Source organism: Chelon labrosus (genome assembly GCF_963514085.1).
Source record: "Chelon labrosus genome assembly, chromosome: 19".
NCBI lineage: Eukaryota > Metazoa > Chordata > Actinopteri > Mugiliformes > Mugilidae > Chelon > Chelon labrosus.
Window position 1 is genome coordinate 10,794,884 of NC_140352.1, and position 141,921 is coordinate 10,936,804.

The 141,921-nt window shown below is 45.4% G+C and overlaps 2 protein-coding genes across 2 annotated transcripts; both read left to right on the plus strand.

The window, feature by feature from the left end:
• The first annotated feature begins 6,254 nt into the window (after positions 1-6,254).
• On the plus strand, positions 6,255-95,720 carry sdk2b (sidekick cell adhesion molecule 2b). The gene is made up of 44 exons (XM_084567731.1): positions 6,255-7,241; positions 19,818-19,924; positions 21,994-22,141; positions 34,036-34,169; positions 38,710-38,821; positions 40,070-40,260; positions 41,984-42,067; positions 42,741-42,935; positions 45,646-45,762; positions 46,098-46,265; positions 46,733-46,835; positions 50,093-50,269; positions 51,343-51,479; positions 53,459-53,606; positions 54,550-54,690; positions 55,322-55,503; positions 56,024-56,139; positions 57,117-57,312; positions 57,731-57,829; positions 58,742-58,933; positions 62,196-62,317; positions 62,406-62,515; positions 63,347-63,497; positions 63,598-63,835; positions 64,455-64,570; positions 64,752-64,941; positions 65,080-65,178; positions 65,617-65,811; positions 66,369-66,570; positions 66,981-67,084; positions 68,834-68,904; positions 69,518-69,647; positions 70,251-70,307; positions 70,942-71,043; positions 71,231-71,346; positions 71,722-71,908; positions 74,198-74,335; positions 74,713-74,922; positions 75,023-75,148; positions 76,531-76,695; positions 76,862-77,002; positions 80,073-80,211; positions 87,394-87,523; positions 92,788-95,720. Exons 1-44 carry the CDS (start codon positions 6,973-6,975, stop codon positions 93,208-93,210), a joined length of 6,678 nt encoding a protein of 2,225 aa, XP_084423857.1. The 5' UTR covers positions 6,255-6,972; the 3' UTR covers positions 93,211-95,720.
• A 4,090-nt stretch (positions 95,721-99,810) lies between these two features.
• On the plus strand, positions 99,811-119,635 carry cdc42ep4b (CDC42 effector protein (Rho GTPase binding) 4b). Its single transcript, XM_084566980.1, has 2 exons — positions 99,811-99,956; positions 115,699-119,635. Exon 2 carries the CDS (start codon positions 115,884-115,886, stop codon positions 116,892-116,894), a length of 1,011 nt encoding a protein of 336 aa, XP_084423106.1. The 5' UTR covers positions 99,811-99,956; positions 115,699-115,883; the 3' UTR covers positions 116,895-119,635.
• The last annotated feature ends 22,286 nt before the right edge of the window (positions 119,636-141,921 follow it).

The window sequence follows — 141,921 nt, forward strand, 5'->3', positions numbered from 1 at the left end:
GACCAACGGCAAAAATAAACAGAAATGACAAATGAAGGCATAAACAACTTAACTAATGAACTTTTGACATCTTCTCCTGCCCACCGGGACTCTTGTTGGTCTCCCGGATGGCGCAGGGGTCTTTGGACCTGCAGTGGTGGAAGACCGCCAGCAGAACTGAAGCCGTGAGAGGAGAGCCGATGGTACATATTAGTGGCCGGCAGGATGGTCCGTCGGGAAATGCAGCGCTACAGGCGAGGAGGAGCGAGCTCACTGAGCCATGAATTGAGCAAAAAGGGCCAACAGTAATGCACTGGAGATGCGGCAAAAGGCTGAGCGCCAGAGGAGGATGTGCGTGCTTGTGTGTAAGCGGACATGTTATTGATGCGTGTACGTATGAACAGAACACTGGGCAGATTAATGTTTTTCCTTTGTTGTTGTTTCCGCACGCCATATACAGCACGTGTGTGTGTGTGTGGATGCAGGCTTTTGGAAATCAGCAGCTGGCCCGGGTTTGAGTGTCTCTCAGGGATGAGTAAAATATCAGTCGGCACACACACGCACACATCTGCCCAGCGTCTCTCTCTCGCGCGCTCAAAATTTACAGTTCTCTGCTGACATACATACGCCGGCGCATTTTGGAGCGTTTCCCATCCGCCGCACACATTTCAGACGCGCACACACACGCACACACACTCGGCAAGAGGGCCAGAGCAGTGTGCTAAATAAAGACAGACAGTAGAACAGATTTTCACACCCAGCGGGACCATTAGCAGCTCGGTTAGACCACCAGCAAACTTCCATCCTCATCAGCATCACAAACACATTTTGACACCTGCCGTCGAAGAACGACACACACGCACAAAGTTTTTGCAGAAGCAAAGAAATCACACCGTTTATATACATATATGCATATACCGTATGACACACATATAGTTTAAATGGTTAAATCTATCGACAGTTAAGTTTTTGATTTTAATGTAAAACGACCTTGCGTGTGTTTTTCTTAAGTTGTTGGGGCCGTACTAATTTTGTTAGCCATGTTGTCCTTGTGGGGTTATTTTTTAAAGTTAAAAACCTGTTAAGAGACTTAGGATAAAGGTTGCAATTAGTTTATGGTTAGGTTAAAGGTTGGATTAGGATGCACTGAAACTTTTCGGCCGAAAACCTAAAGTGCAGCCGAAAATTGCTGCGGATGTTGCTTGCACGTGTTGTTTCGGCGATAAAAGTCAGAAAATTTTCAACCGAAAACCGAAAATGCACTTTTGGTCCATTTTCGGCCTGAAATTTATCGCCGAAACAACACGGCTGAAACAACACGGCCGAAACAACATGGCCGAAACAGGATGTTGTGATGATGCAAGCAACAACCGCAGCAATTTTCGGCCGAAAATGACCCAAAAAATGCATTTTCGGTTTTTGGTCGAAAATTTTCGGTGCATCCCTAGGTTGGATGGTGCACTATGTCAATGGAAAGTTGTTTCAAAGATAGAAGCATAAGTTTTTATGTGTGTGCGTGTCTGTAAAATATGTGTGGGTCCCTCCACCCCCAGGCTGCAGCTGAAATATGTATGCTGTGTCCGGTAGCGTTGGGCCCCTGAGGACTGGAGCTTGGAGGGAGGTTGCTACTCATGGCTGCCTGTGCAGCACCACAGCCTTCTGGGAGCTGGAAAGCACCGACTTATCCGCGAAAGTGTAGCTGAGAAAATGTGTCATCCGCAAAAGTTGGCGAGCTCACAGCAGGCGCGTCGGGTAGAACTTAGGCGCGTTCACTGAAATTGTGTGGTTTTATTATGAGGAGATGTCTCCTCGTTCGGGCTCAGGCTTAAGTGTTTACTGCTGGTGAGATGAATTCAGGACAGTGAACTGCTATTCAGCCCGCATCACATTCAGAAGCAGAGTATAGGAGAAAACAAGCTTTTCTATGAGGTCAGGGGAACATTATAATGCGGAGGTGCCTTGCGTCATCTGGAATAATTCACCTGATGTCACTAAGCAACAGTGAACATATATATGTGTGTTGGCGCACGATTAAAAAATCCGAACTTTCAATTATTTCCTTTATACGTTATATGTGCGACAGGATAGCCTAAAGACAGAGGATTTAACAAGTTGTTTTGACCTTTTCGACTATTTGAAGGGAAATAGGTGAACATGTCTGCACTATAGCGCCTGTTATTTTAGAAATTAATCCTCCAAGTTCTCCTCAATTATGGATTCTCACCCCGGGGCAGGCATTTGTACCTGGCACTGTTCTCATTAATGAGAGAGCTGATTTAATTGACTGTGTGCTCCAGACTTGGATGTGAGCGTCCGCATGACAGCCTAACCTCCACGTATTTATATGCACACACTCACACACACGCACTAATACACACACACCCACACAATAACGCATCCCAGCTTTGTGCCATCCTAGGCCGTGGCCCGTGGGAACATTCTGCGAGCGCTGTATGCAAATAAGGGGCCTTTTCACACAATAACTCCTTTGTGTTGTACAGGAAGCGCGCAGCCCGGTGCGAGTTTATCCTGGCCGCAAGTACATTTTTAGAAAGTGTGCAAGAACGCATCTCGAAGTGTGCACGAATGTTTCGGTCATTGTGGGATTGTCTGCGTTTCATGTTGTGTCACGGTTTTTGCTGTTATGTTCCATTTCCAGGACAAACTTGTTGTTATTACAATCTAATTGCTGTGCGTCATTCCGGTGAAAAAGCCTCGTGGCTCCGTCTGTACAACAGGACGTTCATTTTCTTAATTATGTTCCCAAATGGAAATTAAAAAAATAGGTACGCTTTTTGGACACGTCCACTTTATGATTGATAACCATGCGGGTGCGTGTAGTGTCCTCGGTTTCCTAGTTCGATCCACCCCTCAATCCTCCCCAGCCCCTCCCATGTGTCCAAATACACAGATCAGGCACAACTTTATGACCACCTTCCTAATATTGTGTAGGTCTCCCTTGTGCCTCCAAAACAGTTGTGACTCATCAGAGATTGGACATGGGCCTTCTGAGGGTGTCCTGTGGTGTTGTTAGTGGGCGGCCTTTGGGTCCTGTGGGTTGATGGGAGGGGCCGCTGTGAATCACCCCATAAATACTTGATTAGTTTGGGATCTAGTGAATTTGGAGGCCAGGTCAACACCTTGCGCTGTCTTTCATCTTTTTTTTTAGTTGTTCCTAAACCGTTTTTTGTGTGTGTGTTTGTGTCTTTGCTATGGGGTGGGGGTGCCCGGTCTGGTCTAGGTGGGTGCTACATGTCTAAATAACATCCACATGAATGCCAGGTCCAAAAGTTTCCCAGCAGAACGTTGTACTGTCACAAGATGGTCAGTGTTGTTTACTTCTCCTGTCAGTGGTTTCAATGTTGTGGCTGATCGAGGTAAGTTCTGGCAGTAAAAACAAGATGGCAACAACCGTAACGCCAACATCAAGGCATCAACAACTAAAAATAGGAAAAAAAATATTATAATTATAATTTCTGCATTCACCGTTAAGTACAATCTTTGGTCTCTTATTATTTCATCTCCATGTTGGACTCTTTGTAACCTTGTTGCTACCCTGTTTGATAGTTGCTAACTGCCAGCCGTCAATTAGAGCGACGGTAGCAGCTTTCTTTATGCTCTTTTTGAACTGTGTATGTAGAGACATGTTGCGTGCCGCTCCGCTTCCTGACAACACTAACGTATTGTCACCTCTATAAAGTTGACGGGGGATGTTAGCAAACAGTTGTAGAAAAGGGAGCAAGCAACATTAGCATTAGCAAAGCAGGGTCTCTGGCCACCTGGCTAATGTGAGTTCAATATTTGCTCTCCTTCGAGCTCTGTGTTGGTCTCTACAACCCCTGAGGGAAATATCAGGCTGCTTAGAGCTAAATACCACTAAACGCTCGCCCATGTTTGCCAGCTAATCGCTCACTCTCGTTGTTTTGGGCGGGGGATGGTGGTGCGAGGCGAGGGAGCAGCAAGAGCGACACGTGCTCACAATAGCGCTTCGATTTTATTAGTTGTTTAATCAAGTAATTGGAGTTGCAGTGGTAGTAATGATGGTGGGAGGCAGTTTTTCACTAGTTTCTGACTTTTCTGGTATATCATTTGATTAATCAAAAAATAATTAACAAGCTAATCATTAATGAAAATACTCATTGCTTGTAGCCCTCAGCTGATATGTCCCCAGAGTGTATTTTCCTGCTCCCCGTGTGCTGATTCCACAGCTAGATAGCAATGATGATCATTAGTTGACGTCCTAATGAGATGGAGATATTCATCAGTGATCAATGTATTCTCTGGCCTCGCACCTTCCTGTGGGTAAACGGGTGTCAGACGGTGGGCGATACAGTGCGCACGCTCGCTCTCGGTTGCCTCTCTCTCGCCCTCTCGCTGCATTGCTGTCTGTCTCTTCACCCCAAACCACCCATCCACCCACCCAACTCACCTCGTGCTCTTTTATCTCCCCGTCGAAGATAAAAGCAAAGCGCGCATCGCCGGGGAACAATTAGTTTCCATTTCCGATCACTATTGTCTCGATCTCCCTCATTTTCAGAAAAGCTTCTTCGGTGCCAGGCATAGCATTAACCCTCACCGCTTTGGGAGATGCCCAGGCACTCCAACTCCAGAGGCAGTCTGTTTTACATTTTATCTCAAGTTTGCATCTGTTAAGCCCTCTGTCAGCCGTCCTGCTCCCTCATATATCATTTTCTCTGCTTTTTTCTTTTTTCTTTTAGTCTTATATCACTTAACCTAAGTGTGCATTTGTCTTCTGGTTCATTGCGTATTCTTCCTTTACACTGACAGAGGCTGCACTTCACGGTGTGACTTTCTGATTAGCTGCGTCTGTGTTTTGGCTCCGCTTCTTATGCCTCTGCTGTGTGGAGGCTTTCTTGCTGTTTGACTGGCTTAAGGGATCAGATTTTAACAGAACACAACACAGTCAGAACGGCGAGGGGCCCAATTTCTGGACTTGAAAACTCTAGGTAGTAATGTGAGCTGAATCTGACGGATCAATACTGTGTGGTATTTTATTGAGTCTTCTCTGTCTTCTTGTATTTGTTATAAATATTTAGCCATGATAGCCCGGCGCACAGACTGGCGCCGAGCTCAGGCTATCAAAAGTCAAAAATCGAACAAAAGAGCTGTTCATAAATATGTAAAGAGACCCTGTCTAAATTTATGAATATTCATTATTGATTTACTGAGATCCGCGATTCTCTTTCAACTGCAAACAGCCATTGTTCGCCCGCTTTTAATTTCTTTAGATTTTCCTCATTATGTGTGTATCTTTGATGATTTATCACCTTGGATCTCATTTTTATTTCCACTTATCCAAATTGCTTCAAAGTTCCTTGATTACTTAATGTGTAAATGAGTCTGATCCGCGGTTCTGTGGAATGACGAGATTAGTCATTGGGCTGTTTTGTAATTTCTCTGCAGGAATACACATGGCTGCGGATTCATTAGATGCATTTGCTAAAATGCAGCCTAGTACAAAAGTCCTTCTTTCACTATGATGCTCGGTTTTTAGAGACGCGTTGATTCAATTCTGATCCTCTTTGAGGCTGCATTTACTGAGGCTGTTTATACTGAGGCTGGTTTTTAATGTACTTTTACATGACTGGTTACGTTTACATGGACAACATTTCTACAACCAGATTGAAATCCTTCTGATTAGAGATTACAACCTAACTGTTTACATAGACGCTAAATGAAATTCACCCAACAAGGTACACCAATCAGGCAAAACAGAGAATGGACATGGGTCTTCTGAGGGTGTCCTGTGGTGTCTGGCAACACAATGTTGTTAGTGGGGGGCTTTGGGTCTTATGGGTTGAGGAGTTGAGAGAATCTTTGGCTTAAATGAGAATCTTTCAACATTGCACTATTAGTGTTTTGCGTTCCTCCATGAAAAGATGCTCTGCCTCACACAAACCTGTTAAAAAAAAATAAAAATTATTAATATTCTTCCAGGACGCTTAGTAGCAAATCTGAATCCGTGATTGAAAGCGAGAGGCGTGTCAATCTTTCTCACTCTGTTTTACTTTCCTCCCCAATTTCCTCTCCATTCCTTCATTCTTATCAGTCTACCTCCAGCGGATTTGTCGAGCCGACATAGTGGAACAAAATATCAGCACTATAGATCATTTTGACAGTTTAATTTCAATGGCTGATTATCAGTCAATTTGATAATTATATTATCCAACCATCCAATTAATGTGTTCTATATTTACAATGATCATCAAGTAAGCTCCCCATTCCCGCGTCATTTATTAAGGGTGAGATATTAGAACGGCGAGGGACCTTGACAGTTTGCCTGCACGGCCTCTTGATTGAGACATAGAAGGCGGTGTGTGCCTGTTTGCCACGTGCGGTCTGTGCATCACCCCGGAGAGGTTCTCGCCGGTCTTCCTCAATCCGTTCCTTCACACTCAACAGAGCGTGTTCAGGAGACGCGGACAGAGCAAAAGACAGAGCGAAACGGAGTGGAGGCGAACGAATGATGAAAGGATTTCATGCCTCCTCCTTGGCTTCGGTCCTCTCCTGTCTGCTCTGCGTAGCTGGGAGGGAAGTGATGCACTGTGCCAATGAGTTACTGATGCACAAATACAAAGAGCAAGGAGATGCAGAACCAATTCTTGGTGACGTGATGCCTCTGCCTCTTCTTCCCGTTTAGCCAGACATCAACACGTGCCACTGTGCATCGCATGAGATTAGGTGTCTCCAAATGGGGCACGTTCAGGAAGGTATTCCATCTGGAGTTGTGGCAGCTTGTTGTTTACATGGCAGCGATAATCTAATGCAGCAGAGTTTGCTTTGTCTTAGATAAGATCCTAGCATCTGACCATATACAATCTGTTACAGTCTGATAGATGTTAGCATCAACAGCTACCAAAGCCACTTTGTTTCTACTTATACGTCTTGATCACGTCGTGATCTGAATAATAATATTTTCCCTGACATGTCTTCATACACTCGACTTATCTTGGACATGGGATTCAACGATGCATGCTCTTTATTCCAATGCTACTGAGGTGTTTGCCGCTGGCGTGGTTTAGGAGCACGATGAAGAATATTTCAAAACTTAAATTCCCTGTTTCTTGTTGTTTCTTTCCAGATGATGTGCCTCCCTACTTTAAGACGGAGCCGGTGCGCAGCCAGCTCCACCTGGAACGCAACAGGCTGGTGTTGACCTGCATGGCCGAGGGCAGCTGGCCCCTGGAGTTTAAATGGATCCACAACAACACGGAATTAACGCGCTTTTCACTGGAGTACAGGTGAGGGCAAACTTTGAAACAAGTCTTATTTACTATATTTACTTTGTACAACAAATGAGACGGGAACCAGTTTTCTGAATCTAAACTACTGCCATGCAGTGACGAAACTGAGTGTACATCTTTGATCACACCTCAGTCCATCAGGCCATGTGGTGTTGTAGTGGAAATTTCTGTTGGAGAATAAGAAATCAGAACACTCTGATGGGCTCACAGCACAGACAGAGCATCAAGCATTGAGAGGGGCGAGTGAGCAATGAGTTCACCAAATAGGTGTACTTTATACCTTCATTCTGCTGAAGGTCATATTGAAGGTCCTGGCGACCATGGCGGAGTAAATCAGAGCCTGTAGGACCGCCGTAGTATTAACATTGTATGGGAAACACTGAAGGTACCATGTTATGCAACGTTTGCCATTACAGTATTCAACCAAACAATTAAAGAAAGTCTTTCAACATGTTGAAAACCAAAACCTTTTTCCTCTAAAATCATCTTGGTGATGGCCAAAGTTGGTTATTGTTACTCCAATACCAAGAAATGAGGCCATAGTGTAGCAGCTTAAATCAATGCCTCCCAGTTGTATGCCTCCAAAGAACTAGTCAACTGGACTCCTATACAGTACGTAGTAAAGATTTAGGGTTCTAACGTCGTGACATTTGAGCACATAATTCTAATCTGTTCCATCTTGAACTCTAGGTCTTAGTACCCGTGAATCCCCTCATTGCGGGGATTCACGGGAATGGGCCAGCCATGAGCTCAGATTGACCTTTGACCACCAAAATCTAATCGGTTCACCCTTGAGGCAAAGTCAAAGTTTGCGCCAACGTTGAAGAACGTCCCTCGAGGTGTACTTGAGATGTTGCATTCGCAGGTCGCACTGGGACATCATGTCACAGTCACCTTGACCTTTTATCAGCGGTTCATTGTTGAGCCCATGTAGACATGTTTGTTTGCGACAAATCTGAATTCCCTCTGGGTGTTTCTGAGATATGTTCATTAGAATGGCCTGCACGGCCGGCTCGGAAGCACCGACAGCCCCAAGATATAAAAGCATAGCAGTCGCTGCCATGTCAGTGTCAGTCTCATGGCATTCGGTGACATTAAATCCTGTTAACATTTCTGTAGTCATTGTTCTGTTGGTGCATTTTTAAACAAAAACAACAATAGTTTTGTCATGTAACAGATTTCCAGCTGTGCTTTTATGTTCTTCTTTCATTGCCTCTGCCTCTCTCCTTTACCCTGGCGCCTCTGTGACCTCCATCACTCTCTCTGGAGAGGCTGCGAACAAGCGAGAGGCTTGAATAAGGGTTAGGGCGGGAGATAAAGCGTCTTTAATGGTAACTGGAAGATCTTAATCATGTGGCAAACATTGCTCTTATCTTGGAGAGCAGTGTGTCTGCACCGAGCATTTCCCCGTGTCTGTGTCTGTGTCTGTGTGTGTGTGCGCAGACGGCGGTGTAAATGAAACACTAGAGGATTGGAAGAAAGCTTGCTGACACACACTTAGCTGATCTTAGCTGAACTGTTGTGTTCATATGTGAGGGAGAAAAAAAAAAAAAAGTGAACGCGAAAACAACGGGGGGGGGGGGGGGGGGGGCTGTACATACGAGCTGCCTCGGCCTCGTTGATGGAAGACCTTTCTTCCTGACAATCTCTGGAGACAGATAAGCCCCGAGAGTGGAAACAGCAGGGTAGGGAAGGGCAGAAGTGACGCACAGACAGACGCTGGGACAATTGATTAGAATGGACTGTACTTGAGAATAACGCTGTCGGCTGGAGCCTTAGGGCCCATTTGACTGTGTTATTGGGCGAGTGATTGAGCGATAGAATGGGTGATTAAACAAGTACACAGGCACAAAGCTGTCCAAAGTTCTGCCATTCACCATTATTAGCCCGAAAGAGATCTAAGACAAAATGTGATCACGATTTCCCTCAAATCACCTCCAACTGGTGCTGAGGTACATCGCAAAAAGAAGTTTTTGATTGAGATAAAGTGTGTCCAGGATTTTCCAACTTTTTCCATGGTATGGTGTGTGTATATATATATATGTGTGTGTTTCACGTCTTTGGGTATGCAGCCCTCCTCGTTCCTCAAGTCGGCCTTTCTCGGTGCCAGGAGAGTATTTGAGCGGAGCAGAGCCCCATATTAATGAGGTTATGGTAGAGGTCCCCCAGTGCTGAGTGCTGCTTTAAATATTGACACCGTGCGACTTGACCTTGTGTCCTCTGGCAACCGATCAATACCGCAAGGTCTGTGTGGCCATTATTATTCAACTTGTAGGTGTGTGCGAGGAAGAAAGAGCGCGCTGGATGGAGTTGGCGAGCGGCGCGCTTTTAGCGATTGGCTTCTGGGAGTGCCGCTCTTCGGGGAGACCGGGCCCGGCGCTGACTGCTGTCACATAATAATAGTGTCATATGGAGCGGTTAGCACTGATGCCTCACAGCAGGAAGGTTCTGGGTCCGGATCCCTTGGCCGACTGGGGGCCTTTCTGTGTGGAGTTTGCATGTTCTCCTTGTGTCTGCGTAGGTTCTCTCCGGGTACTCCGGCTTCCTCCCACCGTCCAAAGACATGCTTGTTAGGTTAATTGGCCGTAGATGTGAGTGTGGTTGTCCGTCTCTTGGTGTTAGCCCTGCGATAGACTGGCGACCTGTCCAGGGTGTAACTCCCGTCTCGCCCAGTGACAGCTGGGATAGGCTCCAGCCCCTTTGCGACCCTCCAGAGGATGGTTATACATTACAGTTACAGAAAATCTGCCCAACATCCTGCTTTCTTTGTTATACTTAAAATATATTACATAGATTTATCACTAAATTAGAATTCAGCTTAGTTAAGACTTGGGTTTTTAAGCTAGTGAAGCATCCGTCACACAATGCTTCAGCAGGTCCATGGGTCTGTAAATACACAGTAAAACACCACAGCTTCCTGCCACAGGACCGAAACCTCAAGCATGATTACCTGGCACTCCACCAGACTTTTCGCTGCCAATTAACCTAGAAACTTAATTAAGAGAGAGAGAGAGTTAATTATTAATCAAACCCCAAGAGTAGCTTGTGTTTGTCAATTGGTTCCTGGCTAGGTCGGCGGAGCGTGGCATCTTCCTCCGGGAGCAGTGACGTTCTCCCAAGTTTTCGCGCTGCGATAAGACGGGCGGAAAGCGAAAAACAAAAAGTCGGAAGGGACTTCGCAAGAGCAGGAAAGAACAAAGCGCGTCCGGTCTAATCAAGAGAACGAGAGGAAATGAAACGGTATGACGCAGAAGACGTGGCAGTCACAGCATCACGAGTTCATGTTGATTGTCTTTTCATCTCTGCGTACTTACACCCCCTTGTTGTTGTCAATTTTTTCGAGGAGTGAAAATTAGCTTTCCCTACGATACAATCACAACAAAGGGAGTGCTTTCTTGGTCAACGCGGGCTTTTCACAATCAAGACAGCAAAAACACAGAAAATGAGATTAACATTTTGACAGCTAGCATAATGGAGTGTCACTTTGGTCTCTCCAGTAATGACTCGTCTCTGTAAAATCCGGGCGCGTGTTTAGAAACAGGCCAGTAATACATTTGTGTTGTTTGCAAACCAATCAATAGACAGGCGCCACAGGTACACATATATATATAGATAGATAGATTAAATTGCAATCGTGTATTTCCTGAAAAGCGCCACCTCATCTTCAAAACTCTCTTCACGCTTTTGATCTCTCCCATCCCTCCTCTTTGTTCATCTGTCTGCCTCAATTTAATCCACTCATACGTGAACTACCATCGAGAGTCCATATCTTTTTTTTTCTTTTTTTCTTTCTTTTTTTTTTTAAACAGATATAATTTCATGGTAGCTCTGAACAAATTAACACAAGTTCAGTACAATATTATTGCATGTCTGGGGGGAAGAGATGACAAGCTCAGCTTGCTAACTGGATGGAGATGAAGGAAAAGCAGGGGGCATAATAGCGGTAGCTGACAGCGTGTGTGCGCGCCAAATAATATCCGCCTTTGGACTTCACACGCCAGCAAATATTCTAACGAAGTGACGCACATGATTGAGTTTCAAAGTAATTTATTGAATAAATATTCATTCCGAAGTTAACTCAGGCAGGATAGTGTGTTTTTTGTACCGTTTGCTGATTCTGAACTTGTAATGGTTCCAATGTTAATCTAAGCAGGAACAGAAACCATGATGTGGTTATTATTGACTGGCATGTCCGCGTACAGAAATGACAGAAAAGGTTGATTGCCAATTACTCCCTAAACGACAAATATAATTGTGTAAACGACGTTGTTCGACTGTTTCCTAGGGCTGAATGGTGGACTTTCACCCAGGAGAGGGGTTCACGTACCATGTCGGCACATTGCATTTGGGAGTGGTTTGTGTCCTGTTTGCTTGTAGCTAAACTATAAAAATGTTGTCAACGTCAAAGGAATGTTAAAGTCACAATAATTTAATCTGCAACAAGCTCGTCTGCAATTGTCTTGGCCGTATGTTTACGAATCCGACTCTGCCCGGAATAGATTTTATATGCACTTCATTCACCAGACCCCGGGAGGTTGCATACATAAACGCTGGTCGTTTTAATCACCTTAAAATATCGAGCATAACTGAGAATTTTCCGCAGAAGCCGGGGCTCCTGGCATTTAACCGTAATATATTATAAACAATTCCAAAATCCATATCCTCCCATGCAAAGCGAAGACTGCCGAAATACCACCCATTCGTATATTTTCCTATTTGCGGTTCTCCATAAATAACCTAGATGTGCGTGTGTCTACATCAAGAGGAGGGTTAAAGTGCACTTGTGTAAATGGAAATGGGATGAGGAATAAACAGCAGCGAAGAGGACCTTGAGATTTTCCCATTTGCTCACTTTCATTCTCATTTTCCACCCTGCGTTCCCCCCTATATGTTGTTTTCCTCGACACATCACACGAACCCTTGCTCTCATCGCTGCCGCCGCCGCCGCCGCCGTTCCGCATTTCCACAATTAATTGTTTTTCTGAGTCATGTCAAATTCAAATGTATTTTTTATTTATTTTTGTTTTGAGCTGCTTTGCGGCGCTCTCCGCTTTATCTCTGTGCATTTCCTTTATCTGCTCTAATTTCCCTTCTCCGAGATCCCCGAAAGCATGACTGTAAGAAGTAAAAAGGAAAGTAAATAAAATAAATAATAAAATATGCAGAGCCATTTTCACTGAAATGGGAAAAAGAAACCTTGGAAAATGAATTGCCGACATTTTCCATTATGAATGGATATGGGGAGTTTCCAGTATAGAGGCAAAAAATAAAATATAAATCAGGGAATTCTGTTAAATCGTGTTATTTTATTTCATTCTGTTACCGCGCTAGCCGCAGTAAGATCAGCGTTTTGCTTGCTAAGGAGAAGGACTAGCAGTAGCATCCAATTACTTGGGTCTGCACTTGAATCCCATCATGTAAGGGACTGACAGGCCTCCAGATGCAGCCAGCCAGGCAGCATCCTCTGTCTGGATGACCTTAATGGATTCCCGGCTGTAACTAAAAATGTCCATTTTCTATCTCCCTGGCATTCTCCTGCACAGCCCGCAGATACAATAGATTTTTTTTTCTTTCTTTTTTTTTTTTTTTTTTTTTTACCTTCCTCTCTCCCTCCCTTGCACTCAGTCACACCTCGTTTTCTGTAGCAGAGCAAGCGAGTCAGAAGTGCAAGTGAGACAGCAGGAGAGAAACAAGCAGACAGCGTTTGTTTTATGATGTGCACGGGCTGTGTTTGTCTGTCTGCAGGTGTGGCTGCCTCTCTAATGGGTGATCCGCGGCCACCGTTATGAAACGTTTCTGTATGAGCGCGAGGGCGCCTGATTATGTTTGCAAAGAGACTGGATGTTCACATTGAAATGCTTCACTTGGACGTCACTGATATATCTGAGGACGCGGCATTCAGCGACGTTCTGTCCGTATAATGCAGTGATGAAAATATTGGTCGCTGATCTGCCCGCACTCCCTGCCGTCCAAACATATGCAAAGACTTTTCGTTACCATACATTAGCGATATAATAAGAAAACCACTTACAGGAGAAGTAAATAACGTTGACCATCTTGCGTCAATGAAATGTTCTGCTGGGAAACCTTTGGACTTGGCTGTCATGGTCTTGGGTTTCCAGTGCATCCGGTGCCTTGTTTTTTGTTCTCTCTTTCCCTAAGCCGATTATCTAAGCTAATGGCTAGTCGAATAAGTCCCTCCAGGGAGGTAGAAGCGTCTCTTACCGCTAGCGCGTCTTTTAATTCGTTATCCAGGCTTCTCCGAAAAATAGCCCGGAGAGTGCCATCATCCCACCCGCACTCCGCCGCCGGAATGCGGAAAGTGATGGCGAACTGGGCCACTGGTTGGTCACCCTGTTGGAGATCCAAAAGGTGGTCGAGTACCAGTCTCATTTCTTTAATTAGACCTATCATCAACCTATAATCAGAGTAGAAATCGGGAAGCTTGCTGGAGACGGCCGTGGCCCATGTAGCTGCCTGACCGGACGTTAGGCTCACAATATATGCTGCTTTAGCTGAGTCTGTTGCATAGGTTGAGGTCTGTGAGTACTTGTGCATGCCCCTAAGTGACCCTGGTACCTGGTGGGAGTGGGAATGATTGGTTCTTGGGTAATAGGCGCAGTAGTTGGGTTAGCCTCCACTGGTGGAGGAGGAGTCGCCGAAGCTGCTGAAGCTGCTGAAGCTGCTGAAGCTGTGAGCTGGGTGACGATGGTCTCCAGATGCTCGGCGAGCTTATTCATCCCCATGGAGAGCGAGTTTAGGTGGTCCGATAGTGAGCGTAGAGCGGTGTCATGCTGTCCCACCATTGTTTCTTGTTTCAAAAGAGCTGCCAGTCTCTACGGGCACCGGATGCACTGGAAACCCAGGACCATGACACTGGCATTCGTGTGGATGTTACTTAGACATGTACCATCCACCTAGAATACACTAGTCACCCCCAACCCTGTAGCAATGACACTCCTTGATGGCAGCAGCCATCCCCAGCTTTTGGAGTTTTGAAAGCACAAGGGAGACCTACGCAATATTAGACAGGTGGTCGTAATGTTATGCCTGATATATACAGTAGGTTGGCAGTCACGGCAGCCCAGGTTTCAGCCATCACTCCTAATAAACCAGTCCCCCAAACACCAACGAACGGGGCAGTATGTCTCAAGGCTTGGAAGCTGTCACAACGTCCATGTGCGGCTAATGTGGAGATGGGCTTTGAGAGATTGCGTCTGGTAGATCGCAGAGATACAATAATGGCAAAATAGTTTGTGAAAATTGTCTTCTCCACGTCTCTCAGTTTTATCCTTAAAAAAATAAAAAATAAAAAGCTAGAACATGTGAAAGCTATTCCCCCTGAGGCCTCAAGACAAATTACCCCGTATTGATTTCCAGTAGCTTAAGCCAGAAGTCTCCATTACCTGTCATGTATTGTATGTGATAAGGACAAGATCAGAATGAAGACACTCATCCTGCAGTATATAATTCAGAGATCTCAAACGTGATTCTTTACACTTCCATAGGATATTGTCGCAAGGAAAAAAAGTAAAAAATGTATGGTGCATTATTGATTCGTTTTCAGAGACGTTGCCTATGGCGCGGAGAAGAGCTGCACATGTTCGACTTTGTGTCAGTGTGCCGTGCGCGTCACATGCCGGTGTTTTACTCGTCTTTCAGGGATGGATGTTTTAAGCTCGCTGTGATGAGCCGTCACCATGACCTGGAGCCAGTCGTTTTCCACAGCAGGCGATTGTGTGTTTACGCGATGCCAAAAGGTGACGCCAGACTGTTTCCGTTACCTCCAAAAGTGACACCGAAAAGCATTTAATTACACGTGAACCGTGACACGTGTTGCCGTGATTTTATCACGAGCTCAGCGTCAAAAGTGCACTCTTTCAAACCAGGCTCCGAATTTATTGCAATACTTAGTAGAAAAACAGAAAAATTGAAAGGAAAAAAATAATCCTGAAAGCACATTCACTGACAGCACGCATAAAAGATGTCATTACTGCCTCATTTTAAATTTATGATGCTTCATAATTTATCGTGATTTACTTTTATGATAAGATTGGGTATAATTACGATGTCCTTGCGACGTGTGTGCGAGGGTTTATAATGCTACTGTTTAACTAGAGATTTGAGCAACATGCTATTGGAGCTAACCTTGGGAGCTGGTATAATGTTATTAATGGGAACGCTCTCAATAAAGTGCGCAGCAGCCGCCTTCAATCACGGATTATGGTTTTGTCAGTCATCCTCTATCTCTTTATCTCTCCCTCCCTCTTTATCTGACATTTTCTGTTTTCATTCTCCCACCCCCTCCTCCGCACTCGCCCTCCTTTGTCAAACCAATCCGCGCCCAGGCCGCCCTCTTCCTCGCGTCTCCCTATCCGTCTCTCCTGCCACTCCTCCATCTAATCATTTCTCCTGAGTGGGGCTAATTAAAGGGGATCTGACGGAGCGCGCTGACCACAGGAACATCAGTCAATCTCTGTCCAACACAGCGAGGCCCCCGCCGCCTCCCCCCGCCCCCGCCAACCTGCTGCCAACGCGCACAACTCCGCAAAGGTTAATTGTATTCATTATATAAGGGACGGAGCGAAAGAGGGGAGAAAGGGAGAGGGAGAATAGTGTCTAAAGTCACCCTGAAGGTTCTGGCTCGCGGGTGAATTCTCTGTAGGCCTCGGGGAGGTTAAACTTGGAGCAACGACACCACCTGTCAGCTATTTCTTTCTTAATACGTGCTGCCTCTCCACCCAAACCACAAACACTTCTTCTTCTTCTTTTTTTTTTTTTTGGTCACACCCTATTCCATCATCTATTCACCTCATCTCTCCTCCGTCTATGCATAACACATATACGTAATTATATTAATTTAGTTGATGGAGCATATGAAAGGAGTCCCACACCATTAATAGATCCTCCTGATTAGTTGATTAAACCTCAACAGACTTTGGGCTAAAGCTCATTTAGTCCTTCGGGTCCAACTGACTCTGCTGGTAATGAGGTTTGATGCAGCTTCATTTTATTTATTTTTTTTGTCATAAGACATTAACAGCCTTCCGACACGCCAATATTAAAGCACCTTTTCAAAGCTCATAGCGGCTTCTTCCAGTGCGTGGAGATATTCAAGCAAAATTATGTATGAAACTTTGTAATACCGTTAATAAGCGGCGCATTTGAATAAAGCCGCCGTTTTGTTTAAATTAAATCTTGGGTTTTGATGTGATTAGCATTGCGAGGTGGCTAGATTCTCCTGACCCGACCATCCATCTTGTCAAGCTTCCAGAGGTGCTTGTGGGTGAACCATGGAGACCTTGGCCAGTCAGCTTCCTGTTAGGAACTACTGGCATTAAGAGGATGTTTTAGGTGTGGTGAAGATGACTCAGAAGTGATTAACAGCAATGTGGTTACCAAAGACATGGGAATGTTGCTGAAATTCGACAAGTTGTTAGGCAAAAACAATCCTTTGCTGAGGTGTTGACCAAGATTAGCAATTCATATAGTTAACTGACGCATGACTTCAAGGAAATGCCATCCATGACGTTTCATCTGACCTCCAAAATTCACCATGACGATTTCAGGCTTGGTGTTGGAAGGTCCAGTGAATCCAGATGGAGCCGGAGTTTTCATTTCAAAGAGAACGGTGACAGCATACGTTAGCAATATCTCTATGTTCTTCTACGTTCACAACATTTGGGGGAAGAAATATATAAGAGGCTTACCAAGGCAACCAGAGCTTGAAACATCTACTACCGCCCAACTGCCAGAGTGCCATTTATGCTCATGTTTTCTACAAAGACGACTGAATGTGTCTACCAACTTAGTAAATACTTCAAAGCTCTTTAGACTGAGGGTCGTTCTGTTTAAGCCGGAGTCTCCGGGGCTGAAAAAATGAAAGCTAGGAAGTGCATAAAACTGCAGTTGCCTCAAAAGGCCACTTGAGGCTGACAAAAGCAAGTCAAACCCCACTGACCTCCACGTTAAAATGCCCGACTTTACCCAGGAAATCTATAGCTGATTTCTCCATTCATGCTAACTTCACGGCCCGTGGATTTTTATGTGACTTAACACTTAAATTGTGTGGCAAAGTTAAGTCTACTTTAAAGGGGAACCACAGTTTTTTACAACCTGGACCTTATTTCTGGCATAAAATACGATCGTTTACTCACCCATATAACTTTTGTGTCATTCGTAGTCGTTCGGGAAATATTTAGATCTGCGTATATCTATATAGTGGGAGTGAATGGGGCACCAAAACGCAGCCTCTAAATAACGCATTATCTGCCGCGAAACTCGTTAATTTCACCAATATTTTGTTATGATAAACTAGTGCTATTACCCGTTGATTCCGGGGTCTGTAGATTGACCTACAGACTCTGGATGGTGATAACAGGTAACTCCGTCAGATTATGCTTTATTTAGAGGCTGCATTTCTGTGCCCCATTCACTCCCACTATATGGATATACGCAGATCTAAATGTCTCCTGAACGACTCCAAATGACACAAAAGTTATATGAGTGAGTAAACGATCATATTTTATGCCAGAAATAAGGTCCAAGTTGTAAAAAGCAATAGTTTCCCTTTAAGCTGTATGCCCACCTTAGCTCCACTCATGCTCCACCTTTTTGCCTATTTTTGAGTTAGATTTGTGTTAGGCGGAGACAAGCACTGCCAAGATGGCGACAAATGGAGTCACGACGCTGAGCTTAGAAACTGCTCTTCAGGAAACCTACGAATGGTAGATTGAAACCCTGCGATGATGCTTTGCAGATGATTCATCCAATCATCTACAAAATATATTTTGAAAGTGCCCCATGCCTTTCCCAAACAGTTTCCAAGGACGACTTCTCAGACTTCTGTGTTTACTGAATTTTACACAGCTTCTTAGAAAATAGCTAGGAAGATATCTTTGAAAAACTTTGAAGTTTTTGAAGATTTGACAGATGGTAAAAAAACATGTATATATATGGAAGAGTGCTTTTTACATAATATTTAGGTAACACAGAATAATTTGTATTTATTCAGCTTTTTACATGACTGCTTTGTTCGCAATTGTAGTTTTAGTTCTGCTGCAAAAGTTTTACCGCGGACAGCTTGTTGGAAGCACTTCCGACCTCGTAAACTGCTCTCTTTTACATCTCTTCTCACTCACTTACTCCCTCCCCAAGCGTTTATTACGTGAAGAAAACCGCCACAAACAAGAGGTTAAACTTTTCAAACAAACTGCATGTGGTTACTATAGAAACCAGTCCACTCCGTCACCGGAGGTTGCGCCTCTCAGCGAGCTAAGTACTCTGGAGCCCGTAGCAATGTGGGAACGTGACATCGGAGATGGCACGCACGCTTCCAGTGGCAAGTGCCTCACCTCCCGCAAGATGTATTTATTTTGACAAGAATGTGTTCTGCTCGAGCGACTTTGGAATTAACCGCGTGCCGATCGCCAAGGGCTAAGTCGCAGTTTCTACATGTTGCGCCGCCGTCTAACATGCCGTCAGAGACTGCGCAGCCACTTTAATAGCTGGCCTCTCCATGTGTCTCCCAGTGCTCCTCCATTTATTGCTTATTGGGAGGTTGTTAGGAAGCTGATACCTGCCGTTCTGAGCAGTCTGAGTGCCTGATCTCTGAAACAAATTACTTGAATCGCTCACGACACGCGAAATCCATTTTGTATCCTGATGATATTGAGGTAATCTCTCATATATATATATATACCCTGGTGAATCGCAGATATTGACATCTTTTAGAGACACAGGCTCCGTACAGTGTGTCGTTCAGCTGCATCCAAAGGCAAAAACGAATACCTGTTTTGAATAAACACTTAAAATCATTGCAGTCCCCTGCTGGCTGCATCACACTGCCTGGTCCCTGCCCAACAGCTCTGTGTCCCATGTGTGTCTTTGTAGTTACAGCGCAGTGTATTGTGCAAAATTGGCATAATGGCTGACACTTAAGGAGGCTCCCACCTTGGGCCGGCGCTTTCGCCAACCCTCTTCTGTTCTTTTGGCTTTCGGCCGCATCACCAGATGTGGCGTGGGGGAACGCAGAGCAGGTCAGCGGCTTGTGTGCAGTCCCCGGCGCGCAGCTGTGTAAAGTATATGTTACGCTGCCTCCACATGGCGCTGAGGCAGTACTGCCGCCACAGCCGGACCCTGGAGTCAAGGTCACGGAGAGAGTGTCAGCAGCTGGAGACGTGCGGCTGCAGCCTTTGTCCCGGGAGATTTTTGCGCTTGTCTGCGTGTGTTTGCACAGAAGACATTTGAATACACGTGTTTGCCGTCTACGCATGTGTCTTGAGGGAGCGCCTCGGCTGGCGGGAGCCTCTCGAGCATCATTATCATTGGAATAAACAACAGCTAAGCTCAGATGTCCTCCGTGCCCTTGTTCCTCTATCAGATAGTCTTAAGTTTTCGCGTGGAGCGTGCATGGCGTCGGATCCTTCTCAGCACGTTCACGCTTGCAAATTTGCAAATCCCTTTGATTCCTACTTTATTAGTTTATTTTAATATTTTTTTAATTTGTTTATCAGGATTTAAAAGTATTTTCATCTTTTTTTGTGTGTGTGTGTGTTTCTGTGATTATTAAAGGTACCTCATCCCTTCGTTGGACCGCTCTCATGCTGGCTTCTACCGCTGCATTGTGAGGAATCGGGTCGGGGCCCTTCTGCAGAGGCGCACAGAAGTTCAAGTGGCCTGTAAGTATCTGCACAGGTGAAAAACAAATAAATGGACCCAATGGATGAATAAGTGGATGCGTGATAGATAAACGCAGAGTAAGATAGAGTGTGTTTGCTAAACTGCATGCAGAGTACACAGTATGCCCATCCTCTGTTTGGTTGCCTTTGTATCAAGGACTGAGAAGGGAGGGACAGATGCTGCCAGGGTGAAAGATCTACCTGCATCTCATTCGGAGTGTTATCAACCCGGACAGCTGTTCCACTCAGCACTCTCATTAGATTGATATTGTTGCCATGGTTCTTTTTAACTTTGCTTCATTTCAATATGACCGCCGCTTATTTCGCTCCCTCTCTCTTTTGTCAACAACATCTGTCGCTTCTTTGTGAAAGCGGGGCTCCCGAGCACCGCGTTTTCTGTAAATGTTCTCTGCCGCTTTCAGCCCGCTCGGCTCCCCGGCCTTGTTAGCGAGCTATTACAGACGCGCCACGGAGGTGTCTGGAGTGTTGTCGCGTCAAATCCACCTCCAGCCTCCCCCCCCCCCCCCCCCAGTATGCGCGACTGTCCCACGCCTATTATCCTCCCTTCCCAGGGTATGCCGGGTTCATTGGTTTCCCCTTGTTCCCGGCGACATTTGAGTGGATGCGGCGCTCCGGTGTACCTGACAACGCAGTCAACCAGGCACAAGAGAGGAAGAGAATGGAGGGAGATGGGCGAAGGCCTAACAGTCCCGCGGGTCCACTTGTTTAGTATTGGGCAAACATACCGTTGCCTTAGCCAACCCCCTCCCTCGGCATCTCCTCTCTCTTCTAGCAGTCTAACTCTTTGTTGCTCCCATCACTGGCTCCTTTTTCTTGACTTTGACTGTTGTCTGGCCACCCCTGCTTTCTATTTATTTCTTGGCTTCCACCCCACTGTTATTCAGCTCCTCTTTATTCCTAGCTCTTCCCATTTCCATAATTCTCTTCTTCTTCCCTCTCCTCAGTCGCTCACGGAGGGCTAGGGATGGCCGTGCAGGGTAAAAAGGGAGAATTAAGGACACCTGCAGAAGAAACAGATGAGATAGACGGCGGACTGGGAAAAGGGAGAGAGATGGGGAGATGTCTTTCGGGGGGGGTGGGCGTTCCATCGAGGCAGCACAATTAGGATTGCGGAGACACACCTCGAAGAAAGGGAAACATGCCTCGGCATTAGAGATTAAGGGGGAAGGGGAGGAGGACATCACATCGCCGAAACTGCAGATCAAAGTCAGGGGATTTTCACACTTCCCAGATATTCATTTAAGCTAAGCGCCACAGCTGCACCGCAAAGCCAGATTACCTTTTTTTTTTTTTTTTTTAATTCTCTTTGAAAGAGATCTAGAGAGAGAAAAATGAGATTGCCATCGATGCACAGCCACTCCAACGTCCAGTCTACTTCAGGGCCCCACACCTTGATCCCCCCCCACATGTTTCAAACGTATTACTTCTAAACAGTGTTAGAAGTTAATGACGGAGTAACTGTCCATCAAATACTCCTACCCTGCCCATAGGTCTCACTTACAAATAGGCAAACGAGGAGCAGGAACATTAGCAGAATGTTCTAGTCAGCTTTTAAGATATAATGAGGCAAGGGGTGGGCGGAAGGGGGTGGGGTGGGGGTTTGCTCTAACAAATGAAATGTATTGGGAGATAATAGAATAGCGACGTAGCCGGTCATCTACTATGTTGAGTAATGCACACATTTAGAGTGCAATCAAGATTGATTGCCCTTGATGCATCCACACAGGAGGATACGGAGTATGAATATGAGTCAATTTAGCGTCCCCTCAGTGTCCCTCTGTGAGTCATTACATCTTGCTTCCCTCCAGCCTTCGTTGATGCACTGTGGAAACCATGGCAACAGCACTGCGCTGTCCGTCAAAGCGGCTCAGTGTAACATTTCAGAGCGGAAAGCAGATGGCAAAAGCTCTGAGGTCACCGGAATTTGAAAGAAAGGACGCGGAATTTGTTCTTGTGACTCGTGTCTGTGGCGTTAACCTTTTACCTGTCTCATGCTCTGTTTCTGTTTGTATTGTTTTTTATGTTGTTTTTTTTTTGCTTTCCTCCAGTTATGGGCAGTTTCGAAGAAGGTGAGCGAACCCAGTCGGTCTCTCAGGGAGAGGGCGCCGTCGTCCCCGCGCCGCGCATTCGCAGCTTCCCCCAGCCGCAGGTCACCTGGTTCAGGGACGGCCGCAAGATCCCGCCCAGCAGTCGCATGTGAGTTTGTTCGCTCCTGCTCAGTCCGATGTTACGTTTGTGTTTGAATCAATGAATAGTGTCTGGTTCTCTGCTTGTTCCTGAGGGTATTTAAGTGCGTTCGCTACAGAGCGACTGTCCCTACCTGTTGTGTGTCATTCGTTTTGCTGCACTTTTCTAAATCCAAGTTCAGTTTCCATTGCAGAACAAAGGCTGAGAGCAAAACAGTGTTGGCCCTTTGTGCAATGGGGTTGTCCTCTTGTTACTCATTTTTATTTTAAAAGAAACTCCAAACCAAACACCGCTGTATCAGTTTATCTCTGTCTCTTTTATTTCCATCTCTTCTCTTTGTCCCTCTTCATTCTGGTCTCAAAATTGGAGGCTGTGTTTTTCTGAGTTTGACAATCAGTGTTTTCCAGCTGGCAGTGGCGGCGGCGGCGGCATCATGCGTTTGGCACAATCAGTGCCCAATAGGACTAGGGAGCACTGGACCCGCTGACAGCCTCAAATGTGATTGTTGTTTTTGTTGTTTCCCCATTCTGTTCACTTACAATGGAAGGGTGTAAACGGAGAGCCGGGTTGGGAAAGAGGTGTTCTCTGTGGCCTGAGAAGGACGCAGTGGCCGTCTTTGGCGTTTCAGCTGGAATGTGTTTTCTTCCGGTATAATCCAGTTTGAAAAATAAGAAGATGATTTGTATTAAGTTTGTGCTTATACATTTTTTTAAAGGGGAACTACTGTTTTTTACAACCTGGTCCTTATTTCTGGCATAAAATACGATCGTTTACTCACCCATATACCTTTGGTGTCATTTGTAGTCGTTCGGGAGATATTTACAGCTGCATATATCCATATAGTGGGAGTGAATGGGGCACCGAAACGCAGCCTTTTCTTCTTTTGTTCCACACGATATCGTAGCAGCCAGATACTTCTGTGAGCTAGCTCGAGCACTGTTTTGTGTTTGGCCAGTTTATGTGTCTTTTGCTAGCCGCTAATGTAGCCTTGACCTACTAGCATAGGCTACTGATGTCCATTAAGCTGCTCCATAATGTCACATAATTTTTCATATTTCCAAAACTATGTTACTCGAAATAAATGGGAAACGTATTTACTTATTTAGTCATGTTAATGGTGCAGACCTGTTTTGTTCTGTTTTTACAATATACTGCATATACACCAATCAGGAATCACATTAAAACCAGCTTCCTAATATTGTGTATGTCTCTCTTGTGCCTCCAAAACAGTTTTGACTCATCAGAGAATGGACATGGGCGTTCTGAATGTTGTTAGTGCGGGCCTTTGGGTCCTATAGGTTGAGGGGAGGGGCCTCTGTGGATCAGGCTTGTTCCAGTGCATGCCACAGATACTTGATCAGTTTGGGATCTAGGGAATTTGGAGGCCAGGTCATCACCTTATGCAGTTTTTCATGTTTTTTGAGTTCTCCCTAAACCGTTTTTGTGTGTGTGGTGGGGGTGCCTGGTCTGGTCTAGGTGGGTGCTACATGTGTAAGTGACATCCACACGAATGCCAGGTCCAAAAGTTTCCCAGCAGAACATTGTATTGTCACAATGTTATTAACTTCTCCTGTCAGTGGTTTTAATGTTATGCCTGATCGGTGTAGACTGCAGTAGCTTCCATAGTGCATCATCCTGCGTTCTACTGTTTCTCTTTTTGATGCACATCAAGTAACTGTCTCTGTGTGGGAGTACGCAGTATGTGTGCACCTGCGCGTGTGTGTGTGTTAAAAAGTCACTTATCTCCATCTCATCACATCTGCATTTCTTCGCAGTGGGAGGTGACCTTGCCCTTAGTTAGAGTGAATCTTTCTTATCAGCTCCTCATCATCAGTAATCACACCCTGACCTAGAATCACAATGAGACAAGTGCCCAGACAGATAGTGAGGATGATGGCTGCGGCTGTCCGTGGCTAGGCCGAGCCCCTCGGTCTCCTCTGTCTTGTTGTTGGAAATCTGCATTTTTCAGCAAACTGTTCAGAAAAGCGGCGGTGAAATGTGAAATTTGAAGATATATATATATTTGTTATGAAAATCGGATTACCGCGATTTGGTTCGCGCTTCCGGTGTGAAGGGTCCTTCAAACGGTCTCGACTCTTTGCCATCTCCACATTTTTCTCGTTAGGTATTCTGTCGTTGCCTCTTTCTGTCCTCTTTCTCCCTCGCTCCTTTTGTCTCCATTAAAGGCCACCCACTGTGTGTACTTCTCTGCTCCTCATCCTCGGCGCCTTACCCTGCAGCCCCGAGAATGCTAATACCGCACGCACCGCCAAGGTCACAGTGTGCAAATGAGCGCTGTTGATAACAGGCAGCCTTTTTTATTGAAAATCATTTAATTGAATTTGATTTATGCCACCAGCATTTACTCTACAGAGGCATCAAAGTCTCACTTGTGGTGGTTGGGGGGTGGGGGGAGGCGGCTGAGGGAGTGCTGGAAGAGATATCTGCACCAATCCACAAATTTTACCTTGACGATGGAGGGTTTTTCCAAGGAGTAGTTCTCTCCGGGCTCACTTCCAGCTGTTTTGTCTTGCTAAACATTATCACACGGGCCTCTGTGCTTAACATAAAACTGGTAACTACGTCTGCGTCAGGTAGGTGTGTCAGACGTTCCTAGTGTTCGATAATGAGCCGGGTTGTAGCGTAGAACAACAAAAGCTGGCTCAGGCTTCAACCGTGGCGACCATTTTCACTTAATACCCATGTCGCTTTTCCCTATCTCCCATCATATTCCCCTGCTCCTGCCTTCCCTCCTCAGGTGCCATAACTTTAATTTGCGGGCTCCTCAGGGGTCCGTCTTGCCGCTCGTCTCTGTGCTTTTCTTAATCACACCCCAGCAATAGAGAGGCGAGGGGGAAAAAATAGCGAGACCCAAAATAGCTGCGGCAATCACCTTTCGGCCAATGTAAAGACAAATAGAATTCATGCTTACTCTGCAGGCTCTCGACTGTGTATTTTCTTACTTTGTGTTTTTTATTCACATCATTCTGGGAGTCGCTTCTTCGACCTGCGTCACACAGTAGGAGGGGTCTTGCCTTGCCTGCCTTTTTTTTTTCTTTCTTTCGCAGTAGGAAGGTGACAGGAGCTCGGAAATCACTCTAGGATGACACCTGTTGATTGCAAGGACTCTTGTGAGGCGAACTGTGTCTCAGGGTTTGTGCACATCCAGTAAATTCATCACAAATACACACCGTAAAGCCTGTTCAATTGTGGCTGCGGAGTGTGGGATCGATGGTTTGACCTTTTGCAATCTGAATCAAGTGTGAGATCCATAAATCAGATGCAAATTCTTTAAATATGCAATAGTAGGTTAGCATTTAAATGTGTTGGTTTTTGTTGCGTTGAGTCTGATTAACCGGACTGTTAAAGGGAACTACTGTTTTTTACAACCTGGACCTTATTTCTGGCATAAAACACGATCGTTTACTCACTCATATAACTTTTGCGTTATTTGTATTCGTTCATGAGATATTTACATCTGCGTATATCCATATAATGGGAGTGACTGGGGCACCGAAACGCAACCTCTAAATAACGCATTATCTGCTGCGAAACTCGTTCACTGGTTCGTCCACAACGTCAGAATCAGAAAAACATCCAACCATGTTGCAAAAAACTAGCAGTAGCAAATTACAGGTAAACAAGCCGACCGTCGCGGGTGCGCGCGACGCTCAGAGATGACATCATCCAGGTCAGAAGACATCATCCAGATAATGTTAACAGTTAACTCCGGACTCAACGGTTAATAGCACTAGTGTACAATAACAAAATATTGGTGAAATGAACGAGTTTCGCTGCAGATAATGCGTTATTTAGAGGCTGCGTTTCGGTGCCCCAGTCACTCCCACTATATGGATTTATACACACTGTGGAATGCACTGAAGTTGACATTTGTCATTTTGAGTGTATTGTCTCGATGAATTATCCACATGACTTTAAAAATACGACTCCCAAGAGTGGCTCCCAAGGATTCCTGAAGGTTTTGAAGCTCAGTGTGGTGGCTGTGGCCATCGCCATCTTGGCAATGCCTGAATCCACCTAACTCCTGGCAAATTTAAAAATGGGTAAAGAAGTGTGAGTGGAGATCACGCAGGCGGGGGACACTTAGTCAGACAGCTTGCGACCTTGGACTCCAAATGGACACACCCTTAATTATGCATGAGATTAAGTCTTCGGTCAAAAATTCACCCACTAATCAGTTGTCATGAATGTGTGAGTTACCTTTAGAGATCAAAACTGCTTTTTTACGAAACTGTAGATAGATTTCTAATGTAAAGTTTGGCATTTTAATCAGTTCTTGAACCAAACCTCAAGTGGCCATCTGAGAAACTGCAGTTTATGCCACTTCACCGCCGGCTTCATTTTTAAGCCCAGAGGTTCCCTCTCGTCTCCCTTTCGTGCCATCAAAATTGTAATTTGTCATATATTTTTCGCTTTGACCAGTTTCCTGTAAAACCTGTCATCTTAGGACGGTGCCGTAGACGCTGAACATTTGAATGTCAGTACAGTGTGAACACAACGTACAAGAAAGCCACAACAACTTAATGAATACTGATTTTTTTTTTTTATTTGGCTTCCTTGCTGCCAATTTCCCCCTTGGCAAGGCAATGTCTCACTGTGGCACTGTGACTGCTCCTTCTCTGCCATGTGGCCCATGCAGCTGCTGGTCTTGGCGTCTGCTGCAACACACACATGCACTTGCAGATTCACTTCTTGCTGTGCATTTTTTCTCTGATGGTCTTTGTTGCTCCCTTCTCGTCCACGCTGAGAACAAACATGTCCTCGTTTGACTCACCGTTTGAAATGTGCCAACAGACGTAGGTCTAACTGCTCCGCAATCAGCCGGTTCAGCCTGGGTCCTCACTTGTTTATGTTATGCTGTGATGTAAAGCAGGACTTATTTAGTGCTAACTGTCGTTATTCTTCCCTTCCCTTATTTGTCGGAGTCTTTTTCATTCTGCTGGTGTGATTTGTGGTGTTACTGTGAAGACTTAATGCGGTGTATAATCAGAGACCCCTTCGGTAAACACATTCACCAGGAATTATGCGGCTGCTGGCCTGAAGGTCTGAGGCTTTTGCTGGGTATAGTTGTGCAGCCTGTCCCCTCACTATTTCACCTCTGACAATAACTCATTGTCCACTACCTGTTGTTTTCCTCTCAGAAACTTTCTATTGACGCTTTGGCTTGGATTTATCTGCATTACACTGAAACAGCCTCGTAGAGGTGTCTGTTAAGACGGAACACAGAGAAGCCTGACCTGGAGGAGTCAGTGGGAGGACAACACCGACACACACACATTGCCGCTCGCCTCAGTAATCTGGTGTAGCTACTGATCAATTAATGGCCTCTGCCCGTGATTCTCGGGCCCTGTCAGTGTGCTATGGATTCCCCATTAGTCACAAGGGCCAGCGAATAGCCAGGCCCTTCCTCTGCATTTCCCTACAACTGCCCAGCATTAGTCATGAGCCCAACGATCCCCAGGTCGAAAGGGGAGAGACGTCAAGGAGAAGACACATCACGGTGCCTAAATTCCTATATAAATGAATGCACGCGTGTGGCACTGCAGCTAATGATCTTTTGTGAAATAAATGGATAAACTCATTACTTTCTTGAGTAATCCTTCGGTATTAACACCTTCCCAAAACTCAAGGACAGGTAAGATTCAAAATACAGTCACAGATAAAAGCTGCAAATCTTTGTATTTGAACAGCTGTAACAGTTGAAACTATTTTGATCAATGCACCAAAAGATTGTGTGAATAATAGAATATTAGCCTGATAATTACATCCGGTAATGACCTCAAAGTAGGGATGCCACAAACTTGATTTGCCTTTGTGTTGCTGATAATTTGTAAAATGTGTATTTATTTAGTGCTATTTCCCAACATATGTCGTCTCAGTGCCGTTTACATAGTAAGGTCAAGACCGGGGTAACGAAAATGTCCCCTCTTGAGCAATCGCTTGGCAACAGCGAGGAGGAAAAACTCCCTTTTAACAGGAAGCAACCTCAGATAGAACCCAACTCAGGGTGAGCGGCCATCTGCCTCGACCGGCTGGAGTGAGAAGAAGAAATGTGTCAAATGTTTGGTGCGCATCCCCATGGATTGTCAGGACATGTATTTATTCCCCCAGGCTAAAGGCTCTTTGAGGTTACTGCGGGATTGGACGCTGTAACCTATGTAAGTAGCCTACGTACGTAGCCTACGTACGTACATAGCCTACCCTGCTGCAAGCCATTTATACTTGTACTTGTGACTGTTGCTCGCTCTGTAAAAACGCCACCCAAACACTAGTTGGCGCTGTGTCTTTTTTGCCAGTCGGGTTAATTTTTGTTTCCACTTCCTGCTTCACATTCAACAATGGCAACTAAAACTTTTGCCGAAATTTCGCCGAAGACGAGTCGTACAAATGCTTGTATCTTCGAACTTCCTCAGTCAACCTTTTCGCGATGCGTTCCATCTTTATTGATCCAAAGCAATTAATTCAGAAATTGCGGAAATGGAGAAGCAGCCGGAAATACTAAAACGGAAATACGCTGCTACCAAACGGACAAATCACGGCTCTTGTCGTCTTCGTCGCCTCAACACGGGTCTGCGTTGAGTAGGGTATGGGCTGTCGCCATAGCTACGGTGTCAAAATGACACGGAAGCCTAAACCGCCTACAAGCTATAGATTGTTATCTGCACTCAGCCTATTAATCAATTAATTAAGCAACAGTTTCTTTCCAGCTGCCGGCATTAAGGGTGGATGATCACTGTTAATCTTCAAAAATGACTCCTTAATTTAAGGCAGCTTTGCAATCCCTTGTGATGCGCAATCTGACAAAACCGTGTCTGTATTCTCCCTATGCCTGCTCACCAAAGCTTTGCCAGTATCCCTAGTACCCAGCAGCGACGTCGCTCCATACGCTTGTGTGTGCCTGTGTGTGTGTGTCCATCAGACAAGGAATGCGGTCCGATAACCAGTTTCAATTTGGATCTGGTTCCACGATGATAAAATCCCAAAATCAGTTAAACTACAAAGGCACCGAATCCCTCATCAAACCTTTCACTCTTTCTGCTCTGGCTTTTTTCTTTGTCACGAATCCTCACCAAGAAAAAAAAAAAAAGAAAAAAAATCAGCAAATCCTCACACACTGCAGAAGCTGATACTGGCAGATGTTTGGCACGCGCGCTTGAAAACCATTGACCGATTATCAAAATAATCAGCTTTCTTTGAACCGACTAATTAATTCAACAAATCTTTTCGGCTCGGTGCTGCGTAGATCAGATCAGTGGATTCAGATGGCAGCGGATGGATTTGGGGGTCTGAGCCTATTATGTTGTAAACACTCAAGTTACTCGGCTTATCACGAATGACCTTGGGTTTCATTTGGATACCACCGTGTGAGCAGTTCTCGGGACATGGTGTCTTTTTTTTTTTCTTTTTCCCACTCGCATTGGTTTTCTGAACACTCAATGAACCACAAGCGACAGGGAAGCAGAAAGCGAACAGAGTGGCACAAATCTCTAGTTCATGCCCCCGGTGAGAAAACAAGTGGCTGTTTTCATGAGCAACACTCCCTCATCTCTCTCACTCCTCCATCTCTCCATCCCCAGGAGCCGTGGCTTTTTCATCACAGGTCTATTGAGCTATTGGGCATGCAGCCTGTTGCTCGCTCTCGCTCTTGCTCTCGCTCTTGCTCTCGCTCTCTCGCTCTGGCTTTCCTTCGCCTTCGTCTGTCTGCTGCCCATGGTTGGACCCGTACCTTAGCCAGCCATGTGAGCCTCTTGATCCTGCAGACCCCTCTCTCTCTGTCTTTCTCTCCTGGGGGAGGCCATCAGCCAACTGGGGCCATTTGTCTGCGTGTAATGGAGGTCCGGGGCTGTGGAGTGAGGTTAGGCCCCTCACGGCCCAGTGGAGAGGGACAGCCGCGACAGATGCCAAAACACTCTGTTGCGTGTGTATGCAAGTGTCTGTGTTAGAAGGAGGCCAGATCACTGTGTCGGGACTGGATTAACACGGAAAGATATGAACGTTGACCGTTGAACTATACGTGAAAATGCGGGAAATTGACGTGTTGGTACGAGGGCCGGGAAGCTCTGTCAAGAAGGTAAGAGGTAATGATGGACATAGGGAGAAAGAGAGAGACAAAAAAAAAGTGCCTGAGAAATCAAATAACTGACATCGCTTTGGATGTACACCGATCAGGCACAACATTAAAACCACTGACAGGAGAAGAACATTGATGGTCTTGTGACAGTTCAATGTTCTGCTGGGAAACTTCTGGACCTGGCATTTGTGTGGATGTTACATAGACATGCACCACCCGCCTAGACCAGACCTGCCCCCCACCCACCGCATAGCAATGATGCAGCCTGACGCAGGCACACACACAAAGACGGTTTAGGAACAACTCAAAAAAACATGAAGAACAGCACAAGGTGTTGACCTGGCCTCCAAATTCACTAGATCCCAAACTAATCAAGTGTCTCTGGGATGATCCACAGAGGCCCCTCCCCTCCGGCCGTCCAGGTGTAGTTGGGTAGACATAAATGAACCAAAACCAGGTCTGTGGATTTTCTTGAGTAGCCTCGTCGGGATTTCTTCAAAGAGACATTGCAGTTGAGTTAAACAAAAACGTGCCATTTAGTTGCATTATATTCAAGGGAAAACATAGACTTCTATGGCCTTTATCTCCTTAAGCAACTCCCATCAAACCAATCTAGAAGGACAAATACCGCCAGAACCCAGAAGAAACACATGTGCATTTCGTTTTGGTGTGAACTCCCCCTTTAATTCAAAATCCTGGAACAATGCTCTCTTAATTAAAGAGAGCAACCCCCGGATCTTTGTTTTATTTAATTTTGCCGTAATGTAATTTATTTCTAATAATGGAAATTAGAGGGGGGGAGGGGAGCTGCTGGTGGCAAATAAAAACCTCTACATCTCTGTTCCAGTCAAATGTAAATCCTCATCCTTATTATTGATGAAACTTGCTACAGAGTCATTATAAGACTGGCAGTCACTGAGAAAAAAATAAATAAATAAAAAAATCACCCTTGATGCTTAACATGAATAAATTGATCCGCGAGAAAGTAATTGCAGATGAGACGGATGCTGCGTCTCGCTGCGAGCGAAGCAACGGTTGCGTTAAAAAAAGCGTGCACAGTTGGCCGAGATGCTTCCGAGCAGCTGTCCTGCCTGCCAGGCCTCTCTTGTGGACCACAGCTCTTTCTGGAGAATAATAATGGGGGAAGAAAATTGGGTTGGAATAAAAAAAAAGAAAAAAGAAGAAAAAAAAAAAAGAAAGCCTTCTAAGATGCGGGAATAAACATAAAAAACGAGACAAGAGACGGAGGCATGTTCGCACATATCTGATTTACCCAAATTTCCCAGCTCTGTGGCTTGATAAATCCCCGCACCGTGCCAGATACGGGGTAAGCCGTCGTTACGGGCGAGCCTCCGACAGCTGCTCACGACACCGCTGAGAGATGGGGAATTGAACGAGATGGCCAGAATGCATCAGACGGCGTATAAGAGATAAAATAAAACCCAACATGCTAGCAAGAAATTACTTACTACTCTACTAAAGTTGGCTGAAAAAAAAAAAACAATTCCATTACCTCTTTTAACCAAATTCTTATCTGCCTCTCTCTGCTCCCTTGGTACGCATGTAAAGCCATTCAGGATAATTGGCTTACTTTTAATTTCTCCCAGCATCATGTGGTCTTTGATCCCTGAGGCCCAGCAAGCCCTGGGAACGGTTAGATCTGCTGAACAAGCTGCGTAGCAAAGTTTTGTGTGACCCCCACTGCACCAGCCCTGATTACAGGCTGAGGGGAGAGAATGCTCAGCAAGGGAGCACATTAAAATCAACTAGCAGGGGGAAAAAAAATTGCCTCCTGTTCTCAGTAACTGATGAAATCTGGGTTTGCTGTGGATAATATTAGTTGGAACTTACTTTGGCAGCTGCTTGGACGGGGTTATTACGTAGTGAATGCTCTTTCTTTTTGAGGGGGCGTAAAGAAGTCATCATGTATCGTCACCTATAGTGCATTATCTCAGATAGAATAGGTCGTCTCACCCAGGTCACTACTGTAAAGCTCTGGCTAGCAGAGCCAGCTTGTGTACTTCTTCCCGAGACTTCTTTCAGGTACAGAAGTTAAGCCCCCGGATTGTGTCCCCGTTTTAGAAAGGTCCCGGGAAGTCATCCGGGATTCATTCGGCGCTTTGGACACTTCCGTTTCTGCCCGCGCTCTCCCCGAAGAGATCCATAATTCATGGCTGTGTGTCCAGGATGTCACCGCTCCAGCGAGCTAGCATTAAATATTTACCGCGGATCATAAGCCGGAGCCACCGAGGCCTGCTCGGCCCTTTAGGAAGGCTGTTTTTCAGCCTCGGCACGCGGGAGGAATCTCAAATGAGCCCGGCGCTTTGAGGAATTTGGAAATCAATCAGCCCAAAGATGGATGCAATAAGTCATCACTCTGCACAGCGTATCACTGCATGTGCTGCGTCAGGCGCCTCTCTGCCTGCAGCCGCAACGAGAACTTGAAGGTTTTTTATTTTATTTCATGCGTGTGCACAGTTTTTTTTATTTTCTGTGTTTTGCTCACTCGCTCCCTTGATCAGGCCCAGCAGGTGTTTCAACAACCCCTCCCCCCCATTGATGAGATGAAGGTCAGGGTGGAGGAACAAGTGGGTGCAGTAGGTTAAATTGGAGGAGGAGAGGAAGAGGAAACCGTCAGCTGTGAAGCAGGAGCGTGGCTGAAATTTTACTCGTGCGCGCGACAAAGCGTCTCTGCAGAAGAAGCCACTTGCGGGCGGAATTTCTTTCTGGTTTTGTTATCGATTACCGAGATCTCGGTTAGTTCCAGGCGCAGCCCTGCTAATGGCTCGGGAAACTTAAAAGAAAACATCAAAGAGGAAAAAGAACGGAAATGTCACAGAGTGCGACAGAGGGCGAGGTGGGAGTCACAAGCGTTTCAACGGCATTGATTTGTGCTTTGAGCTTTCCCAATGGTTCTGTGATTCGGAGATTTGTACTTTGGTGTAAATGTGAGATTTGGGCTTATGTTTTTTATGAATACAGGAACAATCTTTGTATTTTTTTCCAGTGCTTTGTAGTTGCACATCTATCAAGATTGATGACCAAATATTGCAAATGTTCACGTTCAACATCTGGTGCGATGAATGGTGCGGAGGGGAGAAAGGGACAGAACAGTACATGGATGGTTAAGAGCGAAGCAAGATATATGAGAGCAAAGGCGCCCGTTTGGAACGTACGATCTACCTCCAGATTGTTGAACAGGCGCAGATAATAAGAAAATATTGATTGTAAACACAGTCAGGGAGGAGGGAGGAGGAGGAGGAGGGTTTCTTCTTCTCTGGGTTGCCACGTTGACGAGTCCAAAGGAAGACTTGATGAAGACACCACCTCCCGAACAATGAATCGGTGTTCATTCATCCAAGGCGTCTCGACAAAGATGGCGCCGTCTCCCGCCAGGAGCGATTTGCTGCCAAAAACGCCGGCCACGGGAAGCGGAGGCGGCTACAAATAGCCAATGAAAAGCTCTCGGTTATTATTGCAAGGCTATCATATTTGAGAAGGGGTATGAACGGGAGCGGATGTCAATAATTTTGCCTTGCTCAGTCAGCACTTACACGCTGTTTACTCAACGCGAATCGATGAACTTAATGCTGCTCGGAGAATGTAATTACAATGTTAAAATGTTTAATGCCCTTTTCATCCGTTGGATCAAGCGTGGAGAGAAACTTCAGGCACACTTAGACCTGATAGGCTTCGCAACGACCCCTTTGAACGTGGAAAATGCATTCACTTGCACTCCTCGTCTTTTGAACTTCTTGAAGTGATTTTATACGAAGTATATTCATTCTTTGTCTCTGCGTTCCCTCTGCAGTGCCATTACTTTGGACAACACGCTGGTCATCCTGTCGACGGTGGCGCCAGACGCCGGCCGCTACTACGTACAGGCGGTGAATGACAAGAACGGAGAGAACAAGACCAGCCAGCCCATCACCTTGTCAGTAGAGAGTGAGTAACCACAAGCACACACACACACACACACACACACACACACACACACACACATATACAGCAATCAGGCATAACATTACGACCACTGACAGGAGAAGTAAACAACATTCACAAACTTGTGGCAATGTTCCGCTGGGAAACTTTTGGACCTGGCATTCGTGTGGATGTTACTTAGACATGTGGCACCCACCTAGACCAGACCAGGCACCCCCACCCAATAGCAATGACACTTGATGGCTGCAGCCATCCCCAGCAGGATGCAGCCTGACACAGACACACACACAAAAACAGTTTATGAACAACTCAAAAAAGAAAAAAAAACAGCACAAGGTGTTGACCTGGCCTCCAGATTCACTAGATCCCAAACTGATCAAGTATCTGGTGGGGTGAGGCCCCTCCCCTCCACCCATAGGACCCAAAGGCCCCCCACTATCAACATTCAGGACACCCTCATAAGGCCCATGTCCATTCTCTGATGAGTCACAGCCATTTTGGAGGCACAGGGGAGACCTACTCAACATTACGAAGCTGGTCATAATGTTATGCCTGATCGGTGTGCAGCAATCAAATACTTCTGCCAACTAACAGCTAACAAGTCAAGGAATGTGGACGTGTAGATTTAAGAATTTTCTCACGTACTTTTACTTCACTTGAATGTTTTAATTAGGTGGTAGTTCTACTTCTGGTACTCTAAGTTGTGGATACCCAGCTTTAGCAGTACAAGAGAGTACGGTTTCCCCCCTTACCCTTTATTTTTGTTAGTTATTTCTTTATTTAAGAGTTTAAGTGTTGGGAAAAGAAGAACGGCCCTCGTGAGTGGAATGCTTATGTCTTTTTTTTTATACACATTGCATTTTATGAGCTCATCTTAAGTTCGAATGTTACGCCGTAATTAAAACCGTCGTGATATAAATGTAGCAGACATTAGATTAGCATATTTCCATATGAAATGTAGTGGAGAAGAAATATAGTAAATACACTGTACAAATATAAAGCTCCGTTTCTCATCTCACCACTGCCTGGCAAATAGGAAAATATACTTTATATGTTAATGCAGCACTCGAAAGGGAGCACTTTATTTTGTTGTTCTGAGTGTATTTATCTTATTAACTTACAGCTTTTTTTTTATGTCAAACTTGGAATGCAGGGCTTTTGTTTTCGAATCCAAATGGAGCGTTTTGTTGTAAAGTATCCGTGTTTCTGCTCAGAAACCCGACCTGTCTGATTCCCCTCCGCCGCACTGGCGGGTGTCCGTGCCGATATTCACACATTGCTGCAGACACGCTTGCGCTGTGCAAGAGGAAGCGTCGGGGAAAGAAGCGCGAGCCTCGCTGTTCCACTGCCAAGTAGCTCTTAATATTCACCAACATCCTTTGCTTCCACAGCGGAAAACACAAAGATACACAAATCAAACCATTTCAGCTGGCTTCAGCTCAGCAGAGTGAAATATAAGAGGAAACCTAACAGACAGCATCTTATGACATGCTAGACTGGAGTTCATTATGGAACAGAATGAGGAGCGTGAGGGTAAGATGTTATACTTGACAACACAAGGGAGCAGAAATAGCCCGTGGCACATATTGAGAACAGTGGCAGAGTTGATTATACAAGCGCAGGAACACACACATGCACAGGTTATATAGAGAGCACAGCGGGAGGTCTCAGCTCAGCAGGACTGATGGAAACACGCCATGCATTTCCATTCACATACTCCATGTACTGTATGCACACGCGCCGACTTGATGTACGGGCTGCCTTGAGTGTGCGCTCGAGCGTGCGTGTCTATCAGTATCAGCCACGGCAGCTGTTCCTGCAGCGACTCCTCTGACACTGCATTTCCCATGAGCCTTCCCGGCTCCGGCAGCACTTGCCTAAGACTTGGCGGGACAGAAGGACAAGGGACAAGTGTTGTTTTTAATACGGTCTTCACACCCGAAGCAAAGTTTTAAAAGTTCAGCAAAACGAGGCTGAAAATCGTTAGCTGGTTTCGCCTCTGACGCCAGCTCAAGCTACAAAGCGCTTCAACTCTTGTCCTTTTAAAAGAATAGTACAAAAAAAAAAAAACATATTTGCATTCTTTGTGAGGATGGAGGCTGATAAGAGCCAGATGTCTTTGCGTTAAATAATACAGAGCTAGATGCAGGATGCTCTTTGCCTTGCTTTTGACAAAAATTGGACACACAGATAAATAGCTTGCTACGCTCTGTCAGAAAAACTCCATTTGCTGTACCAGCACCAAGAAAATGGCCCGATTATACATCTTATCTCAACAACAGTTTGTGCTTTTCAAAGAAATTATGAGCTGGAACTATCATGTACAAACAAGGCCTGGGTTCGCTTCAGATCCCCCAAGTCTTTTTACTACCAGGTGTCAAACTATTGTGCCAAAACAAAGACAAAACCTATAGTTCCATCTCCACACAAACAAGGCAGCATTAAACTGTTATTTCCCAGAAAATATCTCCAGCAATTGTCCCAAATATTTGTTTTAAATTTCTGTTCATTGCCAAACTTGAGGATTTCATTTCTGGTTTGTTTGGCAACACTTGTAACAGCAAATACAGTTTAATACCACAAGTCAGAGAATCCCGGGGTCAGAAAAGCAAACTGTTGGTTTAACCAGACAGCAATTTTTTGTCTTTTTCTGTCACTGATCTGAGTTTATGCTGTGGTATTTGGCTACCTCGCTGGGAAGTCGGCGGTTGTGCAGTTTGTCGCACCGCAGCCCTTCATCCAACAGCTCGCTGCCGCTGCTCCTTCCCGTTCCATTACTCCCTACAATATTTCAAGCTTATCCACTGTCAAAAAAAAAGAAAAATCCATTGGATTTGCATAAGTCAACTCCAGTTTTCTCAGTTAGTGGTTCGCAGGAAATTTTTGGTTTGGATTACGTGCAATCTTGCAACCCAGCGGCAACCGTCTCATATCCAGGTATCTGCTTATAGATTACATTTTGTGAATGTCACCACTGACCAATTTGTGTCCATGCAATGTCAATATATATTCAGTATATAAATATAGCGACGATTTCATCAGCACCAGTGTGTTACCTCATTTGGCGGTAGAGAGTGACTTTACAGACGGTTATTCAATTTGAAAATCTTTGAAATTGACTCTTTAAAGGGGAATTACCGTTTTTTACAACCAGGACCTTATTTCTGGCATAAAATACGATCGTTTACTCACCCATATAACTGGTGTCATTTGGAGTCGTTTGGATGATAATTAGATCCAGCAGAGCGCCGCGTATATACATATAGTGTGAGTGACTGGGGCACCGAAACGCAGCCTCTAAATAACGCATTATCTTCCGCAAAACTCGTTCATTTCACCAATATTTTGTTATGATACGCTAGTGCTGTTCCCCGTTGAGTGTGGAGTTACCTCAACGGTAACTCCATTGGTGAAATGAACAAGTTTTGCGGCAGATAATGCGTTATTTAGAGGCTGCTTTTCGGTGCCCCAATCACTCCCACTATATGGATATACGCGGCACTCCGCTGGATCTAAATATCTTCCGAACGACTCCAAATTACACCAAAGTTATATGGGTGAGTAAACGATCGTATTTTATGTCAGAAATAAAACATTCATTGTGACAATGAGACACCTTTAAAGCCTTCTGCAGACATACTTTCACACTTTGCACACAGCTAGACCAGCTAGCCTTTTGCCTCCACTCTTTATGCTAAGCTAGGCTGACCATCGCACGACTGCACAAGCATGTGACTGATAGTGATGTTCTTCTATTAGTCGTGAAAAGGGTGCAAACAAGCATTTTAACCTCTACATTTAAAAGTATTAACAGTTTGACTTGTTTGAAGTATTCAGCCATGTTTTCCGTGTGCACATGTAAGCTATGTGCAACATCTAATGACCCAAGATTGGTAAGATTGAGTCATGACAGGCCCTGTAGCTACATCTGACATGTGCAGCCACGAGCACACTCCCAGGGCTTGATGGGATTGACGGATCCGTGTGAGTTTATCACAGACATGACACATCTCAAGCTCACTCGGCTCTTACCGCCATGGGCCGTGTCTGATGCTCAAAGCAAACACCCGAGCAAACTCATATGCACGTAAACCAGTTTGTACTTGCAGTTTTTCCACACACATACGTACATTTACGTGCACACATCTGTGCACAGACACTCACGCATATTTACCTCTTAAGCTTCTTGTGGTTCAAACTGTATTTTTCCGTCCGTGTCTCCCCTTCTCCAGCAGATATCTTATTATACACAGTCAGTGCACTGTCTCATCCTGTTCGGCCCATCTCCTTTCAGACCTCGGATACAGTGTGTGCACTGGTCAGTTTCAATATTTCACATCGATGAACACCCCACAAAGTGCACTGAGTGGAAATGAAATTTATAGGAAGCCACAATCCAGAGAACCCCACAAAATGTGTCAGCGGGCTCACATTGTGTCTCTGTTAACACATTGTGTCTGTACGTCCAGCTCTATCAATCAGCCAGGCTCATTGCTCGCTCCTTAACATCTACATATATGTTTTTTTTTTTTTTTGTGTCTAGACGTCGGAGGTCCAGCAGATCCCATTGCCCCGACCATCATCATCCCTCCCAGGAACACAAGCGTTGTCACGGGCACCTCAGAGGTCACGATGGAGTGCGTGGCCAACGCCAGGTAAAAGTCCTGAAACGGCAGGGTCACAGAGCTTTGTTCAAGGATCAGTTCACTCAAATCATTTCAAACTTTTTAGAAGGACTGTTCATTTCATGAAAATAGTGATTCCAGTGAAATTACCTATGGTAAAACTAGCTGTACGCTATTGTATCGTTAGTTGTCACAAAATCTGAACAGCTAAAACCAAAATATACAGATGGACGTCACCCATAGTTTTGAAGCTGAATCTGGCAGCTCTGGTTGACGCCATCTTTGGTGTCTGACTCCATCTAACCTCCAGCTTATTCAAAAGAGATGCAATGTGAGTGGAGGTGAGGTAGGCAGCTAGTCACTTGTAATGGCACCCACCTGTCACTTAAAGCAACCAAACCCTATAATATATATCCTATTCTGTTGCCATGAATAGCTATAGAGACCAAAACACTTTTTCATACCAGGCCGTAAACATGTTTATTTCTGCTGTGAAGTTGTAAGTTCTAACAAAGACGCCTAAGGGGATTGACTCACTTTGGCGCCAGCCTCAAGTGGCCATTTGAGGAACTGCAACTGCTGTGCCAGAGGATCAAATGAGACATTTTAACCCAATGGGAATACACATATTTATTTAAAATTTGCAGCTGTCAGTTTCTGATCAGTGTATTCTAACTAGGACTGACTAAAAAATAAAAAATCGAATTGCATGATTTCCATATCTTTAATATGAGGTTAACCCAAATGAATCACACTTTTTTCGTTCTGCTTTCTTATTCTACCTTTGGGATTTTTGGCTAGTTTTTGCCCTACGGCGCGTAACACTGCCCTCTGCAGGCTATTATTATTTACGATGACAGTACTTCAGACTCTGCTTTCCACAGCTTTCTGTCGCTGTTCGAAACACTTTATGATTTCCCAAACTACAGGATTTGTTGAGGTCGTACTAACAGAACTTGTGCGCGTCAATTATTTAGTTATTAACATGTTAATTCTGAAAGACCCAATTCTTCACACGAGCCAAAAAGCAATCCACTAATAACATCCCTTGATTCATGAAATAGAGATTTTAAATTGAAGACAGTTGGCATCCCCTCAGCCACAGATTTCTTTTATGTATATATCACTATACTAATGACTCTTCATTAGTTTGAATAGATGGATGGGTGATAAATACATCTAGGAGCAGAATTAATTTATTATCAAGCTCAAATTCTAATGGCAACAGAGAAATTAAAACGTCTGACACTTTGTTTTATTTATTATTATTATTTGTAGACCTCTCATCAAGCTGAGCATCTCGTGGCGTAAGAACGGCGTGGTGGTGACCAGCGGTCTGAGCGACTTCAACCGCAGGCTCACCATCCTCAGCCCCGTGGTGAGCGACGCCGGCTTCTACGAGTGCGAAGCCATTCTCCGCAGCAGCAGCGTGCCTTCAGTCAGCGCCGGAGCTTATCTGCATGTACACGGTAAGAGTTACAGTCCAACAAATGTTCCCGGGTTATGGCTGTGGCTGCCTGTTTGTTGTCTTTTTTTATCACGGCCGTTATCTTATACGTGCACACTGGTATGTGGCAATTTCTTCTTATTGCACTGGTTGCCACTTTAGTTTCACACCAATTTGCACAGTTTTTTTTTCTTAGAGGACAGGCATATCATCACCTTGCAGGTTTAATGAGATGCTGCTTTGCAAATACAGTTTTTTTCGTGCACAGTGAACCCTGAGGGGGAAAAAAAAACACGAGACTGAACACATAAACATGGAAAAGCTTCACTGTCTTCGCTGCTGCTGAGGCAGAATAGGGTTAGGGTTATGTTTTGTTTGTGTTCATATATTTGCTTTTCTGCCTTTTGTATTGAATTCGCAATTTTTAGCACATTTGCTTAATGACTGTAATTCCACTCTCTGCATTTTGGCCCTGAGGTGCAAAACAGCTTGAGGTGTTGTTAGGAATTTTTTATTATGCACATGCGGGGACAGACAGAATAAGGTGGTTGTTTAATGATATGCAATAGATGAATGTGCTGTTATATCAGCAGGACATGAATGAAAAACCAGCGTCTACCTTTAGCAATGTACATCGATCGGGCATAACATTATGACCACTGACAGGAGAAGTAAATAACACTGACCATTGACAATGCAACGTTCTGCAGGGAAAATTTGGGGTAGTGGATGTTACCTGCACAAAAACGGTGCAAAAAATTCACAAATAAAAAAAAATAAAAAAAAACAAACATGAAAAACAGATCAAGGTGTTGACCTGGCCTCCAATTTAACTAGATCCCAAACTGATCAAGTATCTGTGGGATGATCCACAGAGGCCCCTCCCCTCAACCCATAGGATCCAAACCCCCCCCCCCCCCCCACACACACACACACACACAAACAACATTGTGTTACCAGACACCACAGGACATCCTCAGAAGGCCCATGTCCATTCTCTGATGAGTTTCGGAGGCACAAGGGAGACCTACACAATACTGGGAAGGTGGTCATAATGTTCTGCCTGATCTATGTACATCTGGTATATCTGTAAAAACAAAGTTTGCGAGTTCATACAAAAGAGATGGTATGAATTATATAAAAAAAAAAAAAGTCTCACACAACATGAATGTGGCAAAAGCATGGCTGTGAAGTCGTGACACAGTACGGGGGGGAAGTGTTATTGATTTAAAAGGGAGAAAACTAATGGCCGGCCTCAAGAAACTGTTTAATAGCATTGCTTGAGTCACTTTCATTCCATCCCACTGAAACACTTTGATGTTTTCAAGGTTGTGATGTGATTCAAAGCACCAGGTGTGGTGAACTATTCCCTTGATAGCGCTAACCGAGCCTTTCCTCTCCCCATGAGTTTGAGGAATAGCCCACATTTGAAGCCGGCGCAGAGAACCAATTACTGGTTTCTTTAATCAAACTACTGGATAATCTCATTATTATTCTTTTGCGAGCGAGATGTTCGCTCCCGGAATCAATACATTTTAAAGCAAAAAATAATAATAATTGTTTACAGTTCGATAGCTCTATAATGCGGTGTCGTTCCTCACAAGCACCGCCGGTTGTTGTTTTAATTTCACACAAGTGATTACTTTTTAACGTTCTTCGTGCGCTGGGGTTGCAGACTTGCAAACGCGGTGTTTTATTTCGCTCGCTCATCCTCCCGCCTTTCCCTTTTTTCCCCCCTCGATCAGAGCCGCCGCAGTTTATAAAGGAACCGGAGAAACACATCACGGCCGAGATGGAGAAGGTGGTGGACATTCCCTGTCAGGCTCGGGGTGAGTGTCAGAACATGTGAAAGGAAGCCTATTATGCTTTTTGTTATTTTCTGTCAGAGTTTACTTGTGATGGTGGGTGGTGCGTCGTGTTCATCGCTGAGTTCAACCCATTTCCTGTTGTCTCAATTTACCAATAGTACATTAACATAACACATGCAGGCTTCAGTAAACGGATTGACTAGCTAAACACAGCGTATTGTAATTGCAATATTCGCAAATCAGCGATATGATGCAAAGCTAGATCAATAAACAAGCTTCATATAAAAATAACCATAAGATCCAGCTCCATCTTAATTCCCATCGTCGCACACTATGTACACATATTCTAGCCATTAATGTCCTCCCACGTGCAAATAACCACCGTTAAGTCACAAAATAAGCAGCTAATTAGCCCAATATTTGCCAAACAGAGACGTCCTGTTGTAGTCATTGTTGCTATAGCTATCCGGGATTGGAAATTAGCTTGAACATGTACAGAAGGATTCAAGAAGTTGTCGTTCCCAATCAAGAATTACAAATAATGTTACTTAGTAGGTTCACAGTTTGCTGCTAGAACCTGTGGATCGTAAAAGCTAAAGCTAAACCGAAACCATTCTGAAATTAAATAGCTGAAAAATGCTATGAAACATTGGAAGTATGGCCTACTCTCTGTAAACTGTATCTCTCTCTGCAGGAGTGCCCCAGCCGGACATTGTGTGGTACAAGGATGCTTTGCCTATTGACCCCGTTAAGATGCCCAGGTACCGGGTACTGGTGGGCGGCAGCCTGCAAGTCAACGGCCTGCTGCCCGACGACACGGGCATGTTCCAGTGCTTCGCCAGAAATATGGCAGGAGAGGTTCAGACCAACACTTACCTGGCTGTTACAAGTGAGTGCTCCCGAAAAACCCTTCAAGAAAGGATTTTTTCTCGGATAATTACCGCTATTAAAAACGTGACAGTGTGTTTTTGTTAAAGCTTAGCCTTCGCTTTTTTTATTTTACTTCTCCCAGAAATGTGTTAAATCCTCACGTAGCTCTCTTAAGCCCCTTGTCAGATTCAGAAAAGACTTGTTGTAATTACTTAAGAAAAATGAAACAAAAAAAATAAATGAAAGTAGGGAGAATGCGCATATTTAAATTAGTGTTTTAAATGGGCTTCGGCTGGCTTCCTCATAAACGGACTTAATTAACGTTGGATAATGCAATTCATCGCAAAGTTTTTAGCCATGTGACTTGCATGGCTAAGTGGTTTGGTGGTCAACACTATTAGTTCGAGCAGCTCAGAGCGGTACTTTCTTTTTCTTTCTTCATGGTAGAGATGCTGTGTTAATTTACCCCAACTTTTCATCTGGTGACGTCCACAGGCGAAAACTTTGAATTTGTCCATTTTTTTTTAGTTTTAGTTATCAAATACCTAAAAAACTGATGACATCCTCAATTCTGTTTTGTGTAAAGTGCTCATTAGCTGATGAGTTTGAATTTAACGCCATCTTTGCAAGCGCGTCAATATGCTTTTGTCTGCCTTTAGCTCAAAACGCCAGCCGCTAATATGACTGGCCACGTGGCATGAAGTGATTAGAGTTGGGATTTACGGCTCTTTGAAGGGAGCCGCATCTCGTGGATTCGTCCCTTTAGTTTCCGTTCTATTGGTGGGATGTCTGAGTTTGCATCTTTGTGAAACACAGCGAGAACAACAACAACAAAAAAAAGAGCGGCTTGAAACTGCGACCCTGTCCTGTTCGTGCGTGTTAAAGAGCCGGTCAACAGATTCGGTTCGTTCGTGAACGTCACACCTCTAGAAGCGATTCACTCGTCGTCCATCAATTTGTAGCTGATAGTTGGTCGCTAGTGGATGTTCCTGGTAGCTCAGGAACCCTACATTTCCCACCTCGGATGTTTCTGAGTGAAGGAACCAGAACATAAAGTAATAATAATTGCTGGTGTATGGACGGAGCTAGCTTTTTTTTTAACTACAAAGAAAGAATGTACCATCAAGTTTTTCGTCTGGGTTCACCCAACGCTCCAAGCCCGCTATCAATATGGTGAATTTCATGTGAGGAACCAAAGTTGTGGGTGATCTTTCGTTGCGTTAAATGTTTGTAGAACTTGCAGACGCTCCCATCGGTTGTTGCCTCAAAATCGACTCTGGTTCAACTTGGTGCTTCAACTGCTTAATGCTAGTAAAGTTTCAACTCACTCAGTATCATTCACATTCCATTGTCTCTTGTCGCCACATCGGTACCAGTCTCTTCCTGTTTCTACACCCCTTTAGCGTTAGCTTAAAAATCACATTTGTCCGCGACTGGGGAAGGATTGAAATGGACAAGTCTACAAACGTATCTGCAGCTTTAAATGTAAGTTACACTGTACCGTTCTGAGTTTGGTACCTAAAGTCTTGTTGAAAACCAGCCCATCATTTATGGATCCAAACATAAAGTCAAAAACCAAAGCCTTTGTTGGCTGTAATTACCAGAGAATGACAGAAACAGTGAAATTTACTGTAATACTGGCAACAGAGTTTAGTGTGAAGGCTATGGATGGAAACACTGAACATGTGCTGTATATTTTTGTCTGACAGTAATGTGATAGAATCGTAACAATGGAGTTATAATGTGATTTGGGTGATGAAATTATAACATGGAGACTTATAATCCAATCGCATAATGTCACTGTTAGCTGTGATGGAACAACTAATCGAATTAAATGCATTCGCACGCTCATCGTCTACGAAAAGCGTTTAAATCTTCGGAAGTTCCCAGGTAAGCTGACAGACAGGCCCGACGCTGACCTAACATTAATACCGTGTTTGCTGCCTAACTCCAATCAGGTAAATGTCTGAATTTGTGGATGCGCTTCCTCTGAGCTCGCACAACAGTTGGAATTTGAAATCTCTGGTAATTTTCCTCTCGCTGTGCATCTGCTTGGCAAGTTTCTGACATCTAATTTTCTCCACTTTGTCTCAGTTCCCGCTGCCTCCGCTCCACGCCGCAACACGTTATCCGAATTCATAATATTCTGCCTCGCTAAATCGCCCCTTCCATCCCCATTTCTCTCCTTGACACTCTCTCTTCTGCTCACTCCCTCTTTCCTCCTTCCAGATCTCATCTTATCATCTTCTCCCCCCCATGTCTCTCTGTCTCTTTCTCTCTCCACACATTTGTGTTCCCACTTCTCCTTCTGTCCCTACTCCCTCTGTCCTGAGATCAACATTGCGCCTCGTGAGAAACTCCCTCCCTTCCCTCTTGGAGCGATACAATTTTCTGTCATCCTATAAAAGCTTTGATTTATTGCATATCACGAATGGGGATTTTAGTTATCTTCAAATTGCCTTCTTTTTCTCCTCTATGCTTTCCCCCCGCTGTCGTTTTATTTTCTCTTCTCCATATATTTGCCGCCTCTACCACGTTATGGCTCCAAGGTGAAGGCGGTGTCAATCCGTTAAGAATTAGTGGCACAAAGCATCGACTAAACACGAAGGAAATACGTTTGAAGTGGGGCTTTGCCGCCGACTGTTACTCTCTCACCTCTATAACCCTCTTACCTTCTCTTGTTACTGTACTGAGCTCTTTTTATTCTGTGTGTGTGTGCCTCCCCTCAGGCATTGCCCCGAATATCACAGCCGGACCCTCCGACAGCACCGTGATCGACGGGATGTCAGTCATCCTGCACTGCGAGACCTCCGGAGCTCCAAGACCGGCTATCACCTGGCAGAAAGGTCTCTGCTACAGTGCACACATGCGCTCACAAGGGATTAGGGATGTCTGTTATCCATTACACATGAGACCATAGTTGTGCCGTGGCTTAACAAATAAAGCCTGATTGGATTCCTTCACCGGGATTTACCTTGTGCCTGGCTTTTCACGTTTGCATCCCAATAGCAGATCAGGAAAAACACTGTCCTTGATACTCGCAATCCACCCTCCTCTTCTCTACGTCCCTGAATGCCTTATTTTTTTATTTTTTTACACTTCCCACCAGTGTGTCTGACCTTTCTTCTCTGCTGATGCGTCTCCCTCCTCATTATTTTCTCTTCCTCTTCACACACTCAAGGCGAGCGTGTGCTGGCGAGCGGCTCGGTTCAGCTGCCCAGGTTCACCCTCCTCGAGTCGGGCAGCCTGCTCATCTCCCCTTCGCACATCTCCGACGCCGGGACCTACACTTGCATGGCGAGCAACTCGAGGGGAATCGACGAGGCGTCCGCAGACCTCATCGTCTGGGGTGAGTGGGCTCGGGGGAGGAGGTGGGGTGGGGGCGGAGGGTCGGGGCCGGCAGATAAACAAGGTCGCTTGGTGTAAGAAGGTGTCGAAAAGTCCTTCACAGTCATTTCTGCGTGGCGACAAATACCGGAACAGTTCTGGAATTTTATTGAGAGGCAGGCCTGTTTAGCAGGAAATGAGCTTGTGTCGTATGATAATAAAGCCGCACTCGATTCCTCCAAATACAAAGGCGCTCTTCTGTGCCAGTTTGGAGTCATCATCGAGGTGTTTTTTTTTTCCTCCAAGAAGCCATCAGGAAAAAGAAATACAAACCAGCAGCATGTCATTTCAGCCGAAATGAGTTTTCTACAATTCATTTGTCATTTCTTTCTTCTTGCTATTGTTCTTCTCGGGAAGGACATTTTGTAGACTGTTTTGTCTTCCCTCATTTTCCTCTTTCTCTCTCTCACTCTCTTTTTGTCTCCACAGCCCGCACCCGGATTACCACCCCCCCACAGGACCAGAGTGTTATCAAAGGAACTAAAGCCATTATGACTTGTGGAGTCACACACGACCCCAGCGTCACTGTCAGGTAGGGGTGCGCTGACAAAGACACAGCAAAGCCAAGTGCATTGCATACACCCATCGGGCATAACATTATGACCACCTTCCTAATACTGTGCAGGTCTCCCTTGTGCCTCCAAAACAGTTGCGACTCATCAGAGAACAGACATGGGCCTTCTGAGGGTGTCATGGGGTGGCTGGAAACAGAATGTTGTTAGTGGGGGGCCTTTGGGTCCTATGGGTCGAGGGGAGGGGCCTCTGTGGATCATCCCAGAGATACTTGATCAGTTTGGGATGTAGTGAATTTGGAGGCCCGGTCAACATCTTGTGCTATTTTTTATTTTGTGTCTGCCTGTGTCAGGCTGCATCCTGCTGGGGATGGCTGCTGCCATCAAGAAGTGTCATTGCTATGGGGTGGGGGTGCCTGGTCTGGTCTAGGTGGGTGCTACATGTCCAAGTAACATCCACACGAATGCCAGGTCCAACGTCCCCCAGAAGAACATTGGATTGTGACAAGATGGTCAAGGTTATTTACTTCTCCAGTGGTCAGTGGTCTTAATGTTGTGGCTGATCGGTGTATGTAGCATCATTTATTGCCTCGCACTAGAAACAATTGAGGACAGAGTAAAAGATGAGTATTTTCCTCATTAATTATGCTTTCATTGAAGCGATTTCCTAAAGATGCTGGTCATAGTATATAGTCAAGAGAGGTTCCTCAAGCGTCTGTATCGCCTTGGTCAGGAACTGTTTTCTACCGTGTATTTAATACACACTTTGTGCACTATCGAGCACTGAGAACCGCAGGACAGTGTGCGAGTGGATTGACTCATCACCCACTGAGCCTCACTGATGTGCCTTTGATTTCAGGCACATATTGAGCTCTCTGGTGCAGCGGGAATCGTCCATATCAGGGAATACTCGTCAGTTGACAACATTAATTGTTTATTTCTTTGACATCATCCGGGGAAATGCATCCACAAATCACAGAAACTGAGAATGTAAGGGCAGTAAAAGACGCCGTGTTTTAAACGGGGTTCGGCCAACGAGCGCTGATCAGTCGTGCTGACCCCCAAGACGCTTATGAGTGTGCGTGACTCGGCGGGCCAATCTTGGATTCTGAATTTGATAAGGAGTTAATGTAAAGAAATGAGGTTAGGGGACCTGACCGGTTGGAGGACATATTCAGAAGCTTTGCATTAGCATTCCCAGCCTGATTCTGCGACGTCTTGCTAAGCTCGGTGAAAATAAAATTACAACGGTCTAGACAGGACGAGACTAGTCCTTGGATGCTAAGTTTTGTTTGCAAATCTGGACACATTTTTATATGTATTTGTTATTCCGTGCGCCGTAATGTGAATAGCTAATAAATCCCAGGAGCTGAAACCATTCTGCCGCGCAGAAAACATCCCAGGCCTTGACATAAAGTTTGCACAAAAGCGAAACACCTACACGTTAAACGCTTTCGTCAATCACAGGCGCACTTGTGTGACACCGCAAGAAAGCGTCTCCTCTCACACCTCCGCATTACAACTTCAGTCCAAAACAACAAGAAGCCCTCCCGGCAGAAAATTTACCAAACCGCGCGTCTCGCAGCCGACATCAGCGGCGATCAATAGACCACTCTGTCCCTTTCTACTCGGAGCAGAAAGCGGCGTCTGAAGCTACGTTTGAGCCTTGCGGTTGTGTGATGAGCGGCGGATCCGTTCGTTTGATATGCAGCCTTCAGACGCCGTGACACGAACGTCACGGGGCAGCTGTGATGCCGAGTTTGAAGACAGACGGGGAGGGGAGATGAAACGCCTCGGCAGTAGCGCGCTCTTCTTGGATTGCGGCGGAACAAAAGGCGACCTCGGTTCGCTCGCCGAGTTAACCTCCTAGCTGACGTGCATACGTGATTCACAGCTGCACATTCCTACAGGTATTAGCAAAATTGGGCCTTCACAGGCTCTGGAAATCCGTCCTGATGAATAAAATGAAGGGATTATCTTAATATACAATACAATATAAGCCATTTTCTCTCAGCTGATGGTCGTGCTCTTCTTCAGATGGCGTTATTACAACAATTAATGATCTCCTTAATCTATTTGATCCTAATTCATGAGGTTGATTCGAATTGATAATGATTCATTTCGGTTTTTTTCTGTTTTGTAAGTATTTCGTTTAGTTTTGAAAGAAAACTAATGTTGTCATTGGTCTCTCATTGGAGACTTGTGGTATATCACCAATATTGTACTTTGTACTTATTGGTACATCTTGTCTGTGAAGGTTCTCAGTCATCCAGGTCATGATATATCCAAAAAAGCGTTTAAAAAAGGCAACTGGACTGCTTCTTCAGGTCTTCGGTTCTTCAGAACTTTTTTGGATATTGGCGCATCTTGCGTACGTCTTAGCTTTTGTCCAAAATGCTGCCACACATCAGCTTTCAGGCCTCATGGCGCTTGTCGAACGTGGACTAAGCACAAAACCAGTTTCCCGTTACCGGTTAAAGATCGGTTCGGAACAGAAAGTCATTAGTGAACCTAGCTCTAGTCACGATGGGTTTCAGTCCACGTGTCCGACCCGTGGTTGAATCGTTTCACACGTGACGAGCTGCCGTCGCTTTTCCAGCGCGCCGCGATTTGACGCGCTGACACCAAATTGGGGCACTTGAATAAAGAGCTTAGTTGCACCCTCAGAGTGGATGAAAAGCTTGTTTTGCCCGGCACCATTCAGTTTCACCCTGACAAATAAAATAAAAAAGAAAAGAAAAAGAAAAAGAAAATACATGTTTGTTCAGGTCCACCGGTGAGTCACTGTTGACTCTGAATGCAATTAAATTTCTTCTAAAAATGTTTTCAGGTTCGCTCTGAATACGCTTTTCATTTACCTGAACATATAATACATAAATATTAGTCAGCATAACATTTTGGATGGCGCGACTGGGAACTCTTGCCGCAACATTTTCATCAAGGCTTTCTAAGATACTTTGTTCTGTATTTTTTTGTTGGATACTTTGCTATGAATTCTGTTTACTTTAACTTGATGGGAAACTGTCGGAGGCTTGCACTCTTCTCCTCGATTGATGCTGTTTTCGCCTGAGTACATTTCTCTTAAGCGTATGTGCGTGAGTAATAGTAATTTGTGGCTAATTGTGACCGTGAAACAAACGTGATTATCACTCAGGTTGATGAATGGCGCTTTAAAGTGTGTTTAAAGCGACTGAGTGAATGGACAGAGCGGGTGATGATGATGGGGACGCTAATGACAGTCGCGCAGGCCGGCTGACTGACGACTTTTGCGTTCCAGGCACATCTGGGAAAAAGAGGGCTCGGTGATCAACGTGCAGTCCATCCCCCGCATGCGACTGGACGCGGACGGCACCCTCCACATCTCCCAGACGTGGTCAGGCGACATTGGCACGTACACGTGCAGAGTCACCTCCGTCGGAGGCAACGATTCCCGCAGCGCGCACCTCCGTGTCAGGTAACCCCCCCTCCCTCCCTCCTCATCCATCCATCCATCCTCCTCCTCCTCCTCCTCCATGCTTTCGTCACTCGCCTGACTTTCTATTTTCTTACTTCTCTCACACTCTTCCGTCTCCAATATTCTCCAGTGGAAAGGTGCAGGAAGCAACATGTTCTTTGAAGAAAGGCGGCTCGTGCACGCGCGCACACAAGCGTACGCACTGGCGCGCTTGCTGGAGAAGCAGGCGTACGTGCCCCCACCACCGCCACCAACCACCGCCCCCAACCCCCAACCCTTCACTGCTATTCTGCCTGTTCTTATTGACACCTCTGACTCATTTCCACTTAAATGACGCCTGTTCTTCCTCACCTCCCTTGTCCTCATTCTCACCTGACACACTTCCAGCCCCGTGGGACCTCCTCCTCCATTCCCTATCTGTGATATTACACACACACACACTTGTACTTGCACTTCTGTGGAGATTTGGCCTCAAATCTTCTCTTTCCCCGTAATTTGCTACCGTTGTACTACGGCGACTCACCCTCGACTCAGCTGCGGGGGTAGATTCCATATAATTGTGACATCTAACTTCGCCGAAACTGACTGACTGATTGTTTCTGTCTTTGTTTAGCCCCCCTCTATCAGCCGTCTCGTTGGCTGGCTTCCTTTTGATAGAGTTACTGCCTGTATCCGTTCATTGCTATAAGGTTTATCTATCAATCTGTCTGTGCTTATCTGAATTTATGGCTGAATGAATTAATGATCCCCAGCTTTGCCTACATTTATTCACGTCTTTGTGAATTTTCTTCCTATCTGTCTCCTGATGCCTTTCAATCCATCCCCAGCCCCCCTTTCCCGGCGATATCAATCTCACTCTGTTTGCCTGCGTGTCCGTCTTGACAAGGAACCATCTTCGCCGTCCTGTCTCCCCACATTTCATCACCTGTCTGGCTGATCTCTCCGTTATAAAAGATTCAGCCGTACTCCGGGATTTGTGCGAGAGACATTTAGAGAGCGGCGAAGTGCTCGGCTTGTTTGCCGTGATAGAGAGATCCTTTTATTTATCGAAGTTGTCCCGCTGTTCCCCGCAGGCAGCTGCCCCATGCCCCAGAGAATCCTACCGCCGTGCTGAGCAAATCGGAAAAAAGAGCCATCGACCTGGCCTGGGCCAAACCTTTTGATGGAAACAGTCCTCTCATACGCTATATCCTGGAGGTTTCTGAGAACAGTAAGTCTTCCAATATCCGGACTATTCTAGGCATGCATCCACGTATTGTCTCTTTCTCAACCTTTGGTGCTTTGTACCCTTTTGTGTCAGTTTGCACAACTTTAAGGACTATACATTATTTATAAAGAGGGAAGAGGGAACTCGAGTAAAGTACTTTCAGAAAGTTGGACCCCTACAGTGGACCAACACAAGATTTTATTTCGGAGAATTTACACACCCCATTTCCTATGAAGTTAGGACATTGTGCAGCCTATATTCGAATGGAATACACCAGCAAAGAAGAGATATTAAATGTGCACTGATAATTTTATCACTTTGAGTTTGATCCCTGCAACACGTTCCAAAGAAGATGTGACAGGGTCAAGAAAAGACTGGGAAACAGATGGGGAATGTTCAAAGATAAATGATGTCTGCAGTTTGTCGTAGAGCCGCTTAAGCTTCACAAACTGTCCAGAAGCACTAGTTAAATAGATACGTTTATTTATTGCGGCATGGTTTTGGCCAAGTTGCTGCTGGTGACGCGTATTTGCACAAGATGATAGACGTAGTTCGCCATTACGCCCAAAACTATACGATACGTCGCAATGTTTACGACAAATGATGAGTGTCTCGACTCGAAATGTACTTTTGAATCGATAAAGATCATATGTGGGATTCGTGGCAGGGTTCCGTCGGAAAAAGTTTGTCATTGTAAGCCATCTCAGTAACGACCCCTGGCAATTAGTTTTGGTTAGCAAGACCAGGGGCCTCATGTACAAAGATTTGTGTGGATTTCCTACAAAAACGTGGCGTACGCTCAGATCCGGGAGCACATTTCCTTTGTACATTGAGCGCACATGTTGTACCCAAATTCCTCCCTAGCCACGCCCCCTTTTAAATATGCAAAATATATTTAAATTGATCCTTCATCTGAGATTCCCCTCTCTTGACAATCAGAAAATGAAAACATAAGAATGGGAAAAAAGAAGAACTTAAAACGCTACTCACTTGGAGTTGCGCAAAAATGTCCTCTTTGGCACGCTGTCCTCCACGCGCCACAATGTTGGTTAATTGCAGCGTTCTGAACAGCATCACCTCTAAGCGTCGCCGAAGGAGCCAGCGTACGCCAGCCATGATGTTGGCGTGAGGCAGGCGGTACGTGAATTGACCCCAAACTTGTACGGAAAGTTTTTGTGCGTACGCACCCTTCGTACATGAGGCCCCTGGCCTCTATGTTAAGGAATCAGGTGGAAGGCATACCTGACAAAACATACCATGTTTGGCAAGTCTGCCCCAAAAGGTCAAGCTCAGTCCAGAGTGCTCTGACATGACCAGCATATCTGATTCAACCCACCTTAGCACTCAATACTTTTCCATCATAATTCGTACTGTATGTGCAGTAAGCCAAGAAAAACTCTGCAGCACAAGTCATCTCCGGGCTTGCGTCAGTGCAACGGCGATTGGTTCTTCGGGAGGAGGGCCGGGCCGACTGCCGCACCGATATAAGATTGCGGCATCGATTCCTGCGATTGTGTAACATCCCTGGCTCGGCTCGCGGGATCATCATTGCGGCAATGATTGAAAGTTGCTTGTTTAGATTCACGTCTCGAGGCTCCTGCGATGCCAGTGTTTTTCCCAGAGAGCTTAAGCGCAATCCAAACAGAGCGGAGCACATCTGAAAGAATTAAAGAACGTGATCAATAAGCCTAATTAAGAACGTCCATCACTGCTTTTAATCTGAAGTTGGATGTGTACGCTGCATACAGTTCTTCTTTATATAGCTTGCGTCTTTCGGTTAAGTCTCGCGCTCTAAAACTGGCAATCAGCAGCATGTTGTGTTAAACTGTTTTCCCCGTGTGTCACTTTTCTCGACATGACTTACTTTCTAATTAATTCCAATTTTAAAACCTCAGAAATCTCACTGAAATCTTCAGAGAAACACAGAAGTGGGTTAGAGTTGCTAGGAACAAGGTGTGAAACTTGATTTTCTTTTGTTCCAGATGCACCCTGGGCGATCCTGCTGGCCAATATCGAACCGGAGTCCGTAGCGGTGACAGTCAACGGCTTGATCCCGGCTCGCTCTTATCAGTTCCGCCTCTGTGCCGTTAATGATGTGGGGAAGGGGCAGTTCAGCAAGGAGACAGACCGGTAAGAAGACAGATCCTGTATCTGTTCCTAGCAGCTTTTTTTATTTTATTTTTTTGGTGCCTTTTATCCAGGTTATGTGAAATACAGAAATACAATATTTCCTTCAGGGGTGCAGGCTTCAAGTTATATATTTTCCAGTGACTATTTCATTGTACGCCAGCGAGCTTTCCTCAAAAAAACAAGAACGGCAGCAGAACTTGGCGGCTGGTCGATTAACCGTGCATTGCACTCGCGGAATCTGTTTCCTAGACAACCGGTTTGACTGATCCCTTCAGTCAAGAGTCAGTGAAGAGGGATATACATGTAAGCCCACCAAAGCGGATACACACACTCACACACACAAACGTGCGCGATCGCATGTAAACACACATTCTCACACACACACGCAAACACCCACTGAAAAAAGCCACAGGGGGGGGATTTAGGTTTGAGGCGCGATCGGGTTTGGCCTCTCCGCGGCCTCACACAATTCCTCCCCCTCCTCCCCTTCCTCCCCTTCCTCCCTCCGCTTCCCTCCACCAGTCTGTCACGCCGCCTCATGCTGCCAGCTCCCCAGCCAGAGGAGAGCCGTGGTGTGGCTCCGTCTGTGCGTTACAATTGGGGCCTAGCACAGACCTCTGTGTGACTCCGCTTGGTGCTAAGTCGCCGCCGCTGATCTCGTTTCCCATCTCTCGTGCGCGTCTCCACCGCAGGGGCACGGCATGTAGTGTCAGGGTAAATACATAGCTTTAAGTCGGCTGAATAAGCCCGGGCATGCCGTGAATTTCTCAGATGCAGCATTAAGGTGTGCATTACGCAAGGAAGCCCACGAGGAATCAATAGCGAGGCTAAAAAGTTATTTAACTTTAAATTAATATTGTTTATTTAAGCAATCTGCAAAAATTCCTACCTTTTCTTGTGAATATTTTTGTAAAAAACGTGTTTTGTTGTTGTTTTTTTGCAGCGTCTCTCTCCCAGAGGAGCCCCCCAGCGCCCCTCCCCAGAACGTCATCGCCAGCGGTCGCACCAACCAGTCCATCATGATCCAGTGGCAGCCTCCTCCGGAAAGCCACCAGAACGGCATCCTGAGGGGCTACACCGTCCGGTAAACTCCTCGACGAATCTTGTCCATTTCTTGCATTTTTCACGTCCGAGGTGCGAAGTCACGCAGCCAAGACTCTTTCGTTTCGCTCAGCATGAGCTACCAGGAGGCACTCGTCTGTCTGTGTCGCCGATTGATCCTTCCTCTGTCTACTTCTGTGTTTAACTTTAAGCAAAAAAAAAATTAAGTTGCTGAATATGTTTCGCTTAAAGCGTCGGTTAACACCGCTGCATTTGGAAATATTTCATGTGAGAGGAACCTAAAATTTAATGACTGGTTTGACTTGGGAGGAAAAAAAACAAAACTTTAATTGTCAGAGTCAGCAATATGCCAAACTGACTGTAAATCCTGTAAACATGTAATTAGTTTGCTTTCCTGTCAGGGTTTTTTATTCATTACGTCCAAATTAAACAGCAGGTGTTTTCCAGACAATACTCAGATCTGTCTGTGGGCTTTAATTGCCTGTTTGCTGGTGCTTTGTCTCCCCCTAGCAGGCGGCCCGGTGCACTCCTAGGCCCTGAGCACTGTGACGTCTCTGCCGGTGGAACATGTAAACGGTCGCGACCGGGGTTCACGCAGCGCAGCAAAGGCGTCAACCCTTGACCGCTCTGAAAGAAGTCCGCGTGTGTTTCAGGTACCGTCTCACTGGGCTGCCCGTGGACTACCAAATCAAGAACATTTCCAGCCCGGATGTGACCAACCTGCTGCTGGAGGACCTCATCATCTGGACCAACTATGAAATCGAAGTGGCTGCTTACAACGGAGCGGGTCTGGGCACTTTCAGCCACATGGTCACCGAGTGGACTCTCCAGGGAGGTGAGTTAACCCCCCTCGCTTGACATGTTTTTTAACGAGCGCACAATTAAAGGTGTTGAATTTAGTCGAGATGCAAGTGTGGTGTTGTTATTTTACACACCAAAATATTCTGGTAATCCTCTAGTCGAATCAGCTTTTAAGTACGTCAGAGTGAAATCTTGCACCAAAAGTCCGTGCAGACTCTTGTCCATCCACATTACCATTAACACTTGTTTGCAAGGGCCGCACAAAGGTGTGACATGCCCCTAAAATACATAAGTAGCTCACACGGTCAAAAAAACAAGCCCACAAAGAGCCCTGGTGTTAGGTGTAAGTGTCAGCCGGAGAGTGATGGCAGTATCTGCCCTGACCTGTGCTGCGCCGATCAATACTGACAGCAAAACAGATGCAGGCAGACTCCTGGCAGTCAACTGAAAGGCGCTCTCACACCTGTGCCTTCCCGCCGCTGCCTTCCTCCGTATTCATCCCTTTCTTTTTATTCCTCTGCCCCACTTTTTCTCCCTCTCCTCATCCATCCCAGTTCCGACCATCGCCCCGGGCAACGTGCAGGCCGAGGCGGTCAACTCGACGGCCATCCGTTTCACCTGGACGGCTCCCAACCCTCAGTTCATCAACGGAATCAACCAGGGCTACAAGGTCGGTTCCCCCGCCGCCGCCGCTGCAGTGCCGCCGTCACCGGCAGCCATCACATCCATTGGCAGAACTGTCAGGGCTGAGCTTGTAGTGTCGCGCGTGGCGGGAGGGAGAGAGAGAAGCCGGCGGGCGCGAACGATATTTCGCGTGAACAATGGTCTTTGTCCGCCCATTTGTCAGTCGGAGGTCATTCTCTTTATCTTTACAACCATTTCTCCCGTGTTTTATTGTGAAGCGGCGCGCGCGTAATGATGAATGTCTTCATTATTTTTTCACGGGCCCGTGAGTGCCGTCCATCTCTCTTGTCTCTCGCCGCGCGCACCTTCGCTGAAATGAACGTAGCCCACGGGGAATCATAAAGCCGCGTCCATCGGGGTAGTTCTATGTCTCTCCGCTGAGGCTTAATTATGTCGCTGGGCTTTTTTTTTCTTCTTCGTCTCCGCCTTGAATGGCGCTCCACAAGCCTCGCTCGGCCGGGTTAGAGGGGTCACTGTACAGCCTGAATTTTAAATACCGGGTTTTCCTCCAGGGAGAGAGACTTAAGAAGCAGTGAGGGACAAAGCATTTATCCCCTCCGACACCTGCTGTACTTGCCAGATCTTTACTTCTCTTGTAGCTTCCTCGCTCTGAAAAAAACTAGGAATAATCCAGTAGACTAGCCACCGGGACTCATTACCTAAGCAGCTAATTGGTCAGTCCAAGTCCCATTTGTTGGTGCTATGCAGCGCACACGCATGAGACGGGATGCTATCATGCCTCTCTTGAGCCCGAGCTCCCTGTTTCCCTCTTAGCCGGTCTTAGCAGCGCAGTTCCGCCATCCTCTCCCAGACGAAAACCTCTTCGGGGCATTTTTCTAAATTTAGAGAGCCAGGATGCCAAATGACTCCTCGGCGCGGCTCGGGACAGCCAGACGAGCGAAAAAACCGCAGTTAGTCTGTGAGAATTAATGGTTTCTTCTCCCACTGTCCGCCCCGCTTCAGCTGCTGGCCTGGGAGCCGGGCAGAGACGAGGAGGTCGCCATGGTGACGGCGCGGCCCAACTTCCAGGACAGCGTCCACGTGGGATACGTGACGGGCCTGAGGAAGTTCACCGAGTACTACACCTCGGTGCTGTGCTTCACGACGCCCGGAGACGGCCCCCGCAGCCCGCCTCGAGCGCTGAGGACACACGAGGACAGTAAGCGACTCTCCCTCCGCGCTTTCCTCTTCCCCCCCCAATATATATTGGCGAAGGGACACAGGCGTCTCGCAGCAACACATCCTACGGGCAAGATCTATTATTCATGCGGAACGAAGTTGTAGAGAAGTGCTAATGAATGAGTATGTTCTGCATCCAGCCGGGTTCATCATAATTGGGATGTAGTTCCCTTGGAGATTATTGGCTAAGCTGTAAAAACCTACCTCAGCTTGTAATCACTTCTTTTTTTCCCCCCCTGTAATTACCTCGCTTTTGCTTATTTAGTTGTAAACACATTTAAGGCTCAAATTTAAACAGCTTGTGGATGTGTCCGGTCGCCGTTTAATCAGCAAGCGAGCCGCAATTTGGGGCGCAGTGGCTCGTCCCGCCCGTCGCTCATTAATCTTGTCTTGTCCAGCCCCCGGCGCCGTGGGTCACCTGAGCTTCACCGAGATCCTGGACACCTCGCTCAAAGTCAGCTGGAGTGAGCCCGGCGAGAAGAACGGCGTCCTCACAGGTACGTTCTCCCCGCTCAGCGGTTTCGTGCGGGAAAGGTGAGAAATAACGGCCTGTCCGAAAGTTGCGGGACGAGACCGGGAGACTTTCTTGTCTTGCTGCAACCGCTTGACCTCGTTTAGCGAGCTCGGCGCGGGAGAGCTCCGTTATTGTTTTATTTGGGTCATGCATGCACTGCTACCACACAGACCAGACATCAAATAGAATACTGCGGCAGTGAGACAACAGAAAATTCTGAAATAAGAAACACATTCACATTAAATCTAGCACACTTTACTGGAATCTAGTTTGGAAAAATAAACATGAGCCAAGACAAGCAAATTTAAATATTTCGCTTCACCAGTGCCCGAATGTGGAAAATGCAAAGTGTGGTGTTGCTTGCATAGCGGTTTTATATTATGCTCTTAACTTTATTCTCTGCCAATTCCTTGTAAAGAACAAACGCCAAACAGTGATATAAATATTCAAACACATACAATGGTTGACTTAGCAGCATATTGTAAAGTGCTTTTCCAAAAAATTTTAATGTGCCGCACGCTCCCGGGAGACAAACACACTGACATGCCATGTGAAATTATTGATTTGCCGAGAAATGCTGCTTAATGCTTTATGCAATCACATGAAAAGAGCTGCTGGCCCAGGAGCAAATTGCATTAACTTTGAGAGGGGTGAGCACGCGTGCGCTCGCGCGTGTGTGCGGGAGTGGGCGGAGGACGTGTGAGCGCAGGGAGGTATAATCACGGGCTGATTTAATTTGCTATATTCAATTTTTGATGAAGTTAATCTAATATTTCTGTTAGCTTGCCCCGCAGCGCGCCAGCGGAGAGTCGGTATTGTAGAAAAACTGCTGTCGAATCTTCCCTGAGAGGATTCCGCGTCTGTCGCCGCTCACCCTCTCTCTGCTGCTTTGCAGGCTACCGCATTTCTTGGGAGGAGTACAACCGAACAAACACCAGAGTCACCCACTACCTGCCAAATGTCACCTTAGAGTACAGGGTCACCGGGCTCACTGCTCTCACCACCTACACCATCGAAGTGGCAGGAATGACTTCCAAGGGACAGGGCCAGCTGTCCTCCTCCACCATTTCCTCCGGCGTCCCGCCAGGTCAGTAATCAAACCATCAGCACAGAAAACTGAGGGCCGGTGTTCCCAAACTGAAAAATAAATACTTACAGCCACAACATTATGACCACTGACAGGAGAAGTGAATAACGTTGACCATCTTGTGACAATTCAATGTTCTGTTGGGAAACTTTCTTGTGGATGTTACTTAGACATGTACCACCCACCTAGACCAGACCAGACCAGGCACCCCCACCCCATAGCAATGACACTCCTTGATGGCAGCAGCCATCCCCAGCAGGATGCACACAAAAACGGTTTAGCAACAACTAAAAAAAAAAACATGAACAACAGCACAAGGTGTTGACCTGTCCTCGAAATTCACTAGAGTATCTATGGGATGATCCACAGAGGCCCCTCCCCTCAACCCATAGGACCCAAAGGTCCCCCAGTTAACAACATCCTGTTCCCAGACACCACAGGACTCCTTCAGAAGGCCCATGTCCATTCTCTGATGAGTCACAACTGTTTTAAGAATAATAGCCACCTCACTCAGAACAGGCTGGCACTATTGGAGCCTATACACGGAACTGCTCCTCAAAAGTGAAGCCAAAGCAACTAGAGCTCCCCCTGGTGGCTGGCTGCAGTATATGTCATAAGCTCCACCCCCTCCATGTTAGTGGGTGGGACTTGGGCCAAACTAAAACACTAAAATGCACGTCAAATAATTTTTTTTCAAGGATGGTTTCTGTCATTTTAGGTAGTTAATATAATGTTGATGCATGTTCAAGCGTCAGTTCTTCGGATACGTTTTGTTTATTTGACGCTATAGAAACGGGATGTGACATCATGGCGACCACCAGTTGCCATGCCAATAAGTACAGTGTATAATCCGACATTTCCTTGTAACTGGTGGAGGCAGAGCAGAGATTAATGAAATGAAAACAACGTACTGCGCAGACTCTGGCTCCAAACTAGTAAGATGGTCCCGTGTGGTCCATATTTATATACAGTCTCGTCTGACACGTGCATAGCTTACATCTGTCTAGACAGGTATGGCTGAATTTCTGAACAAGTTTTGTGTTTATTTCACAAAATATAAATTTTTTTTTTAGTTGTTGATGTTTCTACCTTTTGTTTTCTTCCCTCCTGATACCATCGCTTTTACCGCGGCCTTGCAGGCTTGGTTGTTGGGGGTTGCTGCCCTTGTGGGACTGTTGTTTTATCTCTGATATTTCAATCCTGTGTTTTTTTTTTTTTGTTTTCTTTTCTTTTTCGCCTGTAGATTAGAGAAAAATTCAATAAAGGTATTGTTGAATAAAAACACTTGCGGCGGGCGGAACAACAGGAGACATCGCAGGATTCTGTTCGCCGGCTGAGAGGTGCTCATGAAATACAAACTGATGTTCATGGGCGAAAGCCGGCGGAGTGCCGCTAGGAAAAATAGTCCCCTGCAAAATCTGATCTGTTCGTAGTGATTACCTGGAGTGACCTGTTGTGAAAGCAAAGGAGCGCTTGTTTTATTCCCCTGGCGCTGACAAAAATCACATTATAAAATAAAGCATAGCAGCAGAAAACGTCGTAGACTCTCGAGCAGTCCTCGCCATCTTGAAATTATAAGATTTCTAAGAAGCTCGACTAATTCCCAAGCTAAAATTTCTGTTTTAAATCCACAACTTTTCTATTTAAACCCACAAACCGCTGTGGGCCTTTGTTGACCCTTCCCCTCCTGTGGATTTACTGTTTCACATTGGACTCTGCGGACATGGTGTCTGGCGCCAGACACAATGAAATCTGACCCCCTGTCACCTCATCTGGGGCAGAATCCAAAAGGAACAACACAACAGTGCTCGTACATGTGCCCCATCCGCAAAATGACGGCTCCCGCAAGAGCATTAAGCACAATTAGAGCGTTCTAACGATTTCATATTTGCAAAATTGTGCCAGAGTGCCCACAACAATCGCCTCGAGCCGCGTTCGGAGCCCGTGCATGTGCGGAAACCTGTGAGATGGCAGGGCTGTTATATTGAGCGCGGGGTTTTCGGAGCAGCAGCAGTTATGGTCCCCAGAATGGCAATTACTCCCATTGTATATGTGTAAAGAAAACGCCTATGCGCCTGCAACTGCCCCGTAATGACCCAGCTAAATGCAGCCTCAATAATCGGTCATGCAAATAATTAAGAGGTGGTAATTTTACTACGACACGTATAATCTGCATTTCATTAGGACTGGATGCATGTGCATTTATGCAATCTTGGAAGAAAACTGCTCAGTGTGCCCATGGGAGTGATTATATCTTTTTAATATTGGGCCACTCCACTATATAAGCTGCGGTTTGACATTAATGCCTTCAACTAGGATTTATGTAAACTTTATTGTGCTTTGGAATGAGATTTTAATATTTATCTAGACGGAGGCGCGAGGGGGAGGGGTGGGTGGGAGAAATATGAGGAATTAATTCGTTTAGCGCACTTTTTCATACACACCTGCTTAGACGCACAGATACACAGCGGTGCCCTCCCGCTGTTCCCCCGAATCCGCCATTTTCAGATTTGTTTCCCCTCCAGGATTACCAGTGAATAATCCGCTCTTATTGTTTATTCAGCTCAAGTGTAAACAAGCACGATATCAGGTTGGATCGTATCTCCGGATAAGTGCGGCGTAATTGACATTCATGGCATTGTCTTCGCCGCCGCGCGCCGCATGTAAGCGTCTTTTCCAAATCTAATCTGCTTTTGCAGTCTCGGCTCAAGTTTGGAGAGCAGGGGGGGAGAGAATGAAGCGGGGTAGGTGAGAGGTTTGTTTCTGTGCAGTATCTGTGCCGCCACCAGAGGGGGCTGTTGTCGATGGATTGACCATTGCATATACACCAGTCAGGCATAACATCATGACCACCTTCCTAATATTGTGTAGGTCTCCCTTGTGCCTCCAAAATAGTTGTGGCTCATCAGAGAATGGACGTGGGCCTTCTGAGGGTGTCCTGTGGTGTCTGGCAACAGGATGTTGTTAGTGGGGAGCCTTTGGGTCCTATGGGTTGAGGGGAGGGGCCTCTGTGGATCATCCCACCGACACTTGATCAGTTTGGGATCTAGTGAATCTGGAGGCCAGGTCAACACCTTGTGCTGTTGTTCATGTTTTTCCACACGAATGACAGGTCCAAAAGTTTCCCAGCAGGACATTAGATTGTCACAAGATGGTCAATGGTATACACTTCACCTGTCAGTGGTCATAATGTTATGCCTGATTGCTGTGTCTCTTTCTCCCTTTGTCCACCTCTGACTCCCACCTCACTGCTTCCTCACAGAGCTTCCCGGCCCCCCTACCAACATGGCGATCTCCAACATCGGCCCGCGCTCCGTCACCCTGCAGTTCAAACCCGGCTACGACGGCAAAACGTCCATTTCCCGTTGGCTGGTGGAGGCGCAGGTGAGGCGGACGAAGAAGCATGGAGCATCAGTCTTCATAGATATCCAACTGTTTCTCATTGGGGTATTTGTCGCCTCTCGGTTTTAAGGTGGGCGTGGTTGGAGAAAACGAGGACTGGGTGATGGTCCATCAGGTGTCCAACGAACCCGAGGCCCGCTCCTTAGAGGTGCCAGGTCTCAACCCGTACACCTTTTACAGGTAACACACTGGTCTCTTTCAGCTCTTGACTGTGCATCTGATGTAATGTCCAAGTGTCGTTTTCCCTGACAGACACGTGCACACGCTTTCTATTTTCCTCAGTATACCTTTTTTTCCAGCATCAGTACACACTTTTCCACATAAGACATTAATACACCACAATTGTGAATTTCTATACTAATAGAATAGTTTGATTACATATGACCCTGCTCATGATTATCCCAGTATATTCATAGCAACGCCTGTTAACACTGAAATTAAGCTCGTGCAGACTGTGGCAAACATTAGATAAGGTACCGTATATGCGCCCCTCGGTATCTTGGCTAATTTCACCACATCCCTGGAGCTTATCTTATTCTGTTTTCCTTTAATTTGGATCCAAGATTGTTGTGTTTAGTGTGATTTTTTTTTTTAAATAAAAAAAAAAAACCCTGATTCCTCAGCGCGCGTGCACGATCTTTATCTTGGCGGAGTTCTCCGGCCTCGCTCGCGATTCAGCAAAACCAATTAACATTTCTCTGAGCCGGTCCCCGAAGACCCGACACCAGCTACAGCTCCCGTCATCCCAGCGTCGGCGCTTTTCATTTTAGCGTAGTTAAATGTGAAATTTAGTTTGCATATTCCGGCTGTTGCACAAATAAGCGCTCGTCTTAGCATATTCATGCTCCGCTCGCATCCGGCGCTCTGATCTCGTTCAAAAGTGATAAGCCTCACTTTGGAGGATCTAAGCGCTACAGTAACGCTGAGTTGGTTTTGATCTGCGAGATCCTGAAGCGTGGCCCGATTCAGAAGCTGCCCTGTAGTAACGCCTCGCTTACATCCAAACGTCAGGTTCCGCATGCGCCAGGTGAACATAGTGGGCACCAGTCTCCCCAGCCAGCCCTCCAGGAAGATTCAGACCCTCCCAGCCCCTCCGGACATGGCCCCGGCCAACGTCACCCTGCGCACCGCCAGCGAGACCAGCCTCTGGCTGCGATGGATGGTAAGCCGGGAAGCTTTCTTCTCGTGCTCTTCTCTAATCTAATAACACACACTCTCTCGGAAGCTTTGTTTCGATCCTCTCTCTCATTGTTCATGACCAGCCTCTGCCTGAATGGGAGTACAACGGAAATGCGGAACAGGTGGGCTACAGGGTTCAGTACTCCCGCGCGGGCTCGCAGGGCCGCCCGCTGACCCATGTCATCGGCGACAGGCTGGAGAGGGAATTCACCATTGAGGACCTGGAGGAGTGGACGGAGTACGAGGTCAGGGTCCAGGCTTTCAACGGCATCGGGATGGGACCCTGGAGCCAGCCGGTCAGAGGCAGAACAAGAGAGTCTGGTGAGTTAGCGACCCATCTGTCGACCTCTGAAACTAAAACGTGGCATTGCGCAGCTACAGAAAAGCGCGGAAATACTTATTTTTTGAGCTGTCATGGGTAATATCCCCGAAATGCCTCGCACACTTTTCCTTTTAAGATCGGTCGCAAAACTTTGCCCAGAGTTCAAACCGTTGGAATCCTGTAATTGCAATTTATGTGTGGAATATTTTCAGTTGCAAACACACACACTTTGACACTTTATCCTGCCGTAATGTTTCAGCCTCCCGTTTAGACTTTCCCTTCCTCGCTGCGGCTTCCATATCCCTCGCAGACGTGAGGTAGAGCGGAGGAGTCTGAGGAAATTGAGAACACATGGACCCAAATGTGGAATTCCTGTGCTCTTTTTTTTTTTCCACACACTCCAGCAAATTCCTAAGAATCAGGCATTATGTCCGAGGATGAGAGCCAAAGAAGAGAAGAAGCTCTATTCTCGAGTCTTAAGGATATGAGAGGCCACACGCGCACACAGGCCGCATGCAGTGACACACACACAGGGAGGAGGACAAATAAATATTTCTGAATGTGTGGCAAACAGTAGGCTGTTCAGGTGTAACGTGCTCTCTCGCCTCTCCCTTGCAGTCCCTTCCAGCGGACCCACCAACGTGTCTGCCTTCGCCACCACCTCCAGCAGCATCTTGGTGCGCTGGTTTGAAGTCCCAGAGCCGGACAGGAACGGTCTCATCCTGGGCTACAAGGTCTGTGTGTTTACGGCCGCTTATTTACTGGCCGCTCGGCGACCTCTAATTAGCTGGTGGGAATGTCAGCTGTTTTAAAGCGGCACACAAAGCAGCGTGGTGGCAGTTTACGAGGCCGTTAGTTCATTTCCAAATTCACTTCTGCACCAACTTCTTCCTCTGTTTCTCCTCTCGGGGTCAGGTGGTGTACAAGGAGAAGGACTCGGACACCGCGGTCCATTTTTGGACAGTGGAGGGAAACGCCACGCACAGCGTCCAGCTGACCGGCCTTGGAAAGTATGTGCTGTACGAGATCCAGGTTCTGGCTTTCACGCGGATCGGAGACGGGCGGCCCAGCTCCCCGCCCATCCTGGAGAGGACTCTGGACGACGGTAGGGGCTCTGAAGATTGAGCAACATCAGAGTTATGTGAAGATGAAAAAGCATCTGGAACATGTGTATGTTTAGTTTGAGGTGCTGTTTACGCACCATGTGCACGAGTATGATTGTGTGTCTGCTGCTTTCCTGCAGTCCCGGGACCTCCAGTGGGTATCCTGTTCCCTGAAGTTCGAACCACCTCAGTGCGACTTATTTGGCAGTCCCCTGCCCAGCCCAATGGCATTATACTTGGTTAGTAATGTATAAAATCTGTTTCCTCTTGGGAATATTTCACTTTTTATGTCTGCGGTGATTATTTTTTGAACATCTAACCCTCTAAATGCAGTAGTACGAGTAAATTCCTGATGACTAATCCTGCACACACAGCTTCAGGCCTACTTTTGTCACGTCTTTTGTCGACTATTCGTTTTGGGAAATCAGATCTTGTTATTTTTCCGGCACTGCCGTTCCCTTGTTAGCTAATCTGGGATTTCCTTGTGAGCGTTTGATTCATTATACATCTGTCGTATAATTTCGTTTAAACTGAGCACTGTGACAGAATGACAATGTGGCGCGCGGGAGCAGCTGCTCACGGAATCGTGTCGGAAGAGACGAAGCTGCTCGCGGCGGCTGCGATTCGTGGCGATTGCTGAACTTCTCCGATGGCTTTTGTCTCCCGCTCCTCCCCAGCCTACCAGATCACCTACCACCTCAACTCCACCAACAGCAACGCGGCCACGGTGGACGTGCTGAACCCGAGCGCCCGCCAGTACACGGTGACCAGCCTCAAGCCGGAGTCCGTCTACGTGTTCCGCATCACGGCGCAGACGAGGAAGGGCTGGGGCGAGGCCGCCGAGGCGCTGGTGGTCACCACAGAGAAAAGAGGTAACCTCAACTCAATGTCTGAATATTTGCTGTAGTTTAATACCGCCGCGTTAGGATTGCTGGATGTGTGGGAACACGTTTTCAAAGCGGAGTGATGCTTTGAAGTGGTGTGCGTGTTGCCGGGACCGGACGCAGGTGTGTGATCTCAGTAACGACACGACTTGCAGAGAGCTGTACAAAGCCGCCACTGCTCTCAGTTCATTTGCGGTTAACAGTTCAGTAAGCAGATGTGTTTTCTGAAGGAGCGATTTTATTTATTTTTTTATTTTTTTCCCGCCCTGTGGGTATTTATCGGAAGCGCTCTGATGCACTTTTGAGAACGAATCAGTCCATCTGCTTCCCTCAAGGCACGGCGCGGACTGTTTACTCTGCAGCGTTCATGTCCCTGCTACTCTCCGTTCCTCCGTCGTCCGAATCACACTTTTGTTTTCCTCGTCTGTGCAACACACAGATGTGAAAAGCAGGAGGTCTATTTTTTTTTCTCTCCTTGTTTCTGCATCGTGGTATTCCTTAGTCCAAAATAAATTTCCCGTTCTTCCCTATCACTGTTCTTTCAGCTCGTCCCCAGCCCACCAGCCGTCCCATGGTTCCTCAGAAAGACGTCCAAGCCCGCCAAGTGTTACTCACGTGGGAGCCCGGCAGCGACGGCCTTTCCCCCGTGCGTTACTACACCGTGCAGCTGAGAGAGCTTCCTGAGAACAACTGGACAGTTCACTCTGCCTCTGTCAACCATGAGGCCACCTCCTACATAGTATCCAGGTAGAGTGTACCTATCAGGTAACAGCTTCTGGTTACAGTAACGGGTGGATTTTCATTCCCTTTATTGTAACAAATGTGTTCATGTGTGTCAGATCACTGGTACTGAAATATTCCCTCTGCTGCAGTGTAGCCGGCAAATCACCTGCGTCCTTATTTGGAACCACGTTTCCAGGGTATTACACTCTGGAACATAAATAGCGGAAGTAAATTTGACGAATTCATACTTGTTTTGTTGTTACGATCCCATTTTGGTTGGCTTCAAGTGCGCCCGGTAATTTTCTTGCAAGCCTCGCAGCTCACGCAGCGAGACTATATTTCTCTTTTGATGTATGTGACTTAAACGTTTTAAAGATCCCGGGCTGTAGTGCATCATCGGGATTGATGCGGTTTCCTGTGTTTCCATCCCTAAGGCTGAAGCCCTTCACGTCCTACCAGTTCAGAGTAAAAGCCACCAATGACATAGGGGACAGTGAGTACAGCGAAGAAAGTGAAGCAATCACAACTCTGCAAGATGGTAAGAGTCACTATTAGCACATTAGCACTCCGTTCTCTTTGTTTACTGCATGAACATTTGACGATTTAATGAGCACATATATTGATATTAAAGGAGCAGTTCTGTGCTTATTTGTTTAGCTGGCAAGAGATCTGAAATTCTAAATTAGCTTAGCTTAGCATGAAGTGTGGCGTAGAGGAGGAAACAGCTTGTGTGGATCAAAATCCATCTGCCAGCGCATCTAAAACTCACATAGATGCCATTTGTTTAATTAGTTATTGTGTAAAAATTGTATTTTATTGGGCAGAACTGTTTTCTTAGAGAATGCAGAGACTTCCTAGAGTCTCTGCTGGTACTTTGACAAACTCGGCGTCACTCGGGAAAGAAAGAAGAAACGGTAACGCTCATAAAAGTGAATAGCTATTCCTTTTCATGGGTTCAGTTTTAAGTCTGCACGGTGCGTCTAGCAAAATGCTTTTAGTTTCCTGCTTATTTGTTATTTATACGTGTCTCCCATGCCACCCAACCCCTCCCCCTGACTCTGATTGGTCAGCTCCAATGGGCTAAGCAGGCCCCGCCCATACATGTTTGAGCCATAGACTGTAAATAAAGATGGTGGACGGAACAGCTCTTCATAAGTGAAGCCGAACCGATTAGAGCTCCCCCTGGTGGCTGGCTGCAGTATAGGTCACAAGCTCCACCCCCTCCATGTTAGTGGATGGGACTTGGGCCAAATTAAAACACTAAAATACACATCAAATACATAGATTTTAGGTAGTTAATATAATGCTGATGCATAGTCAAGTGTCCATTTTTCTGATAAGTTTCGTTTTAGTTCGTTTTTTGGCGCTATAGAAACAGGATGTGACATCATGATGACTGTAAGTTGCCATTGCAACCGCTCCGTGAGAGTTGGACAAAATAAATTAAAAATAATAAGTGTAGCGTGTAATCCAACATTTCTTTGTAAGTGGTGGAGGCAGAGCTGAGCGTAGTATTAATTAAATGAAAACACAAGTGAGTCTGGAGGAATTGTGGGCGGGTCATTCATAACGCAGCACCGCATGGCTCCACTCTCGGACCGTACTGCTCAGACTCTGGCTCCAGCTCCAGGTCCAGCTCCAGCTCGCAAGATGGTGCTGCCCGTATCCCCAGGAAAATAGCTCCAGTTTGGCCAGTGCAAGGAAGTGGGGCCACATAGTCCATATTTATATACAGTCTATGGTTTGAGCCCAGAGCTGAACCGAGGAAGTGACAACACCTGCAAAACAACTTTTTTTGTCATTTTTGGTTCAGATACTTGGCATATAGGTTAAATATAGTGCAAGATATATCACAGCATCATATATAAACACTTTGATTTGAATTTGATTTCATAGGGACCTAAGCAGTAAAGGGGGAAACAAGTAAAACAACAGTGCAGTGCCTGTATAAATCAGCCTATTGTATGTGGTGCAGGCTGTACTGGCAAAGGTAGCAGGTGATGTCATGTGTGCGCCATCTGCGAAGACACCAGGAGACAGGAGGGCTGCATTAAAACCTTGGCAAAACAAAAGTTTGCCCAGCGGTGCGTTAACCAGCCAGAGAAACATTCCCTCCGCTGATCTTTCCCACTGCCATTTGTGACTCGTCTGTCAATGGCTCCTCTGTTCCAGCTATTGTGTGTTTATGCCCCATGAATGCCACCGCACATGGACGGATTTAGCGACTTGAATCGGGCGCATTTTCAGGCCAATCGAGCTAATTCATCTCACTTTTATTTGCCCCAAGCGCCCGACGAAGCGCCCTCGATTCTCTCCGTGACGCCGCACACGACGACGTCCGTGCTGATCCGCTGGCAGGTAAGAGCAGCCGTCATTGTTTGCGAGGATCTACGACTCCAAGTCTGAGGAAAAGTGGCTCCTGATGAGAGGCCGTGAGAGTACACAGCGAGGCCTGTACTTACAGACTGGAGGGGCTGCACACTTTTACACACCAACCTGTGCTCGTTTTGTCTAATAAAACCACCCTCTCCCACACTCACACCTGAATTAACAGGTCATAAAGAGGAAAACAGGAGGCTCCGAGACACAATTTTACTTTTATGGAGAACACTTGTAGAGTTTATGAGGATAGAGAGGTACTTGTTTTGTTTTTTTTCTCTCCCTCTCTCTCTGCCTCTTCCCCCTGGGCCCGCTTTCTCATGTTCAATCACGGGGGATTTCTCTGCATTACTCAATCTAGTCTTCTGTCTGGGGGTTTCAATTACTCTAAGTCTCTTCGGTGATGGGTGAGTTACAGACAAAACACAAGGTGATGAAGTGGAGTTTTACAGTACAAGTGAAATTCCTGTCGAGATCAGCTATTTCACAGTCTTTTGGGCTTTTTATTTTTATTTTTTATATATTTTTCTGGGACTCAGCTCTGCACGCTTTCTTCTAGGTTAGATCTTAACTCCGCTTTTCGCCCTTACAGCCCCCCTCCGAGGAGAAGATCAATGGAATCTCGCTGGGCTTTCGGATTCGGTACCGCGAGCTGCTGTACGACCGTCTCCGCAGCTACATCCACGCGGGCAACAGCGCGTCCTCCTGGGCCGAGCTCAATGGTGAGGAGTAACAGCGTCCTGTTTGCTGTAAATGTCCAGTATGTGATGAGCATTACAAAGAAACGCAGCAGGCTAGGCAAGGATGAGAAAAAGAAATACTCATCAGACTCATTCTGCAAGAGTATATTGAAAGAAATGTGCCATTTCTGCACCTTCGGTGACGCGGTCACGCGATTATAAGACCCAGCCGCGGTTGATTATTCCTGTGCAGTCTCCGCGTGTCAGCGGCACCATTATTTTCCATTAGAGGAAAACTTAACTTTCTGCCCGGCCTATTCCGGTGGTGAGATCTCCCCGCTGGTTTTGACACTTGGCGGCAAAACATTTCATCTGGAGATCAGTGGTTATCAGCTGCAGGCTGTTATTAGGTTTACTCAGGAGCGGCTCTGTTTCTACTGCTCCGTGCAACTTAGCCTATAATTTTGCTCTTACTGAGTCATTCTGGAGCTCATTCAGAGCTATGATCACTGTGATTGTGTAGTTTTTTTTTTTTATGACGATAGTGCTACCCTTCTTAACAAGTTTTGAACCCTAATACACTCCCTCTCATTTTTACCTCTTTGCTTTTTTCCCCCTCTCTTCTCTCCCCTCTCCCCAACGCAGCCCCCTACAGCATCAGGAATCTGAGTGACTCAACCCTCACCCAGTATGAGCTGGACAGTAAGTTTTGTTATGTCTCCATCTCCCCCGAAATATACACAGACGTGTGCTAAATCGCTCAGTATCCAAACTTGGATCTCGCTGTGTGTCTCCAGCGGCCCCGCTGCCTTGAATACGGGGCAAAGTCAGCGTGTCAGGCAAATTAACGCAGCGTTTGGCTGCTTGTAATCACGCTGCATTGGAACCAGCTCGGTTCAACGTACTCCTCGGTTTGCACATGTCAGCATGTTTGGATAAGCTCTGCAGAAGCCAGCAGTCACATATCTCTCCTGCACCTCCTATACTATGGTACTGGAGAGCTTCGTGATTACACTATCCTCGTATGAAAATGTAACCGAAATAGAAATGTCTTCCCAGGGCAAAATAATTCCTTGTAGCAGTGATAGTGGCGGGAAGCCATCGAGAGATCACATCCTTATTAGTGCAGAACTTATTACTTATTGTCTGGGGCTCCTCGAGGACGGCGCAGGAATGTGAAAGACGGTAGCGGGTCAGCTGACCTCCTCACACACGAGAGCAACGACGACGACCCCCGCGGATCGGAAAACCGGGTGTTCCGAGCTGCGGATGTTGCAAATTAGTGTTTAGTGTAACTCTTAACCTTATGTCTCCAAACTGTTTACTCCCGCTGCAGAGCTGAGTAAACACAAGCGCTACGAGATACGCATGAGTGTCTACAACGCCGTGGGCGAGGGCCCCAACAGCCCGCCGCAGGAAGTGTTTGTCGGAGAGGCAGGTACGTTCGCTTCCTGTTATTTCGATCATCTCGTGGTCCGGAATGATTTTATCGGCCTCCGTGCAAATGGATTAAACTGTGTTCTCACACATAACTGCTCCACACAATGTGTACATTAGAAGTTAAAGCACTTACTTGGCAAGTACATGGAATTTACTAACGCATGATTCATTTATGCTGCAAAAAGTGCCTACAGCCCCGCCCCAGAACGTGGCCATTCAGTCGGCGACAGCCACCCAGCTCGACGTGACGTGGGACCCTCCCCCCGTGGATGCACAGAATGGAGACATCCAAGGCTACAAGGTCAGCTACTTGGGTTTCTTGAAAACTCCTCCAAATGCAACAATTGGCCCCACACATGATGATATGAAGTACTAATACACCGATATCATGCTCAGTTTTTTATGATTCAATATTTACAGTTTAGTAGTTCGCAAGAGACCCAACCTGTTTGTATGTTAATCACTATTAAATGGACATTTTTACACTTTTAGCATCCGGAGGGGACGTTCAATGCAAGGTTTAGTCTGTTTGCAGGGACTAGAATGAAATTGCGTCTTTCCCTTAAGGGAGTTTGAAATGGGAGCGAGTTTTATAGAAGCAGAAATAGCTTTATTCCCTGAACAGCATCTGCAAGCATACATTATCACTGATTTTTTTATTTTTTTTTCTGTGTAGATTTACTTTTGGGAGTTCCAGCGCAAGAACGAGACGGAGCGCCTGCGCACCCTGTTCATGCCCGAAGCGGGGGTGAAGCTGAAGAACCTGACGGGCTACACCACCTACATGATCAGCGTGGCCCCCTTCAACGCCGCCGGGGACGGGCCCCGCAGCCCGCCGACGAGGGGGCGCACTCAGCAAGCGGGTGAGCCAGGCCTCTAGATGCCGAGAGATATGCAGATTCCTTAATCAGTATGAATGAGCGGATCTGCGCAATCAGGCGACGTGGTAAAAACAAATCTTTGTACGCGTAATGAATGAGCGCGTGATGGAGATGCTCTGAGAGGAAGAAGACAAATGCGGGCTGAAGCGGATGAATCGGAGCGCGCGCGCACGGCCACGTTTTCATTCATCTGTCATGCTTGTGCGCTGGTGGCGGGGCCCGACGTTAGTTTGGAGAACCCTGGGAGTTCTCTCCCGAGTGGATGAGTCAGCCACGAGGAAGGAATTTGATGTGACGATGATGCTAATTGCCGCTGTCAGCGTGCCAAACGATGTTAGCGGAACCACACACTGAGCATACGGTTCCAATCAGCCGACCCGTTCGCTGTAGCGCGTGTGTTTTTGCTTGAAAAGTGGATGGTTGATGAAATTTTTTTGGGAGCGAGTTTGAAGTCTGCAGGCACGCTATGTCTGAAGGATGGCCCCATCACCTTCTTTCTTTCTGTTTCTTTCTCAAACTCATGGGACTTTCTGCTAATATCCCCATCTGCAAACATGTCAAAACATAATTTATCTCCCAGAAACCCCTGTGTAAAGAAATCCATTTTTGGTCCTCTGTACCCCTGTGTCTTGGACTAGTAAAAGGGAGAAAAAAAGAAGGTGCTTACAGCTTCTTGGTGTGCCTCAGCGTTCAGTGTTGTGAGAGGAGGAAGCAGATGACAAGCCAGAAGGGGGAGGAAGGAGGGGCTTTATGGAGATAGTTATCCCATCTTTTGTGAAGACAAAGAGGCTTTGTCTCTCGCAAGCGTCTCCGCTCCCGCTTGACAAGTCGAGAGACAACAGGGCAAACTGTAACACGAGCGCGGTGGCGTCACGAGCTGCTGCTGCAGTGGGCTCTGCGGGCTAAGAATGGTCACTGTGACTGTGAATTACCATGACCTGGGTCAGACCATACTCGTAAGTGATGCAGAGCCTTTTCAACCCACATGCGGTTTAGCGGAATTGTGATGTCGGCCTAATTAACGCAGTTCAATTTGTGAACAAGGACGTGAACTCGCCCCAAAGTGCACAGAAGAAAGAAGAAGAAAGGGGGAAAAAAACGCTTTCAGTTCCAAAACTGCAGCGTCGACAATTTCAGAGCTGCCGTTTTAGATCAGCAGTGGGAAAAGTTACAGCAGGAGCTGTTTAGACCTGCAGATGTAGACCTGGCCGCGAGGAAAGTAATCACTTTTCAAACACACAAAGAAAAGAAGGTAAAGAGGGAGCCTTCAGGTGGTGCAGATGTTCATGTTCCCGCATCTAAAATGTTGGTGGTGGTGTTGACCTTACCATGTTTTCTTGCTGAGATAAGTGCAGGTGAGTTACAGTGAGGACCACAGCCACAAAAGAAGGTTAATATTTACAGAAGGGGTTTTTTTTCCCAGCAGAGTTTATACACCGGTCAGCCACAACCACTGACAGGAGCAGTTAAAATTGAATGCAACGTTCTGCTGGGAGATGTTTGGACCTGGCATTCATGTGGATGTTACTTAGACATGTACCACCCACAGGGTGTTGACCTGACCTCCAACTTCCCTAGATCCCAAACTGATCATAGAAGCCCCTCCCCTCAACTTATAGGACCCAAAAGCCCCCACTAACAACGTTCCGATACCAAACACCACAGGACACCTTCTGAAGAGTCAAAACTGTTTTGGAGGCACAAGGGAGACCTAGACAATATTAGGAAGGTGGTCATAATATTATGCCTGATCTGTTTATGTACCCACATATGTGGAATTAGTTCTCTACATTTGACTGATCCAAGTAAGGAGCAGTGGGCAGCCATGTAAGGTGCCCCAGGGAGGAGTTAGGGAGATTTTGAGTGGTGACGCAAGCCATGAACGTATTGGGATAGAACTATAGACCGCACAGCCTCAAATCACCAGTCCACAGCAATATGGAATTTATATAGTATAGTATATATGTAGTTGTGACATGGGAAGTCGTGTACACAAAATGCTCGGCGTTCAAGTGGAAACATCTGCCGTAAGTCATGAGAACACCGCAGCAAGGCGTCTAGAAGCCACAGAGGCTAACAGATGACTGGGTAACCTAGCGTGGAAAAGTCATAATGAAAAGGAGGAGGCCTTTGGGAATGTCAACAAAACCCGACACGACCGCGACTTCCAAGGTCGTGCACTCAACAGAAGTGCACCAGTAGAAACAGAAACCTTTTTTGTTTGTCGTGCCGTGCGTCTGACCGTGTGTCTTCCGTTCTTGTGTGATCCAGCTCCCAGCGCTCCCAGCTTCATTCACTTCAGCGAGCTGACCACCACCTCCGTCAACGTGTCCTGGGGCGAGCCCACCTTCCCCAACGGCATCATCGAGGGCTACCGCCTTATCTACGAACCCTGCACGCCTGTAGATGGTAATCACTCACTCTAACCAATCCCAACTTATGTCTTTTCTGCACAAAATGGCTGCTGGCTTCTATGAAGGCTGTATGCACACTACAGGATATACAAGGATTTTGAAGCTGTAGAATTACTATTTGTTTAAGCAAAAATCTTGTGGTGTGCATTTTTCTCCATCGCATTGACCTAAACAGCTCATGTGTCATTGCAACCTTTTACATGCTCTCATCCCAAATAATACGTGACTACGGTGCTGAAATGAACAAACCTGTTTCCCCACTACTAATGCCATCACTCTGCGTGTGTCTGTGTGCATTTTGCCTATGTCCTGTGTGCTGCCACATTGCCTGGCCTGTGTAATACCTGCTTTAAATGTGGTGTGTTTGTCTAGAGTCTTCCGTGGCCTGTGCCGACTGTCTCCACTCCCCCTCCCCCCCAGGCGTCAGTAAGACAGTGACGGTGGACGTGAAGGGGAGCGGCCCCTTCTGGCTGAAGCTCAAAGACCTGGCGGATGGCGTCACGTACAACTTCCGCATCCGGGCCAAGACCTTCATCTACGGGCCGGAGGTGGAGGCTAACATCACCACTGGACCAGGGGAAGGTAGCTGCATGCTTGAATGATGCTTGTGAAAATGCAATCTTTTTGATTATTTGTTTGAAACATTTATTGGCCCTACTATTTTTTTTTTTTTTTCCCTCAGGTGCCCCCGGACCGCCAGGAGAGCCTTTTATCACGCGCTACAGTTCGGCCTTGACCATTCACTGGACCGGCGGGGACCCAGGACGTGCCCCAATATCTCGCTATGTCATCGAGGCCAGACCCTCTGGTGGGTGCCCTAGATGATCGCCACATTAACGAACCTCGCCTTATGTTAGCTTATGTTAAGGCTCATTTAGGGTACTGCGGAACATAGACGGCGTAACCTACGCACGTAGCCTACGCTAGCAGGCGCTGTCTTTTTTGCCAGTCGGGTTAATTTTTGTTTCTACCGCCTACTTCACTTTCAACAATGGCGGCTGAAACTTTAGACGAAAGTTTTACGAAAGTTTTACGAAAGTTTTACGAAATTTCGCCAAAGTGAGTCATACAAATGTTTATATCTTCGAACCTCCTCAGTTAACCTCTCCTCAATGTGTTCCATCTTTATTGATCCAAAACAACCAATTCAAATATTACGGGGAGGGAGAAGTAAAAATACTAACGCGGAAATAAGCTACTAACAAGCAGACCAATCATAGCTCTTGCGGTCTGCATCACCGTGACACGTAGTTACATTTCTGGGGAGGTGCACATCAGGCTACGGCGTTAGGGTCTGCATAGGGTCTGGGCTAACGCCGTAGCTATGGCGTCACATTATACTTTAAAGAAGGTGGCATTAAGTGTCAACATCTGCTGCCCCGGAGTACGTGTCCCTGGTATTTTAATGGGTTATTGATTCGGGCGCTGATGCTGAAACAATTGGCATCCAGTTTCGGCTGTGATTGACAAGTCGTGGCAGGGCGATGAGGTGATGGATGTTGGGTGACTCATACGGAGGGATGTGTTTCACCTCTTAGAAGTGAGAGTTGAGAGGCATACTTCGCCTGCATTTTGAAGAAGGTTAGCAACAACGTTGGATGATAATGTATAGAGTAAATTCATGTCCAGAGGGAAGATAAAGATGGTTTACCCCTCCCCCTCCTCTTCTTTTACCCATATGCCAAGGGCCAGAACTCTCAGCAGTATCACGTAACTCTGTTTTGCGTCTTCGGATCAAATTACGTTCAGCTTTTTTTTTCTTTTTTTTTTAAAAAACTGTCTGTCAAAAGTTCAGCAACATGACGGATGGACTCCGGGGCTCGTGCGTGTTTGTGTACCCCATTAAAAGAGTCAAACTCACATTGATATTTACAAGTGTAATAAATGATCTCTGGCTGGATTTCCATAGCAAGCAGCAAGTCATCTAACACATTTGAAATATGGCTGCACCATGTTGTAGATTTGGTTGCCGTAAAGTTTTACGAGAGCAGTGAATTTGATGGATTGCGTAATATTTTGTGGGGAATTATGAATTGCCCTGAGAGCTGCCAGCCAGACGGAGCGTTATATCAAACCAGCAAACAAACAAACCGGCAATTAACAATGACACATCGACATTGTTCAAAGATTTTCGCTTCCAGTGCTTTCGGTCTCCCCTGACCCTAAATTGCGAATTAAATCTCCACACAGATGAGGGATTGTGGGATATCTTGATCAAGGACATACCCAAAGATGCGACGTCGCACACGTTCAGCATGGACGTCCTGAAACAAGGGGTCAGTTACGACTTCCGGGTGATTGGAGTGAACGACTACGGCTACGGCTCTCCGAGTCTACCTTCTCCGTCTATATCTGGTGAGCTCGTGTGTATTTGTTAATAGAATTGAATCAACTGAACTGCATTAACATTTCAGACTTAATTAAATTCCCTGAGGTTGTTCGGACTTCACAGGAACACAGCTACGTGTTTTTAACAGCCATGAATTTCAATTTTCTGTGTTTTTTTCTTCCTTAAACCCAGCACAAAAAGTGTCTCCTTTCTACGAGGAGTGGTGGTTCCTGGTGGTGGTGGCTCTGGTTGGGCTCATCTTCATCCTGCTGCTGGTTTTCATCCTCATTATCAGAGGACAGAGCAAGAAGTACGCGAAAAAGTCTGAGTCAGGTGAGTGCACGGTTAATTGGAGCATTTGACTTGACTTTTTTGTTATAAAATAGTAACATTTAATAAGAAGATTTAATGATTTTCAAACACTAAGCAGAGAACTGGATATTTCATAGAGGGCTACATTCAAATTTTCAGTGAATTAGATGAAGGAGTAAGAAGAAGCAGAGAAGGAGAGGAGGGAAGCCGGAGCAGGGGTGGCGGTGGCGGAGGTGGTGGTGGTGGTGGGGCGTACTTGTCCATTCAGCGCAGCTCTGACATCAGCGGGTATTTCCCTCGGCTCAGCACTTTTGCCGTGGCTGTTTAGCTGCCAGGCAGGGGAGGGGAGGGGCTCCCTGCGGGTCACTGCCCATCTTTCTGACTGACAGAGAAAAAACAAGAGGTTCCTTCTCACTCCAACACAAAGACACTCTCAAAGCCTCCATATCCCCCACTAGGAATCTGGCCCATGCCACTGGACCTGCCCGGCGCTTTTTCTCTTTCTGTGTGTTTGCATAACCACCAATTGACCTTAAGTAGCCTCGGAGCTGCAGTGGAGGTCCTGGCCTGGCTGAGGCCTCCTTTAAGTCTTAGAATGAGTGAAAGTGTTTTTAACCTGTAACATGGCGAGCAATGGTAGCTTCGATTTACTGTGGAGCGGCGTGACAAGCCTGTTACGCTCAGTTTGTAGTGTTTATGGTGTTAGTTGTTTGATCAAAGGTGAGGGGCACTTGGAGTCTAAGCAAAAACTGTTGTTGAACATTCATGTGTAATTCACAGAGAGCGTTCACACACACACAGAGGCACTCTAAAAGGGGAACTACTGTTTTTTACAACCTGGACGTTATTTCTGGCATAAAATACGGTCATTTACTCACCCATATAACTTTTGTGTAATTTATATTCCTTCGGGAGATAATTAGATCATCATATATCCATGTGGTGGGAGTGACTGGGGCACCGAAACGCAGCCTCTTAATAACGCATTATCTGCCGCGAAACTCGTTCATTTCACCAATATTTTGTTATCGTACGCTAGTGCTATTCCCTGTTGAGTCCGGAGTGAGTCTGGAGTTGTCCTGGATGATGTTGTCTCTGAGCACCGCAGAGACAGAGCTACTGCTATGGTTCGTCCACAACCGCAGAATAGACAAAAATATTCAGCCATGTTGCAAAAAAAGCAGCAGTAGCAATCTACAGACCCCAAATGATGATAACAGCTAACTCCGGACTCAACGGGGAATAGCACTAGCGTATGATAACAAAATATTGGTGAAATGAACAAGTTTCACGGCAGATAATGTGTTGTTTAGAGGCTGTGTTTCGGTGCCCCACTCACTCCCAGTACATGGATATACGCAGATCTAAATATCTTACGAAGGAATAAAAATTACACAAAAGTTATATGGGTGAGTAAACGACCGTATTTTATGGCAGAAATCAGGTCCAGGTTGCAAAAAACAGTAGTTCCCCTTTAAGGCTGTTATGTACACCGCGAGAAGTTTATTCATCTTGTTCTCGCAGCCCTCGTTTGGGAGTTCTCGCAGCTTGTTCTCGACACGTCAAGCAAAAATTGGAAGATGGCGTGGTTAATGCGGAAAAGCGGAAATGCTAGCAGCCGCGCCGTGACCTGCCAGATGCTAATATGTGCAGTGTGACCGCTAATCTCTCCTGGGTTGAGGTTGGTATACTGTGTGGGGGTGTGCGCTGAATGAACGGCGTGATCCGGCGGGCACGGTCGTCAAAATGACTGGGCGACATGTGACGTGTGCTGTCGTGGGAGGGTCCTATCAGGACTTCCCCTGAGTTTGGCAAATGAGTTTCCTGCTAATTATAAATTACTTAGCCAAAACAAACTTTTTTCTCGCTCTCGTAGCCCAAGGAGTAAGAACAATTTTCTCGCTTCTCGTGGAGTATGTAAACAAGCTTTATTTATCATATTTTTCTCATGCCTTTCTACATGTCTGCGCATACATGATTCCTTTAACTGAATGTGTTGTGTTCTATAGGAAATAACCTTATTACGTATTCATTTTGTTATGTTGTTGAGGTTGTTACCGCTAGGCTCAAGGCCCTCTTTGTTGCCATGCCATTGTAGGTTTGTTAGTGCCGGTTTCAATGAAGACAAACAGCATCAAGCTTGTTGCCTGGACTGAGTCATACTTAAAGGAATTTGAGGAACACTCTCGTCTTAACTTCCTTGTTCAGAGTTAGATGAGAATATTGATACAGCTTTTGGAGCTGTTTGTTCAGGCTACTGCCAGAAAGTTGTCAGATTAGCTAACAAAGACTGGAAACCATGGGAAAAAGCTACCATAACCTTTAAGCCCGGGCAATATAAGGGTCTGTGACCTTAGTATTGGCTGCGTGCCCTGCAATGTTGTCACTAGTCGGAACTGTGATTGGACATTTCAGCCGATTCAGCATGTTACTAGCTTTCCTGGAGTCCTTGCTGGGCCTGGGTCTTCTGGTTCCCCCTTTGAATGATGAATAGACACGACTGCCACTTACTGGTATTGAGAGTTGTTTCCTCTGCACTTGTTTGACCCAGACAAGTTGCCGGTAGTTCTCCTTCCGTCAGTTCGGTGTGGTCCGAGCCTTAAAACTCACCATTTAACACCCTAGGTTAGCAGCTCCGTCAGCTAACCAGCTGTTGGCTTCAGCTCCATATAAATGTTATGATGTTCAAAGTCAATAAAGTCAATAAATGACATATAATATAAATAATATAAAGGTTAAGTGTTAAAAGGCATTAATGAGCACGTTTTCCGCAAAACGTCACAGAAAATGAGTACTCGAATGGTAACATGGACTTGACTGAATGCAAAAACAGAGAAATCTGAAGCATTGACTTGTCAAATAAAGTTAAATAAAAAAAAAAAAAATGGATTTGCCCTCAAGGACTTTTGTGAGTTTACCACTACCCTTCAGACGTTAAAGAACCGTTTGATAATTTGTGCATTCTCGTCGTAATTTAGTTCACTCACTGGCTGATCAAGTAGCGATCAGTTCCATCCACCCTCCAGGTCACGCACTAACCTGCCTGTCCGTCTGCCCTGTGGTCACACAGTGTCTCTGTACGTGTGTCCAGGTAACAACTCCAACTGCAACGCCCTGACCCACGGGGACATGGTCAGCCTGGACGAAGGCCGCTTCCCCGCCCTGGAGCTCAACAACCGGCGGCTGTCTGTGAAGAACTCCTTCTGCCGGAAGAACGGTGTCTACACCAGGTGAGTGACCCGCGCGCGGCCAGGAAATTTAAAACGCAGACGAAGCCTCAGTTGAAGTCTAAATCAGATAACCATATGGTGAAATAATTGGGTTATCCGAGGAAACTTTACCTCATCGCAGATAACATTTCCAGCGGTGCGGAAACGGCTTCTGCTATTTAAAGGCAGCGCACTCAGACTCACTGGAGCTCCTCTTTTATTGAGCGTCTGTATTTCTGCGAGTAACCGGCTTCACTGGTCCTGGTTCCGTGGCCTTGTTTAAAACCAATCACTCTGACTGGCACCTGTGCTAAGAACACTGCAGAGTCATAATTCCTGCTTCAGATCTGACTGCCAGCTTTGCATTTAGATCATTAGAAACCCGTGTACAGTGTAGGTAAGAGGTGGATTTAGACAGCTGCTGTCATGTTGTTGAGGACAGTTGAGAGGTTTATAGCAGTTCGTCAGAAATGACTTATGTCAAGTGGATATCTCCATTTTAGGAGGATTTGGAGGAGACAGGTGCACACCATTTTCCCGAAAGGAATTAGCTTCCTGCACGTCCATATAGTCAAAAAATACTTTTTTTGAATTTGAGAAAGGTGTGTGCCTTTGTATGTGCGCATGTGAGTGTGACCTTGAGGACAGATCAAAGCCGGCGCAGGTCTTTGAGAGGCTTCCAGACAGCTTCCTACAACTATGCCTCGGACTTGAAGGGGGTGGGGTTGGGGGGGGGGGACCGGGAGTGAAAGAATGCACAGATGTACTCTCGGAATCGGCGCTCTTTGAACTCAGCCCGTAGCCGAGAAACCCAAATCCCAACACCTGAGCCTCCGATTATAGATTAATGCCACGTCTTGATCTCTGGTCTCAGAATGCCGAAGACGGGATGAAGTCCTCCGCCCTCTGCCAGGATCAGAAATCAGACACATCCTTAATCCCGCTGTATTCATTCTAATGCGGAGCTGTGTCTGACAGCGGATGCCATTTACGGCTGAATCTTGTGGAGATTTTCCTCTCTGCGGAGATCGTTTGTTCAGAGTTTAACGCTGGGGCTGATACATACGATAGTAAATCAGACATATCTCACGAGAGTTGATGCATTTGGAGCCCAGTGGCTTAATCTGCCACTACTTAGAGTGGCTATCTAGATTTTGACTCAAATAAATGCCAGTTAAGTCACTGTCTATCTCCAGATGAGGTAACACAATGGTGACTGAGCCTATGTATCTATATTACAGTATTTAATACTGAGCCAATGGATACTGACTTACAGTGTTTATATATTTTTGAGTCTTGTGGCAAGATTCCTGTATAAGATACTGCATTCTGCTAATGTCTGTAAACAGATATATGTGTATAAAACGCAGAATTCTAAATTAACGCAACAGCCGACGAGTTTGGATTGCTCTAATGCAAAATTCCTCAGTCATCCAGTTCATTTATCCAGGCTAAAAGGCAAATGGTTTTCAGCTTTCAAAATCCCTTTATTGACCCATTACGGGGAAATATAAATCATTCCAAAGTCATCAGAACAACGCACGAGAAGGATTTTTTTCTTCTTCTAACATAATTGAGAAAAAATGCGAAAGCAAACCAGTCAACATATCAGCACATCATTTCAGAGGTTAACAACCAGCCTCCCTAAAAGAACATAAAACACCCCCAACAGCTCATTTATCACTGAAGGCCTCTACATTGTCCACCCTCCTTATAATTGAAGTGCTCCACCCGAAGTCGAACCTTTAACAGTCCTCCAAGAAACACGGTGCCGGTATTCTGAGCCCGTTTTCAGATAGCCAACTTAGCAAAAGTACACAATTAGTTGACAAGTTTATAGACCCTTTTCTTTTTTTCTTTTTTTTACACAGTATTTAGGGCCAAAAATAGACAAATGAAAGATAAAAAAAACACTTCAAGACTCAAGACGCCATCGATTTTGTCCATCAAAGGTGTTTCACCACTCATCCTAGTGCCTTCTTCGGTTCTGCTGGTGCAACGCTGAACGTTCCCCGCTTCTGCAATGAGGAAATGCAGCGCGTTCTGACGCTGAACTCTTATCGATCGAAAGATGCATCTGCAAAACAAAACCCAAGCATTCATTTTGAGGACTATCTGACGGCGGATCGGTCTGAGATATTGCGGGGGAGTAATGGAGGAGGAAGGAGCCGCCGCAGTGATCTGGTAGATGAAGAGCTGCGGGAAACAGGCTGCACAGCTCCGACTTCCCAGCAAAGTATCTTGGTTGCTCACGGGACAATTTCTCTGAGCTTCAATATCAAACCTTGTTTGCTGTTACCGACAGTAACTGCAGGTGACGCCAAATCGTCCAGGACTCAAATGTTTGAAATGCTGTACGGAGGGTTAGGGTTAGGTTAATGTGGATGCGTTTGACAGTAAACACATCGATTCGTCTAAGAAAGGAGAAAGAAAGAAGATTTTACTACAGTTACAAAGACTTAACATTATCATTCCTGTGTGTCTTTGTCACAACTGTCTCCAACTATAACACTCAAACTGTTTTGGGGTTTAAGGAGGTCTCGCTGAAGTAACTCTGTCTAGATTAACATGGTTTTAAACACTCTTGAGTGACAAAGCTCTCAAACACTTCAGACATGTTAATGAGTCCCTTTAGGCAATCGTCGCAAGAGGAGAGCCCGATAATGAGTAAAGACCGAGGGCAGATTTGATTTCACCCCCCGGTTCTCCCTCATTCCTTACCTGACACGCCGCTGACTGAGTTTTGCTGCGAGAGGATTAAGTGGACCCTTCTCTATCCGAGTGAGAGAGAGCTGATAAATAATTTACGCCTCACTCGACAGCGTATGAGAGTCAAGAAGAAAGGGTGAAAGTGGGCTGAGATTCTTCAGTGTTTTTAAACAGGCAGTTCATCATAATGTCCCAGCGGGCTCACAGTAGCATTTTCTTCGCATTGGCTCAGTTCTTTGTTTGGCTGTGTTAAAAAGGGGGCTCGCTAAGAGGACTGCCGAGGAATGCGAGTTGCCGAAGGTTACGTCGGCGAGTCCTCCTGGGAGTGAGCGGAGATAGGAATTCAGAGCTGTGATTACGACTTTATTGAGACAATTTCTCAGCTGGGCTGCCGCTTAAGAAACGGTATCTCCGGGGGGGTAAATTCGCTCTGCCACTGCTTTATAAAGTCGCTCAACATTAACACCAAAGTGGAAAAGGGATTAGCAGAAGGATGCGGGGGGAAATGGGGTCAGAGATTGCTCGCAAATGCTGTTAATTATTTGCATTTTAGCTCGCCGCAATAACAATGCCCAACAGCTGTTAACAAAGTTGGACTTTTCTTATGATGTATTGCCATTAATCTACTTTTACCTAGAGTCGCAGGTACAGTATAGCAACTTAATGTTAAAATATAGAGAAATAAAGAAGCCAGTCAGAAGGATAAATGAAGAAGGTCTGGAGTCTTTATATTTATAGATTAATACATAAGGGAACACGGGATATGTACATGCATGTCTTGAATATCTAAGCCTGATGTACAGTACATTACACCCTCAGACACATATCTTAGGAATACATTATTTTAATACTTTAACACAAATTTGCATAGATTAAACACATTTTTTCCAACCCTTTAATAATGCAGCCAAATCATTTTTACTCCCTGCTTACAGGGATTATAAATCCTGAAGCTGTCTTTTCCATTACAAGTGCCAGTTTAAGCGACTCCTGCTGATCAGTACTAATCACACTTTTTCCATTCGCTTTCCCAAAACTGGCTTCTTTTGCCAAACAGCAAAACCAAATGTTATCGTCACTATAATATGAACATACGCCGATCGGCCACAACATTAAAATAGCACTGACGTTAACATGTTACTTAGACATGTAGCACCCACCTAGACCAGACAAGGCACCCCCACCCCATAGCAATGACACTTCTTGATGACAGCAGACATCCCCAGCAGGATGCAGCCTGACACAGGTACGCACACGAAAACGGTTTAGGAACAAAACATGAAGAACAGCACAAGGTGTTGAGCTGGCCTCCAAATTCACTAGATCCCAAACTGTTCAAGTATCTGTGGGATGATCCACAGAGGCCCCTCCCCTCAATCCATAGGACCCAAAGGCCCCCACTAACAACATTCTGTTGCGTTGCCAAACACCACTGGACACCCTCAGAAGGCCCATGTCCATTCTCTGATGAGTCGCAATGAGTTTTGACTCAAGGGAGACCTACACAAGGTGGAAGGTTTTTCATAATGTTATGCCTGATCATTGTATGTAGATTTTGTATGATTGATTGGAAACTTGTGTTTGACTTGTTGAGTGAAAAATATAGTAAAAGAAATGAATGAAATGAAAACTGTCTGCGCTCTAGACAAGTTGCAGACAATTTTCATTAAAACTGAACTGTCCCTTCCACTGGAAGTCGGAAAAATCCGCTCTGGTTGCCCTTGTCCGCTGCTTCTAGACTGTAATTCCTTCTCTGGAGGTTGAGTTTCTTTGATACTGTAACATCAGAAACTTTTCTAGACCCACCTAGACACTTCTAGGTATTTATTTCTTCCTAGTTGCCAGAAAAAACTAATTCATAGAACCCAAGTTACATTAGTAACTTTTTCTGCCCTACTCCAGTTTCACTATGACTGCTCTTCAGCCCTCTTCAGCTCTTGCAAACAACCATTGCTGGTTGTCATAAATTACATTGCTTGCTACTAGTATTCCAAGAGAAGAATATCTCTTGAGAGACAGATTTAATAAAGCTTGAGTGTGACAGACGTTAATTTCGATGTAAAAGTCCCAGACGCAAAGCTTCAATGCGAGTTCATTCCCTGCCAAAAAAGCAGTGTCGACCTTGTGAGGCAACAGCAAGGCCATGTAGGCATCCTCAAACGTCTGCATACATAGAGCACACAAATTAGCAAAACCGGGGTACACTGTAAATAGACTTAACCACTGAAGTTAAGTCAATTAACTTTAGTTTATAACTCATTGAGTGAAATTGAATTACAGCTTGCTTTGTGATTTCCCTGGGGAGTTTTCCATTTGATCCGCGCCGCACTCAAAGCACCACCCCTTGTGAAGAAGTGCTGGAATTTACCACAACATTTTCCAAATGCTTTCCAAATGTATTTATTCCGGAAAATGCTTATGCAAATGCAGTTTTGATGTATAAAGCGGCCGTGTGTGAGCAACAGCTCCACTGGCAGCGACTGACGGACGACACTGTGGCCTGGAAAGTCAACAGGAGTCAGTGTGTCCCAGTAGTCTCAGCCAAACCAGCGCCAATCAGCAGAAACAGATGGGTGTTTGTTTAGCAGGACAGTGGAAAATATGGAGGAGCTTAGGCACCAAGAGCTTTTTATTAACTCTTATATTTACTCAAAGAACCCCTAACAAGACCGTGCCGTTTTAGGAAATGTTTATTTTCCCCCCAATATTTCATCTTTCTCTGTTCTGTCCTTCTTTCTTTCACCGTTCAGGTTCACTGACGCATCTTCTTGCCAGTATCCTCACTCCCCCCCCCCTTTAAAAATCCTCCCTTTGCTCAGCGCCATCACTCTTCAAGCTTACATACGAATGACATATTTGATCACAGCGGCGCGCCACTGACAGTTTAATCCGTGCCATCGCTCGCGTGGGCTGCGATAACATTAGCCAGAGCAGAGCCCGGGGCCGCCATTCGTTTCATGACCCCTTGAGCTCTGCGAGACTTCAGTTTATAATTTAGTCACAAGAGTCTAGTGGTTTGACATACCACAGCCCACAGCGAGGACTGAATTGGGGAATTATTCATTCCAGGAGGGACGCAGCCATCTCATGAGTGTCCCATGATTCTCATAGAGTTTCACTCCTACACGCAGAGGAAAAAAAAAAAAAAAGAGATGAGAACACAGATGAACTTGAAAGGAAGAACTGACTGTAGGGTCTCAGGCATCCAAGAGATTGAAGGAGACTTATTGCATAGCTGCTATAGTTAATATGACTGATAATTTCTGAAATAGGTGGCTTTGGAAGAATTATTATTTAATCTTGGGTCTTAGTTTGTCTTAGTTACTTGGTAGTGAGCTTACTAGAGAAATCTACAAGTACAATAGGTGCAGTAAATTATATCAGGCGATCAGGCATAACATTATGACCACCTTCCTAATATGGTGTAGGTCTCCCTTGTGCCTCCAAAACAGTCGTGCCTCGTCAGAGAATGGACATGGGCCTTCTGAGGGTGTCCTGTGGTGTCTGGAAACAGAATGTCGTTAGTGGGGGCCTTTGGGTCCTATGGGTTGAGGGGGAGGGGCCTCTGTAGATCATCCCACAGATACTTGATTAGTTTGGGATCTAGTGAACCTGGAGGCCAGGTCAACACCTGTGTCAGACTGGCCTCCAGCCAGCTGGGGATGGCTGCTGCCATCAAGGAGTGTCATTGCTATGGGGTGGGGGTGCCTGGTCTGGTCTGGGTGGGTGGTACATGTCTAAGTAACATCCGTATGAATGCCAGGTCCAAAGGTTTCCCAACAGAACATTGAATTAGTGCAAGATGGTCAATGTTATTTACTTCTCCTGTGGTCATAATGTTGTGGCTGATCGGTGTATTTACATAGGCCACTTTGGTAATAATTCTCCTGTTTAGCTTTGTTTCACTTACAAATAAGTTTGGTTGACCTGCAGGGTTGTGTCTTCTGTATTCAGCCTGTCCTTACATGGTAATTGCATTGGAGCTACCCAAGGCTTTGTGGACATACCTGTTGACGGGAGTGTCAGAAATATGTGGAACAACCAGAAATGTAGGCTAGCCTTGTCCGCGTTCTTGCTGTTGTTGGCCATTTAAGAAAAAAAAAAAAAAAAGACTGGACAAAGACAAGTCAACAAGTCATTTGTCTGTGCCTCTCTCTTGTTTCCTCTTCGTTGTGAACTCTGTTGTGATCGTCCCGGCTGAAGCCAACCTTTCAGCCAATCAGCACTGAAGATGCACGTAGCGTCATCTCCCAGTAGTGTTTCCTTTTTGGACGCAAGCTCGTCTCTGTAATCTCTGTGTTGGTTAAGTGCCCATAATCCTTCACTCCGCCTAGACTACACAGCTGTCACCAACACCGAACCACAAATCTGCTTTAACTTCACTTCCTGTATATGGAGTACACTGTCCACTGTAGCTGTATCTTTCATTGTATTGCTGTCTTTTGGAGGACAGCAACTAATTTAAGTGATTGTTTTCCTTTACCCTTTGTCCAGGTCTCCTCCCAGGCCCAGTCCAGGCAGTCTCCACTATTCGGACGAGGACGTCAGTACCAAGTACAATGACCTTATCCCTGCAGAGAGCAGCAGCCTGACCGAAAAACCCTCCGAGATCTCAGACTCGCAGGTGCAGAAGCCATACTTGTTTATGAATCTTCTCTGACCTCTCTACACTGTCTTCATAACACTGTAGTATTTGTTCCATGTCCGTAGCTGTCTTCTCGTGTGCACACCGCCATCTCCATGAATTCGTCAGGAATTCGGCTTTGCATCGTCAGCTCTGCTGTGTCTGCTCATGCTGTCCACGTGGCGTCCTTTCTGTGTCAATGCATGTGGCCGTAAGATATAGCCGGGGTAACTCGCACGGAGAGACGAGAGATTAATGACTCCGCTCGCTGGAGGCAAAGCGCTTTTTTACTCTGGGCATTAACCTGTGGAGAATGTCACTCTGCAAACATTCACCTTAGATCTAGGCCACCGCGCTCAGCCACAGCTCTTGTTACGTAAGACTTCGAGAAGGGGGGAGAAGTGCTCTCTAGCGCTAGCTACGTACTGAAAGTCCAAACTAGTGACAGTCTGTCCAACTTTCCTTTTCAGTGAGTCAGGTCAGAGCCAGTAAAAATGATGGAAATTCCAAAACTGTATTGGATTTTTCCCCTGGCTTTTTCTGTTGCCTCTGAACCTAGCTGCTATAGCATTAATTAAAAATCAGAGCTGTAAATCTTTTGGGAATTTTCCTAGACTCAGGACACTGCCAGGAGTGAAAGATTACTAACAAATAATGCTAGAATGTCTGACTTGTGACCTCTACTATGTGCTGAGCCAACTGATTTTGCTCAGTAAGTGAGTGTATTGAATAAGCTGTGCCTTTCTCTCTGTCTCTTTCTATCTTCCCATTGATCAGTCTGATTTTTGTCTTTTCCATTTTCTCTTTCCTGTATTCACCCTTATTCTTTTATCCAAAGTCGTACATGCGTATATATGTTGTTCTTGATGTCGCCCCTTCCCCCGGATCGCTGTGGTTTTGCGGTCTGGTTTTGATCCCAGTCAGATGAAAGCATCAGGTTGGAAGTGGTCCCGAGTTCCCTTGCTTTCAGTCTTCCTTTAGTGTTTTCTTTCATCCAGGAATTCTTTGCTTTCTGCTTTTCCCCGAATTACCTTTGGAACGCCTCTCGGATAAATGCGTCTCCAGTGGGAATTCCGCCGCCAGAAATCCCTCCTCACCTGGCCTTATCGGTGCCCAAGCCCCATTTCCAGATCAAATGAAAATCCCCCTACAATGAACTGCTACAGACAGGAGCTTTCGCAGCGGCGCGACATCCCCTCAAATGAACCATTTCGACGTTTCACCACGTGCCTGACATATCTACCGCGCGCACTTGTGTGTTGTCAAACCTGGGCCCCGGTGCAGCAACTGCCCCTTCAGCCCCGACGACGACGACGACGCCCGACGGCTTTGATGGACTGGATGATACAGAGACCCGCCTGTTACCCCAGGGCTCCGCCGCCGTACTCCTGACAGGCTACCGTATCAGCACCCAGTGGTGCTTTGGAAAAATCCAGGAATGCTCTTTGAAGTTTTATTGAGCGGATAACTCCGGGCTATCAGTATGACATTGTGGTGTCTGTCCTCTTTAATCCCCCGGGGGCCAACCCTCAGCAGGTATAAGTTGACTATTGTACTCCTCCTCAAGAGGGGATTTGGAGGAAGCTAACATTGACTTGGCAAGGCAACAAGGCCACCATTACCGCTCTGCTCCCCTGCAGGTAGAAACCTATTGACTATTTTTTCTCCCCTTCAGAGTACAGGCATTCTCATCTTCCAAAGTCGCCTCTGTGACAATGTCTTTGTGTGTCATTTGAAGACCGAAACCAGTCGTAGACGGATGATCTCATCCCTGAGTCAGAAATCTTAGATAGTGGAGATTGTGCTTTCTCTGCAGAGCGACATACCGTTGGAGAGGAATGAAAGCATCGTCTGCTCCCCCTCACACACTTTCTGCCTGTCGTTCTCTTCCTCCGCCGTGTCTCTCTCCCCGGCTACTGTAGCTTTTCTTTTGGCTGAGACTCAACCGAGACAACTCTCGGCAATGTTTGGACCGTCTCTCGGGACGACGCTCCACTTTGTTTTCACTGGCCCAGCTTGAAGTGTGATGTCATGTCCCAGAATAAAGGGAAACTATGACCGCAAATAAATTCGATTAGGCTTCAATAATTATTGTTTTTTGGGGGGGTTTTTTGGCATGTGTACGAAAGAGAGGAAGATGCAGGAACGATGGGGAGGGAATGGGATGATGCATACGAAAGCTGGCCTCATACTGAACACATGCACATGTTTCCATTACTCTCATTAAAGCCTGTCTGGGGCGGCACTAATGCCCAGGAAAAAATCTCAAATCCCTTTGATTGTAATTGTTCTGATGAAGCGACACGCATTACAGTAATGTGGACCGAATTTGCTAAGTAGGAATCCAACTTGACATGCGCAAACACTTCTTAAAACCCGTACAAATATAATACGGCACCCTCCAGCCCCACATGCACTGTTATTGTCTTTGTCCGCGGGGACCCCTGCTGTGTTCGCTTCATCAATGAGAGTGACATAGACAGCCCCCCTCCCATTTCTCCCCCTTCTCTTTGCAATAATCCATAACTAGAGGACAAAGAACTGACCCACTCTACGGTATTGGGGTATGCATTGGTTTTAAAGGGGGATGGGGAGCCGTGCTTACCATGAGATTGTCCCCTGTCGTTATATAAACCATAGCAGGCAAAAATGCTTTATTTTCGTAATGAAAGCTTAATCATACAGTGATTTCCGGAACAATCGTAGGCTTAGATTCTGATCAAATAAGATTTTCTTTTAGCAGACAGAGCAAAAGGTCAAAGTTCTTTAAAATAGATTGTCTAAACACCTGCCTTGTTTAGACACCTGTCTTTTCATCTTCTCCCTTTGTTCTCTCGCGCCGCTAGGAGCCGTAAACAGGAACGCAGGGCGACCGTGTTACGCCGACTATAAAATAAACTACTGTCAAGACGTTCCACCAGCTAATTGGATTGATTTCTTAATCTCGTTCTCTGCCTAATTTAACATCATAATGATGAGAAAATGTCTAATAATTGACACTGGCAGCCTGGTACGCTTCTGTCTTACACATATCATTGCGTAAATAAGATGGCTGCTCCCTTGAGGCGGAGGTGCAATGTTGCATTTCATGCCTGAAGTCGGCTCCTTTCGCAGCATTCGGCTCCAGTAATTAGCTTGTAATGAGTTGAAACGCGGAGCTGTGTCGCAGGCTGCGCTGCCCCAGAGGCGGATTGTCGAGCGCCGTCACTGCAGGTTCCTCGATTGGGTCCTCGAGTTATTTCTGTTTAAGACTGGTGACGAACCGAAAGCGAAATATAAGGGCAGACAGATTGGAGTGGTTTGTACTTTATAAGCGAAACATCTGTTGTGCACGCTCTGTAGCCGAGCTGAGGGTGGGCAGGGGAAGGACGCGGTACACACTGTCAACGCTCGGCCCCCGCTCGTTTTGACACACAAACACACACAATTGGAGCGGTGTTTCATCTCTCAATGCGGTGTTAATTCCTTCAGAGTGAGGTAATGCCACTTGAAGTGGCTCAGTGTGTCTTGTTGGTCCACTGCGAATGGATCTTGTTATGGTGTTGTTGGGTTGCTAAACACACTGGCATGACTGGAATGCTTTTTCAAAACCGGTTGGCCTCAAGTGTTTACAACTGCATTACAATGTCACAAATGGGCAACAGCACACGCAGCCTTGGCACATGGCAGTGTGCAATATCTGCCTTTGATTTATTTGTGGAAAAGAAAGAGCGGGATCACTTTCATTTCTGTAGCAACACGGAGGATCAAAAGATTTTTTTCTTATAATTCAACACAAGAACTCTCTGTTTGGACGTCTATAAACTCCGCTGACATTTAGAGGAGGAACGCCTTCGTATAGGGATTTGACATACGAGGCAGGAGCCATGTGGGGGCAGGATGGAAATCCGAGACCGCCGGATACATATGTATCGCATATGTGCGGTGCAATAATCCCGCACGAGATCTGCGCTCTGGAGTCCTCGTGTGTGCCAACAGCCATGTTTTCTGAATGAGAAAATGGAACATGATAATAAAAGGGCATGACAGAGCAAGGGCCCCTTTGAGACAGTCACAATTATCAGCACCATCTCTGCAGTCTCCTGCACTGAAAACAATAGGTCTTTGTTGCTTTACTCTTGTAATACACCTAATGCGTGCCTAAAGCAGGACTCTTTTGGGGAATTATCCGGTGACGATCTTGGCAACAGGCGTGAGTTCATTGTGGCCAGTTGATTAATCGCACGCTGGCCGGGCCAATTGGCAGCTCGCGTCCGCGGCAATTAGACGGCCGTGAGCAATCCCCCGCCGAGCGTTCGGCGGTCGCGTTCCTTTTCTTGTTTGACGCGGGGAATGTTTTTTCTGACGCGAGCACAATAGGGCTTCCAGCTCAACCTGCAGCAAGGTGGAGGGCCAGTGACGAGAATGCGCCGAGAGTTATTATTTCTTTACAAATGGCATGAATGGAAGTCAAACTGAGTTAAAACGCGAGGAAAGAAATCCGCCCAACAGTGCTTCCTACTCGATGACCTCCTGAAAATCAAAGTGAGAATGTAACGCACGGCCTTTCACAAAGAACGGCACAAAGGGTCTATACATGCATATGATTATGTTATTACCATCATCATGACTCGGCCATTTGAATCATTCTGTTATGGTGATGTACTGTAAACCCCATTGTTTTGTTCACCCATAGGAGGCGCTGGTGTTTTCATATGGGACAGGTGGCCTACATACACTTCCACTGCATTTGGTGAGGTTCCTGTGGCTGCCTGCTTTGAATGTTTGTAGCCCTGTAGGTGGCTGGTTCCTACTGATAGCCCCCATCCAAACCTTTCCCCCAGACCCTTGTAATACTGTAGGTGTTATGTGGTACACTGTACTGTACAACGCCAAACCGCGTCCATGTGGCGTGGTACGGCTGCAAATCTCCTAAACCCATAGCTCGCCTGATTGGTTAAAAACATAAACTGACCTTTGCCATCTTTGTGTTGATGGTCCGTTTACTGTGCACGTTTCATCCTTCCGTAATCATGCTTTGATCATCTTTGACCATTGTGTCCATGTGTACTTGTGGCGTGTTGTAAATGTGAGTGTGTGTGTGCGTGTGTGTGTGCATGTGTGTGCCGTTAAGACAGGGATGACCGTGACCTGATGCCTTAGAATAACTCAATAACGTCATGTTCATTTCCATTTATAGCCTCAGCATCTCTAACTGCTTCAACACAACGGAGTCGGCCCTAAATCCATAAACCAACGTGTCTCCTTTCTTTTGTTTCCCTCAGGGCAGCGACAGCGAGTACGAGGTGGACCCCAACCGCCAGAAGACGCACTCCTTCGTCAACCACTACATAAGCGACCCCACCTACTACAACTCCTGGCGCCGCCAACAGAAAGGCATATCCCGGGCGCAGGCCTACAGCTACACCGAGTCCGAGTCTGGAGACCCGGACCACTGCGCCCCGCCTCCGCTGCCCCCTCTACCCCCACTGCCACCCCAGCTAAGCTCGCCCAGCCCCCAGCCTCAGCAGGCCCAGGGTCAACCTCAGGGCCAAGGCAGCCTGTTCAGGCCCAAAGGTAGCCGGACTCCCACCCCGTCCCAGCAGAGCTCCAACCCCCCCAGCCAGCACAGCACCCTGTACAGGCCCCCCAGCAGTCTAGCCCCTGGCTCACGGGCCCCCATTGCTGGTTTCTCCTCCTTTGTGTGAAAAAATGCCCAGAAAGGACATAGAAACTTCTGGAAATATCTACCCAACTTGTGTTGAAGGAGAACATAGCATTGCACAATGCACAGTCAGACCAATCAAGTCATGCACACTTCTCTTTCTTTTCTTTTTTTTAATTTCCCATCCATGTCATATTCTTTACTCAGCTTGGATATATGCAGAGCATCACAATGAGACTTTTTGGAGCACTTTTTATTTCAATTTTTTTTGTCTAAAGTGTGAACGTGTGCCAGTGTAGACTTCTCTTCCTCTCACGAGTAGATAACATATTCTCGGCGACATCTATTCCGTTTTATTTTGCTGTTTGAACTTCTTGCATGACTTCTTTTGCTTAGCGTTTACGTGCTCTTTTCTTTTTGTCAGTCCTTTTGGAACGCATTCGGTGGTAATCTCTTTGATTCTGTACAAAGTCACAAGAATCTTTGAAAACACACACACATATAAATATATATAAATATATATATATACATATACAGTATATAGTAGACGTACCTACGAGACAAAATCAAATCAGTGCGGATTCTGCATTGAAAGAGACTGATATGACGATATGATGGAGCCATATTGTGGGAGTGAAAGGACTTGTTTGGACTGGTTGTAAAAAAAAAATAAATAAGATAAACAACGGAAAAAGGATAAAAGACGGGATTTATGCCAAATTGAATGAATTTTAATGTGTCGACGGGGAGAGTTTATAACGAACACTGAAGAAACAATCGCGCATTTCCATGGAGACCACTCTCTGGCCGAGCACACGATCACATGGAGAGCATCTGGCCGCGGCCGGTCCTACGTCGGGACTGACTGTGCTGTGCCTGAAGGATCCTGCAGATATATGAAACGAGTGTATATCTGTTAAAGTGTTAAGTCTTTTTTTTTTTTTTTTGTGAGTGTGTTACAGTGGATCGAAGATGCCTTGATAGAAGAGAAACACTTATTTATGATATCCGGCACCGGTTGGGACCGAACTGCTGAAGGCGCCCTTGAATGTGGCATCTTTAACGGGGCCCTGCGCTACGAGAGCCTCTTCTCTTAATCCTGACAGACGTGGGCCGTGAGTCCATTTGCATAAATGACCCATGTTTCTTATGTCACCCTTTTGCCGGCTCACATATTAAACGCATCAGTCTGAAAGGGGCGAAGTGCCGCCGGGAGAGTTGGGGACTGTCTCGCGTCGGCACGCCTGCCGGATCTGCTTAAATGTAAACGGTGTGATTTTGATAAGAAACAAAGAGGATTTTACTTCCTGTTCCCTTCCCTGCTGGGACTACTCTCCTCTGCCGCTGATTACTATCACTGGGCAGCGCTGAGCCTGCGCCAAGAGATGATGTCATTGAATTGCCTCACCTCTTTCCCTTTTTGTGTAACCGACCACTCTGTACTATTCAGGTGTGACTGTACTGTCCCAGAGGCTAATGCGCGTGCGTGCATATGTGTGTGTGATTACACTTCTTGTGCGTAAGCTTTACGGATCATTCACTGTGTGTCTGTTTATTAAGAGATTGTCCCGCAGCAACTGTAAACCTGCCTGGAGTGACGCCACGGCAGAGGGCTGGCACCGTCCGGCCGCCTGCCACTCAATAACGCTATAGTGAAGACTCAGTGGTGTGTTCTTAGTTTCCATAGTTTGAAAAACTGAAAAAAAAAATGTCATCTGCTTATCTTTTTTTCCCTCTCTCGCTCTCTCTCTCTCTCTCTCTCTCTCTCTCTGTGGGGTGATTTCATTGTACGCAACAAAAAGCTTATCATGCAGAATCTGAATGAATATATGATCACAGTACATTTCTGAAATAAATTATTTTTCAATGTTAGCTGTTCTGGTGCTCAATTGCAAACCTGCTTGTCCTCTGGAGGGTCGCGCCGGAGGCTGCAGCCCGTCCCAGCTGAGAGGCCGGGTACGTCCTGGACAGGTCGCCAGTCCATCGCAGGGCTCGCCAGTCCATCGCAGGGCTAACACAGAGAGGCAGACAACCATTCATACTCACATGCACACCTGCGGCCAATTTGGAATCACCAACATGTAACGTGTATTGACGGTGGGAGGAAGCCGGAGTACCCGTAACCCATGCAGACACAGGGAGAACATGCAAACTCCACACAGAAAGCCCCAGTCGGCCGATGGATTCAAACCCAGAACCTTCTTGCTGTGATTCATCAGTGCTAACCACAATCATAAATACATAAAAGACACAATTATAAATCCAGCTTTGTTTTCGGGTTACTTTGTCACACAGCTGTGGTATCCTGATTCTTTATGCGGATTTGCAACCTTTTGTAGCTTAGAGTGAGTATTTAATTGTGCAATTTCTGTTTCCCTTGCCAGTGTTGAGACTAAAGAATATGATTACTACGATTATACACTTCAGAAGCTGCAAAATCCTGCCTCTTAAGAGTATAACATCACAATGCACGCTACGACAATGCAAGGAGCCGACAAAGTGCACTTCCTTGATTCTGGTTTCATCTTCTCTTTGTGTCTGCGCACCAACACGCAGCGGTGGCCTCTGGCGTCGCTTCGACTATTGTCAGTCCAAATTATAATTAGCATTTCGGCAAAAGAGTAATGTTAAATGAGGTGACCTGGCGTTCAAACGTCAAAAGAAAACATGCATAAGTGCGCGAGCGCGTAACAGCAGATACAGTTCGCTCTGTGCGTATAAATGATTTCTGGAAGCACATGGGATCTGTCCATGGCTAATTATTTGATGAAATTCCACCTAACCTTGGTGTTACTCAGGGCGGCAATAAATTGGATCAGTGCAGATGCTGTGAAATCCTGTTATCTGGTTACAAATGTCCCCTCCTGACTTCTTCATCTTCCTCCATGCTCTCAGATAACCGCAATTCATTTGCTCATCATTTGCTCCCCGGTTGGCTGAACTGCTTTGGCCGACCTTTTAAAACCCTCCGGTTGCACATTAAGTGACGCGTGTGTTTTAATATTCTGGAAATATGTCTTTTAAAGAGTAAGCGAAGCAACAGAGACGTACTTTCTGAGACAGAAGCTGTTTTACAAGACGCAGATGGTGTTGGATGCTAATTGGATCACAGTCAGTCACTTGATCCACGGCTAACCTACTAAACACATAGGCATGAGAAGAGGGGAGATTAGACGGGATAGGATGGAACGGGGAATTGAAACGAGAGCGTCCAGGGCGCTAATCCCTTTTTTGAAAACACATGGGAAATTTCCCTCCGACAGACAGGAGGTATTTCACTTGCCGAAATGTTCATTTCCCTCTGTCTTTCTTTCTCTCCCCCTCAGGAAATGACTGACAGAGAAAAGAGTGAGCCGGTGGTCCCTGTTAAAATGGGAGCCCAAGGTACTAAATAGCCCTGATGAGCTTTGAGAGCCCACAGTCGGGATATTAAAGGATTCAGACAGAAGGTGTAGTTCAAAGGAGTTTGAAACCCTGAATTTAATTGCCTCATTTGTGAGCTTCACTAAGGGTGGTTTGGGGATTTGAAGAGAATATACAGGCAGTTGGAGAAAGGATACTAATTTGAGAAATAGGATGTTCCCTCTGTGCCGTTCATGAATGCCTTTCTAATGTACTGTTTGTTGGAGGCTTAAATTGGTTTCTGACTTAATGTACATTATGGGAAAAGGCACAGAAAACGGCCTCTGCCATATTAGCGAGTCCCTTCGCCCCAGCCGACGTCGCTCCTCTAGCAGTATAGACGCTAGTTGCCATAGTGTGGTGGAACAAGCACACTTCAGGGCTGTGAGGAAACTCAAAATTGAGACATAACTTGGAGAGCTCACAATTGTTTACCATCACAGAGTTTTCACATCCTCATTTTTTATTTTTTTTTGCTGTAGCCTTTGCAGACCACTATATGCAGCATATAACAAAGCCACACAAGGAAGCAATAATTGAATAAGGGGCCCACTTCAAGGTGGGCCATCAAAGTGTTCCTGCCTTCCCTCGCTGAAGTTCTGAAAGACCCAAACAAGTATCAAATAAAACTTCTACGCCACTAATTGGCTCATCGTGAAATAATATAAGACCTAATGATATTTCCAGGTGGGCGAGACTGGTTTTGACAGACGGGTAGGCGTAACTGGAGTTAAAGTTCACACCTGCAGACCATATGAATGTTGTGACCACACAGTCACAACTATAGTTTATGGATGGCCGGAATGTGTTACACATAGGAGACTGTGGGAAATTAATGGTCATTTTAAATGTAATCTGAAAATATCTGGACATAACTGGCGCAAAGAGCACGATGTCTACCTTACTTTACCTCGTGGCAATCATGAGTTAGTGAAGATATAAATGTGTTTTATCTATAATAATGGGTTACTTTTCAGTACAATACTTTCTTTTATTGCTGTAAATCACAAGTAAGAATAGCATTATCCCGATCTACACTTGCACCAACTGCATTTTCTGAAATCATTTAAATCAATAGAGCACCTTCATATAACAAAAACAAGAAAAACATATTTGTGTTGGGAGTACACGTGCAAAAGAGTGGGATTGCTTATGAGCTTTGGGGTGATTTCCTTTTTTATCCAGAGTGAAATTATTAATTGATTCTGTTCTAATCTCGGTATAGTGTAAATATAAGCTTAGCACAAAGACTGGGAGCAAAATCATTCCTGACTTTTTCCAAAGGCAACAAATCTGCCAAGCAGCACCTCAAAAAAATTTTTTTGAGGTGGTTTCATGGGGCCAGGCTATTTCTACACCAGGCTGGCTCTGGGTCATAACATCTATATCGAGATGAATGAACCCTTTATCATCACTGATAAGTTTACTGAAGAGTGGTTTTGAAGCTCAGTCTTAGCACTGCCTAACTCTGCCCAACTGCTTGATAATTCAAATATTAGAAAAGAGATATGGAGTATGGAAGAGTATGAGTGGCGTTGAGGCCGCCAGGGGAAGCATACGTGCACACCTCGCAACCTGTGACATCACCCAGGTGTCACTCAAATTGACCACTCGCTTTATTATGCTTAATTTTAATATGACTCAGCAGTCATGAAAGTAGACCCAGTCAAACAATGAAACACAAATATTATACTTTTGCATTTATTTAGTCAAGAAAATTCATCATTTGTACATATCTGTGAGGTGCAAAGAGTATGTAAACCCTGGATTTTCATCGTCTGGCGTGACCCCGTTGTGCAGCAGTAACAGCAACTAAACATTTCCAGTAACTGCTGATCAGTCGCCATCTTACAGTTCTGATATGATGGTTGGTTTCCTCACATGAACTGCTTGCTTTAGGTCCTTCCACAACATTTGAATGGATGCTAATTTGGCCTTGAAATTAACTTATAGTCCTACAGCTGCGCTTATGTTTGCGCCTCACAGATACGTATCTGTGTAATATTGTCTCATTTTCCTGAATAAAAAAATGCACTATATGTTTCATCATGTCATGTTTGTTTGGGTTTTCTATTAATGTGCCTGTGGGCAGATATTGTTAGTCTTGTTAGAGCCCTTGTCAGAGGCCTAGCACTTTCTTTATGCTAAGCTAACCAGCTACTGGTAGGCTTTTTGTAGCCCACAGATAGGAAATAAATACTGAAATATTCCTTTATTTTTCTCTCTCTGTGAACTGTCTGAGATCTGACTTCACAGTCATTAGGCAGTTATTATCCTTCTTGTCAGAGCTTGCCTAGCACTTTCTTTATGCTAACGAGCTACTGGTTCCAGACCACAGATTCACAAGTGGCAAATAAATATTGAAATATTCCTGTAAGTTTTTAAAGCTTCCTACTGATGTGGGCTTCTTCTCTGAACTGTCTGGAGATCAAATACACTAATATGATTTACTGTCATGTTTGTTTGGGTTCTCTATCAATGTGCCCGTAGGCAGATATTGTTAGTCTCGTCAGAGCCCTTGTCACAGACCTAGAACTTTCTTTATGCTAACGAGCTACTGGTTCTAACCCACAGATTTACAAGTGGGAAATAAATACTGAAATATTCCTTTATTATTTCAAGCTTCCCACTGATATGTGCATATCTCTGAACTGTCTTGAGATCTTATTTCACAGTCATTAGGCAGCTATTATCCTTCCTGTCAGAGCTTGCCTGGCACTTTCTTTATGCTAAGCTAATGAGCTACTGTTTCAAGCCCACAAATTTGCAAATGGCAAATAAATATTGAAATATTCCTGTAAGTTTTTTACGCTTCCCACTGATGCGTGCGTCTCTCTGAACTGTCTGGAGATCTTATTTCACAGTCATTAGGCAGCTGTTACCCTTCTTGTCAGAGCTTGCCTAGCACTTTCTTTATGCTAAGCTAATGAGCTACTGCTTCTAGCCCACAGATTCACAAGTGGCAAATAAATATTGAAATGTTCCTGTAAGTTTTTTTTAAGCCTCATACTGGTGTGTGCTTCTTCTCTGAACTGTCTGGCGCTCTTATTTCACAGCCATTAGTCCTGGACTGCTAGCCCGGGAGCCCCCACCAAGTTGAAGTTCTCTCCATTGTTATGTGTTGTGGATAAATGGGACTCTGTCTCTTTAAATCGCAGCAGGGGGGTGGGGCTCTGCAGCCACAGGAGGGGGAGGTGGAGGGCCGCTTTGTGCGCCACACTCAGACGCAAACTAAACGGACATTGGAGCTCCAGTCCGGGGACAGTCCTGCAGCAACTCTCCTGCCTCTCCTGACGAGTAAACCGAATTAACTGTAACTCGCTCTGTGTCTACGGAAAGTTGGAATATAGCCCTGAAACTCCCTTGTGTCGTGGACGGCGAAGACAGGTAACACTTCTCTCTGCGTGTTTTTTTTGTTGTGCAAGTGTTGACAGAGCAGCGTTGTTTCGTTGTATCCCACGAATTTAAGCGAGTCCCGAGGGTGTTGAGTGGCAATTCCGCTGTGTTCAGTGGGTTTAATTTAGTTTTCAGCCTGTTCGGGTCCGGGAACAGACTTGGGGTGAAGTTCAGCCAAACGGGGTGAAATCTGCATCTCATTTGAATGTCAAATCTGATTGCGGACAATCAGCGCCTGGCAGTCTCATATGTCCCAGATGGAGGCACAACAATGAGCCCTCTGGCGTCCCTCTGTGTCCTCTGTGTCCCTGCATCAGCCCGGCGAGGACTGGAAAGTTAAGGGCAAACCAAAACAATGTGAAAGTCGCCAGTTAAGTTTAAAAGAACTATACCCTTTGGCCACACATTTACACGTTGCTTAATACTCCTCCTGACTGCCTTAATGTTTTTTGCTTTATTATTATTTTTTGCAGTGGCTGGGCTTGTATAAATAACAGTTTTGAACAGTGCATTCAGTTTGGATCTTGGCCATGGAGTTGTGCTGAACTCCTTCAAAAAAAAATAAAGAAAACAAAAAAAAATATTTTCGTTGTCAGGGGATCTCTAAGTACACCACTGTTAGATTCCTGGCTCGATTCAAATTTGGCACAGGGAACCAGTTTTGCAAGAAATCCTGCTTTGTTTAATTTATTATGAAGTTACATAATTATCTGTTTTCCAGGCAAGGCCAAAACCACACATTAAAGGAGTCGTTAGCTGGGTTAACGAACATCGAAAGTAAAATATTTCTTATTTGGGATCCTTGTTAAGAAGAGTATCTGCAAACCTCATATTTCGAAAAGCTTGTTTATTTGGTTTGAAGACATCCAATAGTTGAAACTAGGTTGTAGAGCCTGAAATAAGTGTCCCAAATAACTATTTTCAGCTACGGGACAGGATATGATTTAATCAGAGCGGGGCAGATGGACTTCTGAGCATCAGTTCTTCTCAGCTGGTGTTACGTAACTTTAATACTCTGGCAGTGGGATCACGGTAAAAGCACGGTCAAATCTCCGGGAATCCACCAAGAGCGGACCAAACTAAGCGGCTACTTCCACGTCACCCCTCTCGCCACAAGCTTGTTGAGTTTATCCTGTTTGCGTTTACAGACCTGGCACCTGCCTCGATCACCGTCATCAGGGCGGTTTTCCCTAGAACTGCCACGGTGGGCTGCATACCTGCTTAGGCCTCGTTCACCACGCTCTAATTGAAGGCCGTAGTGCAGTGTGTGTGTCTTTTAACTGCACTGACCATAAATTCTGCAAGTCCGTTTTATAACGCTCGCTTCTTTCATTATTACTCGCTCATCGTCAGCAATCAAGACCCTCGGTTCTCGTTAAACTGTCGGCCGGGACAGTAGCAGGAGGACGTGTTGACTGATGGGCTTGGCTTTGGTGTTGTCTTTGTACCACTGTTGAACTCTGACCCCCATGTTACACACACACATAAACACACAGCCACACCCTGACAACAACCCTTAGGTCAGCTGGTATTTGTCACTTTGCCTGATGAATCATTTGCTCACTCTGTGATGGTAACACTGCGATAGAGAGGATTAAGGAAGATGATGCTTTGTGCCTTGAGTGTCTGATCACAGTCCTACCAGCAATGCCACTTTTTCTTCTCCCAGTGTCCTCCTGCTTTCCTCTCTTTCTTGCCCAGTGACAACACTGGGGCATCACTGCACACACTCCAGGCCTTTCAGCTCCTCAGTGTGTACCTCCTCCAGGGCTGCCAGGCAGATATCTCTCCATCAAGTCCTATTGTGTGCGCTGCAGAGTCAGAGGGGAGGAGAATGCGTGTGTGTGTGTGTGTCATCTCTGACTGTGCCTTTTTTTGCAGTGGAGGCTATTTGAGTAGAGCTCTGGAGGTTACCGCTGCTGCGTTGTGAGGAAGTTGGCTACCTTCCCGACTCCGACTGCGCTGAGGTCATTATAGTTTTATATTGGAAAGAGGGAGAAGAGGGTGTTGCAGGAGTGGGGGTTGGGGGAAAGGCAGTTAGACTCATGTGCTCTCATGAAAACTTTAACTTCGGGGAGTTTCTCATGCAGTTAGTTTAAGTGGAGGGCAAGTCATTTCCTTGTGGAGGCTGAGTTGATGTTTTATTTGTGTCTGGATTCCATATTATGTGGGGATTTAATGTATGAGCACGTACACGTTCTGTTTGTTTATGTGAGGGAAGGAATATAAATTGGTTTACGGGAATCAGATGTGATGGTTCGTAGCTTCCCATGCCTCAGAAAAGTATAAACTGTATACCGTATATCTTTTCTCTATACCCATATTTTATCATAAACTTTAAGATATTTTGAAAGAGACATCATTTCGAACCAAAAAACAAATATTATAGAGTCTTGAAAATCGGCACAAAGAGGGCAAATTGCCTCGAGCAAATGCCATTTCTTTTTAATCGTCGCTATAAATGAATACCTTTGGATTCAAAATGAGGAAAGCGTTCAGAAGCGGCTCGATTTCTGTGAAGTATTAATCACTTCACAAGTGCTCGATGTGTAATCATCTCAGCTGTTGATGCTGGGAAACCCTGAGGCCCACGTTGAACTCCCAGAGGAGAGTTGTTTTGTCTCAGACAATTACAGGATTCACCCCGCCTCCAAAGAAAGCAGTGAGATCTTTGGACTTTGAAGAGAAATCACGCTGAGGGTGTTTTGAGTTCATCTCTGAAACAGGCTATATATGGAAGCAAGCTCCAGCGTTACATCTGTGTCCTCAGGCTGGTTGCAGATTCATAAGAAAGGAAAAGAAGAACAGAAAACACATTAAATAGAAACCCATCCATCAATTAAAAACCAAAGATCCCAACTTTTGTTTATTTAAGCAGAGTTTTCGCTTGCAAACCCTCACGTAGGGTTAGCCAAAGAATAATGCAGCTTTTTCCTATATGCTTATATATAAGACTATACTTTTGATCATCTTGTAACCCCTCAAATTTATCGTGTCCCGATCCCCAGGTTCTAAACCACCTCAAGTTTTATGTTTGTTTCCGTTTATTGGCAAGTTTGGCATTACCACATTATTGACCACAAATTTGGTTGAATTATAGGCGATTTAAACTACTTCGTTAAGTTGACACAGAGGCTACGGCAACAACGCAGACCCTAGCGCCGTAGCTGACGTGCAGGCCACAAGAGCTGTTCGCTTGGTAGTAGCTCGTTTCAGCTTTAGTATTTCCGGGTGCTTCTCCATCTCCGAAATTTTCGAATTGGTTGTTTTGGACCAATAAAGATGGAACACATCGAGGAAAGGTTAACTGAGGAGGTTCAGTGATACGAACGGAGGTACAAACGACTTGCCTTTGGAGAAATTTTGGCAAAAGTTTCAGTTGCCATTGTTGAAAAGACAAAAAGACAAAGAGGGACATAAGTACTGACAACTTGCTCAAAACGAGACCTTGAGGAAACAGGAGTATAGAACAGATAACCCAACGGCAGTGTGACAAACACATCCACACACAAAAAGTGCGACTGGCAAGATAAGTGAGCGTTTTCTGCACTGTGGTCAACTTCAGGTCAACTTCTCAACGGCTCCTGGCCTTTTTTTTTTTTTTAATCAGCTGCCTCCCTGCTGAAGTCAAACACACAACCTGCCTCCTATAAAGGCCTCGGGCAGAGAGCTCTGACTAACAAGGTGAGTTAATAAACCCCCATGGTGTTAACTTTAATGACACCAACGGCAGCCAACAAAACACTTGCTGACAAAAGAGAGCACACAAGGCCCACAAATATGGCCACTTCAGTCTGATAATAGCAGTTCACAATGGAGCCTGGAACTCGTACACAAGTCCTGCGCTTGATTTGCCTGAATCCACTGTGCCTTTTGTTGTTGAGATCTCTGGGTTGAAGACACATCTGAGTGGATATGTGTTGAAGTTCTCCCCAATAGGTGGTTTAGACTTCAGCGTTAAGTTGACGCAAAGGCTGTGGCGCCAATGCAGAGCCTAGAGCTGGTCCTCTTGGTAGTTTCCGCTTTAGTATTTCCGGCTGCTTCTCCATCTCCACAATTTTCGATTGTTTGAGATCAATAAAGAATCGATAAGGTTAACTGATGTGGTTTGGAGATACAGACATTTGTATGACTTGTGTTCACCGAAATTCCGACCGAATTTCAGTCGCCATCGTTGATAGTGAAGCAGTAAGTGGACAGCTCGGGTGGCGTTTTTTTACAGAACGAGACAGACTGACGAGCGCACAAGTATAAATGACTCGCACCGCCACATGCTACGTGCTTAGGTTACGGCGTCTAGGTCCCGCAGAGGTATAAACTCCTCTTACCTCTTATTCTTGAGTCAACACCCCCTCCCCCTGACGAATCTATCAACATTCAGGTTTCAGTGTTACTCGGAAAGAAACCTGAGCTAAATCTGGCCCCCTGACACCACAGGCCTTTTACCGTCCCACTTCACAGCAAACAGGCTGTTCCCAGAAAACGAGGCCACTTTCCCTTTCTTTTTTGCAACAGCCCGTATGCACCTGACACTCCGCAGCTCAGATTGGTGCCTGTTTTGGTTACTGTCAGTGTAACATGACCAATGCGGAGCAAAACAACCGGTTCAACGGGATTTCTTTCTTTTAAAATGGTAAACACCGGGGTTTTTCCTCCACCCCCTATCAGCACCAACAACAACAGGTTGGCGCGACAACTCCTAAACAGGTGCTTCAGTGTGTGATTCAATCAACTACTGATATACACACAACACTGTAGCATCACCTGTCATTGTCTATGCCCTAAACTATTGTTTAATGCTGTGAAACCTGTTTGGATAATTATCAGGTGTGAGGTGTGGAGCAGAACGTGGCCAGCAGGGTGGGTTGAGCCCACGTGTCAGAGCGTCCTCTGTGGTTTCAATTCTATATAAGAACACCTCAGAACAACAGCATCTATCATCAGCTGGCACACCTGTCCAAGTCACGTCTTTTGGAATCCTTTCCACCTGCACGGCAAGATCACGCACACATATTTTGGAACACGTGTCATAGATGGGCTGCAACAGTTTTGACTTGCTAATGAGGGCAGAGTTAAAGGGAAATATCAGTAACACCTGGGCGTTATTTTGCTTTTTTTGGCTCCTGTATCCATTGGTACTCACTGGTACTAGTACTCACTAAGACATTTTGTAGTGAATTCATTTTGCAAGCCTCCCACAGCTTGTGAAAAAAAAAGAATCTTGATCCAGAAACTGCAGGGGTTTCCAGGAGGCTATTTCCTGTGTTACTTTGGTCCAGCTCACATGCTAGAGACGACTCCTGTTAAACTGAAGCCCTTCGGAAAGCTGTCAGCAAGCTCGCACTGATCAAAGTCGTTCTTATCTGAGTCACTCTCTGTGGAGAGAGCCGGTCTTGTGAAATCTAATCATGGCTACGTCATGCGACAATATGAGAATGTGACCCAAGTTGACAAATACTAGGTTTTCCCTTTAGTTTGAAAGAAAAGAAACCCTTGAGTGCGTTTCCATTTCCCTATGTGGTGAAAATGATTTGAAAATCTCTCAGTGCAAATTTAAAAGTTATAAAATCCCGGCAGTTGGCCTATATTCATAACAGATTCATCAGCAGAACTGTGTAAATGAAGCGGTGGTTTTCTTACATGGACAGTCTCTTGCGTCAGCACTACTGCTGGCTGTGGAGTGCACGGACCATGTATGATTACAGTAAGTTCCCTTTTCCGCCCGTAGTCACTGATAGAGTATTGCGTTACACAGCAGAATCTGATTGTGCAATGTACAGTATGTTAACTATGCCTGGGTCACATGCAGTCAGTTGACATTTCATTAGGTAAACTAGTCAAGACGAATGCATTTTAACATAACAAACCTCCTACTGGTACGATTTTGAGTTTAAAGGGTGATAAATCAACTGATCATTCTGGAAGCTGTAGTATGTGGTGCTGTTAAAGGCGTATTGAATAAAACCTAGCCCACTGACTTAAATTGGCTTGTCAAAATAATAGAAACATGTCGGTACAACTCAATCCAATCTAACTGCAAACCACCAACAGTTATATTAGAATGCATTTGTTTCCACTAGTGTCCCCAATGTATTGTCATGGGATGTGGTATTGATAACGGACATTGCTGGTGGCGTGCAGCTGGCAGCCCTGGTCCAGGCTTTGGCCTTTTTACAGTCCGGTGAGCCCTCATTGTTTTCCGGCTCTGTGTGGACACATAAACAGGTGGTTTCTCCCTCAAGCGTACTGAAAAGACAAAGAGGGGACTGTTTGCGTAGCCGCGGCCACCTCTGTGCCCACTAGCTGACAAATTCATGCCGGGAAACTGGTTCAGGATATAGGGACGGTCACGTGAGCTATTGTCCGGTCTTATCACGGTTGTCTGATAATCCTGTGAGAATTGCCTTTTTCCTTATGAGCAACGACCAGCACATCTTCCTGCCTGAGCCCCCAGAGGATATTTCCAGGTCAGCAGTCCTGTGCTGTGAATGGACAGAGGTGAAGTTACAGTACCTTGATAGATAAGATCGCAGGGCCTTTGTCTCTTTGTTTCAAATCAATGGCAATCACTATAAATAGTGGGCGTCTTTCATGTCAGATACCTTTGAGCCCCATGTTGTGAGAGATTTACAGTGTGTGTGTGTGTGTGTGTACTTGCATGTATCTATTTTCCTTACCGTACGTGTGGTTTGGGCGTGCCGTCAAGGTTTGGTTAGCGCCTTCCTCTGTGCCGATTTGTTTTTGTTCTTTCACATCTATTGTACTTTGTGTGACATTGCTGGTTTCCCAGTTACAAATAATTTCATCTGCCATTTGGGAACAAGCAGGGTGTGTGTGTGTGTGTGTGTGTTTATTTTTGAAATGGAGGTTTGTGACGCAGCTAACAGTGGCCGTTTCTTTCCGATAACCCTTCACGGCACTTCAAACGAGAGCCGCTGATGGACTTTAAACCTACTGTTCCCCACAAAGGGTTCACATCCGACGCAGGCCACGTGCTTCACTAATTAAATGTTCACGCTTTTGCAGTTTCATGGAAATCAAAGTTGCTGTTTGATTACCAAATGAAAGTAGCATGGCAAATGGCTTAAAAAAAACACAAATAGTAAGGATAGATGAATGACTTTTAATTTGATTCTGATGGTACTTGAAAAACATAATCAGGAAAGCCCTCACGATTTGCCACTTTTCTCATTTGGCCAGGTTTTTGAAAAGCCTCTTTTTTTATTATACAATAGTATCTTTGACTGTTGGACCGGAATATAAAACAGAAATGATCATCAAATCTTGATGTCTAGGTAGGACCATTGAACGAGTGGCTTTTTTTTTCTTGGAAAATAGAGCAAATGTCAACGGACTTATGGCTTTAGCACTAAAGGTCTTAGAGCTTAATGAGATGACCTTAACTGCCATGTTCGTATTCGTCCTATTAGATTATTATACGCACATCTTTAATCGATGCTTGTGTGCTTAGTTGGAAATTCCTGTAGAGTGATTTAAGGCGCTTTTGGAGTAACCTAAGCATGTAGCATGCACCGGTGTGAGCCATTTATACATGTGCGCTCGTCAGTCTGGCTCGTTCTGTAAGAACGCCACCCGAACGCTAGTCGGTGCTGTATCTTTTTTGCCAGTTCCTGCTTCACTTTCAACGATTGCGACTGAAATTCGTACGAAATTTCGGCAAACACAAGTCGTACAAGTTGACGCTGAAGTCTAAACCACCTACTGGGGAGAACTTACAACACACACTCACTCAGATGTGTCTTCCACACAGAGATCTCGATCACAAAGGCACAGTGGATTCAGGCAAATCAAACGGCGCTAGTGCTTGAGTTGTGTACGAGTTCCAGGCTCCATTGTGAACTGCTATTATCAGACTGAAGTGGCCATATTTGTGGGCCTTGTGTGCTCTCTTTTGTCAGCGAGTGTTTTGTCGGCTGCCGTTGGTGTCATTAAAGTTAACACCATGGGGGTTTATTAACTCATCTTGTTAGTCGGAGCTCTCTGCCCGAGGCCTTTATAGGAGGCAGGTTGTGTGTTTGACTTCAGCAGGGAGGCAGCTGATATAAAAAAAAAAAAAAAAAAAAGGCCAGGAGCCGTTGAGAAGTTGACACAGTGCAGAAAACGCTCGCTTATCTTGCCAGTCGCACTTTTTGTATGTGGATGTGTTTGTTACACTCCCTTCGGGTTATCATTTCTATTTTTTTGCATACATTTGTTTCCTCAAGGTCTCGTTCTGAGCAAGTTGTCAGTACTTCTGTGCCTCTTTGGAAAAGCAACGACCAATATGGTTGGTAGATCATCCAACTGTGACGTTGGCATGCTTCCTACAGCAGAGCGTTATGTGTTCCCTTTCTGTCTTTTATAGAACGATCCTCAGTAGAAATTCTGCTTTGTTTCATTGTCCAGCAGCTATTGGATGGTTAATTCAACCACTTGGCTCAGATCCTGACCTCTGGTAGCAGCCGTGAATGCTGTCTATTTGTCAAGAGACGGACGGAGAGGATTTCGGTGATTAATTAGACATGTACTCTCATGTGCGCGCGAACACACACTGAGTACAGTACAATCCCTCCACTGTAGGCGTAATGAGGGTTTGGGCGCATCTCATGCAGGACACGGTGAAAGAACGTCTGTCACTGTTCCGGCATGACTGAGTGAATCCAATGTGGTGACACCCTCCGCCGCCCCTTTGAGGATGGGTTTCTCTTCAGTGCCTCCATCTGTGCCTTCCCTTTTTTTTTGCAGATGTCCCTGAGGTATTATGGCTCCACATGAGAAAGGTTGTGCCCCCTCTCATTTTTGCTCAGGATATTACTCATACACAGAGAGGAGGGGCATTTTGTTTCCCCCCCCCAATACAAACTCCCAGGAGGCTTGTTTTGGGGAAAGGATGATTTTGTAATCAAGGAACATGTTCATTATCTGTCTGTCTGGTTTTTAGCCAAGATTCCTCTCTTCCCTCTCTGGCTGCAGCACAGCATGGCAGCCCACCCAGTTTTTGCCTGCTTTGTCCGACCATGCAGGAGTAACCGCTTTATAAAAGGCCAGCTTGACTGGAAACACAGAGGAATGGTTTAGAAGCTTGTCCCCTGCTTCTGGATATCAGGATTTGGATTAAAAACCAATATTGCTAAATGTTGTCACGTGGTGATTGTGTTACAGGATGTGCTGGGGTCGTAATTGGAGAGATTTGGGGGTCAGACAGAGAGCAGACAGACGGGTTTGCATGTGTTTTTGTTTAGTTTTTTTCTTGGATGGACAGAGGTGTGGCGTTCGCAGTCCGGAGCCCTCTGTCACACAGCGCAGAGGGCCGGCCCAGGCATGCTGGTTTTATTTGCTCACGTTGCAAACGCTGCTCTTAATCCTCCTGTGGTTTTGTTTTTGCCTGGGTGGCAATGGGGCCCTGGAGGCAGATCCTCTCAAACGTACACACAGAACACACACACAGAGGGCCTGTAGCCCTAGGGCAAGAGTCGAGCTGGTGTAAGTATATTTTTGTGGCTCAAAGGTTGTGGATTCCAAAGTATTTTTACGTTAACTCGGCGAATTATCTCCATGTTGTTAATGTTCTGCAGACTTAACCTTTCAGAGTCTCTGAGTCCAGTCTGCTTTAGGTTTCTTCAAGCTGTTGTATTGCCAGCCTCCTTAAAACCTAATTACCTAAACTCGTTTCTTTGTTTGAGTGTTTGCACAAGTCCAGCAAATTTAACCGAATAACGTGACAACCTCCACGCTTTGTTCAACGCTGTCCTCACACGACTGTCAACTGCTGTTGTTTTATTACAACCTGCTTTCAAGGCGCTTCATATGCTTTAGGTTGAAGTGTTGAATTTAATAGTATGCATCGGTTATGTGAGGACAGGCATGTTGACACAGAACCTTTTGCTGATTAATGTTTTAAGTTAGCCTGGAAGCCAGCCCTAACTTACGCCGCCCACAGAATTTTTGTGGAGGATATCTGGTCTGGAGTCGGGTGGCCTCATTTGGGCGGGATTTATGCAGTTATGGACAGAAGAGTTACAGTGACATAGTCATTAACGTTGTCTGAGCACTATTGAGTGGAGTTTGTTTACAACGAAATGATTCTGATTGGTTGTAGGACTTTGCAATTGCGGACTTTTCCATCTATTATTCTCTCCGATGAATGATGAAATTCAAATTGCATGTTGCATTACATATTCATTTTTAAGGCCAAAAAAATCAGCATGTTTATAAGACTTTTTGGTAGGGATGCACCGAAAATATTCGGCCGAAAACCGCAAATGCCCTTTCGGGCCATTTTCGGTCAAAAAATTATCGCCGAAACAGGATGTTGTGGTGATGCAAGCAACAACTGCAGCAATCTTCGGCCAAAGATTTTTGGTGAATCCCTACTTTTTGGGGCATGGACCAAAAAAGCATACATGCTAGGCCCCCCCAAGACCTAAAAACTCCACAATACCACATACCTTAACCCTAGGAGTCTAACACATTGTCCTGTCAAGCAGTCCGAGCTAGCTTTAGTGATTAATAAACTTGCAAAACATAGTTAGTCATTATGATTACAATGTGGCATTTGGCAGCTCGGTACAAGAGAAGCCCCTGGCCAAAGTCCAACATCTACTGTTAATGCTCACTCTTTTTCTTAGCAGTAATACCTAGGTGTGTTAAACATCCGTGCAATCCATTTACCGTGGGATCACACTTTCTAACAGTCAGTTATACCTGTGTGAAATTCCTTCCTCGACACATGGGTGTTGAGGCCGTCTCTTGCTTAGCATTGCCTCTTGTTTCCGTATGAGCTATTTCTGCCATTTGTCAGACAGGGTTTGCCTTAAAGCTCTGTGACGAGATATGAGGCTAAACTCGATGAACTTGTTTCCTCCGCAGCGGGTAGTGACGAAGTAAAAGCAAAACGGGCAATTTAATTTGTGATCCACTGTCTTTTGTTGCTGTCTTAAGATATAAGTGACGCATTTTAGACCGTATTAATTGAGGTGTTACTGGTGTGTTAAGTGTGGAATTATCCACGTGTTGAGTTAAGGACTGTGCACAGATTAGTTTGGAGGAAACTTTGAGGCACATGAAAAACCACAGTGATCTCAGATGGAGGCCTTGCTAATGAGCTCACACCAAGGCTGCAGCTACATGATGTGAGTCAGAATCAGATTCACACCTAGTTGATAAGGTCCCCTAATTCCTTCAGCTTTAGCATGTATGTAGCATACTTAATAATATTTTTGCAGTCATTTGTTAAATTTATGACGTTTGACTGGTAAAAAAATCTAATAATTACAAAGGAAAAATCTCTTTTTTTAGCATTGTTTTCCGTTCCAACATGATTCGACAGTCTTTCTCTGTGGCAAGTATTTCATCATCCTGAATGGACTATGACGTGCTCTGCTTTTGATGCCTCAAGCCTCCCTTCCCCCCTCGTGGGAATCCCACGCTGGGGCTGGAGGTTGGGCGCCTGACAAAGTAGAAATTTGCCGATCTTCTCCCTCAGAGTTGAGAACTTTACCATTGTTATGCAGCCCCATTGATTAATTGATTAGCAATGTCATAGATGGTGTTGGCCAACTTGTATAATCATTTGCATATCAATGTTGCTGACAATGACAACCGAACAATGGAGGATATGGTGAGTAGTTCAAGGTTAAACAAAGCAGAGGTTTTCTTACTTGCTCAGGCAGCAGAGTTTCTTAACGCTAGACTAAGCTAGAGTTTTGTTTTGCAAATATTCAACTATTGCAGAGGGTGCCAAGACTGGTAGGTCAATCAGCAATGAAGGTTGGATCCCTGACCATTCTGATATGCGCAAAGTATTCAGTTTTTTGCCTTTATTCTGAAAATGTACCAACAACACATTCCTCTTTCGCTGATTAAATCACATATTTACACACATCCAACAAACCTGTTGAGTATTCAAGTCTTTCATAATGTTTAAATGTTGGTTAACGTGTCTTTTCTTTGGGGCATGCTTCTTTACTCCAGGATTTCAAGCTGCTCGTTGGTTTGTATACTTTGGTATACCCTTGTTTTACCCTAGTAAAACCCAACGAATGCTACGTCTCAATCCAAAAATACTACTTTTGTAAAATAGCAGAATATCCAAACAGAACTGCTATATTTTCCAATGTGGAATGACGGTGCAATATTATGTAAAACATACTAAATGTCATAGACAGAAACTGAGGAAGACTTTCTCTTATCTAGATATAAAGGTAACCTGCCAGACTATAGTTTGTATCCCATAACTGTTGTTGTGTAATTTCCCTTCTGCCTGCTTCCTTGCAACATTCACATTCACAGGCTTCCACCTTGTAAATAAATGATAGATTCTATCTCAGCTTCTCTTTTAAATATTTAAATGCAGCCAAAGACAAAAAAAAAAAGTCAGCATATGCTTATTGGTTTATCTTGACAGTAGTCGAGCTGTGATTGGATGAGCTCTTCCCCCCCCTTCGCCGAGTGGAGGGAGAGAAAGTGGTATGGGATAGCTGAGGACTGTAGAGCTCCTGTGATCCTCGGGATTACATGCGTGACACTGAGCGCTGATGAGCACGCTGGCTGTTGTGATGTCATTCTTCCCACATCAGAGTCTGCCGGTGACATAAGATGCTCTTAATCATTCATGGTCCTGTCACCACTTGTCTCAGTTTGTGCCGGAGTCATGCGGCCCTGTTAGGGGTTCGGTTACATAAAGGCTTTGTCGCTGGCTGGCACGACGGCCGAGGCAATAATTCTCAGCAAGAACAAACTTGATAATATTATCACATCTGGTGCAGAAATGTGCTCATTTAATGCGTGTCAGCATTTTTTTAATTTTTTTTTATTTTTAGCTGTGTTTTTGTGTCTGCATTGGTAGCTCCTGGTGATAACAGTAATATTTTCTGCTTTGTGAGCTTGCCAAAAGAGAGTGGAGTGGAAATTTTGCCCCCAGCACGACTGGGAGCATGTGTGGTATACAGGTCGGACTGGAATCGCAGGTAAACATGTTGATCACCGGTAAACCTGTTGTTCTGATCGCGCCAAACGGCTGACATGCAAATTATGGAGTATCTAAATCAACTATTAACCTCGAATAAAATCTGACATAAATTCATCCTTCTATAAATCTGGGGAAAGGTAGCCAGAGAAATCAGATTCAGTTTTATATTAATCATTTTTATTGTTGTGAGCATTGGGATAGTGATCAGTTTCCTTCAAAGACAATGGTATGGGATGAAGATTTGTTCATAGTGTGGGTAGATTTATATTTTAACATTTGACACAGCCACAGTTTTATATGCAGAATGTTAAAAACACTATCCGGAACCTTATTTTGAAACCTCATAGTGCCATTCTTCATGACTTACCTTTTACAAAGTACTGAAAGGCTAAAACTGTATATGATAGCACTGCTGGCAGGCACTACTTCATCTTTTGTCATGGCTTCAATAATGGGGTCTTGATGATCCTGGGGGGCTTTGAAACTGCTCCTCATCAAACACCAAGGGGCTCCCGAAGGCATAAAACGGGCCATTTCCTAGAGTGACTGGAGGTGTGAGGTTCGCACCTTTTGATATTTGAGAACCCACTGACATCTTTTATGCCGAGGTTGAATGTCTTCAAGTGACGTGGCACATCAAAAGCACCCCCCGGCCATAGCACTGTCTCATTGCCCCTGCATGTGGCCACCAGGAAGGGTTAATCCATCTGAATGAGCTGATCTCCCCATGTAGGGGATAAAATCTTTCTCCCCGTCTCCGGCCGGCTTAGAGTCAGGAAGCCCACTTGGTAGCCGTCGCTCTGCTCTGACGTTGCCATAGAGAAATACAAAACTGTAGGCGGCAGGGAGGAACATATCAGTGGAGTTGTTGTCAGTGGTCAGTCACACATTCAGCAGCCTTTTATGCAAATTATCAACTGCACAATGCATAACACAATAAAGGGTTTATGATAGATCATACTGCTCTTATATAACCATGGTGCCTCTGCTCGGACGGAATTCAGTTTTATTTTGTTTGCTTTTAAGCTTTAGGCTTATAATGTGGAATCTAGCTGCTCTTTGAATAGCTTTTTGTAACCGTAAGCTCATTCCGGTTGTCACGTATTAGGTTGTAAACTTAAACTCAAAGGGCTTTTAAAATGAAACCTGAAAATAAGCTTTTCACGTGCTATTATTAGTACGTTTTCTCTTTGTTCAGCCTTTGCGAGGACATTCCCAGGCCATTAGAGCGGGAGCTACTGACGAAATCCTCAATGAAGTCGTTGACTCTTAAAGATAAAAACCATAGCAGTGGATAGAGTTCAGAACTCTTTGGGGGATGATCTGTCTTTTGGAAAAAAAGAGGCGAGCAAAAAAAAAAAAAAACAGCACTAGCCTTTATCATTTATCAAACCGCCCTCTGTTCCCTCTAGTGCTACAGTTGCCTTTTCCAATTGAATGGGTTCTTGTGAGAGATGCAAATGTTTTCACGGGTGACGTTTCTTTGGAATATCGTTGAGTGAAGCCCCCCATTCATTCATGGAGAGGGGGGTACGCATAATGGCCTGGAGCGTGGGCTTCAGCTCCACTGAGAATGATGGTATTGCTGTCTGGCTAAAACAAATGAAGCCCTTGTTAATGTCAGTAACACATGGAGCTAGAACACTCTAGATAGTACATAAGTGGGCGTCTGAACCTCTTTTCCACTCGATTTGGTTTTGAGATCATGTTTCAAGGCTTGAGTCACTGGTGGCTTCTCAAGAAAAGTTTGGGTTTAAGTGCTGAAATGAGCTCCACTGTCAGCTGATTAAGTTAAAGACAATCCGTGCAAGGACAGGATCAAACTGACCCATGCTGCCTTTAATCTAGCACTTGGGAAATACCAGAGCTGATAGATGTACTAGAAGGGGGTATGCGTATGTAAAATACAGATAAAATGAGCCAGAACATAATATTCAGTCGGAGGTGCTCAGATGTTGCCTTCCAGGCTATAGAGACTAAATGGCAAAACCAGAGAGGCACAAAAGAGTTAGTGGTAGAAACACTTTATCTCTTGATAGATAGGAGTGTAAGAGCAGAATGTAGCCGATCTGGAGTTTTTGAGCTGTGCTGTAAGTCGACCCATGCTGAAGAAATGCTGTTCCACTTCATTCTTTTTCTTTTTCTTCTTTCTTTTATCCCTGCCAGCTTGAACTGCTCCAGCTCCCGGTATCCTGTGTCTCGCTGGTTATGTAAGAGTCAGGGGCCTAAATGGGAACTAAAGCACAGCAGTAATGGCAGACACTGCAGCCCATGAAAAACTGAAAGCAATGGCAGCCTATTAAGAGTTTAAAAAATATATATATATATATATTTATTGTAAGAATTTGAATGGATGCTTACTTTACAAGCTTCACTATGGTTATTGATACTGGTTTGAAGTTTAAAGAGAGGGTGCTAGAAACATTGTACCAGAAAGGCCTTTTTCCACAATTACATAACACCCTTACAGACTTCGGCATCTAAAAGCTCTGCTAGTTTAGAGGCACTGAAGTGAGCCTTCGTTTCGAAGCCCTAGCAACAAAAGTTTCCATCCTCGACGGAGGTCAGGACAAAGTTAGTTATGCGATGGTGGGCGATGAGAAATGAATAAACATAGCTCTTTAGAGGAGCATTTAAAGTGGGCTGTTTCACTTACACCAGAATAAAATTAATTGCATGTTTCCACCTTGCCTGCCAAGCTGCGTAGCTAGGTGTTGGTTTGTAGAACAACTATTTAATGCTCTCTTTTCTTTTCCTTCACAGGCTGACTCAAGCACAAGTGAAACCGGCACTGAAGTACCAGAATGGCAGCTCACATTAAACACCTGGAGTTACACTTGCTTTGACAACATCTGTTACGTCTGCCAAAGAACTTTGGAAGCAGCTCTCGTGAACGCCGACAGATCCTACTTTGATTTCTGTCTGTGGATAAGTAAGACACTGCCATCATGCCTATCCTCAAGCAGCTCGTGCACAGCTCTAGCCAGTCGAAGCGGCGGTCTCGGGCCGACCTGACCGCGGAGATGATCAGTGCTCCGCTGGGGGACTTCCGCCACACCATGCACGTGGGCCGAGGGGGCGACGCCTTCGGGGACACGTCATTTCTTAGCACCCGGTCCGGGGAGCCGCCCAGGGAGCCGGAGGCGAAGCAGGACTCGCCGGGTCCCAAACCGGGGCTGCTGTCCCGCACCTTCAGAAGCAGCAAGCGATCCCAGTCGGTGAACCGAGCGGACAAGTATGAGTACAATATGATGGCGCCTTCCGCCGGCTCGTCTCAGTTTGTGAAAAACGCTATATCCCTGCCTTACCTAAACGACGAGGTTACTACCAGAGGTAGCCAGATGCCGAAGAGCGTTTCCTCGAGCCCCATGAAGAAGCTGACAGAGATCGAAAGCAAGCCGGTCAACGGAGCAGCGGCGATGGCGACGCTGGATGCGGAGTTTGACGAGCGGAATTTCGGCGAACTTACGGATCTGCCTCCATCCATGCCTAAGGGAGGCGGGATGAAGCATGCGGAGTCTATGATGTCCTTCCACATCGACTTGGGGCCCTCCATGCTCGGGGACATCTTGAGCGTGATGGAAAAGAAGGGCTGGGAGGATGACGACCTCGGCTACGAGGAGGGAAAGGGCAGCGAGGGCCACACTTCGCCCTCCCACATTCCCCACATAGATGACGACGACGCAGAGGAGCGGGCTCCCGAACGGCCGCCTCGCATGTACCAGCACAAGAATCCCGCGATGGATCCCTACACCCCGGAGCTCCACACCCGCAACAACCACCACAACGCGGATAGCTGCTCCGTGTCCAGCTCCGGCTCCGTCACGGAAGAGAAACCTCAGTACCACCACCACCACCACGATGCGGACACGGACAGTGCGAAGTACAGCTCGCCGCGCGGGGAGGAAGACGGAGAGTTCACCTTCATGGACGAGGACGACGACGAGATACGAGTGTAGAGAAAAGATCCTGAAGGACACTAAAGGAGAATGCTTCGGGAGGTTATCGCAAAACTGGGAAAAGCAGGAGAGGGGTTTACAGATGGGGCCACATCTGGTTTCAGCTTCTTGTAGAGCAATAATATCTGAACACTATGTTCAACATCATAAATAAATCCAAGTATGCCTTTTTTTTTTGCTGTGCTGTAGCAAGGAACTGTGAGGTAAACGCGTGCTAGAGTGCGGACAGATTCGCTCACGAAGCGGCACTCTCGAAATGTTTGGGTTGGCCGATGCAGTTTTTGCAACATCAATCTCCGAACTCATTACCGCTAAACTGGCTCCCACTCCAAGCAAAGAAGAAAAATCGGCAAACCGTTGGTTCCGAACATCACGCTAATCTTAAAAAGACGATGAACAAGTAAAAAACTGACCGGGAGATTAGAGAATTGGGTTGGATAACGCGGATGTGCGGTAGGGATTCTTAGGGAAGGATGAGGGAAAGTGAAACCGGGAAAGCTTTGTAAGCCCAGCATGTGGGAGTGATCACAGAGCTTACTGTAATTTGCCAATTACCCGTTTTGGCATAGACACTAAACCGATAAAGTAGTCATTACTTTTGTCCATGTCCGAGTTTAAGGGGGTGATTTATGCTATTTTGTTCTTCACTGTATGTACATGCAGTATCTGGAAGTGTTAGAGTTTGGGTAGTTTATTATTTTTGGCGCTGCCTCTCTGTTCTGGGGAACAGTCTTAAAATTCTGTTCAGCTGTGATATTTATTCCTTCATTTTCATAAGGGATGGATCATACTTAACGTGCACTGCTTAGGTCTTATGGTATCTTTACTTTCTACAAAAAAAACAAAAAAAAAACAGTCTTAACGGTACAGTCTTAACGGCAAAGTCATCTTTGCGTTGAAGTTGACAACATGGCACTTAGGTTCCAAATCACACGAAGTTAGTGAAAGATTTAAAATCTTGGGAATAATGTGAACGGTGAAAAAGAAAAAAAAGAGGCCTTTTTTGTATGTTTTCTGTGTCTTTTTTAAAAAAAAAAAACAAGATGGAAGTGGCGGTCGTGGGGTGGGACGGGGGCGGCGGGGAGTGTGCGCGTTCCCACGGCTCCTTCCACATCATTGCTGAGGTTGGCGGGATGTGTGTGCAGGTATGTAGAGAGGCTGGAGGAAGTTTGAAGGGAACCGTTGTTCACTGTAAAATTGCAGAAATACTACAGACCCTGTCCGCGAAAGACCTCCTCTGTTTTAGACGTCCGTCAGGTCTTGTCCCAAGGGGCAGAGAAAGGAAATAAAGAGCACGGTTACGTAACAGACGGGCATCCGGCATGTCCAAGGGAATGGAATAGATTTCCCGATGCGGCCCCACAGGTGATAATATTCACCTCCACTACACAACTAAAATCACAGAGCAGGAACAGATGATTAAATCAACCAATCATACGGCCTCTCCCAGTCTACTCATTAAATGTGCTAGATTACTGGACCCCAGCCAGCTGGAGACGCTCCAGGAGCAGGCAGGTGGGCTGTTTCTTTTTTTTTCTCCGGGTTTCCATTGACTTCACAACACGGGCTCCATCGGCCGCTTACTCTCAGTTATAAATTAGGCACAAAGAAATGTACTTTCCTGCGTCTGTGATTAATGTCTGACCTTTTTTTTTTTTTTTTTTCTACTTTCTGTTTGGAAACTAATTCCCACATTTGACACGTTGGGAGTGATTTTATTTTTTTTTTCTTTCCCCGCTGTGGCACCGACGCAGGGAGGTGTACATAAAATCAGGATGCTGTGCCATTCTGCCTCGGGGTTGTTTTCTGGAAACGGCGTCTACAAAAAAACAGGTTGCGGGGTAGTTCTGAAATCAAAAGCAATCTGCGGGAAATTGCCAAGTACGTGTTAACCTTTTATTGGGTAACGTTAGGATGTCGGATTTTGTTGATTTTCTACTTCTATCTGTATAGAGATAAGGATTATGATTTGAGTCAGACCTTCACGTCTTCCTGTGTATGGGCCAAAACTTTAAGATGTATTTTTTTATTTTTTACTTTTTTGTCGATTCACGTGTAGATTGTCGGCGGAGGGTGAACGGACGCTTATCTGATCCGCTGCCATTTGTAATCAAGTAATGTAAATATAATTAGTGCCATGGACGCTCACGGGCAGTTTATCAGCGGTGCGTGGGAGCCGGACGAAGAATGTCGGCGGCTTGAACACAAAAAATCACATTTGCAAGTTTTAACGCATTGCACAGACATCTGCCAACCCTGCGGTTTGTTGGAGTGAGACGCAAACAGATAACTGTGGGAACAGATCCACTAAAATACTCTGAAATACTCCCTTGGAATTGTCTTTAACTTTCTGGCTGTTGTTGTGTTTCTCTGTGGGAAACATCCTGAGCGGGCCAGAATAAACTATGTAAAAAAGAATTTGCAAATACCGCCTGCTCCAGGTTTGCCTGAAAAGTTTCCCATTCCCTGACGGGCAGTGGTTTGGGTGAGTGGTTTAAAAAAAAAAAAAAAAAAGATAAGGACTGCAAAAAAAACAAAACACAACTGGCTCTAAATTCAGCTGTAGAACTTTTTTTCTTTTCTATTCAGTGGCTGTAGTGTTATGCCAAGTATGTATTGTTTTCTTTTCCTCCCTCATTATTCTGGTTTTACAGTATATTAATATATTCACCTCCTTCACTTTCCTTTCTTTGAAATAACAGCTATATTTTTCAATAAAAGAGAAAGCTGGTAATCTTTAACCGTTTCTGTTTCGTAAATCTGTAAACCTGTAAATCTGTCGCCGCTGGCTGCCTCGTTCTCAGACTCTCCTCACTCCGCTACCAAAATAGGAAGGACTCTTAATTGAAATGTGACCTTGGAAGTAGCAGACTCTGAAGTTTCTCTTTGAACCGAGGGAGGCGCTGAAGGAGTCCCAGCCACGTCCAGAGTGCAGTGAACACGTGCTCGGGAGTGGATTATTCTCCAAGAATAACCCTGAAATGAAAGATAAAAACCTTGTGTAAACAGATTCCAGGTTACGAGGACGGTCTTGTGAGCTGATTCCAGCCTGACACTGATTTGCGGCAGGCGTCTGCTGATAAAGAGCCATAAAGCTTAAAACCCCTTGAGTTTCGCAACATTCGGCGAACTCTGCAATGAATATGGCCGACGTGGTGTGTGGAGAAGAGTAAATTAACTGTACAGATGGAAGGCATCTTAAAGCGTAAATCCAATTTGTGTTGTTGGCGCCGTCTCAATAATATACGGTGTAATTTTTTTGTTTTTACCAGAGGTAGCAGACTCTAGTCGGGTGAGTTTCAGATGTCCCAACCTGTCGTTCACCTGTCGTTTAGAACTGAAGAAGCTACTTGGATGAGGGAAGAAACGTCCTCAAGAAACCCTGAAATAACAGTTGCCCTCATTTCATCTTGTTTTTTGGAGATACACCAAGTACACGCGCCACCACTGACAGGAGAAGTAAATAACACTGACCAGGTTGTGACAGTGCAATGTTCTGCTGGGGAAACTTTCGTGCGGATGTTACTTAGACATGTAGCACCCACCTAGACCAGACCAGGCACCCCCACCCCATAGCAATGACACTCCTCGATGGCAGCAAGATGCAGCTGGACACAGCCGCACAAAAATGGTTTAGGAACAACTCAAAATACAGGGAAAAACAGCACAAGGTGTTGACCTGGCCTCCAGACTCACTAGATCCCTCAACCCACTGGACCCAAAGGCCCCCTCTAAGGCCCACGTCCATTCTCTGATGAGTCACAACTGTTTCGGAGGCAACAAGGGAGACCTACAATATAGGAAGGTGGTCATAATGTTATGCCTGATTGGCGGTCCTCTCAATATTATAGAGACGACGCATATAATCATTTTACATAAAAACAAAAAGATTACCCAGCATATAAGGCGATTCTCCTGAAGCGAGAATGCGTTTACTTTGATTCGCCTTCACTTTAATGTGGGAGTTTAAAACGGTGACATTTATTTGTAATAGAATATGTTTAAAATCAGATAATTTATGCTATGAATGATCTTTTCATTTCTATTTAGCCTGGCAGAGAAACAGAAAAAAGAAAGATGAGATGAGAGCAGCCGAAGCAAGCTGATAAATACATATGAACATATATATAGATATATATATATATATATAGAGAGAGAGAGAGCATACATAATACAAATGTGAGTGTGTGACAGTAGGTGATGCATTAAACATGGATGGAAGGGATGTGTGAGTTTTAGTTATAGAACTGAATTCTTCTTCCACCTCTATTCTGAAGTGAATGGGCAGCAGCCTCAGTGTAGTTTAATTAAAACGAATAGCTTTCCCTCTCTGCTCTGCTCTCTGTAAAGATGTCCTGTACAAGCTATAAAAAAAAAAAAAAAAAAAAAAAAAAGATTACCAGAGTTTGCATTTCAATGGTTAAGAGGACAAAAAGAAAATCACTGGTGGATGTGCTCGTTTATACCTGGCCTACTACCGCCCTCTAGTGTCATTCTCATGTAAATGCAAACCACATCCCTTTAAAAATCTTTCAGCACATCAACTTTATGATTATTTTTTATTTAATTTATTTATTTTTGTTTAATTTAATGCGGCGTGGCAGTTTAACTGGCCGATGCAGTTATTCCGTGCACCACTGTTAATGTGAATGTAAAGACGTCTCATCTGTGTGACTATTCAACTTAATCTGAACTATATTTCTGCCTGCTGAGCCTGAGGCTGAAGATCTAATGTTTATATGACTGAAAGCAGACAGGATGTAGAGGGATGTGGAGGAGTGTCTGGTTTGTGTGAAATACAGAGAGGGAGAAACGATGAATTTGAGAGAGCAGCTATTTCTCGGCTGTTTTTATTTTATTTTTATGTTTTTTTGTCTCTAAAGCTAAAGCTATAATCTCATCCCTGCTGGACACGTCGTTTATATACACTGCCTGGCCAAAAATAAGGGTCACGCTCTAATATTTCGTTGGACCGCCTTTGGCTTTGATTACAGCACACATTCGCTGTGGCATTGTTTCGAGCACATCCCAAAGATTCTCAGTGAGGTTAAGGTCTGGACTCTGTGGTGGCCAATCCATGTGTGAAAATGACGTCTCATGCTCCCTGAACCACTCTTTCACAATTTGAGCCCCATGAATCCTGACATTGTCATCTTGGAATATGTCCGTGCCATCAGGGAAGAAAAAAAAAATCCATTGATGGAATAACCTGGTCATTCAGTGTATTCAGGTAGTCAGCTGACCTCATTCTTTGGACACATAATGTTGCTGAACCTAGACCTGAGCAACTGCAGCAACCCCAGATCATAGCACTGCCCCCACAGGCTTGTACAGTAGGCACTAGGCATGATGGGTGCATCACTTCATCTGCCTCTCTTCTTACCCTGATGCCCCCATCACTCTGGAACAGGGTGAGTCTGGACTCATCAGATCACATGACCTTCTTCCATTGCTCCAGAGTCTAATCTTTATGCTCTCTAGCAAACTGAAGCCTTTTTTTTTTTTTTTGCAGTTAGCCTCACTGATTAGTGGTTTTCTTAAGGCTACACAGCTGTTCAGTCCCACTCCCTTGAGTCCACATTGTACATGTGGAAATGCTCCTGAGTTCTGCTGTTGTTTTTCTTTAATTTGTTTTCACCAAACATTTAAGTGATCGCCGATCAATCAGGATTTTTTTCCAACCACATTTCGTCCTCAAAGACGATGGTTCCCCACTATCCTTCCAGTTTTTAATAATACGTTGGACATTTCTTAACCCAGTTTTAGTAGTTTCTTCAATCTCCTTAGATGTTTTCTCTGCTTGATGCATGCCAGTGATTTGACCCTTCTCAAACATCTTTTCAGCATGAGAAGCTACTCATTGCATCAGTTGGGTTTAAATAACTTGTTGCCAGCTGAAAGATAATCACCCACGCAGTAATTGTCCAATAGGAGGCTCCTACCTATTTGCTTAGTTAAATCCAGGTGGCGACTAATTGGTGGCCATGAAAACGTTTGTAATTTTCAGAATAATCATGATGGCGTGTGCAACTATAGGTACCTTTGAAGCTACAACAAGAAGAGCGACTAATGTCCATAGATCTGATGTAGCACTGTATTCTTTCATATGGACAAATGCCAAATATGAAGACTTTGTTTTTGCAAGTGCAAAGTGCCATCGCGTCTAAATCATAAGCTGGTAAAGCTGACTTTAAATTCATGCAGCTTGTTTCGATGTGATCACAGCTTGTTGTGCATCGTGCGTGATCATCCTGCAGTGATACAAACCTCCCTTCCTCGCTAAAGTCATCCCCGAGTCATGCTGCACTTATACGCTGATAAACAATGGGCTTTCTTTCCTCCTTCTCTATTAAACGGTGTTGTTTATTGCTGGCGCTGGGAATAAGGGCGTTCTGCAAATATGTAAAGCTTAAAGCAATCCCTCCGTCGGGCCTGGAGATAACGATATTCATGGTTTTACGATCCTCATTCTCACATAAAAACACAGGTTTACACAATCTGAAAGTGATTTTACTACATTTAAGACGACCTTCATGCACTTTATACAAATATGCAAGAATTTAGAGGAATAAATCCAGTTCAAATCTCACCATAAAACAAATATGTTTTTTCGTATATATTTGTGTAACCTACACAGATGTTTTAGTCATATTCTGTTATCTCTTCAGAGGCAGAATTAAGAACATTTCTGTGTGTCTTCCAAAACCGGAGCCACTGAAGGTTTTCCTAATTGCCGGCAAGACTTAAATACCCCGCCCTTATGGCCCGTCGCTTGGACAATACAGCAACAGGCGTGAAAAATGTATTTGCATAGAAAGCTAAGAGGATTTCTAAACGGCGCTTTCACTAATGTGTCTTGTGCTTTGTTTCACTCGCTGTCTGGAGGGGGTAGCCGGATCAGGATGGTGACTCACTGGTGGAGAACAGGCTGTTCCTGCTAGTGAAATGAAATATCCAACATAAATATTTAGCCCACTTTCCCCCCGCTTCTTTGATGTGTAGAAGTTTGTCATTCGCACTTTTTGTCAAGGCGGCCTCCCGCACATCATTACAGGTTATTTCCAGAGGTTGTGAATTAGTCATTTTAGCTGAAACCTTGCACACTTTTTGTAATTTTTTTTTGACTTGCAAGCCATTTCTCTTTGCTGTCCCTGGAATCTCATTTATCTTTAAATTGAAAGCAAAGTCAAAACACACACCAATCAGGCATAACATTATGACCACATGCCTAATATTGTGTAGGTCTCCCAAAACAGTCGTGTCTCATCAGAGAATGGACATGGACCTTCTGAGGGTGTCCTGTGGCGTCTGGCAACAGGATGTTGTTAGTGGGGGCCTTTGGGTCGTATGGGTTGAGGGGAGGGGCCCCTGTGGATCATCCCATAAATGCTAGATCATGTTTTTTTGAGTTGTTCCTAAACCCATTTTTGTGTCAGGCTGCATCCTGCTGGGGATGGCTGCTGCCTTCAAGGAGTGTCTTTGCTATGGGTTGGGGGGTTCCTGGTCTGGTCTAGGTGAGTGCTACATGTCTAAGTAACATCCACACGAATGCCAGGTCCAAAAGTTTCCCAGCAGAACATTGAAATGTCACAAGACGGTCAATGTTATTTACTTCTCCTGTTAGAGGTTTTAATGTTGTGGCTGATCGGTGTATATAGTCAACAGAAAAATACCAAACATATATACCCAAAACAAATCTATATTCCAGTGTGTACATGCTACATTTTATCCTAGTTATTATATCATTTAATTTAATCAAAATTAGAAAAAAAATGCAGTTTTGCGTTTGAACATTGTATCTGCAATGCGCATTTTTGACCACTAGATGGATCTAATGTTTTTTAAACACACTTCCACCACCTCAGTGATTTTCTTTCCTTCTTCTTCTTCAACCACTATCACACAGCTATAACATAAGGCATGTAAAGAATGTGATTTTTGTTTTTGCTGCTCACAAACCTGACTTGACTTCTCGACTCGCCGTTATCACCAAACACGGTGCTCTCATTTTCGGCGCGATTAACCTTAAACGCGCTGTTGTTTCAGCTGCTGCACCGCCATCATAATTCTCACAGATTGCTGTTGTGCTGACTTCAAATGACCTGGAAAAGTGAAAAACAATCACAGAGTGGAACGGACCACTTTTTTTTTTTTTTTTTTTTCATGTTTGAGTTGGCTTTACTGACGTTATTTGACCTTTTGTGGCTTTTCTTGGAGCACAATCGCTAAAATGAGAATCTAAGTTTTCCCCTTCAATATCTCAGCCATTTATTACCATTAAACAGTAGGTTAAAGGTAAGATCAAGGTCACTTTGATTGATTAAGGTTTTTTTCTTCCTTTTTTTTTTAAATTTTTCACATTGCCTCATCCGTTCCTGGCAGAGGTATATCATTTTTACACACACTTGGATACGGTCTGGTGTTTATTTTTGTATAAACAGTGAAACGTGTGATATCAAACATCTGTGAAGGACTTCATGGAGTGCAAACTATGAATGCGTGAAAGAAAAATCACATTTGATTTAAATATTTACTACTTGTTTTACCAAATTTGACGTTTCTATACAGAATTGATGGATACGCGTTGAGATATTAATTTTATCTGAACATGCATGAGCAAGTTTTCCCTGTCTTGCTTCTCAAACCGTCCTCGTCAAAGGCCGAGTTTAATCTGAAATTTGCCTGTGTAACCTTAGGTTCATGTGTGTTTGGGGTTATTGAAGAGAACCCTCTTCTGCAGAGTCCTTTAATGCGGCATCCCCTAAATGCAACGCTGAGCAAACAGCATAAATCTTTCCCAGACTTCCCACCAATCTTTTCCCCTTTTTGTTTAGTCTGAGCAGGCACGTTTTTCCTTGTAATCCACCGTTTCTGTCCTGTAATGAGACAGAATTGCTCTTCTGAGAGAGCAGCAAAGGGGAGCTGTGTCGAAAAAAATTAGAAAGAAAAAAAATACACTTGCAGCAGATTTAGTCTGGGCCAGTCATCTTTGGCACACGTTTTTTTTCCCCGAGGCTAGCCTGTCATGAACATGTTACTTTTATTATTATTATTACGTGAACGCTAAAGAAACACAAACCGAGTTACCGAGCGGTCCCGGGCCAGCCACGTGTACCTCAACCCCTTAAATATTTAGTTTGAGCTGAGCCGAGCCAGTCTGAGCCAGTCAATTAATCTTTTCAAATGAGAGGGTGGTCAAACAAACGGAGGTGGCTGCAATAATGAAGCCGGGCCTTTAATGTATGTCAGTGACCTGTGATTTGAGCTCAGAGGACACGCAAACTGTGATCTGGGATGTTCCAACAGAGGAGAACGCAGCTCACAGATCTGTTCATAACGTGTGTGTTGATTCTGAAAGCTGTGCTTAAAATTATCCATCAAGTCCAGATCCAGGGTCTGGAGCTTGAAATTTATAATTAATGAGTCTGGCAGGTGTTTTTCTTTTTCTTTTTCCTTTTTTTTTGGACCTATCGTAGTATTTTTCAGCTGAGCAAAGCACATTTAAGTGAAGGGATAACACCCTCACATTAAGGGCTTTCAGAGGAGCACTCTGGAATAACAGAAGTTCGGAAATGGCCCCCTTGTGTAGGTTTGAGTGCCTGGACGGAGCCTTCTTTTTTTTTTATTATTATTTCTAACTCTGCAGGCTTCCTCAGCGCAACCCTCAGACCAAAAAGAAAACCGGGCGGGGATATTTTCAACCACGGTGCACATAAATAGAAGAAAAGAATAATAGAAAATGAGCTGAAATCATCAGCGGTTGAAAACTGACCAAATCACGGCTGTTAAACACTCTCATTGGGTGAGGTGGATGGACACTAATATTCCGCAAATAACCACAATAAATAACAGCCTAAACTGAATGAAAACGCCCAATGGAACCAACTCAGTCAGAACAGACTGGCCCCATCCTGACGAATTCTCAGTCGAATCGAGACTAAACCTTTGACAGTAAAATATTAGCTCCTTTTAATCATATAAGCACATGACCCAGGCGTTTCTCTGTGGCTGGAATAAATCCATTCTTTCTGTGCGTGTTTGCACCGCGAGGGAAAACTTGGGAATGATACCTGTCGGTTGAAAAATATTTGGAAAGAGGAACAAATCCAAATGTTGAACATGTCCTAGTCATCATGTGCTACAGAATTAACTGTCAGTAAAATTAGGGGAAGATTCTTCTGTAATGTCAACGTAGCCTGGATGCTCCACAGTGTGCGGAACCACTTTGCGAATGACTGATGCCTTGGGCCGTGTAAACACGTCCTGCACATCTTATCTGCTCATTTTATTTAGCGTCCGTGTAAACAGTTAAGTTGGAAACATTTTCCAGGTAGCCAAAGGCACACAAAGTAATCCCTTCAACATATTTTTGATCGCTAAAAAAAGAAAAAATCCAGAGATGCCCTTTTTTGGCTGAAAACATTTTCAAACTGGTTCTGTTTTCATATGAAGACAGTAGCCAGTGACCACCTGTATGCTTTTGAATATGCATTGAATATCTGTAGGTAATAGACAAGAGTTTGGAACCAGACACGTAGTGGTTTCCAAGTAGTACGGACTATACGTATGTTTACGCATGTTGATTTTGAAAGCTTAAAATTTAAGATATCCGTCAAGTCAAGGTCAATGGTTTGGTGCTTGTGAGTTGTAATTAGTCTGGCAAGTGTTTTTCTTTTTTTGTAGACCTATCTTAGCAATTTCCAGCTGAGCAAAACACATTTAAGTCAAGAGATTGGTTCTATTTTCATACAAAGGTAGTAGCCAGTGGCCACCTGTATGCATTTTAATAAGCATAATGATGTGTAGACCCTCCACACACACCGGCCGCTCACCTGCTCCGCACTGAATTTAACCTGATGGCGAAAACGGCTCGGATAGCTCATGTAGCATGAGAAGCTATTCTAGTTGTTTACTATTAAAAATTATTATACTATTGTGCTCTCGATTTTTAGACCACAGAGATGTACAATGATTTAGCATGAAGTGTAGCGTAGCGTGAGCTAGCTAAACTTTATAAGCGCTAGCTAGCAAAGTTAGATTGAAAGTTTACTATAAATCAGATTTATCCGCTGATACTTTATTTAATCTTACATACATTTGACCATAGAATACAACATCTCAACAGCATTATGTTTATTTTTCCTGTATATAAAGTAGGCTGCTGCTATTTGTCGCTAAATCCAACATCTGCGTTATCACGGTAATTTAAAGACAGACTGATACAAAACTCAGAATCTTATTCTCTGTGTCATATACTGTATAAATAGCTTTTAATAGTTGGAATAGCATAATTAAGGACTTTTTATTAAGACAGTAGAATCAACTCCTAACCAAAAATAATAATAAACGCCAGGGTCTCATGAAATTTTGTGGGAAACACTGTGTCTTTAAAATCAAACTCTTAAGCTGCTTGTCACACTGTGTACGAAGACTGTCGCGCGAAACGAGATGTCTTGGTTGTCATATCCACTCGCTACACCAGAGGCCTTGTAAAAATTAGTTAGCTAAGTCATTAGATGATAGCCGATGATTTTCCAAGAGGCCGAGCTTAAAAGAAATGTTTAAAAATCTTTATATTGTGCAGAGTATTTTTTTGATAAGCTGCCCCTTTCAAACTAATAAGTGAGGTGCAAACTGTCAGTAGCATTGTGCACATGATCTGTTAATCTAGTAAACATACACAGACAGGACATGATTGCACAGAATAATTGTAAACCAAATTAAAATACAACTAAACTGTCTGTCTCTGTGTGTTAGCCCTGCGATTGACTGGCAACCTGTCCAGGGTGTACCCCGTCTTCAGCAGACCCTGCGACCCTTCACAGGAACAAGCGGTTACAGAAGATGAATGAATGAATGAATGAATAAACCTACAGAAAATGCTCTAACAACAGCATGTGGGGAGCAGACAAAAAAAAGAAGTCTGTCAATATTTGGTTGGTCACAGATGTGACAAAAGGCTGCATGTCAGTTATGGAACTGAGCCAGCACCAGCTGCTGCTGGAAAGAGAAAGTTCAACAGTAACCGACCGGCGGAGGCAGAACAATGAGGTTTTTAAAAACTTTCTGTGGAGCCACACGGGGGCAGAGCAAATAAAGACTTAATCGTGGGAGTTCTTTCTTGAACTGGAAACTATGTGAGGCAAATTAAAGGTTTTATTGCATGTGACGTTTCATTTACTGATGATAGTGCAGAAAACTGCTCCAAGTTTACGAGCAGGGCTATCAACCCTCTTCTAGGTAGTACACAAGAAACACTTGCACGAAACTCATGCATCAGCTCAGCCAAAACTTAGTTATCTAATCTATGCATCTTTATTATTTGTCATTAACCGGATACACCGATCAGGCATGACATTATGATGCTGATATTGTCTAGGTCTCCCTTGTGCCTCCAAAACAGTTTTGACTCATCAGAGAATGGACATGGGCCTTCTGAGGGTGTCCTGTGGTGTCTGGCCACGGGATGTTGTTAGTGGAGGGGCCTTTGGGTCGTATGGGTTGAGGGGAGGGGCCTCTGTGGAGCATCCCACAGATACTTGATTGGTTTGGGATCTAGTCAACTTGGAGGCCAGGTCAACCATTTTTGTGGGTGTGCCTGCATGTCTAAGTCCAGCAGAACATTGTATTGTCACAAGATGATCAATGTTATTTACTTTTTCTGTCAGTGGTTTTAATGTTTTGGCTGATCTACTTTATATGTATTGAGGACTTAAGAATGATATGTAGCTCCATATAAATAACAATAACCACACCATGTTTCATTATTTCAAAGGGAGAGGTAATAGACATGTTGGCTGCTGACGGATCTGAGCAGGTTTCAGAAGAAGCATCTTCGAGTACGGAGCGGCCTTGAATACTGGTGTGCTCAGGAATGCGTGGGGTAGCGCTGGATGTGATTATACTAATGGCACTTGGTAATGTGGTGAGCGCCGGTATGTTGGAAAATAAAGGCTGGCTGAAGCCCCCGTTTCAGTAAACTTTACAGCGTTGACGCCTTTTTTTTTTTTGCATTTAACAATGCTAAGCAGCATTGGTATTTCATCTTTGGGTATCTTTGGTATTTCTGCCGAGGGAGACCTCATAGTAACGGAGACATCAAGTGAAATACGGTGGGTGTTTTCGCAGAATGTAAGGTCGCAGAGTCCTGGCACGCCAGAGCTTCACAACACCCACTCCGACATCACACATCCTGTCTGTTACTATTGGAAAACAGACGCACAATTCGGCTTTCCTCCTAGGTTTCCTGCTGTCAGCTGAAGGGTCCGGGCCCTTCTCTTCAAATTTAACCTCTTACAGGGTGGAGAGAGTCCGCTTCCTTCCCCGTGAGGAGGCCTGGATGAGGACGGGCTGGAGAAGGGAGATATTTACAGAAAAAGCAGGCGTTACCCTCACATTCCCCCTCTCTCTCTCTCTCTCTCTCTCTGAATGAAAACTAAGGGTGGGGTCTTGAGGGATTTCGCAACAAAATACAGAGGAGGAAACGGACTGGACGGATACCTCACTACTCCATCATCTGAAACCTCCCATTTCCCTCTAGTGTTTATATTTTGCCAGATGTGTGTGTGGAGTTCTGGTCAAAGCTCCAGGATTTGTAGGGCTGGATTCCAGAAGTCCTGTATGGACTTACTCCAATATACAATTACATGATAGCCTCCTTATGGCATGCCTCCTCACCCTGCGACCGGTGTTCCAGGTTTGTTACGGCCTCCTCCCTCCATAAACCTCTGGACTATGCCTCTATTGAGAAAGCCGATGTGTGATTTAAAAGTTGTTTTGGTACAACAGCGACTTAATTGCACAAAAGGGACTAATTTTCCTGACAGTAAAGTGGTCTAATCTGTTTTACGAGGGCCGAAAGCGATATCCGAGACAGACTGTCGCCAGAATAAAGCTTCCAATAAAAGGTCAAGCACTGTATACAGTAAATCCAATTGCCGTGATAACAGCCCGAAATGCCACAGCCTCTGTTTCACGATTGTCACAGCGGAGACACGAGACATTAAAGAAAAGGACGTGATAAAAATTCTCGAGTATCGCTGGTTAATCTTACAGATGTGTGGCTGAGCCGAGTTCTGGACCCCTGCCCGAGAAATTTGCTTCTCATTGTTGCTCACAGAGATTTCCTGTATGATGCGGCGCTGCACTGCTGGATTTACTCCAACGCTTCACATAAAACGGAAAGAGAGCCGTCTCTACGCTGGATTTCATTTTAAGAGCGTTCTTTTTATCCTTCTTCTAAGGAGGATGCAGTATTTGGCTTCACCTCGAGATGTATTCAGGGTAGTTTCGCTGTCTTTTACTGGAAGGCTCTGATCAGATCCACACAGTTTCTTGCATTCACACTGGAAGATGCCAAGAAACTACAGTTTGATCTTCCGGGATTATGAAGGTGGTGTGATGCTGATGCTGATGATGCACTTTAGTGTGCTTTAGAAACTAGTGAGAAGAACCATTTCTGAACATTTTCAGGCTCCAAAGATCCCGAACCCCGAACGTTTACTTAGATAACCAAGCAGATCTCATGTTGGCTGACAGTGGTCGTAGCCACCAGCAGATTAATGATCCATTAAACCAGCCATTCACAAACCTCAGGCTGGCCATTGACTCTCGTGACAATACAGTGTTCTGCTGGGAAACATTTGAACCTTGCATTCATGTGGATGTTACCTAGACATGTACCACCCACCTAGACCAGACCAGGCACCCCCACCCCATAGCAATGACACTCCTTGATGGCAGCAGCCATCCAGAGCAAATTCACTAGATCCCAAACTGTGGGATGATCCACAGAGGCCCCTCTCCTCAACCCATCGGACCCAAGGGTCCCCCACTAACAACATTCTGTTGCCAGACACCACAGGACACCGTCAGAAGGCCCATTCTCTAATGAGTCACAACTGTTTTGGAGGCACAAGGGAGACCTAGACAATATCAGGAAGGTGGTCATAATGTTATGCTTGATTGGTGTATAGGCACAATTTGCTCATCCTCATGCATGCTGTTCTGCCAAATTCATCGAAACTGTCAATGACTAAAATAATGAAATTTCCACTTTATTTTAATTATATTTTATGTGACTAGTTTTAGAAGTGTACAGCATTATTTCATATCATTTGCATGTAGTTTTTATATTATTCCAGTTTTGTAAAATGCCTTTTCAAGCCTAGCTTTTAATTTTAGTGTACAATTTTAGGCACATGCAAACGAATGAGGCCTTCGCTGAGGAAATTAAACTGCAAAGACAATTACATCAAGCACAATCCATATCCCGGCCTAAAACGGTTACCACTCCACTTATGGCAACACTCAGCATTTAAATAATCCACCAGAATAATGAGGTGGTTTAAATAAGCAGTGACACAGGAGCTGGTTAAACCAAAGAGGAACGCTGAGAGTGATGCTCAACCTCAGCCCTTCTCATTTCCAGGAACTGGAAAATAATTCTTGTATGAGGACCACACACGGGGGAATCCTCCACTTTTGGGTTTATTTACACGGGCAATATGTATCATCCAGCTCAAACGGGGAAAACCAAATACATCTGACAACAATTTCTCTCACGACCTAAAAAAAAATTACTGAAAAAGAAAAAAAAAGCCTCTATAAACACTATGTGAATCATGTCAGAGGAAAAAGTGGGAAACCCAACCAGCTCCTTTGGTTTGAGGCTGACAGTCTCAACTGCTGCAAGACTAATGGTGGACACGCACTCGGGTTTTGAAATTGTAACCTGACAGAGGTGCTGCTCGGGCAAACTGTACTCGGACACCTTAAATCCACACCTCTCTGCATTCCTAGCAAGACTGCAGAAGGTTAATGGTACTGGTTTCTCGGCCTGAAAGCGTAGAGGCTGTTTTGGAGTTACACTGTGCACCTCCAGAATAACCTGACTGCATGGATTCAGACGTTCACTTTACTTTTTGATAAGAAAATGTACATTTCCGTGCCTTAAATTACAGCCAGTTTAATACCTCATACCAGAAATTCTTTAATAAGTGTCGTGACCTGATGCCTTGGTTGAAAAGAAGTTGAAAATAAAGCTTATAGGGGTGAGGATGGAAAAAGAAGTTCTTCTATAATTTTCAACGGAAGCTGGTGCTCCACTGACACAATGAAGCATCAGCCATCCTCATCTACCAATTAACTGGCGACATAATGCCAATGAGCGCTTCAGCAACCGTGGCCAGGATTGGGCATTTCAAAGCATTGCCGCAAGTAGTGCGAGCGTAGCACTAGGAGGCACCTGTTGAGCATCAGTGCTCCCGCAGGGCATAAGCCCCTCGTTTGAGCGTACTTTGGTTTGAGAAGATCTTGCAGCAGAAGCAGCAGTACAATGCATCCGCTTATCCAAAGTGCAGTCGCACGTATCTCGGCAAGGTGTTCCAGACGGCCCTCCCATTAGCAAGGCGTTCCTCATAAGGAATCCCAAGGCCTTCCAAGGCAGCCAGCCGAGATATGTAAGTCTTCCGACGAATCCTGGGTCTGCTCCAGGGTCTCCTACCCAAAGGGCCATGCCTGGTGGAGATCCAAGAGGCAGCACCCAAGAGGTATTGGCACCAGATGCCAAGAACTACCTTAGAAAGAGTGAAAAGGTCCTTTAATAAACTTCTGCACAGCACCCACACCTCCAACGCATAGGTTTTGCAGTTATCTACCCACCTATAAAAAGATTTACCTTGGAATAGTTACCAAACTCTGTTTGTCCATAAGATAATATTTAGGAATTATCCACCTGTTTACTGCACTTCAGCGGTACAGTTAGCCTTCAGTCCTTCCATCATACCACCTGAACTTCTGACTGCTTTTTTGCTTAGAACAAGGACTGTGAACAATGCTATAATGTACATGCGGCCTGTAAGAGTTCTGAACCTATTTTTTTAAACTGATTCTGTTGTTCCTGTTGAGGTGTAGATGTTACCTGTGCCTCCACTAACAACTGAATAGCGTGTCTGCATGCAAGGCATACTTGCATTCATCCAGGATAGCTTTTCACTGGCTGTAAATACACGGCGTCAATAAATCACGGTGTCTCTTACCGCAGCAGGCGACCTGTCTCATATCTCGTTGACTGGTCGACCCCCTGACACACAAGCACATGATAATCGGCGATTGCACGTGGGCCTCCATTTTTCTTTTTCGGATTATTTGAGCGGCAACCTCGTGGCTTGCAGAAAGCGCACAGTGAATTTTTGGGCATGTTCAGAGGGGTGTTATTTATAAACGGCAAGCCCACCCAGCCCGGCATGCTTCGGATGCTTCGGGTGTTACCAGAACTGGCACCAATAAAGGCCGGGAGCGTTCCTAAAGCCGTCAACATTGGAGGCAAAAGACGCCAAACACCTGTACAGTGGAGAAAGCTGTCGTTCGAGTCGAGTTTAAAGCGACTGGGCGTGTCTGCAGTGTTGACTGAGGGTCTCTTTCTCACACAAACACACACATTGGGGCAGATTTGCCCTCCGACAACACCGTCTACTCAGATGTGTTCTCTATGTTCTGTGCTTTGAGTGAAAGTTACTGTTGATCCACATTTATCAACTTCCACTCCACCACGAGCTGCTCAGTTATTTGCGTCCTTTGGAAAAGTAAATACAGATAAAGTGCTCCTGTTATTGTAGCATGCTGCTGCACAAAAGCTTGGGTGTTTTTAAGTAACACACTGATGGACTTATCCATGTCTATATAAGCGCTTTTTTTGGATCTTTTGATCTGCGTCGGCAGATTTTGCAAACAGACACATGCTGCACACAGGTGCATTTTTAGTGTTATAATATTCCAATAATATGTGGCTCGGACTGGTCCAAGAGACTAAGATTGGCGGCTGCAGGGACGACATTATCGGTTAGAATCTGTGCCCGCGTTCATTACACCCACTGAAGTGAACAGACTTGGACGCTACCCTCCGAAAACCCGCATGACACAGACACAAGAAATGACTGCTAAGTGCACTTAACCGTGTCTTAACCGCCTCTAATCGGATGAGGCTTCATCTACCTCACAACAAGAAAATCTCTGTGGCACTAATCGGAGTCTGGGCCCCGTACGCGATCATCGTCTTCCCATTTGAAGAGATATTTAACTCCTGGCATCGTTTTTGCATGAAATAAACACTGTGATAATTATTGAGCTTCAAAATTGTTGGCAAGCCTGCTAGTTTTTCCCATATGCAGTTTTTATGCCCTACTAAAGTATGCAAACCACCTCTTGGCTCCACAGTTTCCTTTTCAGTGTGCATGGCGAGAGCATTATATTAAGCAAGTGGACTCCTTATAATGTCGAACCAGTGCTTGCATAGATGTGCATGTTAGTGGACAAAATGTTGGATATCAGATCCAAGTCTCTTGTGTGCCATACGGCTTTATCTGATGTTCAGAGGAAAATGCCTCAAGCGCAGCTGCAGTTTAACCTTAATTACTGTATCACAGACACTAAAGTCTCTCTCTCTCTCTCGCTCTCTACGAAGTTGCTTTTATAATTGGTGCGCTGTGATGCCAAAGGGGACGTAATTTCCTCGAGCCTAAAGAGGAAAAACATGCTGTGCTTCTGCACCGAAAAGGCCTACAGGGGGCAATATGGAGAAGAAAGAGCGGTTGGAGATGACACAGGATAGACCCTCAAGTAAGAAAGAACTGCACTTGCAAATGTAATTGTTGTTGTTCAGCCTAAATAGCAAGAAACACTGGAATAAATAAAGATAAATAGTAACAGAGCACACAACTGAAACAGCTGCTGCGTTTGCAAATGAAATGATCTGGTAAGACATGCACCGATCAGGCGTAACATTATGACCACCTTCCTAATATTGTGTAGGTCTCCCTTGTGCCTCTTGGGCCTCTGTGGATCATGCCACAGATATTTGATCAGTTTGGGATCTAGTGAATTTGGAGGCCAGGTCTGTGTGTCTGTGTCTGTGTCAGGCTGCATCCTGCTGGGGATGGCTGCTGCCATCAAGGAGTGTCATTGCTATGGGGTGGGCGTTCTTGGTCTGATCTGGTCTGGTCTGGGTGGGTGGTACGTGTCTAAGTAACATCTGCACGAATGAGATGGTCAGTGTTATGAACTTCTCCTGTCACTGGTTTTAATGTTGTGGTTGATCGGTCTATGTGTTTCCATGCTTCAAATCATCAATCGGGACATATCGATTTGTAAGTGCCCAGAGTGTGCCTAGCTGCTGTGGAGCATTTAATCTTACAGATATAGAAGGAGAAAGTACTATTCATTCAAACCAGAGAGAAACAGTGGGATCAAGTGTTTACACTGTTATTAGGCGCTAATATTTCCCTACTGAACAGATTATCAAAGGTTAACCCAGCCCCTCTTAATCTGATCTTCCTCTTCTTCCCTCTGATCAGGTTTTGATCACATGAGGCCTTTTTTTTTTGTTCTGCTCGGCCTGTTATTGTGATTAATAGCGGAACACTAGCGTCCATGTAAGTGCAATTCAATTACTCCTTATCGGAATCTCTGTTTATACACAACCGCCTGCGCGCGAGGAGAAAGCCCCACTGTATATTCGGTGTGTGAGCATATACTGTGCGGCTGTGCTGTAGCTTAGCACACCTCGTGACTTCCTTTCTTTCATTTTACGCGAGCAGTTGGGGAATTCGCGGGGCCAGGCGTCCGGAAATTAGATTTTAAGAGGCCGGCTTTTTCTGCGGCGAGGCCAGGTCACAAGTTAGAGATCATGCTATGATTGATATAGTTCGGTTATGAAGTGCAGTTATAACCTTTTTCCATTGAAAGTGATTAGACGTTCTCCTTGAAATCAGGGAACAAAGTTTCTTGCGATCACGTGTCTACATTCTCAGGACGCTGGAGGAGTCCTCTCTCCTCTTGTTGCCCCCTCGTTGCTGCTCTCTTGATAGGCCAGGCTGCTCAAGCTCGGTTAAACCCAACCTCTGCGTTTATCTTTACATATTTTGCTGTCCTACCGTCCCATTCTCTTCTCACCCCTCCCTTCTTCCCCTTCCTAATGAGTTCCCTGCCTGCCGACATCCACTGCTCACAGCTCTTCCTCTCTTTGCCTCTCACACAATATCTGGTGCCAAAATGTTGCCAAAAACATCAAAAGCACTCAATTCTTCTTCGCTGGGAAAATGTGAAGTCTCGTTGCTTTGTGCCACGGCTCCAGTCTAAGCTACCTACAGTATTTGGCTGAAGTAGTCGGAAACTAAAGCATCAAACAAAGAGCGCAGTGTTCCTCTCATTCACACGTACAGGGAGCGACAAGGAACACCTAACAGAGCAGGTGACGGTGACTTAAACCCTCTCGTTCCCACTCTCCGTGTGCGTCCTCTTATTTGCTGGACTGTCAGCTCTCTACTCCCGCATCCTTCCTCTTTTTTTTTTTCCGACGTCGACTCATTTTCTATCACCCTCTTATCCTTCGCGCTGCATTTTCACCCTTCCTCTTCCCGCCTCCCCCCTCATAAATCCGCGAGTTCATCAGCCCCCTCCGGGCTCAGACAGATGCCCTCTATTTTCCTCCCATATCCTGCCAGTTCCTCCGGAGAGCCTTTTCCAAAAAGCTCTTACAGCCTCTTCCAGCCTCTTCCTGCCCCTGAAGCTCATAGCTGCCACTCCCACAGGACTCCGCTCTGCAGACAAGGGGCTGAATTTTTTATTTATTTATAAATCTATATTACATCACAGCTGCTTCGTTGCACCGTGATGACAGCATGTGCACGCTGAAGTGGCTGTACACACTGACTTGCATTTACACAATTTTTTTTTCTTTGCAAAATACCCAAAATAAAAGCAGCAGTGGGATGGTGGTATGATATCAATTTGCAAGGTGGGAGAGAATCGTCTGGGCTCGTCGTTCTCTCCGATCAGCACTGGCAGATTCAAGCATAGTAGGAGTCGGGATCGTTTGACTGTGCAGCTCTTTGTTTGCCTCAGCAGACAGGGGGCACCGGGCTGCGCCGACTCCTCTGTGCCCGCTGCACAGCAGGAGCCAGGATAGTGGCGAGTCATGACTAATAAACCGCACCTAATAAACAGTGCAGCAGCGCTTCCATCGCGCAGGCAAGCGCTTATGCAACAGTCCCCCCGTCTGCAGACCTTCTAAGGACAAGAGGAGACAATCTGATTTATTTCACTTTGCTGCGGCTGTGATTATGATTATGTTTCTCGTGCGCGGATCCAAATTCACGTCGGGGGCCCGCCGAGCCCTCAGACTGGTTGTGAGGAGTCATGCGCTGAGTGAGGAAGTGCGATTGGAAATTGTAATCGAGAAGAGTGAGGCAGCCACTGGCAAAAGCAAAAGATAGTTTTTAAATTATTTATTCCAGCCAGGAGAGAACGTCCGGCCATCTACAAATAATGGATATTAGATATACACAGAATAAATCTATGTGCACCTGCCAAGAAAACAGCAGAGCAGTTTTGTCTTGTCATTGTTCTGAGTATATATGCAGAAAATTAAATTATCATTTATTTTTTATGAAAGGTTAAACTGCCAGTGAACTAAACCATATACACCGATCATCCACAAAATCAGGACCACTGACAGGATAAGTAAATAACCATCTTGTGACAATGCAATGTTCTGCTGGGAAACCTTTGGACCTGCCATTTATTCATGTGGCTGTTACTTAGACATGTACCACCCACCTAGACCAGACCAGGCACCCCCACCCCATAGCAATGATACCCCTTGATGGCAGCAGCCATCCCCAGCAGGAACAACTAAAAACAAACAAACATGAAGAACAGCACAAGGTGTTGACCTGGCCTCCAAATTCACTAGATCCCAAACTGATCAAGTATCAGTGGGATGCACTGGAACAAGTCTGATCCGCTGAGGCCCCTCCCCTCAACCCATAGGACCCAAAGGCCCCCACTAACAACATTCTGTTGCCAGACACCACAGGACACCCTCAGAAGGCCCATGTCCATTTTCTGATGAGTCCCAAGGGACACCTACACAATATTAGGAAGGTGGTCATAATGTTATGGCTGATTGGTGTACTTGATAGTTAATTTTATTAGTTTACCCAGTGCATAGATTAGCACTAAATACCTTTAAAGGCTGCATAACATTTGCGTGTTGCTGAATACTTGCATGCCTCTGCGCTTAAAGGCTGCTTCTCTTGAGGCTTCATTGGCCATACATGCAGATAAACAGACACACGAATGCACGGAGGTACCAGAGGCGTGGCTTCTATTCCCCGCGGCTCACATCCTCGCTTCTAAATGGCACCGGACGTCACAGCCGAGGATGCCAGCCGCGGCCGGTCATGTGCAGCTGTCCAGGGGAGAGCGAGGTGAGGTTCTCCAGTGTAGGATTGCAGCTGTGCTCTGCCATCCCCGGCAGCCGGGATCAACCACGCGGGCACGTGATGCCCGCGCTGGCCGCAAGGGAGGAAAGACGAGAGCGAAGCGGTAAAAAACTCTGGTTGGGAGCCACGGGCGGCGCGCTAGGAGGCCTTGGGTGCTTGCCTCAAACGCCGCATGGAAAAAAAGCACAGCTTACACACAGGCCCGGAGCGAGAGAGTTGGCAGCACTTGCACGGAGGATTAGAGGCAGAAGAACCAAAATAGTGACAAGTGCTTACTACAGCTAAATATGTTTTGATATTATAAATTCTTAAAAGTTCAGCTCTGGTGCAAGGCTTGTGTGTAGATATTCGAAACGCATGTTTTAGGCAAAAATAGTATCCGCAAAGTGTAAGATTTGAGACAAATATTTTGAAATGCGAGTAAAATGTGTTTCAGCTACAGACTTCATTGGCAAAAAATGCCCTTGTATGATTTGCTGATCTGTAGTGCCATAAATTTAGGGTCGGGCCTCCTCTACCTCTTGACACCGGCTTCTGAAACCCTGTGCAACAAGTCTTTCTTTTGACCCCACTTTTGCTGACCTTGGCTCCTCCCGTTGGGGGTCATTGTGCATTCCCAGCTGCTGCAGCCCATCCTGTCCTCACACAGGATGAGAGCGTATAGCTGCCACAGATCCACCGGAGAGCTCGCGAGGGCCGGCTCTCTGCTCCTCACGTGGCACATACACCTGACAGGGCATCTTGTGCAGGCAGGCCCGCATACTAGCGCGACATTATAATCAAAGTTAGAATGGACTCTGATGGGGGGGGGGGGGGGGGGGGGGGGGGGGGGCGGTGTGATACTTGGATACTTGGGTTGGGAATTTGCCAGAGCCCAAAGAAGAGGCCACCGGAATTCCACCGAGGCATTTTTACAGCTCAGCTCTCTTGTGTGTGAGGCCAAAATTGGGAACCATGTGACCCTCATTTTCACATGCCCGCTCCGTTTATGATATCGTTGCACCTCAGCTGAATGGGCGCCACACCGGTGACCCACGGCTCGATTCTGATCGCACATCCCGGGGCCGCGAAAAAGGCGGGAAAGTCAAAATCTTGCTGCGCAAAGTGAAAAGTTCCCACCGAGTCCGTTTATGAGAAGTTGCCGGGGGGGGGAAAAAAATAAAAGATAAGTGAATTTCTCTCAAGCGTCCCGAACGCGTCGACAATGGCGGCATTCTACTTGAGTCCAAATTTGGGGAAACGGAGAACAATTTGAAAGCTTGTGAGGAGCCGTCAACTAGATGCCCAGATGACATTTCGGAGGGAGAGGGAGGGCGCAGAGGTTGGAAAATGCCTCCGAACAAAAAAGCCATGGTTTTAAATTGCTCTGTCTGCCTCGTAGTGGTAAATCAGACGCTTCTTTGGCCTTTTGTTTGGTGCGAGGAATTCAGACAGGGTATGTGTGCAAATGAGTGAGCATTCAGTTCTTTTCTTTTGCAGAGTCAAGTGTGAATTTGCATGTTTAGGCAGGAAAGAAGCAACGAGAATGAACAGCAACTGGGAACCGGTCTTACACCTGTTGCAGGTCACTTAAGGGTACATTTTGAAGAATACTGTTATAGAAACAAACAAACAGGCATCATCTAAGTCTAATTAGAAGCTACTAAATGGCAGCAGTGTTACATTGCAGCCGCAGTGTGCGCCCCTCTGCATGCCTAACATGAGAACATGCCTTTGAAGCCATCTGATATCCTACTGGATGCACTCTGACCTTTGGCAGTACGCAAAAAGAATGCGCAACTCTGGATCGGTGTAGCCACAGCTGTGTGTACGTTGAATGTACGGGTGCCGCGCACCTTGCTTCTCCCCGCAGTACATGTGACTGCACTAAAACTAAGTCTTTTTCTGATCTAATCAGAGACTACGGGCGTTTAAAGGGAGTGTTAAATAAGCCGTGGGGAATGCAGTTTACAAAAACATGCATTTCAGAGCGTGTTCTCACACATGAGCTATAAGCGCTCTTTTCGGCATCTGTTTCAGCTCTCGCACTCCGCTTGCAGTGACTCGAGTCGAGAATCGATGTTAAAAGAATGTGTAACAAAAAAATAAAAAAAGCTCTCTGTCCAGACTCCAGGTTGTCCAATAAAGACTTCAGCAAAAAAAACTTTAGGTGGGCGTTCATGCCAAAGAAGAACAAGAGAGCTGTTCTGCCTTTCGGTACTAACTGCCGCGGGTCTCTCGGCCAGGACACAACAGTGTGTTTCGGACGGCTGTTAATCATGCAACAGTCACAGAGTCCATCTGGAAACGGCAAGGCCCGGTCTTCTCTTCCAACCCTTGTTCCTTTGCTGCTGCAGTCCAGCTGTGCGCAGTCTGCCATCGGCGCTGACAGACACCTCTTTGTGCGAGAAGACACGGCCTGCGAGCGGCTATGAAAAGGGTGCTGAGAGAACTGTGGTAAATGGAACATTTAACAAGTGAAGGAAATGGTGGAGGGGGAACATGGAAAGGATGGACGATTTGTGGGATATAGAAGGCGAGAAAATAAAGGGAAGCACTGGTATTACAGATGCTAACTTCCTCAATTCTTTCTTTACTTGTTTTTGGTTTTTTTTGGCTCTGATGCTCAGTGCGGTTCACACATCACCTGACCACGCGTTGCCTCATTTCACATCCTCGCTCATCCTAAGCGGCACCAGCGTGAGGAATTCCTGGCTCCTTCGCCCATGATTAAGGCTCCAGACATTCCTCCGAACATTAATTGC

Excerpts from the sequence above, each read along its gene's own strand:
- cdc42ep4b (XM_084566980.1), top strand. The coding sequence starts at position 115,884 with ATGCCTATCCTCAAGCAGCTCGTGCACAGCTCTAGCCAGTCGAAGCGG.
- sdk2b (XM_084567731.1), top strand. The coding sequence starts at position 6,973 with ATGCTCTTTATTCCAATGCTACTGAGGTGTTTGCCGCTGGCGTGGTTT. Across the intron at positions 46,836-50,092 it reads GACCCCAGCGTCACTGTCAG|GCACATCTGGGAAAAAGAGG; the intron begins GTAGGGGTGCGC and ends TTTGCGTTCCAG. Across the intron at positions 70,308-70,941 it reads CACCCAGTATGAGCTGGACA|AGCTGAGTAAACACAAGCGC; the intron begins GTAAGTTTTGTT and ends CTCCCGCTGCAG.